Raw genomic sequence first — 103,468 nt, forward strand, 5'->3', positions numbered from 1 at the left:
TTTTTGAAATTGGTCCGTGCGCCAAAGCATTGTGGGGATTTTAAGGACGCAAATCTACCCATGTGCAGCCTCGAAATTTCCCCCAAACCAAGGACGCCCCTCGGTGGAATTCCAAGTATGCTGGAGATTGGAACAGTCCTCCGGCGGCACTCGATGAGGTAGCAGCCTTGAAATATTGGCTTGGAAGCCAGGTTCCTCGAGATTGAGAAACGGCCAGTGTGTGTGAGGCTCTTGCCTTATTGTGAGAGTGCTGTTGCGCAATCGACGGCTTTTACGCAGCGTGGTTTGTGTGCGCTCCGTTTTGTTTAGTTTGTAGACAGCGCAGATGGTGTTCAGTGAGGTTTTCTGGGTTGCTTGGTTTCAAGTAGAGAACGAGACTTTCTTATTCATTCATTTAAGTTCAGGATGTTTTGTAGGTAACTCACAATTTATCATTTGAATTATAATACCCTGAAAATGGAATGTGACTGAATTATGATTATTAGAAATGATGCAATGAGGCAGACACAATGTTTGTGATTTTGTTTGCATGTGTGCTAACATTTGTTTGTCCTCTGTGTTTGAAGGTTTCCAGCCTGATGAGAATCTGATGAAAAGTGTCTTATAAATAACTGCTGAGCAGAAAGACAAAAAGAAAGAATCTGAGTTGTCCAAGCATCCTCTGTTGCCCTCCAGCCTCTCAAGTTTGGCCAAAACCCGGAAGAACTTAACAATCATGTGATTATAGTCATAGTTTGTGATAAATAGGTCATAAAAGGTTTGAGTATATGATCTATCTTTCCATGAGTGTGGCACGTACAGCGGTCAGCTTGCTATATATATGTCAAACAACTATATTCAGAAGAGGATTTAAAACTAATTTCGTCATAAATAGAAAGTCATAGAATAGTATGCCATAGAAACAACTCCTTTACAGTTCAGAGGTACATGGTGTACTTTTCCTCCACTACATGTATTTAATACCTTTAGTTACTTCACAGATGTGGATGAATGATGTGAAATATAACCAAGTGTTAAATCAGACTTTAGTTCCACCTGGAGTAAATCCACCAGCTACCCTGCAGTATACAAAGTCATTCAAACTAGCTGCAGCTTCACCAGCTTTGAGAACACTTTAAAGATCAATCCTTATAATCAAAACATATAATCTAACCCCTTGTCTTTCCTCTTGTGCTGTACAAGTCTGAGGTAGGAGTGTAATAAGGGAGAGACTGTACCTTTGATGAAGAGGAAGCTGTGGAAGTACGGCAGCGTGACGCAGCTGTAGACGGAGTCCCGTCGATACGAAAGCTCGTCATCGGTGTCGAACCTGTCGAAGTCGTCTTCGCTGTCCTCAAACTGGAATAAAAACAAACAGAAATTAGACATTTAAGACATAACGAGCACATTTTAAAAAGGTCCAATCGTTTTTACTTGGCGGGATTCTGCTCAATTCCAAGTTGCACCAATGGCAAACAGTATGTAAATGTGTGGAAAGCCTTGTTTTGTAAACTAGACTCTGTATGATGGGTTGATGCTGACTTTGAGGGGTCGCAAAGACTGGACAAGTTCGATATAACAGCAGTCCATTTACCATTTTGTCCAACTTTGTGAAACGTTTTCAATTTAAATGAAGCCTAGTTGAGAACAATGACCTGTTAGGCTTTATAACCATCCTCAAAAACCTTTGGGGTTATCGAGGTTATTGCTCAATTCCAAGTTGCAAATCGCAACGTATGTAAATGTGTGTAACGCCTTGTTTTGTAGCCTTTGCCTCTGGATGAATGGATAAATGCTGACTTTGAAAAAGCTCTTTGACGTGTCGCAAAGACTGGAAAAGAGCTATATAAAAGTAGTCCATTTACCATTTGGTCCGACTTAGTGAAAAGTATTACATCTAAATGAAGCCTAGTTGAGAACAATGACCAGTTTGGCTTTAACTGTTTGAAGGACTGTAACAAGTGAGATACTTTTCATGAACACTTAATTGAACAAAATAAATTTTTGTATCAACTCACCGAGGACTGAGCCCCGTCCGAGCTGAAGCGATACGCCCCTGAGCTGTTGTAGGTGCCGACAGACCCTCGGTAGTCCGGAGACCACTGCCCACTGCAAGGGTTTGAGAAGGCCACGCTGCCACTGGAGACGATGGCGCCTTCATCGTAGTCGTCCTGGTCGTAGTCCGAGTCCTCGTCCGGAGGAATGAGCTCCACCAGATCTTCTGACTGCGCCTCGGACGAAGCTTTGGGAAAGGCGAGGCGAGTGTATTCATACAGCACCTTTCAACACAAGGCAATTCAAAGTGCTTTACAAACATGAACAAGCATTATGATATATATTATAACACGGCATTTAAAAACACTCATTTAAAAGCAAAGATAATAAAACATGAAAAACAAAAGGTACATGAATAAAAGTTACAGTGCATTGTTCCATTAATATAAAGGGAGGTCAGGTACTCTTTAAAACAGCTGATAGTTATGGGTACTTTTTACTGAAGTACTTTTCAAAGCCTCTTTACTTTCACTTGAGTAAAGAAGTTTAGTCAGTAGCCTACTTCTACTTTCACCAGTGTATTTTAAACACGAGTATCTGTACTTCTACTTGAGTAAAGGATGTGGGTACTTTTGCCATTCCTGGATCAATATTTCAATTAAAAGCAGCTGCAAAATGAAAGTCTTCAGCTGTAAAAGTAAAAAGAGTTGCAGACCTTTGGGGTGGCAGAAGGCTGAATTTTCGCTGGATGAAGCACTGGGAGGCGCTGGAAGTAGAGGTAGCACTGGGTGAAGCAGAGGGGTTGGTGGAAGAGGCGGGGTTACTCCATCATTGGCGTACGGATCTTCTTCAGACGAGTCGTCGCTCGTTCGAATCCCGCTTGTCCGCTGTCCGTCCGAATGGCCGTGTTCACTCGGGTTCGGCGAGTCTTTGAACGCGTCATCGTCCGCTCCAAACCCTTCGTCCACCTCTTCTCTCGTCGCCTCTCCTCCTTCGTCCACCCTCCTTCTCCTCTTCTCTCTTCTCCTCCACTCCCAAGGAGCTCTCGATGTTCCTCACGCACTCGTCGATCTCGTCGAAGTTCAGCGAGTCGAGGAACTGCTGCGCCGCCTTGCACGCTTCGTCCTCCAGGCGCCGGAGCTCCTGATCCCGGAGAAGCTGAAGGCGGCTTAACGAAGCTTCGGTCAGAGAGAGTTCCTGACGCTCCTTCTGCCTGGAGGGACTGGATTTCCCGCTCTAGTCGCAGGATCTCCTCCACCTGATTGGCCTCGTGAGGACGGATCGCCTCCTCCTGATTGGATGCATCCTCTCCAGTTTCTCCTGACTCCATCTCACCCTCCGGTCTGGGTGGTGTTTCGGCTGCTATTGCAGACTGAAGAAGAGCCAAAGAGGCCAACTTCTCCTCCAGCTGAAGCTCCTGAAGTCGTCTGATCTCCTCAGCCTGAAGACGGAGAAATAAACACGTTTAAAAACTCTTTCGTGGAAGTGGGTTAGAGTTAGTGGCAGAGGTGGGAAGTATGGAGTACAAATACTTCGTTACTGTACTTAAGTACATGTTTCTGGTATCAGTACTTATTACTTACACAACTTTTTACTTTGACTTGTTACATGTTGAACCCAAATACCTGTACTTTCTACTTCTCACATGTTGAACTCAAATACCTGTACTTTCTACTTCTTACATGTTGAACTCAAATACCTGTACTTTCTACTTCTTACATGTTGAACTCAAATACCTGTACTTTCTACTTCTCACATGTTGAACACAAATACCTGTACTTTCTACTTCTCACATGTTGAACACAAATACCTGTACTTTCTACTTCTTACATGTTGAACACAAATACCTGTACTTTCTACTTCTTACATGTTGAACACAAATACCTGTACTTTCTACTTCTTACATGTTGAACAAATACCTGTACTTTCTACTTCTTACATGTTGAACCCAAATACCTGTACTTTCTACTTCTTACATGTTGAACACAAATACCTGTACTTTCTACTTCTTACATGTTGAACACAAATACCTGTACTTTCTACTTCTACATGTTGAACCCACAATACCTGTACTTTCTACTTCTTACATGTTGAACACAAATACCTGTACTTTCTACTTCTTACATGTTGAACTCAAATACCTGTACTTTCTACTTCTTACATGTTGAACAAATACCTGTACTTTCTACTTCTTACATGTTGAACACAAATACCTGTACTTTCTACTTCTTACATGTTGAACTCAAATACCTGTACTTTCTACTTCTCATGTTGAACACAAATACCTGTACTTTCTACTTCTTACATGTTGAACACAAATACCTGTACTTTCTACTTCTTACATGTTGAACCCAAATACCTGTACTTTCTACTTCTTACATGTTGAACCCAAATACCTGTACTTTCTACTTCTTACATGTTGAACACAAATACCTGTACTTTCTACTTCTTACATGTTGAACCCAAATACCTGTACTTTCTACTTCTCACATGTTGAACTCAAATACCTGTACTTTCTACTTCTTACATGTTGAACTCAAATACCTGTACTTTCTACTTCTTACATGTTGAACTCAAATACCTGTACTTTCTACTTCTTACATGTTGAACCAAATACCTGTACTTTCTACTTCTCACATGTTGAACCAAATACCTGTACTTTCTACTTCTTACATGTTGAACTCAAATACCTGTACTTTCTACTTCTTACATGTTGAACACAAATACCTGTACTTTCTACTTCTTACATGTTGAACACTAATACCTGTACTTTCTACTTCTTACATGTTGAACTCAAATACCTGTACTTTCTACTTCTTACATGTTGAACTCAAATACCTGTACTTTCTACTTCTTACATGTTGAACTCAAATACCTGTACTTTCTACTTCTTACATGTTGAACTCAAATACCTGTACTTTCTACTTCTACTTCTACATGTTGAACTCAAATACCTGTACTTTCTACTTCTACATGTTGAACCAAATACCTGTACTTTCTACTTCTTACATGTTGAACTCAAATACCTGTACTTTCTACTTCTTACATGTTGAACACAAATACCTGTACTTTCTACTTCTTACATGTTGAACTCAAATACCTGTACTTTCTACTTCTCACATGTTGAACTCAAATACCTGTACTTTCTACTTCTTACATGTTGAACTCAAATACCTGTACTTTCTACTTCTTACATGTTGAACACAAATACCTGTACTTTCTACTTCTTACATGTTGAACACAAATACCTGTACTTTCTACTTCTTACATGTTGAACCAAATACCTGTACTTTCTACTTCTTACATGTTGAACCAAATACCTGTACTTTCTAATTCTCACATGTTGAACTCAAATACCTGTACTTTCTACTTCTTACATGTTGAACTCAAATACCTGTACTTTCTACTTCTTACATGTTGAACTCAAATACTGTACTTTCTACTTCTTACATGTTGAACCAAATACCTGTACTTTCTACTTCTCACATGTTGAACCAAATACCTGTACTTTCTACTTCTTACATGTTGAACTCAAATACCTGTACTTTCTACTTCTTACATGTTGAACTCAAATACCTGTACTTTCTACTTCTTACATGTTGAACACAAATACCTGTACTTTCTACTTCTTACATGTTGAACTCAAATACCTGTACTTTCTACTTCTTACATGTTGAACTCAAATACCTGTACTTTCTACTTCTACATGTTGAACTCAAATACCTGTACTTTCTACTTCTTACATGTTGAACTCAAATACCTGTACTTTCTACTTCTTACATGTTGAACTCAAATACCTGTACTTTCTACTTCTTACATGTTGAACTCAAATACCTGTACTTTCTACTTCTTACATGTTGAACTCAAATACCTGTACTTTCTACTTCTTACATGTTGAACACAAATACCTGTACTTTCTACTTCTCATGTTGAACACAAATACCTTACTTTCTACTTCTTACATGTTGAACTCAAATACTTGTACTTTCTACTTCTCTCATTTCCAAACAGCTGGTTCCTTTAGTCTGAATGTGTGTTTGATGCGTGATCATTATTCTTTAGAGTCATTGCGTGCCTATTGATTTGAACACGATCCGTGTATCCATCATTTCCTGGTCTTCTCTAAAGAAGAGGGACCAATGGAAACGTTGTCATGTTGCCGTTGTTCAGCATGGAAACATTCATTAGCTAACAATGACATTATTGTTCTATTAATATAAAGGGAGGTCAGGTACTCTTTAAACAGCTGCTAGTTATGGGTACTTTTCACTTGAGTAAAGAAGTTTAGTCAGTACTTCTACTATACCAGAGTATTTTTAAACACGAGTATCTGTACTTCTACTCGAGTAAAGGAAGTGTGTAATTTTGCCATCTCTGGTTAGTGGTTAACCCCCCCTTCCATTTCTCATTTATTATGCTCCTGGTACCCAACAAGTCCCACTTATTTTCTCATTACAAATATAGAAGTCTACTCATAAAGTGAGATACTAAATACACAAATAAAAAAGTATCCCCATTAGCACTAGCATGAGCATTGGCTATTCTTCCTGGGTTCCTCTCTGTCAAACACACATAACACTAAAACAAAAGAGCTCATAATTTCATGCCATTCACAATGCTATATGAAGTGAAAACTAAAATGGTCATCACATTTAAGCCATCATAAGGCCAAACAAAAAAATACAAATAATTGGACATAATAATACACACATACCCAAAGGCACAGTTCAAGTATACTTTATAATACTGAGATAATTCTTTAGCAATCTTTTGAAATGTACTTGAGAATTTTCATGAATGATACCTCCAAACTCTCTCGTGGAAGTAGTTTGAAATGTGGCTTTCCATTCCCCTTCATTGTGCTCCTGGTTCCAAAAGCTTTCTCATTACAAATATAAAAGTGTGCTCGTAAAGCGAGATAATATTTACATAAATTAAACATTTCCAAGTGTCATTTGTCCTGATTTCACTGCAGAACATTTCTCGTCCCTTGTATCTTTTTTCATCAGACTAAAATGGAAAACTAATTCCCTTTTTCCACAGAAATTAACTCGTTAATAATCAGTTTCATCGTACCTCTGCGGCGAGTCTCTCAGCCTCCATCCTCTGCCTCTCCCTGCACACACACACACACAACCACAAAACACACACACACACATTAGCAGACTGACACAGAAGATAAGATTTACCAAAAACAAAAAGTAATTACATTTCCGTCCCTCGTTGCACTTAAATCCCGTAAAACCCATCTAGAATAAAGATTGTTAAGGTCAGACAGGAAGTGTACGTCATTCATATAAAACCCACTTTTTACTTTGCATTAATACTATCAAAGTAGTGTACATAAATGCATGCTGGTAAATGATAATCAGGGTGTCTACTGGGAGCTTGAATCATCTTGGTTTCATTTTGCTGCAGAGTTTTTTTCACACTAATTTGAGTCCGCCTCCCTCGGGGCTGCAGATAGCGCTGAGGAAGCAGAGTTCACGTCCTGGATATCATTTCTGGGAATTGGGGATTTTAGGAAGTGCACACCGTACAAGCGCTGCTCTCGCTGACGTGTCGACCTTTTAAGCCTCTGTCAGAGTCACTTTTCATACAGTATCTAGGACACACACATATGGGATAGCGGAGAAACAATACAATGATGTATGGTGTAAAGAGAAATGTAGGCAGTAGTGTTCTGTGTGGGGCAAACATTGAAATGAAAATGTCTTAAAGGTCCCATGTCATGCTTTTCCGGTTAGTACCCGTCCCCTTGTGTGTTATGAAGGTTTGTATGCATGTAAACGGTCTGCAGAGTCAAAACCCTCAAAGTACACCCTGTAGCGAGTAGAACTCTAACACAGAAAATACCTCCCCAAAACGCCTCGTTGGAGAAACGTCACTGTCCATTTGATTCTTACGGGTACGCATGATGTCAACCGTACCCGGAACGAAATGGACCAATCCGTGAAGCCGTTACGTTAAGCCCCCGCTGATTGGTCCAAATTGACCAATCCACGGACTTCCTCACACACTCAGTGCAGGCAGCTCTGCTGATCTCTCCTCCGGGCTGCAGGCTGATAACAGACAGTTGGGATCGCGGCGAAATTCTCTCTGCAGACCCGTTCTCTCTGCAGACCCGTTCTCTCTGCAGACCCGTTCTCTCTGCAGACCCATTCTCTCTGCAGACCCATTCTCTCTGCAGACCCGTTCTCTCTACAGACCCATTCTCTCTGCAGACCCATTCTCTCTACAGACCCATTCTCTCTGTAGACCCATTCTCTCTGTAGACCCATTCTCTCTGCAGACCCATTCTCTCTACAGACCCATTCTCTCTGCAGACCCGTTCTCTCTGCAGACCCATTCTCTCTGCAGACCCATTCTCTCTACAGACCCATTCTCTCTGTAGACCCATTCTCTCTACAGACCCATTCTCTCTGTAGACCCATTCTCTCTGCAGACCCATTCTCTCTACAGACCCATTCTCTCTGTAGACCCATTCTCTCTGCAGACCCATTCTCTCTGCAGACCCATTCTCTCTGCAGACCCATTCTCTCTGCAGACCCGTTCTCTCTACAGACCCATTCTCTCTACAGACCCATTCTCTCTGCAGACCCATTCTCTCTGCAGACCCATTCTCTCTGCAGACCCGTTCTCTCTACAGACCCATTCTCTCTACAGACCCATTCTCTCTACAGACCCATTCTCTCTGCAGACCCATTCTCTCTGCAGACCCATTCTCTCTGCAGACCCATTCTCTCTCAGACCCATTCTCTCTGCAGACCCGTTCTCTCTACAGACCCATTCTCTCTGCAGACCCATTCTCTCTACAGACCCATTCTCTCTGCAGACCCGTTCTCTCTACAGACCCATTCTCTCTGCAGACCCATTCTCTCTACAGACCCATTCTCTCTACAGACCCATTCTCTCTGTAGACCCATTCTCTCTGCAGACCCATTCTCTCTGTAGACCCATTCTCCTGCAGACCCATTCTCTCTCCAGACCCATTCTCTCTACAGACCCATTCTCTCCGCAGACCCATTCTCTCCGCAGACCCATTCTCTCTACAGACCCATTCTCTCTGCAGACCCATTCTCTCTGCAGACCCATTCTCTCTGCACACCCATTCTCTCTGCAGACCCATTCTCACTGCAGACCCGTTCTCATCTACTGCAGACCCGTTCTCTCTGCAGACCCATTCTCTCTGCAGACCCGTTCTCTCTCTGCAGACCCGTTCTCTCTACAGACCCATTCTCTCTGCAGACCCGTTCTCTCTGCAGACCCATTCTCTCTGCAGACCCGTTCTCTCTACAGACCCATTCTCACTGCAGACCCGTTCTCTCTGCAGACCCATTCTCTCTGCAGACCCATTCTCTCTGCAGACCCGTTCTCACTGCAGACCCTTCTCTCTGCAGACCCATTCTCTCTGCAGACCCATTCTCTCTGCAGACCCATTCTCTCTACAGACCCATTCTCTCTGCAGACCCATTCTCAGCAGACCCATTCTCTCTGCAGACCCATTCTCTCTGCAGACCCATTCTCTCTGCAGACCCATTCTCACTGCAGACCCATTCTCTCTACAGACCCATTCTCTCTACAGACCCATTCTCTCTGCAGACCCATTCTCTCTACAGACCCATTCTCTCTACAGACCCATTCTCTCTACAGACCCATTCTCTCTGCAGACCCATTCTCTCACAGACCCATTCTCTCAGACCCATTCTCTCTACAGACCCATTCTCTCTACAGACCCATTCTCTCTACAGACCCATTCTCTCTGCAGACCCATTCTCTCTGCAGACCCATTCTCTCTGCAGACCCATTCTCTCTGCAGACCCATTCTCTCTGCAGACCCATTCCTCGCAGACCCATTCTCTCAGACCCATTCTCTCTGCAGACCCATTCTCTCTACAGACCCATTCTCTCTGCAGACCCTTCTCTCTACAGACCCATTCTCTCTACAGACCCATTCTCTCTGCAGACCCATCCTCTGCAGACCCATTCTCTCTACAGACCCATTCTCTCTGCAGACCCATTCTCTCTGCAGACCCATTCTCTCTGCAGACCCATTCTCTCGACCCATTCTCTGCAGACCCATTCTCACTGCAGACCCATTCTCTCTACAGACCCATTCTCACTGCAGACCCATTCTCTCTGCAGACCCATTCTCTCTGCAGACCCATTCTCTCTGCAGACCCATTCTCACTGCAGACCCATTCTCTCTACAGACCCATTCTCTCTGCAGACCCATTCTCTACAGACCCATTCTCTCTGCAGACCCATTCTCTCTGCAGACCCATTCTCTCTACAGACCCATTCTCTCTGCAGACCCATTCTCTCTGCAGACCCATTCTCTCTGCAGACCCCCATTCTCTCTGCAGACCCGTTCTCACTGCAGACCCGTTCTCTCTGCAGACCCGTTCTCTCTCAGACCCGTTCTCTCTGCAGACCCATTCTCACTGCAGACCCATTCTCTCTGCAGACCCATTCTCTCTGGAGACCCATTCTCTCTGGAGACCCGTTCTCTCTGCAGACCCGTTCTCTCTGCAGACCCATTCTCTCTGGAGACCCATTCTCTCTGCAGACCCATTCTCTCTGCAGAGCCGTTCTCTCTGCAGACCCGTTCTCTCTGCAGACCCATTCTCTCTGCAGACCCATTCTCTCTGCAGACCCATTCTCTCTGCAGACCCATTCTCTCTGCAGACCCATTCTCTCTGCAGACCCGTTCTCTCTGCAGACCCATTCTCTCTGCAGACCCGTTCTCTCTGCAGACCCGTTCTCTCTACAGACCCATTCTCTCTGCAGACCCATTCTCTCTGCAGACCCATCCTCTCTGCAGAGCCATTCTCTCTGCTGACCCATTCTCTCTACAGACCCATTCTCTCTACAGACCCATTCTCTCTACAGACCCGTTCTCTCTGCAGACCCGTTCTCTCTGCAGACCCATTCTCTCTGCAGACCCCATTCTCTCGGAGACCCATTCTCTCTGCAGACCCATTCTCACTGCAGACCCATTCTCTCTGCAGACCCATTCTCTCTGGAGACCCATTCTCTCTGGAGACCCATTCTCTCTGGAGACCCATTCTCTCTGCAGACCCATTCTCTCTGCAGACCCATTCTCTCTGCAGACCCATTCTCTCTGCAGACCCATTCTCTCTACAGACCCATTCTCTCTACAGACCCATTCTCTCTACAGACCCATCCTCTCTACAGACCCATCCTCTCTACAGACCCATTCTCTCTGCAGACCCATTCTCTCTGCAGACCCATTCTCTCTGCAGACCCATTCTCTCTGCAGACCCATTCTCTCTGCAGAGCCATTCTCTCTGCAGACCCATTCTCTCTACAGACCCAGTCTCTCTGCAGACCCATTCTCTCTGCAGAGCCATTCTCTCTCAGACCCATTCTCTCTGCAGACCCGTTCTCTCTGCAGACCCATTCTCTCTGCAGACCCATTCTCTCTACAGACCCTTCTCTCTGCAGACCCATTCTCTCTGCAGACCCATTCTCTCTGCAGACCCATTCTCTCTACAGACCCATTCTCTCTGCAGACCCATTCTCTCTGCAGACCCATTCTCTCTGCAGACCCATTCTCTCTGCAGACCCATTCTCTCTGCAGACCCATTCTCTCTGCAGACCCATTCTCTCTGCAGACCCATTCTCTCTGCAGACCCATTCTCTCTGCAGACCCATTCTCTCTACAGACCCGTTCTCTCTGCAGACCCATTCTCTCTACAGACCCATCCTCTCTGCAGACCCATTCTCTCTGCAGACCCATTCTCTCTGCAGACCCATTCTCTCTGCAGACCCATTCTCCGCAGACCCATTCCTCTGCAGACCCATTCTCTCTGCAGACCCATCCTCTCTGCAGACCCATTCTCTCTGCAGACCCATTCTCTCTCCCGCAGACCCATTCTCTCTACAGACCCATTCTCTCTACAGACCCATCCTCTCTGCAGACCCATCCTCTCAGACCCATTCTCTCTGCAGACCCATTCTCTCTGCAGACCCATTCTCTCTACAGACCCGTTCTCTCTGCAGACCCATTCTCTCTGCAGACCCGTTCTCTCTACAGACCCATTCTCTCTGCAGACCCATTCTCTCTGCAGACCCATTCTCTCTGCAGACCCATTCTCTCTGCAGACCCATTCTCTCTGCAGACCCATTCTCTCTGCAGACCCGTTCTCTCTGCAGACCCGTTCTCTCTGCAGACCCGTTCTCTCCGCAGACCCGTTCTCTCCACAGACCCGTTCTCTCTGCAGACCATTCTCTCTGCAGACCCGTTCTCACTGCAGACCCATTCTCTCTGCAGACCCATTCTCTCTGCAGACCCATTCTCTCTACAGACCCATTCTCTCTGCAGACCCATTCTCTCTGCAGACCCATTCTCTCTGCAGACCCATTCTCTCTACAGACCCATTCTCTCTGCAGACCCATTCTCTCTACAGACCCATTCTCTCTGCAGACCCATTCTCTCTGCGTTATCAACCTTTTTCTGACTCAATATCAAGCCATACTTATTGTTTTTACTTCGGCTGTGACTTTGTGTGTGCTCAGGGTGAGTTTCGCTGTGTATCGCTAAACAAGGAAATCACACCTCCACGGAGCTCAGCGCGATTCACAACGTCTCGACCAATCAGAGCACACTGTGCTCACAGGGAGGGGGGGGGCTGGAGCTATTGGAGCTACAACGAGCCGCTAAAGGCAGAGAGTGAAATTCAGTGAATACCCGTAGTTTACAGAGATGCTGTTTGAGGAACCAATGTGAGTTTGGAGAATAGCACAATATAAATCTATTCTCGTAGACCTCAACAATGGAACTATGATCAGGGAAATGGCCATGACATGGAGCTTTAAAGAAGATATATTATGCTGCTTTTAAGGTTCATATTTGTGTGTCTCTACTGTAACATGTTTCCATGCTTAATGTTCAAAAAGACAGAAAGTGTTTCCTAACAGTTGAAAGCTGTTTTAAATGTTAAGTAAAAACAAGTGTTTGCGATGCCCATTAATCACTGGTGCACCACACTGAGTATTAAAAAGGATGCATGACAGCAACTCCTCCCTCCTCCTCTCTTGTCTCCTACCTCTCCATTTCCTCCTCCCTCCTCCTGCATTGCTCTTTCTCCTCCTCCCTCCTCTTCCTCTCCTCCGCCCTCTTCTTCATCTCCTCCTCCCTCCTCTTCATCTCCTCCAGCAGCTGGCTGAAGGCCCGGCGGGCTCTTTGCCCTCGACTCGTTTCTGGAAGGTGAGCGCGGCCCCAGCGAAGCAACAGGAACTCCTCCTCCAGTAAAACGCCCGGTAGTTCTTCTGAATGACCACAATGCACTGCAGCAGCTTCCTGTACTGCTTCCTGTGTGTCGGGAGAGAACAGGACATCAATGCATTCATTAGCAACTTAGAATTTAGTTTTTTAAGGCTGTATAGTAATAATAATGTTTAGTTCATGTAGAGTTGAATATTGACCTGGCGATGAATCCTGTGACGTGAGCCTGGATGATCATGGCGGCTCTCAGCACCTCCATCTCTCTCTGCTTCTTCTCCAGACGGTGCTCAAGAGACTCCCGGAGAAACACCTGAGAGGGAAGAAGGTACATCATTAGAGGAAGCAAGAGTAGAGGAAGCAAGAGGAGAGGAAGCAAGAGTAAGGAAACGAGAGGAGAGGATTGGAAGGGGGAGGATGGGGGAAGGAATTACGCGTCTCCACCGCTAAGCTAAAGGAGGCTAATGTTGGGCTATAAAGGAACTACAGCACGGTCACATGACTTCACGTCACCACCGCTAAGCTAAAGGAGGCTAATGTTGGGCTATAAAGGAATTACAGCACGGTCACATGACTTCACGTCACCACCGCTAAGCTAAAGGCGGCTAATGTTGGGCTATAAAGGAACTACAGGCACGGTCACATGACTTCACGTCACCACCGCTAAGCTAAAGGAGGCTAATGTTGGGCTATAAAGGAACTACAGCACGGTCACATGACTTCACCTCACCACCGCTAAGCTAAAGGAGGCTAATGTTGGGTTATAAAGGAACTACAGCACGGTCACATGACTTCACGTCACCACCACGCTAAGCTAAAGGAGGCTAATGTTGGGCTATAAAGGAACTACAGCACGGTCACATGACTTCACGTCTCCACCGCTAAGCTAAAGGCGGCTAATGTTTGGCATGATGATGTCTAGTCGTCTCATTTAGACAGTTGTTAGCAACGGCAGTTTTTAAATCCACCAGTGGGGAATTTACTGACATATTTTATGTCGTATAATTGAAATCTCTTCAGCTTGTGTTAACCAAGAAATTATTCCAGGCTAACAACCGCAACAAATATTAGAAAACCATTGCAGGACAGGAAGTGCTAAAATGCTGACTAATTTCTGTGTTTTAGGACTCATTCCTGCACCACTCCACTATGTATGTAACTAAATTGTTTATTAAAATACGCTATTCAGCGGCAGCCCTTTAGTCTTTTCATACAGGCAGAATAAAAAATGTGGACTGTGAATGGCATTAAAAGCCCCATTCTCTTCTTGACAAAGCACATCCATAACTGTATTACACACACATTATGAATTTGCAAGTGAACAGAATAAAAAGAGACGGTCCCTCCTTTTTCTATAACATCCCCATTTTAACAGACAGAGGAACAATCGGCGTGAATAAAGCCGGCGACGTAAATCAAATTCAGACCCTCCTCTTCTTTTGTGCACCACCGCAGATTACTGCAGCCGTGATTTGGGCGACTTCTCTCTGTGAAGAGATTTTACCGACATTTAGTGCAGCTGCCCGTTACAGAGCCAAGCTGTCGTCCATAGAGAGCGTTAATCCAATCTGTGAGGGGGGGGAATGAGATATGGGACGAGGGAGACAGTGGGGAAATGTCACGGTTCTCCTGTTGAATGATATATGTGTGTGTGTGTGTGTGTGTGTGTGTGTGGTGTGTGTGTGATGTTGGCAGAGTGACATCCTCAGTGGTAAGCACTAATGAGATTTTAGCAGAGGAAATGTAAACTCGTCAGGGTGATTTGGACGTCACTAACGAGCAGTTGATTAAAAAAGGAAGCATGCAGTTCATGGCCCTACACACACACACACACAACACACACACACACACACACACACACACACACACACACACACACACACACACACACACACACCACACACACACACACACACACACCACACACACACACACACACCACACACCCACACACCACACACACACACCACACACACACACACCCACACACACACACACACACACAACCACACACACACACCCACACCACCACACACACACACACTTTCTAAGTAAACATGAATCACACATGCTCTGAAAGTGTGTCCTCATGCACACATTTGCATCCCAATGGATCGAACAGCTAATCTCCTTTAATCGTTGCTATGCTAATTAGCGCAACAAAAGCCGCGTTAAGCCTCGGTTCACTTTGGATTCCCGCCGTGACGGGTCAGGCCCGCCGAGAGCAGCCGCCTCTCTTCCAGGAAATGAAGTTAGAGGTTGTAAAAGAGGAGCATGAAACGACTCCCGGACAATAGTGAGGACATGTGCCGAGAGAAAGGAGAGGACGGCTCGATGTGAATCTCCTGAAGAGAGGCAGCGGCACAAAGTGGACCAATCCCTCCGAGGGGGAGAGAAAAGATTTAAAGGTTTACGAAACAGGGACATATTTGTGGTTCAGGGAGGACGTATAAAGGGTTTAGATGCCGAGAAAACCCCATGTTTGTTCTAAAGGATGGTAAAATGCAATCCTTCTGTTTAAAATCTGAATATTCTCAGAGTTTTTAACGAGACTTGTGTACAGCCCTGACGCACCAAACTGACGTCCCGACGGACCTGACTGTTGTGTCTCCTCACGTCTCTGCGTCTTGGCCAACAGTCTGGAACACACCGCAAAGACTTCAGCCGACAGCCACGTACGAACTGCGCATGCGTGAGTGGCAATAACTCTCCTTACCAGCAGGGGGCGGTAGTGTGTATTCGTCATTCAAAAGAGGCAACCGGAAGACAGACTGCGTGATCAGGGGCGCCGCCAGGGATTTTGGGACCCATGAAAAGATATCACATTGGTTACTTAAACATTTTTTTCTTAATGTTCTAAAATAGTTTGGGCCCCGTCAGTCACGGGCCTTAGAATCGTCCTAACTTTCACCCCCTTACGGCGCCCATGTGCGCGATGTATACAAACAACAAATAGCGTGCGTTCCATTTTCACTCTCGTCCATCACAGACTGTTTCGCATAACGACTTGTAATCGAAACATGTTTAGTGCGGTACTTAAAAATGAAAAATAATAGCCGTCTGTGTGCCTTCTTCACTTCCGTTGCGATTCTCAAGCACTGATTCGCTAAGCTGAACAGCCAATCAGAGGGATTTATTTTGCCGACAGCCTCCAGATTCGACATGTTGAATTGGGAGCGGAAGGTGTCGGCACGGCCGGAAAGACACGACGGTGCGGGCAGGGCCGGCGTCATGGGCGGGCCCCATGGGGCTGGGCCCGCCCATCCAGGATTTGGGCCCGCCCATGAGAAATCAGGGCTGATTAAAAAAAATTATTATATAAAAATATTTTTAAAATGTTTGTATTATTATATTTATTGTTGTTATTTGTAGGGCTTTGTCATACCATTTATTTTTGTATTAAACTATGTTGAAACATTAGTATAATATAATTTTTTTATTTTGCTATGAAATTCTGAATGAATCTCTGTGACTGGTTTTTCGCGGGGTTGAGTTGTGTGTGTTTTTTTTTAAAAGTGAGACGCGTCACAGCAGCCTGTCAGTTTACTGTGGCGGTTAGTTTGGCTAGGCTATTATCCTTTTTTATATGTATCGGCAACAATGGATATTAGGAAGTGGTTCACGAACAATAAGAGCTCACAAAAGGATTGTGGCACTGACAACTCAGCACCAGATGCTGGCAACTTGACGTGTCTCCCGCCACCTATTCCTTCTCCTCCACCAGGTCCCGAGTCAACGTTGTCAGACGAAGCCTCTTCGGGGCCGGGCAGGAGCAGCAGTTCAACCTTTAGCAGCCCAGTCCCAGCTCCCATTCTAAACGCTCGTGATCTTGGAGATTTTAGTTTTCTAGTTCCAGAGGACCTTGGCGTGGATACACCAAAACAGGTAGTCCTGGATAGTTTCCCCTCTCGGCTCTTCTCCGGGAAAAAAACGTAGTTTTGCCAGCTCATGGTACCAAAACCGACCCTGGCTTGAATACTCCGTAAAAGGCGATGCTGCGTACTGTTTCCCATGCAGAAAGTTTAAGGCTCATCATCATGACGCATCGTTCACCATAAAAGGCTTCAAAGACTGGAAGCATGCCTTACAAAAGGGCATGGGTCTTAGCAAACACAGCTCTTCCAAGGAACATTTAGTCTGTGAGAAATTGTGGAGAGAAAAACAAATGCGCATCGAGACTGGTCAGGAAATCACAACTCTTGTCAACAAAGATCAGCTGGCTCGTAACAAATATTACGTGGGCTCCATTATTGACATTGTGACTTTTCTCTCTACCAGCAATCTTCCTTTCCGAGGTGACCACGACTCTTTAGAGTGTATGTCCAAGTCTGGCAGTGGGTTATTTTTGTCATTGTTTGAGTATACCATCGAAAAGGACCCAGAACTCGCGAAAATTGCCCCCACCATTCCCAAAAATGCTACCTACATAAGCCATGATATACAAAACGAAATAATTGACCTGATGAGCAAAGTTGTAACGGAGCATATTGTTGAGGAAATAGGCGACTCCTTTTACACTGTCAAAATGGATGGAACCCGAGACCCAACAGGCTGTGAAAACATTTCAATTGTACTGCGTTTTGTTGATGAGAACTATGTCATAAAAGAGAGGCTCTTGACAATCGCCACAGCAGTTGCAGGTGATGCAAAAACCCTCACACAGACACTCATTGATGAAATACGCAAAGCTGGCCTGAGCACAGACAAAATTCTCAGCCAGGTATACGATGGAGCAAGTCTTATGTCGGGGAGACACGGTGGGGTTCAAAGACTCCTTCAAGATGAACTGGGCAGAGAAATCCCATATGTGCACTGCTTCAACCACCAGCTGCACTTGGTCGTTGTTCACGCCATGTCCGGTGAGAGAGCCATTGAGGATTTATTCAAAATCTGTAATGTCCTCTACAAGTTCACACGAAAGCCATTACCAGGGAAACACGCTGAAGCGTTTACTCGAACAGCGCTGGACAGGGCACCTGGCCACTGTTCAGATTATTCTGAAATCTTTTCAGGATATAGTGGAACTACTACGACACGTTGAAAACTCTGCATCATTTCCAGCTGACTTGAGAATGGAAGCAGCAGGCTTGCTGAGCAGAATTTTAAAGCCAAGCTTTAAATTCCACACCCAGATAATATGCAAGATATTGTCCCTGCTTGAGCCAGCTAACAGGATGATGCAGTCAGAGGAAATGGACCTTCAAACGACAGTACAGCTTGTCAACACTGCCAAAGAGTGTGTTGAGGCCCTGCGCACTGAAAAGGTGTTCACGGAGATGTGGAGTGAGTGCGCACAGGAGAGAGCGGATGATACTATCCATCCCGGTCCCACCAAGAGAAGGCGAACTCTTAACACAACTTTGGAGGATTATGTTGTTGAAGAGACAATGGGAGTGGGAACACAAGAAAATCACCAGATGACAGAGAAACGGCGGCTGTTTTACAGCTGCATTGATGCAGTTACGGGAGAAATTGCGCGCCGCTTTGGAGAGCGAAACAGCGCATTCATGGAGGCTATTGCTTCACTCAACCCGGAAAGCAGCTTCTTCCTGGAGCCCGAAAAAGTGGAACCTTTGCTTAAACTGACTGGAACCACGCTCGTTGATGCTGAGTTCATTGTGGCCAAAAAGCTGATTCTGAAACACGTGGACAGCATCACACCACCAGAGGATGGGAAATGGACATTGAAAACATACTTGGTCATCTCCACACGACGCTTGAGGCAATGCCAAGTGTTCTCACCGCATTTAAGGTTTCACTTACCTTTGGAGCTTCGACAGCTTTATGTGAGAACTCTTTTTCCACACTGAAAAACGTTTTCAGTGAGCACCGAAGGAGCATGTCTCACACTCGGAAAGCAAATGTAATCCAACTTGGTTTCGAGAAGGACCTGACAAAAAAAATGCAAGAATGAGTGGAAAGAGATGTTGCTGAGGAGGTTCCATTCATCTGGGAAACGTCGGCTACAGCTTTATTAGGCCCACCCTGAGTACATCGTGTAAGTAGCAAACAATCATATCACGATGTAGACTAAGCCGTTGTTTTCAAGCTTTAATGTGAACAAAATATTGGGTATTTTTCAGTGTGTTCTTTTCACTGTATGTTTGCCAATTTATTTGTTATTATTTTAATTCCACTTCTTTACGCCAAGAGACACACCTCTGCTTTAAAGTAGTTTGTGCAAACTGATGTTTAACATGTAATTTCCTCCTGATGCTCATCCTCTGAAATTAAAATACATTTCCATATTATATTTGTATATTTTCTGGCAGTATTCTGTTTTTTGCTGCATAACTAAAGCCGTCTGGTATTCTATTAAATCTTTAAATGTTAACAGCCTTGACTCAATACATTGTTTTTTCTTAGTACATTATGCAGCATTCTCACAGCTTTTTTCTGTAATGTAATTAAATGTTTTAAATTACTCATAGGTAATCCATCCATGGTGCTGAAGTAGCGTTATTTTTGTGCCTCTATCCTGAGCACATGTGTACATTTCCTATGCTCAAAAGGTTTCATTGCGTGCACAAACATAACGCCTAAATCTGTCTGCAACTATATATATATAATATGTTATGTTAAAATGGGGTAGGCCCGCCCTGGTAAATGAAATGCCCGCCCACAGATGTATGTCTGCCGCCGGGTCTGGTGGAGTTGTTCACAGAATAACTTGAAATCATCAGCAGATGGTCTCATGTGCTGAAACAGGTCTTCGGTTTGAACCATGGTTTGAACTTGTTCTTTGATGGCGAAGATGTTAGACACCTCATCGTACTTCACCATTTTAGTGCTAGGCTCTGTTCATGTGCATGGCTTCTCTGTGCATGTCTGGTTTTCTCTCTTCTCAACAGCAGCCAAAACTGTAAACATAAGTGCTGCTGCGTGGGAACAAACCTCTCCTAACCCTGCCATGCATGTACAATGCGCCATCACCACTGTCCCGTCCTCCTACACCACAATCCATGGAGATGTTGGTTTGCTGTTCAAAGCCTGTGAATGATTGACCTGCTAAGTGAAAAATGCAGTACATTAATTTTGTCATATAAAAGCTAAACTCTCCTAAGCTTGTACAAATGTAAGATTCAAAGGTTTATTGTCAAATACAATAGCTACAGCGCAGATTGGCATTTAATATCTGAAGTCCCAGGCTGCTCCAAAAGTAGGCTACAACATACAATATCCTGAAGACATAAAAAAACAAGTAAAGATAGAGCAACGCGAAATATAACAATAGTGCAAGTGACAGAGAATCGTGAAATAAACATGGACCTCTTGCTTATGTAGAAAAAAATAAGAATTAATTTGTCATTGAAAGAAGAGTATGTTGCTTTAAAAAAATATATATGCTAGCTGCCAGCTGGAGTTAGTAACTGGCTAGCAAGCTAACATCATCACTTTAGACATAAATACAACTATAATAACACGTTTTATGATTGTTGTTAAATTACTTACCTTTACTGTGATCACATGTAGGTGTGTCTTCTCCACATGCCATATCTTGGTGTCGTTCACCCACCCGGCAACGGCGTATTGATATGCATCTGTGCTCTTAAAAGCCTTCAGGCTCTCTCCAGTGAATGGAGATGGATTGTGAACAAGATAAATATATATGTCGGCAAAAGTTAGTTGGGGAAGACACAATAAACAAAATACAGTTGGGGGTAACAAATAGGGATCGCATCCAATAATCACCGTCTTTACCAAATAGCCTATTAGACCCTCCATAAAAAGGCAGGCAAAAATCCTTGATTATGCGGGCTAAAATCCTTGATTATGCAATTAAACATGCAGGGTTTTTATGTGATTTTATGCGGTGAAATTGCAGGAAGTTGCGAAATATGCTAAATATGCGAAAAGTTGCGAAATATGCGGGAAGCGGAAAAAAAAGAGGTGATTCTTCTCCCACACCCTGTTACTAGGCTTACTTTTAAAGAGTTATATGATTTGATATGATAAACAAGCATACTAGAAGCAAGCTACATCACAGAAAGTGTTGATAATGTTTTAGTTATTTTTTATTATTTTCTCAACTTAAGCATGGCTTAAACATTCCTGAGTCACAACATTTTCAAAAAATAAAATAAATGCTTCCTGCTTAATAAAAGTGAGGTAGAACAGACCATCTGTTATGCTACAATAATATTTTCAAAGACAGAAACTGAGTAACTGTTGAATATCAACTCGCCAAAATCACAGGATTTTGAAAATAACATATCTCTCAATGAGGCAAACCTACTTGACCATTGAATGGTTCTATAAAACGTAGGTGACACAATAATGTATTGCTATGCAATAACAAAACAAAACAAAGTGCAATAATCTCTCACAACTCAACTGTAAGGTTATAGTAAAGTTAAGCTATGTGCACAAAAACAGTGCAATGATCTTACAACTGTAAGGTTTTTTAGAATAACACACACATGAAATAGTGCAATCTTACAACTTTAAAGTTGTATTAACTACTGTTCACAAGAGTTCACAGTGTATGAAAAATGAACTCATAGGTTAACAACATTTTTTCAAGAGCAATCTTACAACTCTCAAGTTGTATTAATTCCTGCATTAAATGAGAGTCCACTGTGTTTGAAAACGACTGCATAGTCTGTGTCACTGTCCAATCATTCATCCTCCTACATCCCCTCTCCCTCAATATCCATGTCCTCCCACTCCTCCATATCCTCCCCCTCTATCACCTTTCCCTTCTCCCTCTCCTCCCTCTCAAACGCTCCACTGAGGATCCGTTGGTTATGGCATAAGAAGACCAAGGCTTTGAGGTTTTGGTTGGTAGTTGATCTCCTTCGGCTGGACAACACCAGCTTGTAGATGCTGTTGCTTCGTTCAGCATCGGCTGAGTTAGAGACAGCATCTTTGTATCGGTGGGCCAAGGAAGACAGTACAGGAAGTCTCTCCTGTACGCCATCCCAGAACACATCCAAATCCACCACGCCAGACAGTGCAGCTCTGAGTGCTGCTGGACCCAGGGCTGTGAAATAACAATCAAATTCATGTCTTGGCACATGAATGAAACCTGGAATGGCCTTGTAGCTTTCTACAGAGTCATCTAGGAATGCGATGTGACGAGGATCAAACACCCTGACCTCCTGGAGAAACTCTATGGCTGGCTGCCCATCTGACATGTACTTGGTGAGCTTTTCTTCAGCATTGACGTATGCCTCGCCAACTGTGCGGAGGATCTCGGTCTTCGTGCGGCGTGGCAGGTCAAACTCCTTGAAGTGTTCGTCACATACCTCATACTGCATCTCTTTATTGGCAGCAAAGGACCTGCAGATCCTCCAGATAATTGAAGATCTTTGTGGTCACTGGGCATCTGCTCTCGAAGATGTCTAGTAGATTGAGGATGTGTTTGCATTTGTCAGCCATGATATTGATCTGCACATTCAGGGACTGAGCCAGGTTTGGGTCTTGAAGCATGTCCTGGAGTCTCTCCACAGACTGTGGTACACTTCTGCCACACACCTGTGAATGAAAATCACAAAGAGAAAGAAAGTGATTAGGTCAAACATACAGTAAGGCTTAAATGTAACTACATTTTACGTTGAGATAATTAACACATTCATGTTTGTGTGTAGGTGTAAGGGGCCTAATTGGTGGAGAAAGGGATATACTGTTATGTGAAGTTACACATTTATTTACCTGTGTTTCCATCTCGATGAACTCCTTGTACAGTCCAAAGTACTCTCTGTGGTATTGTACTCCAAAGAAGCAGGAGTTCCACCGTGTTGCACAGGGGTTTGGAGGCATGGTCACCTTTTTTCTTGGCAGCTTGTTTGTCATGAAGCAGAGATATCTTCTCTTGCGTGATTCAGCATTGAAGAACTTCTGGGAGAAACTCATCATGAAGCTGTTCAACTGAACAAAAGGTTTGCGGAAGGCATTACCGATGAGCAGAGGCGGGGACTCGAGTCAGACTCGAGTCACATGACTTGACTCGAGTCAGACTCGAGTCGCATATTTTTTGACTTGAGACTTGCTTGACTAACATTGATAAAAGACTTGACTTGACTTTGACTTGGTATTCATGACTTGAGACTTGACTTAAGCTTGAGATAGATGACTTGAAAGGACTTGACTGTTTAAAATTAAATATTCGCGTTTGTTTTTGTAGTGAGATATTACGTTTAGTTTTTTCAAAAAACGTGATTGGGTGATTATAGCGCCATGCGCGCAAACCTGGCAACCCACTAGAAGGCAGGAGTCGCAGTTCATTAACATGGCAGCGGCTAGCGTTACTCCAAAAATAGGGAAGTTTGGATTCAAGGATTATGTTGTCGATGACGGGAATAAGAAGAGAACAGCGGTATGCAGGGTGTGCAGCATAAAGATCGGTGACACGACCACCACAACATCCAACTTCATTCGTCACTACAAAAAAAAACACGGAGAAAGGTACGTGCATGTGTTGTGTTAGCTAGAAAGCTAACGTTAAGTTTAAGCTACGTTAGACTTGGTTTCAAATCGATTAAGCAAAGAGAAGACAAAACGGTAAATGAACACTAGAACCGCCAAGGGATTCATTTTGACTAACCCTGATAGTGACGGGCTGTCAGGAGAGGGAGAGAGAGAGAGGGAAAGAGATGCCTCGTTTATTTCCCGTGTTATTATCAGAAGTTACTGTAAACTGTTGAATAATGTAGTTCATCTACTTTTAGTAGTTTGTTCAAATGTTTTAATTATGTTGTTTTTGTAGAAGTGCATAATTCCTTGATTTATTGTAAAATGAATCTAAACTTTTGATCTGTTATGATGATAAACTGAAGCAATTTCTAAATTAACCCAATTAAGTGAGTTTTAAATCGTCCTACTTAGTTTATAAGGAAATGATGAAGAGGAACAAATTAAACTAGACTGCAATTCCTGAAGAAATTGCTAGTGGGAATGCTTTATGTTGAAATATAATGTGTAAGAAGAAAGTGAATAATCAGGAATATTTGGATGACTGAATGGTTTCCATATGAATGAATATTATATTAAAAGTAGCATGAAACTCCAAATGTATAAATAATGTTAAAGATTTAAGGCTTTGAATGTAGAATGTTATTCGTAGGAAAAGTCGAAAATGCAAAAATAACTGGTGAAATAGTAACATTTGGCACATTTTATTTTCAAAAACCGGGTAGCCCCGTTTAAGCGTCCTTAACCGTCCTCAAGCGGCCAGGCCAGTTTTTGGTGGCCTTTCCATATAGCCTAGTACCGGCTAGCGGGTACTTTTTCCCTCTTTTTCCGGCCCCATAAAATCGTAGTTCTATCAGACCAGGGCCAGGGCTGAACTAGTGACGTCAACACTCTCGACTGCTGATTGGCCAGAGAGAATCGTCACAAGATCGTGCGCGAGTTCATCCCTAGCATCGCATATATATTTAGAAGCAAGCTTGCAGCATTTTTATAAACAGCATTTTGTAAACGGATGAGCTACAAAAATGGCTACGTCTAATAAGAAAAGCACACCGTGGTCGACCGAGGAGGTGACGACGTTCCTACATCTCATTGGGGATGATCAAATCCAGCGGGAGCTCGACGGAACAACTCCAAATGTGAACAAAAACAAAGCCGATCGCCCCGCCTACACTGCGTTGCTACCCCAGGTCCTAAACTGTAATGGAAATGCGCCACGGCCTCGGACGGCCAGCGAGGCAGCCCGAGGCCTGAGCGAGGACGCTTAGGGATGCTTAAACGGGGCTACCCCGTTGCAGTGGAAATGCGCCAATAGACTATACTTGGGCGGGCCGTCCAGGTATATTAACGGCCGCCCAAGTATATTTCGCGACCCATTTAGGTTTTTTTTGTTTGTTTTTTTTAATAATTTTTTTTTTTATTCGTCCGTGACCACGACGCCATCTGCGATCGATTAACTTGTGGACAATGATCCCTCGCTCCTTTGCTCTGATCTCGCCTCCTTCTGGCCTGTTAAGTGGCCTGCCTCACACAGGGTGACTGGCTGTCCACATGATGTGGCCTGCCGACATGGCCACTGTCATACAGATCATAAATCAAAGCCCTTGATTGGTCTCTGTGTGTCATTCAAGCTCGGGATAACCTCAGCTCAGGTGAGGTAAAGGACTCTCTGAGTGTTTAGATAGTTAACTTAGTCTAAGTTCTCAGTGGGTCTCAAACGGTGTAGTCACCATTTATGTAAACACATATTTCCATTTGAGGGGGTAGTGATTGGTCTAATGCAGGGGTACTCAAATACAAATCTTAAAGGTCCACAAAGAAAATGTTCAATAAGACAAAGGTCCGTTTAATACGGTCATTCAAACTTTTAATTGCAAAAAGATTCTGAACACGAGGTTGCAAAAACAAAAAGCCTCGAAGTGAATCAAACCATCCCAAGAATCAAAGTCGAAATAAGTCCAGAACTATTGTACATTGTGTCAATCACTGTTGCTTAATGAGAGAAGTGGCACCTTTGGTCTGTTGCCAAGACTTTGAACTTTGGCACAAAAGGCGTGATGGCCAGGCGGACACACTGATGCAAGTGTTCATTGGTGAGTCGGCTGCGGTACTTGTTCTTCACCATGTTCATTGTTGAGAATGCAGACTCACACCTGTAGGTTGAGCCAAACATTGTGAGAATGTGAAGTGCCATCTTATGCAGGAGAGGGAAATTAGCTGCAGTGACCATCTTTGTCCAGAAGGTGGGAGTGTCACAGTCAGCCTCTTTCAGTGCAAGGTTTTCCTGGAGGTCAATCATGGGAAGATTTGTTGTGCTTCTGCAGAGAACTCTCTGACATTTCTGACCAGGAATGGGTTTTCAATGAACAGTAGGACTTGTTTTCCTAATATGAAGTCATCAAAGCGAATTTTGAAGTTTTCAATCAGCTTCTCCAGGAATGCAACATGATTCTGAGGACGATTTTCTCCTTTGGTCTGTTCCAAAGGTGTGGGGAAGTGGAGCAGTCCCTCCTGTAGGAAAACATAACAAAAAAACCAAAAATAAATAAATAAGAAAATTATATAAGGAGCACTGCTTAAAAGGGTATGATAAAGTATCAAAAAGGTGTTCATTGGAATCCAGGAAATGTGTGTGGTAGAAAATATTAAAAAGGCTTACCTGTAGGTCACTTTTGAAAACCTCCAGTTTCCTCTGGAAAGCACGCACTGCTGACATCAGCTCACACACTGTTGTTCTTGCCCTGTAGCTTGAGATTTAGGTCATTGAGATGAGATGTTATATCAGCCAAAAATGCAACAGCTTCCATCTTCTCTTCATTTTGCATGAATTCCATGAACTGTTTTGCTTTCGCACTCTTTTGCTCTGACAGAAACACTTGCAGCTCTTTCCTAATTGCCCAAAAACGCTCCAGGACCTTGCCTTTGCTCAGCCATCTGATGTTGTTGTGCAGGAGCAAATCATCAAAAGTGGCATTGACCTCTGTCAGGAATGTGCGCAGCAAGCGATGCTGCAGTGAAGATGATGCTCTCAAAAAGTTTATGAGTCTCATCACTGTTGCCATGATTTCAGAGTACACTTCTCCAAGATTTGCACAAAGGACAGACTGGTGGATTATGCAGTGGTATGAGATCAGGTCAGGGTGGTGATCTTTCAGGCGCTGAACCAGTCCTCTCTCTCTCCCCATCATGGCTGGAGCTCCATCAGTAGCAATTGACACCACTTTCTTTAGATCTATCCCTCTTTCATTCAACATTCCCATGATTGCGTTATAAATGTCTTCCTCCCTTGTGTGTCCACTGAGGTCTGTCAGGCCCAACACATCTTCAACAAACTCCCCCTTTGCCTCATCATAAAATCGCACAAACACCAGCAACTGAGCATTGTCAGTGGTGTCAGTGGACTCACCCACAGCTAAGGAAATGCACTGTGCATTTTTGATTCCATCACAAAGCTGGTTAATCAAATCACCAGCCAGTATTTCCGTTCTTCTGGTTGCTGTGGAATCTGAGAGGGGGATTTGCTTGATTTGAGCTGTTATTTCCTCTTTTTGTTTGCCTTCAAACAAGGTCTCAATCACTTCAGTCATGCATTCTTTAATTATTTCTGCATTTACGTCGAGGCGTGCAGGAAACTAAACCCTCCTCCCCTGAACATGGGTCGACTGTCATGCCTGCCTACAAGCAGTAGTGCTTATAAACACACTTTATAAAGTCAGGCAACACTAACCAGGCTTCGTGTGATTCTGTTTATTTGTACCTTACTTTGACCATCCGTTCACTGTTATTGATCATTGTGGAGAGAGGCAGACGTGTTGTTTTGTATTATAGCAGCTATCGGATGGAATCAATACATGGGCTGCACAGGTTGTCGTGTCCGACTATCACAAGTAGAATCATAATACGCCGGTAAAATGTGCCTGTAGAAAACGGTTTATGCGACAATAGGATAGCAATAGCAAGTAGTGAGTTTAGCTTCGGTTGCTATGCTAACATCACCCATTTTATACCAGAGAAACTTTCATAACAGCGCTGTGATGCCAAACAGAGTCAATTCAGACTGACACACATTCACTTAGGCTAAGGGGAACTGGGGATATGTATCAGCTGCTTGTGTGAGTCGGACAGTGAATACTTTAGAGCGGCCGCATCAGTGTGAGCTAACCGGGAGCTAACGGAGGAGAATAAACTCCCGTGGAAGAGCAGCCAACACTGCAGCGGTCGGTAAATGCTGCAGAAACACATTAATAAACAATGAACCACGGCACTCTGGAGCAAAGTATAAGGTTGGAGAAGTCGTTATTAAATTTATTCTGGCTTCGTGTGATTAAAAGCAACACGATCATCGACCCGACGCAGTTCCGCGTTGTTGTTGTGAGCGCCGTAACGCCGTTGGGGAGCAAATCAGCGATGTGTAAACGGTGACGTCATGACGCAGCAGCGGCAGCACCAGTCGGGTGCTGGGCGGTGTGAACAGAGCGGGAGCAGAAAAGGGAAACCGGAGCTGAACCAGAAAAGCTCTAGCTCGGAGCTAGAAAGGGAAAAGCGCTGGTGTGAAAGCCGCAATAGTGTCTCTGCATTGACTTTACATGTAATCGTGCCGCCCCCAAACGTCGCATCGCGTCCGGGGTGAACGTAGCGTTAGAGATCAAAGGTTTGCATTGTTCTGAATGAGAGATAAACCTCTTACATGTGAACGTTTTGTGGAAGAACCGTAACAGATATCTGTGAAATTTCAAAACGTGAAGCATGTCAAGGAAGTTGAGTATCTGAAGTGTAATTTTTGTGTAGTTTCGGGTTAATAATGTGGCCTTTTTGGCAGTTTAACTAAAGGTGTGCGGCTGCTGCCGTGAGGAAATATCTGCCTGAAATTACAATGGGCTTTAATGGAGACATGTTGAACGTTGTTGTCACTTCATGCCCTCAAGAGGCATTTTGTTTAATTATTTTTGCTTAATTATTTGTCATTTTTCAAGCTACGAGATGTTTTCCTACGTTTATCATGAACAATTATGTCTCAGGAATGTAGGGTTTGGGAATTATGTTTTAAAAAAATATATGAAGGCAAATTTCAAGATTTTCTACCCTCTAGCTGTGACATCACACACTCTAGTTAATGTTAAAATCTGAAGAAAACCTCTAAAACAAGGTCTGAACAATGTTTAATATCTCTAAAAGTAAGAATCAGATTTAAAAGTTGTTTTACACGAATAATGTCAGAAAGATGTGTAACATTTTAAAGTTGGAATGAGGTTTCTGAGTGAAAGTATGAATGAACAGTTACGGCCCGTCTACACTACAGGCATCGAAAAATGCTTTCAACGCTTCGCCCATTCACTTGAATGGGGTGACGTAGTTGATTTTGAATCTTCGCCGAACTTCATTGTGGGGAGCGGAGCGTGGCTTTGCAAGCATCGCGAGCATCAAAAGTTGAGCAATGTTCAACTTTTGAGGCTCGATGCTTGGCATCAGCCAATCAAATCCCGTTTATGCAAATCCCGCCAGTACAAGCACTAGCCAATCAAACCGCGTGCAAGCTGGGAGAGCCAGACCGCAGTTCATTTCCTCATATTCCAAACGAGAAATTACGGTAGCAAATCACCCGGTTCTTTACGACCAGAACTATTTACCGGGATACAAACCGGAGGAACCAGGCATGGAGGGAGGTGGCAGAGACAGTGGGTGAAACTGGTAGGTTTTCGTCTGTTTGGGGATTTTATATCCAGTTTACTTCGTTTTAACATTGCTATTGCTTTGTATGTCGGGGGCGGGAGATTCATGTGATTGGTTGTTGGTCGCCTTGGGCGCGAGAAATCGCCAAGCCTCAGACACGCCCAGCTTCAAGATGTTTTGATGCCTGTAGTGTAGACAGTGTAGACAGTGTTAGCAGTTGAAGTCGCATGAAGATTTGTTGAAGTCTGAAGATTTCCTCCATTGACTTCAATGTTAAAAATGTGATGTATTATGGGATGTATCTCTGGAATTATGAAAGTTATGAATGAGAAAAGTAACAGCCATCGATTCCCGACCGAGCTGAACGTTTTGATGTTTGAACGGAGTTTCTGCGATGTTCAATGCGGGAGGAGAAGTGCGGCAAAATACCGGCGGAATAATAATAAACTTATCGTCCGTAGAATAACAGATAGTTGGAATGCTGTTAACAGCATTCCCACTAAACTAGAGAATGCAATTCCTGAAGAAATTGCTAGTGGGAATGCTTTATGCTGAAAAGCTGACGCTAAACTGCTATGCTGAAATGTAATGTGTAAGAAGAAAGTGAAGACTTGAGATTGAAATGATACATGAACACTGGGGGCTTGAATGTGTGATAAGTACGGTTGGGTACCGAGAACCGGTTCCGGTTCGGAACCGGTTCCAACATTTAGATTCCAACGGCATCATTTAGACATGTGAATTTCGGTTCCGCTTTTCGATGCCTGAGGAAATGTTTCTCGCCGCTCTCCGTAGACTACTGTATGACTGCGGCGTGGTGGGAAATGTAGCGTTGTACCCATAGATATATATAAACCATGATATAAACACGTGTTTATATCATAGGTTTATATATATATATCTATGGTTGTACCCTATGGTTATACCTACACTTCCTACAGCGTAACCTGAGACCAGGGCCGGCCCGTCGCACTGGCGTTATAGATGTTCGCCTAGGGCGCCAGATCTGTGGAGGCGCTGCACTGACAGCTCTGGGAGGGAAAAAAAAATGTTTTGACCGTTGGTGCTCATCCTAATTTTCGGCCTTGATGTAACAACATTCATAATTAAGTAAATGTAACACCCTTTTCATCCCGGTTACACTTTTCATTTGCCCTGTAGGATGGGCGCTGTAAGTGATGAAAATGGGGGATGTTGGCTTATCTGGCACCCGCAGCTCACAGCCAAAGTGCGAGTGAGCATGGGAGCGAGCGAGGGAGAAAGGGAGGGTGCACCGGGGCCCTTTCTCATTTCTCTAACTCCCCTCCTCGACTCCTATCCTCGAGACTTAGTCCCGCCCACAGGAGATGCGAGCCGAGGAGGGGAACCAAGGAGAGAGGAGGGGAAGCAGCAGGCGGTTAGAGAAATGAGAACTCCTCTCCTCTGAACGGTCATTTTAAAGAGACGTCCATTAATGATGACAGGAGGCACAGCAGCCCTCTGTGTGATGGACAGATGTGTTCATGACCACTTATATATTTACTTTGATTCATTCACAGTGCGGTATAATGAGACAATGCAGGGTCCAGATGCGGACACACACACACACACACACACACACACACACACACACACACACACACATATATATATATATATATTTATATACATATATATACAATTTCAGAATCAAACAGAGCACTCTCATAATAACGTAACACTATCAGAGACTGGATATATCCCCCCCCCTCTCTGGTCGCTACAATGAGGAAAATAAATTACGGGCCAAAAGTTTTATTTACAAGTATTAAAAGTAAGCAGAGGACACCAAACCAACTGAGACCTGTCTGTCCACTGCATCTACGCACACACTGTACCACACAGACATACCTACAGCTAAAAGCCTAACAGCCGTTGTGTATTTTATTATGTGAAGCACTAAATGGTTTTAGAAAAATATGGACTCTTTGTTTGTAGATATCTACTAAACTACAGCAAATAAAGAGAGTAGGCCTGTTATACTGAGTGATATATATTATACACACTGCTCTGCTTTCTGCACGGACCTCACAGCTGTTCTCTCTGAAACATCGCGTCGCAATGAAAGCAGTTAATAAAATAATATCCAGGGGATGCATGCAGAGCTGTCATTGGCTGAGATAAGTCCGGCCGTGCGTCACGACTCTTTGAAACATCTCTGTTGCCGGAAATGCATCCACGAAGGAGCCGTGGAGGACCGTGGAGGACCCATCAGTGTATCCTCGGTTAGAGCTCCTCCAGAAAGCCTCCTCGATGCTCGATGCTCGGTCCTCGAAGTGCATTTAGAGAAATGAGATGTCCTTCAACATGGCGCGCTGAAATTCATTTCCGGGTCACTACCGGAGGACCGAGGAGTCGAGGAGTCGAGGAGGGGGATTTGATTAAATGAGAAAGTGCCCGGTACGCGCTGTTGTTATTAGCATCTGGTGCTAGCTGCTCTAACGGATATTAGAAGAAGATGTTTCTACAATGATGTGGAGGGAGTGTCCTCTCCAGTCAGATTGAGTGGCTGATAACTACAGCTCAGTGAGGTAAAGGACTCTGAGGGTTTAGATAGTTCACTTTAGTCTAGCCTAGTTAGGATGCCACCTGGGCACCTCCCTAGGGAGGTGTTCCAGGCACGTCCAGCTGGGAAGAGACCAAGGGGTAGACCTAGGACCAGGTGGAGGGATTATATCTCTTCGCTGGCCTGGGAGCGCCTTGGGATCCCCCAGTCAGAGCTGGTTGATGTCGCCAGGGAAAAGAAAGTTTGGGGCTCTCTGCTGGAACTGCTACCCCCGCGACCCGACCACGGATAAGCGGGAGAAGATGGATGGATGGACTTTAGTCTAAGTTATCTCAGTGGGTCTCAAATGTTTTGATCACAATTTATGTAAACACATATTTCCAAGGCACTCCTTTATAATTATTGGGATAAAACAGGTTTGAAATCATTCCAATGTATACTATAGGACAGTAAACCAGACATATCGTTTTAAACTGGAGAGATAAAAAAATATGCATAAATAAAATAGTAAAATAAGATCTGAATGAACAACAAAAATAAAATACGATACATGTATTTGTTATTGGCTATGGGTTATTGGTCATGTTCACATACTTATTTGATTTTTAAAATGTAAACCAATCTTTTTCATATGGGTGTTTAGAGTTGTACCCCCTAGATCTAGTCTCTAGTAATTCTGCTTAAAGTGCACCAGATTGAAGCATTTTACTTTAAAATGTTCAAACATTTCTTCCCGGTATGCCTGAGAAGGCAGATATGCTTGTTTTTCTCAACAAGAACTGTTTTTAAAAGGGGGGGGTTTCCTTTAAAAGTTGAACTGTTGTAGCTTCAGTGGTTCTCAGGTTACAGTTACATAGCAGTGAATATAAACAGACTGATTAATGTGAATATTACTGTAATCTAACCTGTGTAAAAGTTTCTCGAATAAATGTAATTTTTTTGGTGGAAAAAGCATGTATCATTTTTTTACCCTGCCCCTCAAAGAATCGGAATTGAGAATCGGAATTGAGAACCGTTAAGAACCGGAATCGAAAAGTAGAATTGGAATCGGAATCAGAATCGTGGAAATTCAAACGATACCCAACCCTAGTGATAAGAGAAGAAAATATAGTAAAAAGGCTTGGAAAAGCAGCAGAATATTTGAACTGCAAACTTCTGAACTAACTTGATGGCGAATGATCTGTCGCCATGGCAACGGCATTTGATGACACCCCATAATACGCTTAGATGCGTTGATGGCTGTGTCGTTACCAAACCTGTGAAGTTTTGGGGCTTTTGGAGCAGTTTCACTGAAGTTATGAGAAAGCCGTGTTTCATGGCGAGCATTGTGTCGCCATGGCAACGGCATTTGAAGAAATCTCAAAACTATCCGTAGATGTCTTCACGGCTGGACTGTTGGCACACATGTGAAGTTTGAGCACTTTTTGAACATTTTCATATAGGATTTATAGCGAGGGATGCGTTTCCATGGAAACGGCTTATGGTGAGATCTCAGATTTGGCGTAGAGCTGTTGAAGCATGGACCGGTGATATACAAGTGAAGATTGGGGGATGATTGGACCGTGTTGATGGGACTTACAGCGACATCATGTTTCAAGGTGAATGATCCGTCGCCATGGCAACGGCATTTGATGACACCCCATAATACGCTTAGATGCGTTGATGGCTGCATCGTTACCAAACCTGTGAAGTTTTGGGGCGTTTGGAGCAGTTTCACTGAAATTATGAGAAAACCGTGTTTCAAGGCGAGCATTGTGTTGACATTTGAAGAAATCTCAAAACTGGGGTTACGTACTGTAACCCAGCTTCTATGAGTATAGGCGTAGCCCTCTAAGGCTATCGCTATTGGGTAATCCCACTGCACGTGTGCAGCACTGACAGACTTAATCCACGCCCACCTATGGGCCCCACCTACGGACTCACTTCCGTATAAATAGGAAGTAGTCCCTACAACCTGCTCCCACACAAACAGCTTTTCTTCAGCTATTCGCGGAGTCAGTGGGGCCCGAACCTTAGAGGGCTGCGCCTATACTCATAGAAGCTGGGTTACAGTACGTAACCCCAGTTCTATTTCGTATAAGGCTATCGCTATTGGGTTAAGGGCGAAGCAGGATGTAGTCCACGCCCCACTGGTCCGTCCGTTACCAGAAGCACAGAAACACACCTACTCAATTAATAACCCATGGCCATTTCGCCATGCGTAAATGGAACATCACATTCCCTAGGGAATATAGCATTTAAAAAATGAATATTCTCCATACGGGAAAGAAGGTAGGCTAAATAGGCTACCTGTAAAAAGTAGAGACCAAAGTCCCCCTTGTTAAAACGATCAAAGAGGGGGGAAAAGGGCAGCTCTCTAAGTGCCGACAGGCAGGAGAGAGGGCACGCAGTTGAGTCCCCGACATTACTCACTCTGACAGGACACTCAGTACTGAGTGTGTCAGAGAGGAATGGGAGACATCCCTCAAAATAAACACGAATAAAAGAACAGGGGGAAGACCAAGATGCAGCAGTGCAAATGTCTTCCACTGTCATTCCTCCGTGCAACGCCGTGGAGGAGGAAATTCCTCTGGTGCCGTGCGCTTTGATGTTCTCCAGGGGATCCAACCCAGAGGAGAAATACGCCTGTGACACAGCCTCACACAGCCCGTGTGACAGGCGCTGTGCCGACAGAGGCTGCCCTATTGAGCGCTCTCTGTAATGCACAAACAGACGAGCTGCGTAAAGCAGCCGTGCGTGCAATATAGCATGACAGCGCGCGCACAGGACGGAGGAGATGAGATGTGGCTTCCTCCTCTGATGTGTGAGGAGGAGGAAAGAAGCCATCCAAAGGTATCACTCTCGATCTAAAAGAGCTTGTGATCACCTTTGGCATAAAAGCCGGGTTAGGGCGCAAAACAGCTGAACTGCCATCTCCTTGGATCTGGAGACATGACGGAGCCACAGAGAGAGCAGACAAATCACTCACCCTTTTAGCTGATGTCAGAGCCAAGAGCAGAGCTACTTTGGCCCTCAGAAGCTTCAGGGGGACCTGATCTAATGGTTAAAAATGGGAGCTTTACTTAGTGCGCGCAGCACTACAGCCAAATCCCATTGAGGCGCTAAAGCGCGTGACACATGTCTGAGTCTCTGTGCTCCCCGTAGAAAACGTTTTGTCAGAGGGTGACTAAACACCGTGCTGACCCCAAACCTACCGTGGCAAGATGAAATGGCAGCAGCATATGTTTTTACCGTGCTATAAGCCAATTCCTGTCCAGCAACAGCTGGAGGAACGACAGCACGAGGCAGAGGGCCCAACGGGGTCCAGGCTTTTCCCTACACACCACATGGAACGCTGTCCATTTGGCTGTGTAGGATGTGTGTTCAGCAGCTGCGCTGATCGAACACCTCCCTGGCGATTTATGTAGGCTGCCGCTGCTTTGTTGTCTGTTTGAATCAACATATGTTGATTGTACAGCAACGGGACGAAGTGCTGGAGCACTTTCCATACGGAGAGTAATTCCAGCACGTTTATATGGAGAGACATGTGAGCCAGCCACTGGCCCCCCACTACCTGCGACATGCACGTTCCTCAGCCTGCGAGAGATGCGTCTGTGAACACTGCGGTGTGTGACGTCACTCTGCTCAGGGGCACCCCTACTGACAGGACGTGGAGATTTTTCCAGTAGGTCAAATCCAAAACCACGGAAGGAGGAATGTACACCATGCGTCTCCTCTGACGCACGGGGTCGATGCACAGGCGAATAAACCACCTGGAGTCTCCTCACTATGAAGGAGACCCAGGGGAATCACCACGTCACCAGCTGATATCATGTCTAACAGCTGCATCACGGAGAGGGGTGTCACCGCCCCGCGGGGTGTGACGCGCCGGAGGAGAGCTGTCACTTTCTCCCCTCTCCGCTGTGAGAGTCGCGCTCTCATGCGGGCTGAGTTCAATTCCACTCCCAGTTAAAAAGATAACCTGGGAGGGACGAGTACAGCTCTTCTTCCAGTTGATAATGAAACCCAGGTTTGACAGATGAGATACGAACTGTATAGTCTGTAAGTCGCTTCCTCCCTTCCTGGAGCGAGCCAGCCACAGCCGGTCGTCCAGGTAAAATAACACTCTCATCCCCATTCTGAGTAGCTGCTCCAACCGTCTCCACCCACTTTGAAAAAGTGTGTGGAGCCAGGAATGAGAAACGCAGGAAATTGCTGTGTTTCGGGATGATGGTTACGTGGAGGAATGCATCCTTCAGGATTATGGATGTGAACCTCCCTGGTGAACACACTCCAGCACCTGTTTGATCGTCAGCATGGGAAAAGGCCATTCCCTTGTTGGACACTGACAGATCGAGGATGGGTCTCATTCCCCCCGCCCCGTCTCCTTCGGGACCAGAAAATACCGGGAGTAAAAAACCCTGATTTTCTTCCCCATGAGGAACCCTGGAAAAAAGCTTTCTTTTAACAAGAGTTCCTGCCACTCTGCACGGAGCACGAGACACTGTTCCCGGGATGACAGGGTTCCCTGTATCCCGTAGAACTGTGGGGGGGAGAGGCGAACTGCAGAGACTATCCTCTGCCCATCCGCCTGCTCATCCATCTGTCCATCAGACACACTCGCCGCCACCCTGAGTACCATCCAGTATTCTGATAGCGCCGGGTGTACATTCTCTGGATGTGCTGTGGTTGGTGGCAAACCACGCCAGAGCCCTCCACACGCTGCATTTCACACAGGCTCTCAATATGTCGCCGTTTAGGAGAAGACTCGTAAACCGCGCATTCATGCTCAACATCACTAAGGGATGAGCAGAGGTGTGTGCAGTGCTGTCCACACGAGGCGTAATAATGGCCCTCCGTGGGCTTATTACGACCGTGGGTAGGAGGTACGTCTGAGACAGAGAAAAAAATCTGTGCTGCCTAAACCCAAAAAGTTTAAAGGTAGACGGATTGAATAGTAAGCCCTGCTGTTTTATTAACCGATAAATTAAAAAAACCCAGCCGGCTTAGGCAGCGAGCCATATTACCATATTGGCAGCCGGCTTAACCGGGGAGCCTTGCTGCATATTATCTTCCATCTGTCCATTGAACACACGCGCCGCCACTCAGCGCGCCAACCTGCTCTGGATGTGCTGTGGTTGTCATGGTGACAAGCCACGCCAGAGCCCTCCAGATGCTGCATTTCACACAGGCTCTCATTATGTCCACTGTAACACATTTTCCTGTCAAATAACAGTAAAGTGCCGGCAGTCTCTTCACAGACGCCTGCACTTCACTGCAATACCACAGTACTCATACTGTGAAATGACTTCACAGCCTCTTACTGTAAAAATAAAATACAGCATACTGCTGTATTTTTTCAATTAACAGTAAAATACTGGCAGCAGAGACGCCAGCAATACACTGAAATTATACAGTATTCATACTGTTGGACAATTTCAGTTTATTACTGTAACAAATGTAATAATTCACAGTAACATTCTGGTTAGGGGGCTGCCATTAGATTAGTGCTGAAAATTGGCTGTAAAATAACAGCAATTGCTTACAGTGTTAAACTGGACACCGAGGTGCGTTCACGCTCAACACCCCTAAGGGATGAGCGGAGCTGTGTGCAGTGCTGTCCTCACTGTAATAATGGCACTCGTGGGCTCATTACGACCGTGTGTAGGAGGTAGGTTTGGGACAGAGGAGAAAAACCGAGCTGCCTAAAAACCAATAGGTTTTAAAGACAGCCGATTTATGCAGCGAGCCATGCTGCCTATAACCGACAGGTTAGGGGCAGCCGGCTTACCCGGTGGGCCTTGCTGCTTATTATTATTCATCTGTCCATCGAACACATGCGTCGCCATTCCGAGTAATATTCTGAGAGCGCGCGACATGCTCTGGATGTGCTGTGGTTGTCATGGTGACGAGCCACGTCAGAGCCCTCGCCGCCGTTGCCCGTGAAGCAACCCAAGAGGGGCCCGGACCGAAAAGCTGCGAGGGGGCCTCCACACACTGCATCTCACACCAGCTCTCATCCTGTCTCTGTTTAGGAGAAGGCTCGTAAACTGGACATTGAGGCGCATTCACGCTCAAACCTGCTGAGGAATGAGCGGAGGTGTGTGCAGTGCTATTCACACAGTGCGTAATAACAGCCCTGGGCTCATTACGACCGATGTGTAGTAGGCACATCTGCCTGCTAACCGACAGGTTAGGAGCATCAGGTTTAAACCTCAAGCTCTGCTGTCTAATAACCGCCTGGTTAAATACAGCTGGCTTGCGCGACGAGCCCTGCTGCCGCTAACCGACAGGTTAGGAGCATCAGGTTTAAACCTCAAGCTCTGCTGTCTAATAACCGCCTGGTTAAATACAGCTGGCTTGCGCCACGAGCCCTGCTGCCTGCTGACTGACAGGTTACAGCCGGCTCTTGCACCTCCACACGCTGTATTGCACAGCGGCTCTCATCATGTCGCCGTTTAGGAGAAGGCTCGTAAACCGGATATTGAGGCGCGTTCACGCTCAAATCCGCTTGAGGAATGAACGGTGTGTGGAGGCATATCTGTGACATAGGAAACAAGCCCGTGCTGTCTAATCAAGCGACAGGTTTTAAAGACAGCCGGTTTGTGCCGCGAGCCCTGTTGCCTAATAACCGACAGGCTATGAGGCAGCCGCTTATGTCATCCAGAGGAGAGCTCTCCTGAACCGGGGGAACAGGGAGATCTCATTAGGCGGCTGCCTTTCCGATGATCTCCGGGAGTTCCTGGAGAATACCGCCTATACGGCAGAGCCGAGATGGCGGATAGTGTCAGCCCGGCAGCCGAACCTATAGGCTCGGCTGCCGGGCCGACACCGGCATCCTGGTGTTCCATTACACAGGTGTTTATGTTTGAGCTAACGAGGTGTGCAGAGATCAAAGGTTTCCATTGTTCTGAATGAGAGATAAACCTCTTACATGTGAACGTTTTGTGGAAGAACCGTAACAGATATCTGTGAAATTTCAAAACGTGAAGCATGTCAAGGAAGTTGAGTATCTGAAGTGTAATTTTTGTGTAGTTTCGGGTTCACAATGTGGCCTTTTTGGCAGTTTAACTAAAGGTGTGCGGCTGCTGCCGTGAGGAAATATCAGCCTGAAATTACAATGGGCTTTAATGGAGGAATGTTGAATGTTTTTGTCACTTCATGCCCTCAAGAGGCATTTTGTTTAATTATTTTTTGCTTAATTATTTGTCATTTTTCAGGCTACGAGATGTTTTCCTAAGTTTATCATGAAAAATTATGTCCCAGGAATGTAGGGTTTGGGAATTATGGCAGTTTAAAAAAAAATATGAAGGCATATTTCAAGATTTTCTCCACTCTAGCTGTGACATCACGCACTCTAGTTAATGTTAAATCAGAATAAAACCTTTTTAACAAGGTCTGAACAATGTTTAATATCTCTAAAAGTAAGAATCAGATTTAAAAGTTGTTTTACACGAATAATGTCAGAAAGATGTGTAACATTTTAAAGTTGGAATGAGGTTTCTGAGTGAAAGTATGAATGAACAGTTAGCAGTTGAAGGAACCCAACAGCAAAGCAAAGCAAAGCAACAAAGCAACAGCACCACCTGCTGGCTGGAGTAAGACAGCATTTTAGACAGCACAGGTACATTTGACCCGTTGGCGGTTTTAGGTATACAGCACCCCTGGCGGTTATGAGTGTCGTGTACAAGAAAGAAGCAAAAATCCCATAAGTGGACAAAACGGCTTTGTTTCACTGAAATAGCGTCAAAATCACAAAGTGCTATTAAGAGTCACATTCTTTACGAAAATCTACTAACATAAAGTATCCTACTTCATTTTCTAGTTTTCAGCTTGTATCCACAAAAGTGTATCTTTCAATAACTTTTTAAGAGAATTAAGCATAAATTTGTCAAATGTTCATTTTATATTAAGATAATCTCACAGATCATTTAATGAACTGATTGACTTTTTATCAGGACTGGGAGCTAGCCTAATTAAAACATTCTCCAAGCATGTGTGAAATGGGGGAAATAATCAAAATATCTTTGTCATCATGAGAAGAATACAAAAAAATGGTTTTGTCAGATGAATCATACCTGCTGAGACATATTGACAGAACATTGTCTTGTGGAAATGGGCTCAAATGTGAAGTTTTAGAGCCATTGCCAATCATTACACATTTTAGATAACATTTCTCCCTGTCTCCAACAATATTGCACTTACTCACTTGAATCAGGAGCTGACTTTTCCTAAATACATTTATTGTTAAGACCATTTTTAACTGTAGCAATAAAAAGAAAAACTGTAACTGTACAATTCAAAGTATTGACTTTGTTGTTATTTTATTTATTGGATTTTGAAGTATTATTGTTTGCTTTTGTCATGCACCAGCTGTAAATGAACCTGATGTTATTTAGCGATACAGGTAATATATTCACAATGATAGAATATAAATGTAATTCTGGAAATGTTTGAACAAAATGAAGAACCTCACAATGCCACACAGTGTTAGAGTGACTGAGGTCCAGCTCTCCACCAAACTGACTTTTTTACAGGGAAAAAATAAAAGAAGTATAAGTTATATTGCTCCTGCAACAGCGGCCACCAGGGGGAGCCACACTCCATGTGATTCTACATGTTGATACAATGACAGTAGATTCAAAATGTATTGTCATATATAATTTCTACTTCTACTGCACTACATGTGTCTGATAGCTAATTACTTTTTCAGACTATAGTTTAGAATCTGTCCAGAGAAAATATTTTAGAGAAATGTGTCATATTAATGGAGGTAAAAGTGCCCTGCAATGTTTTTTGTTTGTCCTTTGTGCATGCTTTGATAAATTATTTGTTCAATATTAAAGCATGAGAACATGTAAATTACTTAGATGAAATACGAAACCGCAGAAGTAACTTAACTGTTTGGATATGGAATGACTGTAAATGCTACTCCATGTCTGAGTAACCATGATCATGTTCTGTTCTGTTCCACGTGTGCTGCTGTCACTAACTCTGCTTAGACTAAGCATGTGATATAATGAAATAAGATCATGTTAACTTCACAGTGAATCTGCGACCCTCCATCCTATTCAACTCCTTCACTTTAAACTGCTGTAACCAGTGGTGGTTCTAAATTACTTGGGGGGCTGGGATGGGGCCAATAATTGAATGAGAGGAGCACATTTAATACGGGAAAAAGGAGACAAAGACAATCTTCAAGATTTGAAAGTTTTTTGTTTAGTATAGCGCATACAAAAATATAAATGCCATAATTGTTCATTTAGTAACAGAGTTTGTGTCTGTGACGTAGTTATAATTTTCTTGTTACTTTTTAAATATAATTTGGCCCAAGATTCAGCACATTAAAAGGAGTTTGGGGTAATATGTAATGTTTATGCAGCCAAACTTAGTTTTTATTGTATTTCTTATTATTTGTTGGCATTTGTTTTAGTCACAACATTTGTTTTAGTAACTTAGTTTAAATGTATTAAATTACATTACTGGAAAAAAACCAACATCTACAGGTTACAGCATATATTTAGCTGCAACCGCATAAATTGCATTATCGTAGATGTATTATTTTTGGACGGGGGCCATGGGAGGCCAAGCACAGTGTTACAGTCACTGGCAAATGTTACCTGAGTTCCCTTACAGTTATAGAGGAATAATCAGATTGCTGGTGCAATTTCAAAAACTGGAAATGGCAGGATTACAATGTTATTGCCTCCTGCTGTGAGGGAAGGAACCAGCTGTCCTCGGCCCCCCTGCTCTGTGTGTACACAGGACAGACTGTATATATGGGCTGATGACTGAAATACAATAATTATCTTAATTGATGGTAAAAAATGCAAAATAAGTCTACAACCGACAGAAATAAAACTCAATAAAGTTGCATTGCCATTGTGCTCCTTCAACAAAAAACAGACAATTTAAAAATACATATCCTTTTCTCAATACAATGGATTTCGTGTTTGATTAAAGAGCTTTGTATCTTTGCTTTGAATATGTGCTTAATGTCTTCCCATTAGATTTGCCTGGTAACAAAATAGTTTCTTCCTTCATATTCCTTTTAAGGAAAGGCAAATGAAAAAAATAACTACATGAAACCAAGTCAGTGTAATATAATATCTGTATTTATGTGATGACAAAAGATTTGTAAAGTTCAAGATCACCTGATACTTCACTTGGGTACCATTTTGTGCAACTTTATTTTATTTATTTACCTTATTTTTTATTAAAAAGGTAATAAGGACATACATGAAAACAAATACCATAACCTTTTTTCTCAAAACAAAAGATTAACGTGGAAGAGCTGAAATATCAAGCTGTGTCATGTGACTGGTTTCCACCAATCAGAGCCTCATAACAAACCGTTTGGCCACACCTCCAGGAAGTAAAGAGCACCTGACATGTCAGAAGATCCTCACATTCTCATGCATATATCTCAGCCACTTTCTGAGCTTTTAACTTCAGAAAATACTCTTTGTGTCTGTCCTGCGCATGTCTCATTGATTTAAGTAGTTTCTACCCAGTGTCAGAAGTGTCCGGCTCCATGGCCGGTTCTGTCCCCACTGTGTCGGAGCTGTTCGCGGCGGCTCGGCGGCGGTACGAGCAGCTGTTCGGGGGGGATGCTCCGCTCATAGCGGTCTGTGCCCCGGGGAGGGTGAACCTGATCGGAGAGCACACCGACTACAACCAGGGCTTCGTGCTGCCGATGGTAACACCAGCACTATTCAGTGCCACATCTGGATAACACGTCTGGCACGGATATATTTATGTTTTGTTTGAGTTTTGTCAACTTTTCAGAACTCTGGCCTGTATTATCCATATTTTGGACCACATGACATGGAAGAATAAAGACATATAGGCAAAGGATTATTACATTCCTGGGTTTATGGGAAACCCAGAAGCAAAATAAACAATATATGAATGGACTCAATAAGAACTTTTATACTAGAAATGCAGGATATGCATACATACTCGAAAGGGAACAAAGACTGCTGAGTTTGTAAATAACTTGATTTCAATGTGTCATATAACAACTCTGCACTAAAACATCTAGAAGTGAGTAGGCCTATTTTGTTTTTACAATTTTAGGTGAAATGTGTAATTTGAATGATGGTAATGGTGCCCTACCTCTGGATCTTTGTAAGGGTGTTGTGTACCAGAAGCTTGACTTTTTACCCACTTTTAAGGCTCAAGGACAAGGCCTAACTCCACTGTTGGACACTCAGACCGTGCACCCTGCCACACCTCACTGACCGTCTGTAATGTTGTATTAACAGCAGTCTTCCTCTCATCAGTAACATCAGCATACTCCCTGATTTTAAAAGAGTTTGGCTAAATATTTCCTCTCTGTGTTTGGTGACTCAGGCGCTGCCCCTGGTGACTGTGGTTGTAGGGAGTCAAACCTGTGGCCGGGATGTTACCGTGGTAACAGCGACTGAGGATGCTGATGAGCCCCACAGAGTGGACTTCAGCCTGCCTGCTGATGGAGCCCCGCTGGCTCCAGGATTACCCCGCTGGGCCAACTATGTGAAGGGTGTCATCGAGCATTACAGGGGTACACAATGACTGTCAATAGCTAGAAAACTTTGCCTGGGATTTACCATAGTTCAAGGAAAATAAATATAACTGATAATAATACTACAGGAGTTTGTCAGTGAATGAGAAGACATGTACTGCAGTAGCGTGTTGATCTCGTCCTGCTTTGGTTGTACTTTGCTTCAACGTGTCCTTTCTCTGTCTGCAGCTCCTCCTGTCACGGGGTTCAGGGCGGTGATAGCCAGCAGTGTCCCCATGGGGGGGGGGCTGTCCAGCTCTGCCTCTCTGGAGGTGGCATTCTACACATTCCTGCAGCAACTTCAGCCAGGTCAGAGTCTGAGATCAGAGACAGAGCAGCGTGATGGAGCTGCACCAGATACCCTTCCAGCATCTGTGCAGTAGTTAGACTGAATGCAATGTGACTCGAACACACCATGCTGCAAATCTGCTGCTTGATACAAAATGGATCGTGCACAGCTCCATTGTTGTAGATTAACTTATCTACACAGAAGTCTTTCTGATAGAACATAAGGAACTTTGTAGGCATTTGGTCAACATTCCTGTATTTTCTATTTTGCGATATTTATTGCAGAGATAATTAATACAAAATATCATTTTCCAAAATGACACCAACTCTGATATTCCACCAACTCTGATATTCAGTGCCGTCAGGGAGGATTCCTAATCATATCAGAGATGGAGGGTGTACAGAGATTTGAAAGGAAAACCCAAAAGCAGCAAACTGATTTATTGGTGTAGACTGACTTTGCAATGCTACTGTTTTTGGGCCAGCGTGCCTTAATTGGAGATCTTAGAGTGAAAGGGGGAGGCAGAGGGGAGGACATTGCCTGAATTGGCCCGCTCGGGAATCGAACCGGCCTTCCAGGCAGCGGTGACTGCATATGGGCCGCCCCCTCTAAACCCTAGGCTATCCGGCGGTCATATAGCGATATGACAGTTTTGAAGTTCTGCTGCAGTTTATTCTTTAAATAACTTTATTTCTACAACCATTATAGTTGAACTTAAGGTATACAGGCCAGGATTTCTTTAATTAAAGATGGATCTTTCTTGATCTTTCAGATGACGGAGACAAGGTTTCCAAAGCGGTGGCCTGTCAGCAGGCAGAGCACTCTCACGCTGGAGTCCCGTGCGGCATCATGGATCAGTTTGTGTCTGTTCTGGGCAGGGAGGGCCACGCCCTGCTCATCGACTGCAGGTACTTTAAACAGGGAGGGCCACGCCCTGCTCATCGACTGCAGGTACTTTAAACAGGGAGGGCCACGCCCTGCTCATTGACTGCAGGTACTTTAAACAGGGAGGGCCACGCCCTGCTCATCGACTGCAGGTACTTTAAACAGGGAGGGCCACACCCTGCTCATCGACTGCAGGTACTTTAAACAGGGAGGGCCACGCCCTGCTCATCGACTGCAGGTACTTTAAACAGGGAGGGCCACACCCTGCTCATCGACTGCAGGTACTTTAAACAGGGAGGGCCACACCCTGCTCATCGACTGCAGGTACTTTAAACAGGGAGGGCCACGCCCTGCTCATCGACTGCAGGTACTTTAAACAGGGAGGGCCACGCCCTGCTCATCGACTGCAGGTACTTTAAACAGGGAGATGAATCCAACATGGAGATTACTTTTAGTCTCTTCTTGTTTCAAATGGTCTTTCATAGACAGAGGAACTACATATCTACATCAGGTACTTGTTTGTGTTGTACATGGACTCGGGAAGGGGGGGTGCTGAGGGGGCTGCAGCACCCCCATCTGTTGGCGGAGAGTTCTAACTGCAACACCAAAAAGTTCACTAAACAAATCAATACAAAAGTTTTATTTTGAGTTACTATTTTTGAGTTATTATTTTAGTGTCGGCAGTCTATAAAAAGCTTCACTATAAGAGAAAGTGATAATGCGGTGTGCTTCTTCTGTTGCTCTGCTATAGAAAAGAAGCTCGTCAGTGCAGACAAGATCAGGGATGGGAGTTTTGTGAAAGGAGGATTTAACAACTGGCGAAAGGCAAGGGAAACATTTAGGGAGCATGAGAAGTCCCATCAACACACAGGCCGTCAACAAACTGGCAGCATTAAAACGAACACCGATGAATGCGCTGCTCTCACAAGCTGTTGCTAAAGACCCGCACCCCAAACTCTGACTGACTTCCCGCGTCCCTGTGTTTGTACTCAGGTCCCTGGAGGCCACCCCCGTCCCTCTGGCAGACCCAGGCCTGATCATTCTCATCACTAACTCCAACGTGAAGCACTCTCTGAGCGGCAGTGAGTACCCCCTGAGGCGCCGGCGCTGTGAGGAGGCCGCCTCCGCCATGGGGAAGAGCAGTCTCAGAGACGCCACCATGAAGGACCTGGAGGGTGAGGAGTTTAGTTCTTATTCTCCTGAGCTAAACCTAGATATTCCACTTCCTTTTTATTTCCGCTGTCCTGGGTTAGCATCCTGCCTGATCCTATCCTCTTCCATTCCAGTGATGTCATTCTGTCTTGTCCCATCTTTCACTGCCCTGTCTCCTCTTGTTCCGTACAGTGTTTTAGTGCTAGACTGTCTCTGTGCAAAGTAAAAAAAACACTTCTTTTTTTTCTGACGGGGCCAGAAATTCCGTTTTAGCCTCCAGGCTATTGAGCGTGTGGACTCTTTTTATTTTACTGATAGCAGTGGACAGTGTTGTATGGTTACAAATCTAAACCGACTTCTTCTTATAACTGCAGCCTGTAGTCCGAGGACAGGAAGTGAAATGTTAGCAGAGGTACATTTTCTTTCTAAAATGACATACTTTTGAAGCTGCTCAGTTTAGCTAAAGCTGAATATATAACTAGCTATATATGTCTCTTGAATGATTTGACTGATTATTAATAGCTCCTAAAATACAAACATTCACTTAGGACTATAGAAATAATTGCATGCTTTGCATTACATCTAAGAGTACATATGTTGAATGTACTTTGTTACATTTCACCACTAATAATCAGGGTTTGATGCAGGTAAATCTATGTGATGAGTAACTATTGGGCTACAACTAATGGGCCGCAATCATTATTGAAGTTCCAGCAACTAATGCATGTCTAGGAAACTACTGTGTGAACCATGGCCTTAGCAAAAACAGCGTTTCCTCAGCATACCTTAGCTGGTTCATTTGTTTTTGTGATGAAAAGCGCTCTGCAATTGAAGGAATACATTTACAGAGGAATCGAGACCCGGCGTCAGGACACAGGAGGAGGGGGGGCAGACTATCTGGGTTTTATGATGCAGTGGGCTGTCAGTTGGCTGTCAGCCGGCTGGCCTTCAATTTGAAGGGAGGAACCTAGGGTGCTCCATTTCAAAAGAAGCCGTTTCCCTTTCCCAGATATTTACATTACCGGTCAAAAGTTTGGACACACCTTCTCATTCAATGGTTTTTGTTTATTTTAATTTGTTTCTACTTTGTAGATTAATACTGAAGACATCAAAACTATGAAAGAACATATGGAATTATCTAGTAAACAAAAAAGTGTTAAAAAATCCAGAATATTATTTTAATTTTATATTCTTCAAAGTAGCCCCTTTTGCCTTGATGACAGCTTTGCACACTCTTGGCTTCTCTCAGTCAGCTTCATGAGGTCGTCACCTGGAATGGTTTTCCAACACATTGCCTTGTGAAGAGTTAATTAGTGGAATGACTTGCCATTACTGTCCGACTCTGTTGCAGAGAAGCTGATACATTGTTTCATTACCTCAAGCCTGGACTATTGTAACGGACTCCTGTCCGGGGTTCCCAGCAAAACCCTGAACAGGCTCCAGTACATACAGAACTCAGCTGCCAGGGTTCTCACACGCACCAAGCCCTGGCAGCACATCACCCCCACTCTATTCAACGTCCACTGGCTCCCGGTCAAGTCCCGCATCACCTACAAACTCCTCCTCCTCACCTACAAATCCCTCCATGCCCTCTCCCCTCAGTACCTCACAGATCTCCTCCACCCATACATCCCGTCCCGCACCCTTCGATCCTCAGACTCCGGCCTGCTCTCCATTCCCCATTCACGCCTCCGCACCTTCGGGGACCGTGCCTTCAGTGTCGCTGCCCCCACTCTCTGGAACTCCCTCCCTGCAGAAATCCGCAACGCCCCTTCTCTCAACATTTTCAAATCAACCCTTAAAACTCATCTGTTCAACATCGCCTTCCAACAATAACTCACTCCCCCCCCCCCCAGTTACACTTCCATTTCTGCTTTATGTTTTTTATGTCTTGTCCTTGTATGTTTGTGAAGTGAAGTGACCTTGAGGTTATGAAAGGCGCTATATAAATTCAAGTTATTATTATTATTATTATTCTTAATGTGTTTGAGACCAACAGTTATGTTGTGCAGAGTTAGTGCACAGTGGAAAGCCCTATTTGACTACTGTTGTAATCCATATTATGGCAAGAACCACTCAACTCAGTAAAGAGAAACGACCGTCCATCATGACTTTAAGAAATGAAGGCCAGTCGATCTGGAAAATGTCAAGAACCTTGAATGTATCCTCAAGTGCAGTCGCAAAAAACATTGAATGCTGTGATGAAACTGGCTCTCATGAGGACCCCCCGTGAAAGGAAGAGCAAGAGTTACCTCTGCTGCAGAGGATAAATACGTCAGAGTTACCAGACTCAGAAACCGCAAATTATAGCACCTCAGATTAGAGCCCACATAAATTATCAAAGAGCTCAAGTAGCAGACAATCTCAACATCCACCGTTCAGAGGAGACTGCGTGAATCAGGCCTTCGTGGTCCAATCGCTGCAAAGATCCACTGCTGAGGATGAACAACAAGAAGAAGAGAATTGTTTGGGCCAAGAAACACAAGGAATGGACATTAGACCAGTGGAATCTGGATTTTGGTCTGATGAGTCCAAATCTGAGTTTTTGGTTCCAGCCGCCATTCTGCAGTAGCCAGCTAAATAAAAATCATATTCTGAATTTAACACTTTTTTGTTTTCTAGATAATTTCATATGTGTTCCTTTATAGTTTTGATGTCTTCAGTATAAATCTACAATGTAGAAACAATTAAAATAAATAAAAAAACTTTGAATGAGAAGGTGTGTCCAAACTTTTGACTGGTAGTGTATATATATAGATATAACATTTTAATGCAAAGGTTAACGAAGGAAATGTATTTATATAGAAGCTTGACGTAACATGACATAGCATTTTTAACCTTCCCTGTATAGCGTCCAAAACCATAAATAAATAAAGTGAAAGTTCACTCAAAAGTCAATCTTCCGCTGAGGCCCCAGAAGGCGAATCTTACGCAGGGAAATTACACTAAAATAACAATAAACAAAAACAGTAAGGAAAATAAATGTTTAACTATGAAATAATATGAATGAATGAAAACTTTATTACAGACTCAGGGTCCAGATAATATATGAATCAATATATAGCCCCAACAGTCCCTATACTTTCAGAGGCCAGCGACAGAATGGATGAGGTCACCGTCCGCAGAGCGCGTCATGTGATTGAGGAGATAGAGAGGACGGTCCAGGCTGCTGAGGCTCTGAGGAGAGGAGAATACAAAGAGTTCGGCAGGCTGATGGTGGAGAGCCACAACTCACTGAGGTACACCACAGCAGGTGTAGAGTCACTATTAGGACAGAATGTGGGAGGAGTGAGCTAACGTGCTGCCCCCCCCCCCCATCAGAGACCTATATGAGGTGAGCTGCAGGGAGCTGGATGAGCTGGTGTCTGCCGCCCTGGAGGTGGAGGGGGTGTACGGCAGCCGGATGACGGGCGGAGGGTTTGGAGGATGCACCGTGACCCTGCTGCAGGCCGGCGCCATCGACAGGACTATACTGCACATACAGGTCCACACACACTTTGCCTCACACTGTGCACTGAAGAGATCATACAGCTCTGAAAAACATCAAGAGACAACTTCAAATTGTTCTCAAATCTCAATCACTACATGTACAGCAGCCATTCCATTCCAGTGTCTGTTGAATTCCAATACAGAGAAATGTTGTCAGTAGTTAATAGAATAAAGTAAATAGAATAATAATTGGACTCAAACACATACCTATAAATAGTAAAACCAGAGAAACTGATAATGCTACAGTGGTCTCTTCATTTCTTCTAGAGCTGTATGTGTAATGTTTGTCAGTTATCAGGAATATTATCAATCAAATATTGTTTAAGGCTTTAACATTTTGGCTAATAGTTAGTTTGCTCTCATACTGGGAGTTAGTGGAAAAGAACAATAGAAGCTTTATACATGCATTCTCAGTTCTTAAGACTGTAAAAGTTCAGGACATATTGCTCATAAGGGAAACTGCTGTATCGGGCTACCACCAACACAGATACAAACACAACTCCAGTTGCTTCTCATTCCATGTTGCCATGTCTTTACACCAAACTTGCATTTTTTTTCTACAATATGCACAAAGATTGTGTTGTTGTTTGCGTGGCCATTTTCAGAGAGTGGAGTTTAACATATTTTCTCACATGTTCACTTGAATACTTTCCACTGTCTGGGTTTAGCCCGAGAGAATAAGCTGAAACATTGGATAGCGCAGTGTTATGTTAATAGTGAACATTCAGAGGGAGTTAGAGGGTTTGCTGTCCTTATGAATCACTGAACTTCCTCACTCCTGATATAACATCATAGATCAAAGAGAAATAATGTTAACATTACATCTACATTAGCTGAGCATCTACATAGTTGTCAGCGATATCTTCTGCTTCTTGTTTAACATCAATTCCTCGTAATCCCATAATCAGTGGATAGTATGGAAGGTATGTACATCTTTATCCATACAATTATTCATTGATTCTTGATCAATTGTGGCAAGTGATCTAAATCATCTAAGAACCGCTTCTCAACAGGAACTGGTTCTCTATTCCTATTTGTAGTATATTGTAGAGCAGGGGTCTCCAACCTTTTTTAGGATGGGAGCTACTTTCACAAAATAAAACCGTTTTCAGTGTTTACTAAAATAACATGTATTCAATTTAATTATTTTATTTATTATTTTAACCTGCTTTATTTGGGGGTGGACCTCACCATCCTCTGATCACAACCAATAACAAATCATTTAAACTTGTTTATTCTTATCTTATGTTACCTAATTAGCATTCTTTATTTTTATTTATGCATATTTTACTAATCACATCTGTTTTTTGTTTTTTTTACTGTCCTATAGTACACATTGGAATGATTTCTTACTTTATCTATATTAAATAGATAAAGGTGTGCTCTCTCTCTCTCTGTCTCGCTCGCTCACAGAGGCTGTGTGCTCCTCCGTGGCGATGACGGCTTGCGTTAAAAAATAATAATAAACATATTTGTAAAGTGGGGGGACACAAACGGAATGTCCCCCCTGTCCCCAGTGGAAATTACGCCATGTGTGTGTGTGCGTCAAGTGCAATAAATAAATATGCAAGTTGCAACACACACAGAGTAAAGCTCTGCCCCTCATGTGCTGTATAGGCTGGCACGACTAGGCTGTTCAATGGGGCTGATGTGTTGTGTAGGTGCTAGTGGAGCCTCGCAGCGGCGAAACTGTGGTGCTTACACTGTAGCAGTGGCGGCCGGCCCATAGGAGCGCTAGGGGCGCCGCCCCACCTCTTCCCACATTAAAAAATATATATTTAAAAAAAATAAATGAACAAGGTACCTCAACCAGTGCAGCAGCAGCCACTAGCAGCTGACTGTTGCTATCTGTAAACTATGCCTCCGAAACATAATTTCAGCCAATCAGCGTCGTCAAATCTGATGATCACCGGGCGCCAATGTCAGCGCCCGGTGCAGGGTTATGGCTAGAAAGGATCCGTCTTGTGTAAAACTCTCGCGAGAGTTTGCGGGTCATGTGGCTGAATGTTTCCATTTGACAGGCAGCCTTTCAGTTACGATCGTTAACATCAGTGGGCCACAGCAAATGATGGTAAAACTATCTATTAATTATGTAAATTACAGGGAGTGTGATTGTAACTGTGTGTGTGACTAGCTGGATGCAAACAGGTAAACGCTGTCTTTTGTTTCCCATGCTTGCTCTTCAAACAGCCGGGGACAGATACTATGTGCCCGTGATAAATAAAAACACACACACATTATTGTATATAGTTGTGTTTTGACAGCATCCATCAAACTAGATGTTTTTCCTTAATGGTCTGTTTTCTAATATTTCTGTGTTTCTGAACCACGTCTGTGTCTGCATATAATGCTCGTATTTAGTCTCCTGATTTTAAATGGGAATTCAATCATTTGAGTGTTCCCAAAGAACCGGTGTTCTGCAGTTTGTGTGGGCCTACTGTACTGTTGCACAGTTTACTGTAGAAACTATGTCCAGGACAAGGTATTCAGAAGTTTTGGAAGATTCATAGCTAACCACACTGAAGATTATGGAGGTATTGATCAGTCTTCTCATATCTCTAACATCACCAGAAGTCATAATTTAAGGGGTAATTTCTCAAAATGTTCCCCGTGTGGTTTATTCACCATTACAATAGCCCCACCTAAAATTATTTCCACCAGCCGCCACTGCACTGTAGGTACGCCGCGTTTGCGCTTCAGATGAGGCTCCCTCCGCAAAATGAGCCCATTAGAGACTATTGATGTGTGTAGTGAGTTTGGTAGAAATATACTGTATAGAAGTGATTGAATATTATTGTATTCTCTTTTCTCGGAGTTGCACTTTGCAGACGGTCCCTGAGCACTCGTTTCTTCTCCGGCTGCGGATATAGACCAATGTAATGTGTCCAGCTCGGAGGACAGCGCGTATTGGCTTTTTTTGATCAAAATGTGATTGTAGTTCATTGTCAACCTTACCACGGTACTTAGGAGACGTCATTTGTGTCTGAACAACGTCTTGTTCATAAGTTATTGATCCGTGAAATCCGAATCTGCCAATATCGTTCGACCTTTACTGAACTGGGCCGCGGGGTGAGGCCCCACGCAGTCTGCGTGATCTGCGTGTAGGGAGGGGCGGCCCTGTATAATAACGTCATATTAAATGCAGTCATTTGGTCTTTAGCAACAGCTTGTGAGAGCAGCGCATTCATCGGTGTTCGTTTTAATGCTGCCAGTTTGTTGACGGCCTGTGTGTTGATGGGACTTCTCATGCTCCCTAAATGTTTCCCCTGCCTTTCGCCAGTTCTTAAATCCTCCTTTCACAAAACTCCCATCCCTGATCTTGTCTGCACTGACGAGCTTCTTTTCTATAGCAGAGCAACAGAAGAAGCACACCGCATTATCACTTTCTCTTATAGTGAAGCTTTTTATAGACTGCCGACACCAAAATAATAACTCAAAAATAGTAACTCAAAATAAAACGTTTGTATTGATTTGTTTAGTGAACTTTTTGACGTTGCAGTTACAACTCTCCACCAACAGATGGGGGTGCTGCAGCCCCCTCAGCACACCCCCTTCCCACGTCCATGGCAGTAAATCTATTCCTTCCAGAACTAGTGACATGAGGTAACTTTCCTTACAGAGACAGAACGTTTCTGAATCTACAGTAGGAGGCTCTTTATCAGTACAGCAACAGTTCAAGCAGATAAATCAACTCATAAACAACCTATATATTTGCGCGTTGCAGGAAACGGTTTTATTAATCATGAGTCAGTCAGTGAATAAGACTTAAAACAGAAAGTAGTTCATTGCTATTCCTCTGTCATTCAGATATATGTTAGGTCTGAATATGTTACCCAAACATTTTATACCTGTCTTGTGTTAAAAAAACAAAACAATTCTCAACAAATATTTTGACTAGAATTATTTCAATAGTGAAATGAACACCATGTTCAGTCTCTGAGAGCACATGATCTCCAGATGATTTAGATTCTCTCCTCTCATCCATCGCTTTCTTTTTGGAAATGGGTGTTTTACTAATATTACCCCTGACAGCAAGTAGATGATTTAGATCTCTATTTACAATTGAACATAATGTATGTTTTTTGTGGATGACATTCACACACACGCTGACATCCTGTCAAGCTCTCTGATTCTTTCTCTCTGACTCTACTGCTGTCACTTTTTTTGAATACCACCTACTTAAGAAGATCATGTTTGTAGAGTAGTAATGAACTTGTTAAATATACACAATACAGGTGCAACAAAATCAGTTTTTCTGTTTAGTTGTAAAATGTACTTTTTCAGTTTTTATAATTCTGTTTTCTGGAAAGTTTCTGTTTTCCAAAGGGTATTTAAAATCAAAAGGGTCTGAGGCCATTGTTCAATTCTTCACCGTGGATAAATGGCACTTTCAGTCCGTCTGTCACTTTAAGGGATGCATTTCAGACAAATGGCTCAGTCCCCAGTGTCTTGCTCAGGCAGCTCCTGTGTGTGTGTGTGTGTGTGTGTGTGTGTGTGTGTGTGTGTGTGTGTGTGTGTGTGTGTGTGTGGTGTGTGTGTGTGTGTGTGTGTGTGTGTGTGTGTGTGTGTGTGTGTGTGTGTGTGTGTGTGTGTGTGTGTGTGTGTGTGTGTGTGTGTGTGAGATCGGGGTGGTATGAACCGAGAATAAAAGCGAGCTTCGTGAAGCCACAAGTGTCCAGTTATTAGCATGCTAGTCCAGTCACTGTGGCCCTCCTTCCTTTCTGCTCTCAGACTGTGGGCCTGCTGTTTGAGAAACTTCAACAAACATGTGCATTTACTGCCGAAACTCACGGGAGACACCTGCATTAATAGGGAGGACTTATCTGCATGGCAACAATGCGATGGAAAAGGGCAGCAACCTGTTGTAACTCAGGTTTTTAAAGGGTTTTCGTCAGCTTTAAGCAGACTTGGCACGTTTCATCACATCTTTCCTAACGTGGCCGTATCCTGGATACTACTCCGGCTTGCTAACTGTCAAAGGAGACAAGTCTTTTTTGGAAACAAAAGAAGCACTTGAAACCTCCACATCTCCCAGTCCTCAGCATTCCTGACCACAGCAGAAGGATCCTCCAACTACAACAGCGGAGAAGCTCCACAGGACCACAAAGTGCCACAGCTTTCCTCCAGGATGCTCAACCTCAACTCATCGGATGAGAACAGCAACAGGAGCTCTCTGCAGGACCCGGTGTCTCTGAACGTAGGGGGGGAGATTTACACCACCACCCTGGACACTCTGACCCGCTGTCAGGACTCCATGCTGGGGGCCATGTTCACCGGGCAGATCCCCGTGCTGAGAGACAGCAGAGGAAATGTCTTCATCGACCGTGATGGGAAAGTCTTCCGGTACATTCTGAATTACTTGCGCTCCAGCGCCCTGGACCTGCCCGACGGCTTCTCAGAGCTGGCACTGCTGCGGAGGGAGGTGGACTTCTTCCAGATACGCCCCCTGCTGGAGGAGCTCTGCCGCTACGAGGCAGCAGTGCCTCTCAGCCTCAAAGGAGGGCCCCTAGGAGCCATGATCATGGTCAATGTGGAGTCCAAGGTATGTTTTTTCAAGTAATAGCACAATTTCTGTTTGACAATACAAGTCAATGGGCCTCATGGTAGAACCACTTTACAAACGATGACACTTTCCTACAAACAGGAGGGAACAGGTTATATAGCCACTTAGAGACATTGATCATGCAAATTATTACAAAAGGGTTAAATTATTATTATGATGATGTTATTATAAATATTTACAAGAGGATTGTCCAGTTAAGAGAATTTGGCTAATGTGACTAAGAACACAAGTTCAAGTAATCCTTAAGAATAACAATTATCTTGTATGAGGCCCATTATTTGAGTTTTAATAAATGTTCGATAATAATATATTAATTAACATTAGTTTACAATAGACACAATTATTATGATTCAGTGTTTCATCATAAGTAATCGGACTGGCTCCTGCCAGAATTATTTTAAAACAATACACCTATATAGGGTTAGGTGATATGACAATGATTTTAATGGCATATATGCATAAATATTTTTTTATATCGATAAAATTGCTTTCAGACAGGGAGCAGTTACAGCATTAGACTAGCTCCTCTGTTATTTCACTTTTTTAATGTGTGGTCGGGTCTTAACTAAAAATATTGATAAGAATGTTTTAGCGCCTATCATGGTGGCCTTCACCAACCTCAGGAAGTCTGGTAATGTTTACCCTACATAGCCTACAGTGTCAGCAGAGGGTGTTTGTGCATGACTTTGTACAATCAGAGACATGGACAGACCGGTTCTTTGTGTACACTCTGGATAATGTGCAGTCACGTATTTTTCCCTCTCCTTCCAGGTCCGTATTCTTCACTTTAACTTACGCCACGCGCCGGAGAACTACGAGCTGCGCACATGCCTAGTGGCAGCCTTCACAGTGGAGCTCTTCTGTACCTGGAGAGCCTTCATGGCCCTTCTTTGTGAGCGCTTCTCCTACAAAACCTCCAAAGGTCTCACCAGCCCCCATCCATCCAACCCGAGTCAGAACCGGCTGAAACTGGAGTGGGTGCCGCGGCCCGAGGAGCTCCCGCAGGAGCAGTACGTCAAGCAGCGCTACCAGGGACTGACGGTGTGTAACACCGAGGTCACGCAGTCAGGTGACATCAGCGCGCACCGTGAGATCACAGACATGCAGGGCTTTGTGGAGGAGCTGCTGAAGTTGTCTTTGGCTGAAGGCTTCAAGGTGGATCTGGTGACGCCTGATCCTGTGGAAATCCTCAACTGCACCTCGCTTCGTCTTATCAAATGCTAAGATCTGCGCCAAGAACATCAAGTAAAAAAACCCAGAACATGCCAAGTGGATGAAATATGGTTTGATCTCTCTAGACACAACTGAACCAGTGAATCCAGTAGGTTAGGGTTGAGGTTAGCCTTTAATATGGGGTGTTTGAAATAATATGGAAATATATGTTTTCGTCGGTCTCTGTGTCTGTCACAATGTCATAGTGTTGTTAACCATAATGGATAACAAATTGTGTTAAATCTGGGTTAGCGCTTTCTTCTACGTCCAACACAACACTTTAGATCCATCTGTGAAATATATTGTTCATTTACTACAATATAAACTATGCTGAGTTCTTGTTTCATGTTGATCATGTCTAAGAGCAATGAAGCACAGTAAAATAAAAATCTCTTTTTGGGAAATATGCTTGTTCCCTGTTATTGAGTTTGGTGAGAGGGCTGATAGCACTCTTTTGTCTTTGTGTGTTTTTCTTGAGGCCTAACAAATGTCTAATGTTGTTGTTCTACCTCCTGAAACATTTTGAAGCAGACATGGCGTAATTAGCTTGAAGTATTTCTCTCTGAACACAATGACTTTCTGGACCCTCGTCCCACCTTCAGGATGACCAGCAGCCAGCGGACCCTTCGGTCACTGTGAACAGCTGATTACCAACATGTCTGAAGTCTGTTTCCAGGCTTTATGCTAAGCTGAGAAAATAAGCTTGCAACTCTTGCTCCAGTTATTACTAAGACAAGAGAGTGTCATCCGACTTTAAATAAGCAAATAAGTGTGTTTTTCAAAAAGTTTGGCCTTGTGTCCACACATGTTATCTCTGAAGCCACAGCCCCGATGTGTAGTTACACTTTTGAGGTGGTGTAGAAAGCGTAGTCGCCACAGTACGCTCTAACCCCTTTTACAACTACAAATCCTACACCTTCAACATAAATACAGTTATATTTTGTCTCAGTTTTTATGTCACTGACATAGTTTTGATTTTAAAGGCAAAGATATTGCTGGCCTTTTTCCATATTGATATGAATGGAACAAATACAATTCCACTTTTTGGGTTACTTTTTTGCCATGTTCTCTCAAATAAATCTGTACTTATACTACTCATGTGCTCACTCCTGGTGGGAGGGCTTGGAATGACATTGTCAGATGATTTATGGACGTAGTGTAATGTGTAACTGTAGTTTGCTGCATCTCGGCCATAGAATGTATAAAATAGGTCACATTTTAAGAGGAATTTGTCGGGTTGCAAATCAAAACCCTTTTTTCTCATCTTCCGTCTAGGACTTTGAGAGATGCATGAATGTCTTCTGGATGGACGGTCATGTTTCATATTTCGTATATTTACATTCTTGACAACAGTATGTTCAGATGCAGCTTTAATGCTTAACACTCACATTAGGGGGTTGTTTTTCAGAAGTATCATTGGGTTAATGTTCTCATTGTGTTTGTGTTGTATGTTTGTGTATGTTACAGGAGCGATACAGTGGAACCCCGACTTTCTACGTCACAACTCCTTCAGAGGGAGCTCGGGTCCTCAGTCTGCCCTGACCTGTATTAACACATCTCTGACTCATTCCTTTTTCATAGGAATATATACAGCATTTCATATTTGGTTTTTCTTCTCAATTATCTCTATTAAAAGTGCCTTCACAGTAAAGCATTGCTATGGTGACTTGTTATTATGAGATTGCAGCAACTCTTTGTATCATCACGTCTTACATGTATTTTGAAAAACAGTCTGCTATGGATGATGACGGTGTGAAACTTTTTTATAATGACATTTTTCTTTGTTTCATTTTGAATATTAACACGTCGATATAATGTTGTGAAAGGGTCTCTGGTAGTGATTATTTTCACAGTCTGTGCAGGCTTGTTGTTTTAGTTTTAAAACTAAAATCATATTTGATTTGTAGTTTCAGCATTCTTATCTACTTAATTTTCAGCAGCAACATGCATCAACTAAACCACTGTACACTACCGGCTTTAATAGCTAGACAGGAATACGGGATATAATGATTAACAGAATAACAAGAGGAAAGGCATACATAAATGTTTGATGATGATCCTGTCCTGGCTGCTTCTTTTGGTTTTGGTTAATAAATCATGTGTTTCAGAATATAATTTCCTTTCCTTCTTGAATTGTTGAATATTAGGTTTCATTCCAGACAGTTTGCATTTATGAAAATTAAATTAGCAATAGCAATATTATTTAAATTAAAAATAAGGCTTTTTTTACCATAGTAAAAAAGGATAATATAATGCTTCTGGGAGTTCCTCTTGTCTTAAACAGCGTGCAGGTTAAAGACTGTATATATGTGCAGTTACAGAAATAAATACTAAAGCAGATACAGTAGCATACTATGTTTTAGAAAGACTGACTGCTAGACCTTGGAAAGATATTGGAACGGAAGCAAACGCGGAAGTAGGGCGGGACTTCGCAAGGAGTTGAGTTTAACGAGGTGCACTTGAATGTATCACAAGGGAGGAGTTAGCAAAACAGTGAAGTTTAGCTTAGCAGGAAACACCGAGGCTACCGCAGCGGTGCGAAAAGAAAGAGCACCAATCCCACTTTTACACTTTAACCGGGGTCAGTCGTGATATTTCCTTGACAAATAAGCTGCCTTTGAAACCAAGAATACAGGTTTACGTCCTGGTAACATTTTCCACCACTTTATATGAGGAGGGAGCTCTTGGCGAACTAAAGCACCGGACACTGGCCGGGTGTGGACTCTTCTCCAGCGGCTGTGAACTGTGGACCTCTGCTGAGCGACGGCTCTTCTGAATCAGGTGGGTTGGGAGTTACCCCACAGGTGTTTGCTTGCTAGCAAATTGGCTAACAATGAATCTTTTTACAGCCACCAGTGTTTTAGTTGTGAACGCCTACAACTCAAGCTAACTAAAGTTGCTAGCCAGACACCAGTCTTCCATTGCTCTGGCTAGCTGGCTAATCTTTACTCACTGATGTTCCTCCAGGATTCAGGCAGCTCTTATAAATTAGGTTAACGTGCATATTTAAAAGTCTTAAGTGTTAGCTTTTATACATACATATTATTATATTCTGCATTATAGCAACTCACACAATTGTGTTTGTCTAAGTTCAACTTCCATGAGTTTCTTTAAGACACCTGCTAACTTATCTCCCAAACATATCCCAATGATGTATGTGTACGGTTTTGCAATGAGCTTTAATAGTTTTCTTTGTGAATAGCTTTCATTCCGACAGTATCACATTGCCTGAATCACTTGAAACTCTGACTTTAAAACGCCTTTTTGTTCTCAGTGGAATGGATATATCTAATGTCGTATTTGGGTTTGATGACTGCTGGTTAGCTTGTTGTTTACTATAAACCTACAGTAAAAAACGAGACAACACTAGCTTCTGTAGGCGTCAGCACACCTGTGCATAATAACCGGAGAGGGGAGAAGTACTCGGATCTTGTACTATAGTAAAAGTAGAATTACCACAGTGTAGGAATACTCTGTTATAAGTATAAACATATAGAAATCCTGCATTCAAAATGTTAATCAAGTAAAAGTACACAAGTATTAGCATCAAAATATACTTACGGTACCAAAAGTAAAAATACTCATTATGCAAATTGGTCGATTTTAGAATAATATATATGATATGTTTTATAATTATTGATGCATTAAAGTGTTATCAAAGCTGGTAAAGGTGCAGCAAATTGAAATACTAAAGTAAAGTCTTGTATAAAGAACTATGATAAAGAACAGTACTGGAGTAAATGTACTTAGTTTTTTCCCACCACTAATAATAATGGCAACTTGAGGAACAGTCCAGGAAAGAAAATAATTGAAGTTGATGGATATGTGTACATATCAAACTGTGACGTTTTCTTCTAACATCACCAGGTGAATAGTAGTTGCAGAGAGGGTTGCATAATTACGGAACTGGAGCAAGGTGTGTCTCTAGCAGGTATGTTCGTAAGCCCGCTGACTCAACGGTCTGGTTTCAGGAGTGAGTAACTGGTGTATTTTGGGGGGGATGCATGAGCAAGACGCGTTTCACCGGTTTTGCTAGTTTCAGGAAAATGTAGGATAAACACTACATTTTACAGCCATTATCACATGGTTTCCAATCAACCAAAGCACCTTCTTAGTTGGCTCACATGTAGTACCTGTGTGATGACTTATATGTAAGTCATCCTGTTTAACCTGCATGCTCATCCAGTATGCTGTAAATATATATTAGTTCTCCTGCTTCATTGAATTTTTGTATGATTATTTCAACAGACAACATTTGAATATACTGTTGAGCAAAAGTAGCAAAAAGTCCCATAATGAGGTCAGGACGCTGCTGAAGGACATGCGGAGTCCTTCCAACACCACCTGCAGCACCGCACTAGCCAAACAAAAAGCCTTTGTTCTCAGGAGACTTGGGGCTAGTACACCTGCATGGTAAAGTCCACCTGTTACTATTATGGAGGCAAAACAAATGGCCGCTCCCAAAGTAGTGCAAGCAATGAATTATAGATTAGTTTTGAGCAAAGCAGACCTTTTCTCATCTTTCTCAGGTCTCGTAGGCAGTGCAAATATACAGGTGGGACCATACTATTGTTATGTTCAAAGAAAAAACTTTGAAAAGGAAAGGTAATTTATCCAGCTCTACACGGTTGAGATGTCCGAGAGGCGTCCCTTGCTCTTAAACTTCAAACGGAGCACTGGGCCCAGACTGTCACGCTGTGTTTAGTGCTGTTAACTGTTCACTTGATTCCTGTATTACCTCTCTCAATGTGCAACACATTATCTGGCAGGAAAATATGTGTTTTCTGTGGTTTGCTAATGAAGTGGCATATGAAGTAGAAATGCTAGAGAATGTCCTCCTGCTCATCAGGCTTTACAACAGATATTCCAGGACAGAGCACATTATGAGTATAGATAAATGCATGTATGTAATAATGACTTGGAAAAGTAATGGATGAATTATTTAAAAAAAGGATAAATCATTACATGCAACTCTTCATATTGAATGGCTCTCATATCAAAGTCCACATTAAAACCCACAGGCTGCTAAAATACTCTTGTGTATAAGCATATCCTGTACATTCTCAATGCTCTTAGAAATTAGACATGTTAATATCCAGAGGTGGGGCTGTATCCTTTGTGGAAAATATGTAACCTCATTACAATTGTTTTGGCGCAGTGGTTAGAGTGTTGATCATCAGATCAAGGGGCGTTGGTGAACTCCAGTTCGAAACCCGCCTCGGCCGCCACTGCGTCAGGCCGTTGTGTCCTTGGGCAAGACGCTCTACCCGCATTTGCTCCTGTGGGTAATGTCCACAGTATTGGCATTTACATGTGTAATATATAATTGTAAAGTGCTTTGAGCACCTGTAAAAGCGCTCTAATTAAAAAATGTAATCCATTATTATTATTATTGTCATATATGACAGTAAATTGAAAAGTTTGGTTGCAAGGAATCTGGGTGTGACCCTAGATAACTGTAGATGTTTAAGATACAGTTAACCGACACTGAAGTGGCCTTGACAATTAAGAAAAGTATTTCAAAGTAGCGAACGAAATATTAAAAGGAGACTCTTTATTGTTTATTCGTTAAAAAAAAAAAGCGATGCAAGAGTGTGTCCTAAACCCTGAAACGAGTCAGCATTTTATCACTTCCGATTGGCTTGTCTTGAATTCAATGTTTTTTTTTAATGTGTTTTTGATTAGCAGCACAAATCATTTTAACATTTTGTTGTACTACATCAGGGGTGGCCAACCAGTCAGAGGTTAAGAGCCACATTTTTTCTATGTTATTGCAAAGAGCCACATCAAACACACAGTCACTGATACCGCTTGTTTCCGTTTTTTGTTTTCTGGAGACAAGATTTCAACCACGTCACTGATGCATTTTTGTGGCATTGGGATATATATTTTTCAAATCCTCTGGAGCAGAGAGAGGAGCTGTGGATTATTGTTATTGATTAATGCATCAGTGTTTCTTAGGGTCAAAAACACTAAACTCACAACTTAAGATGAAAGCGTTTAGTTTATTTAATAAAAGAGCACATGTTCAATGTGAAAAGTGACAGTAGTTATAGATTATTTGCAATTTGGTGGTATATATATATAGATTTTTTTATTTATTATATATATAACTCCTTGAATTCCAGGGGGGGGCGCGGGGCTCCGTTGGCGGGCAGCGCCCCTCCAAGACAATGGTAGGGGAAACACTGGATAATGTTTAATCAACGATAGGTTTTCCCCCCCTCAAAGGTGATTGGTTCACTGCATTGCAGGTATTATTGTGATTGGCTCTTGGGCCACATCAAAATTAGACGCGCTGTCATCCTCTCATACTGACACTTGACACCACACATACACACGTAGGGAGAGCCGGGACGAAAGTAACACGGGACCAAAGTAACGGAGCTATTTTATCCGAGCCCGAACAACTTTGACCGGCCAAATTACGTCAGAATTATCAGTATTCAATACTTAACAGACCTACTAAATATCAGGTTTAACTGTCAGTGTTGTCACGATACCAACATTTTGGTTTCGATACCAAGTCAAGAATTGCGATTCCGATTATTTTTCTTAAAAAAACGGAAACAGTCTTAAATGTAATTATTGTGCTTTATTTCACACCAGAACCATAACCATAACACAAACTTTTAAACAATGAGAACAATAAATAAAATAAATGACAAGAATTCGTATTAAATAAAATTAATACATTTCTCACAGACAGGCCTCATGGTGTCCGTAAGCTTGCCCTCACTGTCAGAGATATAGCTCAAATACATCGCTTCTGGCGTCTTTTTTCTCAACAAGCCGAGGCGCAGCGGCAGCTGCACTCCCACTTGCAGCCATGCTTCTGGTTTTCTCACATGCTCTGGCAGCTAGCGCGTGCACGAGAGAGGGGAGGGACTTAGAGCGTGCTTGAGAGGGGAGGGACTTAGAGCGTGCTTGAGAGGGGAGGGACTTCGAGCGTGCTTGAGAAGGGAGGGGCTGCAGGCACGGCTGCAGTGCAGGGAGTGGAAGCAGAGCGCTGAACACACACGGCTCTTATTAAAACGGCGCTTTCTCACCGGAGTACTTTTCCCCGTCATTCTTAAAGTACCGATACTAATGAAACGGAGGAATCGTAACGTTTTTAACGGCAGGGTATCGCGGTATACCTTTCAAGTATCGGTACACCATGCAACACTAGTCAGGAGTCAGTGTCTCTCCCCCAAACTCACACATATAAAATTCGATATGAACTGAAGAGCCGCATGAAACTAGGCAAAGAGCCGCATGCGGCTCGAGAGCCGCGGGTTGGCCACCCCTGGTACATGAATAATTCATTTAATACCCCACTGGTGAATGTCTGATTCTTCTATGTGTCTTAAAAACTCTGATTGCTAACAAGTGAAGAATAGAAACTAATAAATGTCATAATGTCGAACAATATGCGCCTTTAGTTTAGTGACTGTGACTGTCATGTAGTTTGTTATTATCCTAACATTTAGCTCTGGCGATTACGTTTGCCCTTAAAAAATCTGAAAATTGGTTTATATGTGGAGATTGTTCACATGTGTAAGTGTCATAAATGTTTGTAACCATAACCCAAAACGAGTCGGTCTATACAACTTCGTCATTCCTGAACCACTATACTCTATGACTCTCCCCCGGTAATCAGTCATATCGTGCAGAAGTTGTCCTGTTCGGTTTGTCAGACCTGACATGGCACCACATTATGTTAATAGTGTAAATTGTGTCATTTCTGTTGTTCAAGGTACAATTCACTTCACTGCATTATAGTTAGCTTGATTTCCCCACTGTTGGTGACAATCTAAGCTTGACTAGTTTAAACGTTGTCCTGATCGTCCCCCTCATCCATGTCTCACAGGAAAAAGGGAGAGAGTCGGTGGGAGATATGATATCCTGCCAGCCACACCCGAAACCGACAAGATCTCATGTGTGTTTTGTTAGGGACAGTGGAAGGAAGCATTTCTGTCATGTTTGCTGCGGTGGGGATGCCAGACTCCTCATATTGCTCTGCCTTGTTGCTGCATTCTTCTTTAGAGATACACAGGAAGGCTTTTTCCTTCTGTCAAGTATCAACTGTTGCTTAGTCTTAGCCTAGTTACATTGCATTGCATTTAGCTGACGCTTTTATCCAAAGTGACTTACAATAAGGAGCAGGAGCTCCAACAAGCCGTTTAGGACAGAGTGAATACACAATTGCACAATGTAAATCTATTCTAGTAGACCTCAACAATGGAATTATGATCAGTAGAAATGGCCATGACATGGGACCTTTAATAAAAGAGCACATGTTCAATGTGAAAAGTGACAGTAGATATAGATTAGTTGCAATTTGGTGATATATATGTTGTTGTTTTTTTAAACCCCTTGAATTTCAGGGGGGACGCGGGGCTCCGTTGGCGGGGCGCAGACAAGACAATGGTAGTGGAAACACTGAGTGCTTTGTTAGTAATTGTATTGCTCGAAGTGGAGTCGAAAGAGATGAGTTTTCAGTCTGCGCCGGAAGATGTGCAAGCTATCTGCTGTCCTGATGTCAATGGGAGCTCATTCCACCATTTTGGAGCCAGGATAGCAAACCCATGTGTTTTTGCTGATGGGAACTTGGGTCCCCCTCGCAGCGAGGGTGCAGCGAGCCGTTTGGCTGATGCAGAGCGTAGTGCACGTGCTGGGGTGTACAGTTTAACCATGTCCTGGATGTAGGAAGGGCCAGATCCATTCACAGCATGGTACGCAAGTACCATTGTCTTGAAGTGGATTCTAGCAGTTACCGGAAGCCAGTGAAGGGAGCGGAGGAGCGGGAGAATTTAGGAAGGTTGAAGACCAGACGAGCCGCTGCATTCTGGATGAGCTGCAGAGGTCGGATGGCACATGCAGGTAGACCAGCCAGGAGGGAGTTGCAGTAGTCTAGGCGTGAGATGACGAGAGCCTGGACCAGAAACTGCGTCGCTTTCTGAGTCAGCTGGGGACGTATCCTCCTGATGTTGTAAAGAGTGTATCTGAGGCAGCGGGTTGTTGCAGCGATGTTTGCAATGAAGGACAATTTGTTATCTAGGGTCACACCCAGATTCCTTGCAGTCTGAGTCGGTGATTGTTAGGTCAAGCGTGGGACAATCTTTTCCCGGAAGAAAAAGCAGTTCAGTCTTGTCAAGGTTGAGCTTGAGGTGGTGAGCAGACATCCACTGAGAGATATCTGCTAGACAAGCAGAGAGGCGTGCGACAACCTGGGTTTCAGAACGGGGAAAAGACAAAATTAATTGAGTCTCGTCAGCGTAGCAGTGGTATGAAAAACCATGCGAGCTAATGACAGATCCGAGAGAGTTTGTGTACAGAGAGGAGGGGACAGAGCCTTGAGGGACCCCTGTAGTTAATTGACAAGGGTCAGACTCTGACCCTCTCCAAGTTACCATACATGCTTAGTGTCAGCATAACACTTTCATGCTACTCCCCTCTAGTGTTGCACGGTTTACCGATACTTGAAAGGTACCGCGATACCCTGCCGTTAAAAACGTTACGATTCCTCCGTTTCATTAGTATCGGTACTTTAAGAATGACGGGGAAAAGTACTCCGGTGAGAAAGCGCCGTTTTAATAAGAGCCGTGTGTGTTCAGCGCTCTGCTTCCACTCCCTGCACTGCAGCCGTGCCTGCAGTCCCTCCCCTCTCAAGCACGCTCTAAGTCCCTCCCCTCTCTCGTGCACTCGGCCACGCGCTAGCTGCCAGAGCATGTGAGAAAACGGGGAGCAAGTGGCTGCAAGTGGGAGTGCAACTGCCGCTGCGCCTCGGCTTGTTGACAAAAAAGACGCCAGAAGCGAAATGTGGAAGTATTTGAGCTATATCTCTGACAGTGAGGGCAAGCATACGGACACCACGAGGCCTGTCTGTGAGAAATGTTTTAGATCCCTGCAAACCAAGGGAGCCAACACATCAGACTTGGCTAAGCACCTCGCCGACCGGCATCCAGAGGTGTTTAAAGAATTTAAAAACAGACAGGTTAGCGAAAGCTTCACCATTCACTTTGAATGGGGTGACGTCACTTTTCGTCGAACTGCATTGTGGGAAGCGACGTGGAGCGTTGCTGGCGTGGCTGGCTGCAAAAGTTGAGCAATGTTCAACTTTTGACGCCTCGGCAGAAGCGTCAGCCAATCGAATCATATGCCAGTACAAGTTCTAGCCAATCAAACCGCTACTTGTGTGTCAGGGGCGGGAGATTCATGTGATTGGTTGTTGGTCGAGTTTCAGACACGCCCGCCGACAAGCGACTACGCACGCCGCTGTGTGGACGGGCCGTAAGAATTAGGCCTTACACACTTAGCTATTTTAATCTACCTTTGAAACAAGCTAAACTAGTTATACATATGTTTATTCTTCACTGTCGGGTCACTCATACTGGATCAGTGAGCTGCATGAGATACTGACGGGCTGTCAGGAGAGAGAGGGGGAGAGAGGAAAAGAGAGCGCTTCCACTAATTTCTCCCGTGTTATTATCCAAAGTTAATGTAAACTTGAATATTGTACTTCATTTGAATGTAATAATTATGTTGGTTGTTGTTTGTGGAAGCGCCAGTGAATTAACTGAGTCCCATTAACTGAGTTTTAAACATCACTTTAAATTGAAGATCCCCACTCGATCGGATCGGGGATCGTTATCGGCCGATACTGATTCCGGCAATCGGCCCCAAAATTGGCGATCGGCGCATCCCTAATAAGGACCCATTAGATTCTCTTGGCCCGATTCATGATGTCACAGCAAAGCTAAATTGAATTGCAAGCAGGACTCCTCCAACAACTTTCTACACCTCTGAAACCACTTACTACTATTCATCTTACTCACCAAGAAATATTGTTGTTAACGTAATTCCCCCCCAGCCTCTGACAGCTCTTGGTGCTGGACGGGCACGCGTCGCGTTAATGCCCTGGCTGAAAGAATTTTGGCAGCCATAACAGAAAAACAGATCCCAAAGTATGTTCCTGAACTGTCACTGGCCTCAGTGATAAAGCACTACAGGGGGGTTCTAAGGCAACGACCCCTGAAAATCTTTTGCACATTCATTGTTAGATTGAAAGAAAAAATTCTGGTGCACTTCAAGAGCAAAGCGACGTTGGGCCTTTGTAAAATATTTCAGGTTAATAATGTTGTGCTTTTCACACATCATCGTTGTACAGAACAGATATACAAATCTAATCTACTGCCTCATATGCATGTAGATGCAGGTAGACACTCAACACTGCACATCCAGTAACCCACTGCTTAACATTTCACACAGGTATCTCTGTTCTGTACACTGTATGTACTGTACTCCGTGTTTTAAAGTCGGGTTAGTGTGGTTACGTATTTTGCTGCAGACAGCTGATGCACTGACGACAGCCAGACATCCTGTTGATAAGTGTAAAATATTTTCAACCTATAATGACATTGGCGGGGCAAATCAGACAATGGCAGGCTGCCACAGTATGTAATTAATGGGAAACAGTGGTGTTTGTGTGTGGGAGAGAAAAGAGAGTGGAGACTTTCTGTGATCAGACTGATGTGATATGTGCAGGCAGGATCTCTCAGTCTGACTGCAGCTGTCAGACAGGGTCTGCTCCACCTTTCTCAATGTGCTTTTGTTTATACCTGCATTTTTTTAAATAAGTTGTCGATGGTGTTTAATTCAAGTGTAGGAATCGATCAGATTATTTATCTCGAGAACTTTTTCCTGTGTTGCAGGAAGTGGCAGCATAGCTTTGCAGTCGGTGAGAGGAATGTTTTGGATGCCTGGTATTTCACAGCCAATCATTGTGACTTTGAAGCACTATGTTGGCTATGTCGCTGACAGACGCAGGCCATGTAGCAGCTCTGCTGGTCGAGCCGCCTTCTCCTCAGCTTGTTATTGTCAGGTCCAGGCATGTTTATGCACATTTCTTTCCCCCTCCATGGACTCCCTGCTCAACTCAGATGCCTTGTTTGATATGCTGGGAATTTGATGACATCACTGGACTGTGGGATGAAAGATAACAAATGTAGTCTTGCTAACTAAGTGAAGGACATTTGGGATGGTATATTGGACGGCAGAGACAACACATATAATGCAGACTGAGCTTCTGAATGAGACTGTGAGTGAGTCAATACGCCAGTTAGATTAGCTATCAAAGGTAAACACTGTATGGTACCTTACCCTGCTGCCAGATGAGCTCACTGTAGATCAAACAATGTGACCGATATGTCGTCAGACGGAGCGTTAACTTTCATTTACTGTTAACCTTTTTTCCCAACACGAGTTCATTGCTTGCCAAGTGAAATTCCTGGGAAAATCTGTTGAAGAAGTGGGACACGTCACTGTGCAGCGCTCTGCTGAAACTGGCCTGCTCTGCTGTGTTTCTGCAGCTCGCTTCTGACCTGTCATTGTTCTTCATATCAACCTGAAACCAACCGGTACTTCCCTGTCTCACCAAGTACCCTGTCCACAGTTTCGTCAAAGTAAAAGAACCTTTTGTGTTTTATACATATCCTTATGTTTCGGCCAGTCTCCCTGCAAAGATGGTAATAGTTGTCAAACCCGCAATATAGAAAACATGAGTTCTGTACAGTACTGTTACTCATACATGGCTTGACCTATTTAGAGAAGTTTAAAATTCCAAAATGAGCTGAGGTGGAAACTTTCAAAAACACTGAGGAAGAGAACAGTTTTAGAAAAAACGCACAGTTTAACTTTGTGCTGTGTCAATTTTTAAGAGTCATCTTTGTTTGGATAAAGTTCAGTTGGATGTGCTTCCGTAACATGGATTGCTTTTTGTAATGAAACCCACATTCTTTGTAGCAACTGATCAGGCGTGGGGCTGGTTATCAGTTGCTACAAAACTAATCTTTTCATTTAACAAATAAGCCAAACTTCCCATAGATAACTCTGGGGTTAATCTATGATTTTCTGCAAAAAGAAATCCAATCAACAACAAACAATGTGTTGATTTTCTTTGTACCCTTCCTACCCACTCACAGTACGTGGTTCTTACTAAAGATGGGAATTGTTTCTTCCCTTTTGTGCCAGGGAAACCAATACATCTTAATTAAAAAAAGTATTAAACTCTTTTTGCTCTACAGCAAACTATAGAATACCGATGTCCTGCAGATACATCTGTGAATCCTTAGAGGTCCAGTTTCTGCTCCGGAGGCCTGTGGCTGCTCTGTGACCTGTCCTCTGGTAAAAGTTGGAATGTGTCTCCTAGAGCAGTGGTTCTCAAATGGGGGTACGCAGACCCCTAGGGGTACGTTGGAGTACTGCAGGGGGTACGTGAGATTTATTTTATGTTAATGAAAAAAACAACATAAGTAATGCATTTAAACAAACTACTAATAGTAGATGAACTACTTTATTCAAAGGTTTACAGTCATTCTGGATAATAAGATGGGAAAATAAACGGGGTGCTCTCTTTTCCTCTCCCTCTCCTGACAGCCCGTCAGTCTCGTGCAGCTCGCTGAACCTGTAATAAGTGACCCCACAGTAAAGAACACACATATTTCTTATAACTAGTTTAGCTTGTTCCAGAGTAGATGAACTAGCTAAGTGTGTTAGGTCTAACTGTATTTTGCTCCACTCAACGGTCCGTCACAGCGGACGGAGCTGTGATCATGCAGAGCTGCGTGTTCTCCGTCAGCAGCAGCTGATCTGATCTCTGATCTCTCTCTCGTGTCCGATTAGACTTCACTCGCGTCTATGTCCAAATCTATCAGATCTAGCTAGTTCTAGTTAATGATATGACTGCCTGCTTATCAAAGGACCTAAACAATAAGCGTTGCTTGGCAACGGCGTGTGGCTGCAAAGTATAGCGCAGCATTATGCATATGTTTATATGAGGGGTCAAAATCCCATGCTCATAAAAGGCTCATATCTTTTTCTCTTCATTCCCCACGCCCCAAAATAAATAAATAAATATACACATTTTAGGAAAAGTAAGGAAGTTTGAGCAGTGTGGGTTTTATATGAACATCGTTACATATTTCAAAACACTAAGTGTAATAACTGCAGTTGCCTCCCTGTCAGAATGACAAAGATCCTCAGTGAAGCACAAGCCCATGGTTCTCACTACATTGTAAGTACAACTTATTAAAAAGATCAGTTCAATGCAACTAATGTCGTCTTAGTGTTATTGCATGATGTTGAAATTGGTTTGCCATGAATTTAGTGATGGATTGTAAACATTTGAAATGTAGCATTTAAGTGTTTCTCAGTTACAAGGTTGTTTTAATAAATGATGGTGCAGCGCTGCAGGCCTATGTACCTCTTTATATAGGCATTTCTTCCCTAACAAATAGTTTTTGCGCTGATCAGGGGGTACTTGGCTGAATCTTTTTTTCAAAGGGGGTACATTATTGAAAAAAGTTTGAGAACCACTGTCCTAGAGGATAAATAAAAACACTTTTCTGTAATGTAAAACCAGGTTGGTTGGTTGTGGTACGTCAGATCATAAAAGTTGTTGCACCTAAGGTAGAAAAAAACCTTTTGCAAATAATTAACCGTGAACGTTGTATTTAGCTTAGCTTGTGACAGTACACGACTTTGTAAAGGAGAGCAGAGGAGGTAATCTAACTGTCTGAACCGAGCGCCTTAAACAGCACTGCAGTCCACATAATTGTGATGTTCATTCCCAGCCGTGGCCCTTGATAAGTAGCTGGGGTAGAAATAACACTCGACTGCCTTTTTAATGAACGGGTAATGTGTGCTCTAATGTCTGTCAAGTTATATGAAAGGCCACAATTAATCTGGTAGGAGAGGAACAACTGTGGGATTAGGATGTCTGAAGACTGCACCTGACATGTAGCATGTGCCTAGAGTGAACCTGAGCGTTCCATACTGCTGTGTTTACATGTGAGCATATGTGAGGCTGGTGCTCCTTCTCCTTTCCATCAGCAGATTGTTCTTGCAGCCCTTAGAAGCCGAGGTGTTCGTGAGGGAGACCTCCCACCCTGCCATTGTCAGCAGAGCTTATGCTGGTTTTGAGCTCCATCTTTCTGCTTCACTGCTTCTCCTGAGAAACACACACTACGTCCTAGTTCAGGGATAGTATTGTCATAAGAGTTCTGAACATTATGCCAATATTAAAGTCTAATTATTTATTTTTTTGGAAGAAATCATTTTATTTACTTATTTTGGCCTGTGTGGCATTTTGTTTAAAATTGTCACAAACATTTAAAGCTATACTTGTCAGCTGCGATATTGTTGTTGTGCAACTGGGCCGGCAGGCAATAAAATGTTCTAATTTCACTTCTAACACGCAGTTTAGAGCAGCTATAACCTGTTGATTAAATGAATAGTAAATTGACAGTAAATTAATCAAATCAATCAAAAAGCGCTACAATTTCAATCTTCATGATCCAAGATTCTCAGAATACGTTATTTTTCTCTTGGCACAAAGAAGCTTACTGGTGCTGCAGAAGTTCATAGGAGTGGCCCGCCACATTTAAAATGTAGCCTTCGCTATGTTTCATTGTGAAAAATAAACATTTTTGTTGACATTAGCTAGCTAAGCTATTTAATGTTAGCTGTTCTTTTCAATTGGTGAAGGTAAATTGTAATGTTAATAGGCTTTTTGATTTTTACTGTGGTATCCAATTGGTGTAAATAAAACGGTGAAATATCACTGGTATTGATATCGACTAATCGTTTTTTGTATGGTAAACCTCTCTCGTACACACTGGCATAAATTAATTGTAAAAAGGTGAAAATATCACAACAGAGACAAGGAACAACTATATTGTTGAGGAGTCCAGTTGTAGAGCAGTAGCTGAGCCCAGTCAGCCGGCTGTTCCAGAGCAGGGGGGACAGACTCAGAGGAAGCTGGAGCTGGGAATGTGTGACACAGCCCAGCAGTGAGTCAAGGTAGCAGTGCTGATCTCAGGGGGAAAACACAGCTGTCTCCATTTGGACCAATGCAAATATGCCGGCTAGACGGAAAACTGACTCATGGTGCTGACCATTATCACGGACTTGGTGTGTGTGTGTGTGTGTGTGTGTGTGTGTGTGTGTGTGTGTGTGTGTGTGTGTGTGTGTGTGTGTGTGTGTGTGTGTGTGTGTGTGTGTGTGTGTGTGTGTGTGTGTGTGTGTGTGTGTGTGTGTGTGTGTGTGTGTGTGTGTGTGTGTGTGTGTGTGTGTGTGTGTGTGTGTGTGTGTGTGTGTGTGTGTGTGTGTGTGTGTGTGTGTGTGTGTGTGTGTGTGTGTGTGTGTGTGTGTGTGTGTGTGTGTGTGTGTGTGTGTGTGTGTGTGTGTGTGTGTGTGTGTGTGTGTGTGTGTGTGTGTGTGTGTGTGTGTGTGTGTGTGTGTGTGTGTGTGTGTGTGTGTGTGTGTGTGTGTGTGTGTGTACACACAAATTGTCCGGCCAGAGCAAAAGCACCACATACGTCACGCTTACGTCGAGGCAGAGACAGATCAACTCCTGAACAACAACAAAAAGCCCGCGTTTTATCCAGTTTGTACACAACGATGGAGAAACTTAACAAGAGTTTCAGTGTTTCTGCCGTAGACTGTATATATAAAGGTTTCTGCTCATGGTGAAGCAACGTGTTCTGCGTGTTAAGGTGGAACCTGAGCATTCACGTTGATCACCTCTCATTATAACTCTTTATAAAACTATAAATATTAAACGTTACTTCACGTGTTTATTTGAGAACAGCTGTTACATATCTGGGGTTACAGTTCATTTAAATGAAAGATACAACGTTACTCCACACTCATGGTTCAGTCCACCTTAAGAAATAAGACCGACCTCGGAAACAGTTGTGTTTTAAAAAAAACTTTATTGACACGAGTACACTTTTTTATAAGAATATAACTAAACCACAGAAATGACTCTGGAAAAGCTGCAGATAGAGCCATAAGAAATGAATGCAACTGATTTCATCCACACGGTTTGGCTTTATGAAGCCGGCACGCAAACGGTTACGTCATGACGCAAACGATGACGCAACGACGCATTACCAGTCGGACTCTGGGCGGTGTGAAAAGAGCCAGAGCTAAACCAAAGAACTGGTTCTGAACCTGAAAAGCTCTAGCACAGAGCTTGAACCGGAGTTGCGTTGGTGTGAATGAGGTAAAAGAAGGCCGATCAGGAGAGCCGATCACATGACGTAAAATATACATGACACTTTTCTCTGTGCGCGGCAAAACAACATCGCCAAAATGGCTTCACCGGTCTGGCAGTATTTTAAGGTGTCCGAAAAAGACAATAAAGTAGCGGTATGACGGACCGGTGAGTGGAGCAAAACACACACACTAAGGGGGCTTTCACACCAACGCGGTTCCAGGGCCGGTTCGGAGCTAGAGCCTGAAAAGCACAGTTTTTTCCTGTTCACACCGCAGCGGAGCCGCCTCTAAGCTCCGGAATCCAGTTTGTTTCAAGCACCAAAAAATTGTCGGTCGGTCTAGAAGCAAGAACCGTATACGTCACGCTTACGTCGGAGGGGGGCGAGATTAACCTGAGCTAACAGTTAAAGGCGAGTACGGCAAATGAAAGTTGTACCAAGCAGTAGTGCTGAGCAAAGTGACTAGAACGCAACCACACACTTATAAAAAAAAACACACTTTATATAGTCAGGCAACACTAACCAGGTTTCGTGTGATTCTGTTTTAGTTGTACGTGCCTGTAGAAAACGGCTTACGCCACAATAGGATAGCAACAACAAGTAGTCAAGATAGTCAGTTTAGCTTCGGTTGCTATGCTAACATCACCCATTTTATACCAGAGAAACTTTCATAACAGCGTTGTGATGCCAAACAGCATCAATTCAGACTGACACACATTCACTTAAGGGGAACTGGGGATATGTATCAGCTGCTTGTGTGACAGTCAGACAGTGAATACTTTAGAGCGGCCGCTGCCGTGTGAGCTAACCCGGAGCTAACGGGAGGTGTAAATGCAGCTGAAACACATTAATAAACATTATTAATGTTGTACCACGCCCCTTAGCTGTGATATACTGAGCATATACTGCCTGTCGTGAGCTATTGCTTTAATGAACCACGACACTCTGGAGAAAAGTACAAGGTTGGAGAAGTCGTTATTTAATTTAATCTGGCTTCGTATGATTAAAAGCAACACGATCATCGACCCGACGCAGTCCCCCGTTGTTGTAGTAGAGAGAGACTCCCGTGTTATTATCCAAAGTTAATGTAAACTTGAAATATGTAGTTCATTTGAATGTAATAATTATGTTGGTTGTTGTTTGTGGAAGCGCATCATGTATTGAAAAATTCATCTGAACTTTTCGATCCGTTACGATTATAAACTGAAGCAATATAAAAATGTATGGGGGTTATTCCCTATCTTTATTCAAGATCATGGTATTTAAATTTGAGAGCACTTTATGTATTTATTTCCCTCAAACCCTGTCCTCGCACTCAAATAGTGCCTGCTTGCACTTAGATTTGCTCTGCTTCTGCTCAAACTGTACGCTTGCACTCAGATATATTGCTGCTCTCAGATTTATTCTATGCGCGCTCGAAACTTTTCTGCAACAATCCTGTCAAAATCCCTCAACCAATAGGAGGCCAGGTGTCCTTGCGGGTGCGTTCGCTTTACTTATTACAGTGTCCCGTAAGGGCGGTTACTCTTTGGTTTATAAACTGCCGCCTAAATAACGGAAAGGTTTTGTTTGTTTTTTTTAAACCGTAACATACCTGTTACTGGTTTGTCCCTCCACGTCGACACCCCGGCGAGCGAGGATGGACCCTTCTCTCCCTCACACCAGAGGAGACGGAGGCTCGGAGGCTCGACTCTGCGGCTGCGGGTTCAAGATTTCGGGCACGGACTCACACCAGGTCTGCTCGTCCTGCCTTGGGCTGGAATATGCCCGAAAGGCTATCAACACCCCCGGTTCGTGCGGACACTGTGCCCGCTTCACCACCAAGAGCCTCTGCTGACGGCTAGCGCGCCAAGCTAGCCTGTCGGGACAAGACCCCTTCATGCCTGTTGATTTGCCGGCCAGCAATCAAGGCATGGTGGCGACCGCCGCGGGAGTTGAGCCCCGCGCTGTGACAAGCTGGGGCTCCCAACTGGACCTCACCGTGGTTCCACCTGGAGCTGGATTACATGGAGGAAGATGAAGAGGATACCTCTGAGTTCCTCGAAGACGAAGACGAAGATGACATCTTCGTCCCATCTGCTTAGGCTGCCAAGCCGGAGGCGGTGTCCGCTCCCCCAGGCGAAAGCGCGCCAACTTCGCCCCGCCTCAGCATGGACTTGCAGGCCGTGTGCCAACGCGCTGTGTCCAGGCTGGACATCCCCTGGCCTGAAGTAGCCAAGGAGACCTCCAGATCTCGCTATGAGGGGAAGAACTTGCCGCGAGGATGACGAGGCAGCTTCTCCCAGTCTTTCCAGAGCTGCTGGACGAGGTGTCTGTCTCGTGGAGAGACCGCCCTTTCAGCAGCAAGGCCCCAATCCAGGGAGCCTCCTCTTTGGACTATGAGGACATGGAGAAGCTCGGCTTGCTCCGTAAGCCGCCTATGGAGCCGCTTGTGGCAGCCCACCTCCAACCGCGGCTGTCTTCGGCACCTAGCAGGAACCCCACGCTGCAGACAAAAGCAGACCGTTTCCGGTCAGCAATGACCGAACGGGCTTACAAAGCGGCAGCTTTGTCCGTCAGGGCGCTCAATGTCTCGTCAATGCTGACCGCTTACCAGGCGGAGCTCTGTGAGGACATGACAAACAAACCTGAGCCTGCCGTTTGGGACGAAATCACAGCGATCACGGACATTTGCCTCCGTGTGCAACGCTGTGCAGTCCAAGCCTCGGGCAAATCGCTGGGGATGATGATGGTGGTGCAGGAGAGAGCCAGGTGGCTTAACCTGATGAACCTTCCGGACCGGGAAAAAGAGGACGTGCCAATTGTCCCCGAGGGCATATTTGGCACCGCTCTGGCTTCAATGCAGCAGCGGTGTGAGGCCAAAAAGGAGGATGAGGCTCTCCAGCTTTGTCTTCCCCGAAAGGTCCAGCCGCCGCCTCCAACGGCCCCGCGACAGACCTTCACTCAGGCTGCCTCACGTCCTTCCCATTTCAAGATCCCGAAACGGCAAAAGCCACAGCCCGCCCCAGGTCTCCCGCCCAGACACGAGGCGAGGACGAGCTGGTCAAGAAAGTCCCCGGTTCCGGCATCAGCCGCACAGGCCCAGCCGGCCCAGACCTTCGGCCATCAGGTGAGGAAAAAGAAGAGAGCAGCCTGACAGCCTTCCCTTCCCTCCTCTCCTCGGTGAAAGAGCTGGAAGTTCCCTGTTTTCCAGCCCCAGAACGTGTTCCACACATGTTCAATGCTCATGTGTTTCCGGGGTGCAACCGCGCCCCCATCTTCCCGCCGCTTCGAGTGATGTCAGAACGTCATCCTCAAGTTCGCGCCATGAGGGAGGTAGACTTCACGTCAAAGACAGCAGGTTCTGCTGCTCGTTCAAGTCACACAAACACATGTCCTTGTTTTCTAATAAAACATTTTCCACTGTCGTTTCCAGGCTTAAAGCCAAGGGCGCAGTCAAAAATAATGAAAAGAAAAACAATAAACAGTCAGGTGACTGCTCCACTTCTGAGAGTGGCTGTTGCCTCTCTCAGAATGCGGACGGTAACAGAGTCTGTGAAGGCATCATCGCCGCGTGCAGTGTCGACCGAGGTTGTCAGCCTGGGATACCACCATGTTCAGACACTAGAGGGCCCCATAACACAACCAATAAAGACACAGAGAGCAGACAACAGGGAAGTGATCACATCGCCACTTGCTCTGAGAAGCGAAAGGTGGAAGGTGCTCACAAGCTCTGCTTGGGTTTTCAAAACGATATCACGGGGCTACAGACTCCAATTCGCTGTCACCCAAGCCCGGGGAGAGTCGGCTCATATTCTAGAGCAGGAGATTCTCTCGCTACTAGAAAAGAAATCCATATCCATAATACCCTCCGAACAGAGTCAGAGCGGCTTCTATTCCAAATATTTCCTCGTTCCCAAACGGGGAGGGAACGGAATTCGCCCTATCCTAGATTTAAGGGCTCTGAAAAAGTATCTCAGAAAATACAAATTCCGAATGCTCACTCACACATCTCTGCTGCGTCTCGTACGTTAGGACGATTGGTTAACATCAATCGACCTGAAAGACGCGTATTTTCACATCCCAATATATTATCCACACAGGAAATATCTGAGGTTCGCTTTTCAGGGTGTCTGTTACGAGTACCGAGTGCTTCCCTTCGGTCTGTCTCTCAGCCCACGGGTGTTTGTACGATGTACGGAGGCAGCAATAGCCCCGTTACGGCAACAAGGCATTCGCCTGGCAACCTATTTAGACGACTGGCTCCTTCTTGCACAGTCGGAGCAGGAGGCTATTACGCAGACGAATATCCTCGTGAAACACCTGCTCGACCTGGGTTTCGTAATAAACACAGAAAAGAGCATGTTGTCCCCAGCCCAGACTGTACTCTTCCTGGGCTTACGTTTAAATGTGGTGCCCTTTACAGCCCGCCTGTCAGCAGAGAGAGTGAAAGCCTTCGTGCTTGCCTCGCTCATTTCCAGCCACGCAAATATGTTCTCTTCAGATCATGTCTGCGGTTACTGGGGCTCATGGCGTCAGCCATCCTGGTGGTACGACTGGGCCGCTTACACATGAGGGATTTTCAGCGCTGGGTAGCTGCCCTCAGACTGGACCCCGTGCGTCATGGCGCGCGGAGAGTGATGGTCACTGTGGAATGCGTAATGGCACTGCGCCACTGGCTGCACCCGACTTTTCTAGTACGGGGTGTACCTATGGGTGCGGTTCTATCGCGGAAAGTGGTCACCACAGACGCATGTCTGACGGGCTGGTGGGATATACGAAGGTCGACCTGTGAGGGGTCTCTGGAGCAGAGATCTCCAACGGTCACACATAAATTATCTGGAGCTTTTATCTGTGTTCCTCACCCTTAAACGCTTTCTGCCTTTTCTCAAAGGACATCATGTCCTCGTGAGGACAGACAACACGACCACAATATCGTATATAAACCGTCAAGGGGGTTTGCGTTCTCTCCAGTTACACATGCTGGCACGCAAACTGATCTTATGGAGCTGCGGACGTCTCCTCTCTCTGAGAGCGACGCACGTACCGGGAGTGATGAACCTCGGGGCAGATCTGCTGTCCAGAGGTGCACCTCTATATGCAGACTGGACTCTACATCCAACAATTGTGAGTCAGCTGTGGGTGCGTTACGGCCGGGCCGCAGTAGATCTGTTCGCGTCAAAAGAAAATGCTCAATGTCAGCTGTTCTTTTCAATGCGCGATCTAAACGCACCGTTAGGCGTGGACGCGCTCGCACACGTTTGGCCTCCGGTCCTTCTGTACGCGTTCCCACCCCTGGCTCTAATACCCCCAACTCTGGCCAGAGTGAGAAAACATCGCCACACACTGATCCTAATAGCTCCGCACTGGCCTGCAATGTACTGGCTGGCGGAGATATATCAGCTGCTGTGTGGGCAGCCGTGTCAGCTCCCGTTACTCAGGGACATACTATCTCAGGCGGGGGGGGGGACGATTTTTCACCCACACCCAGAGCGCCTGGCACTATGGGCCTGGCCCGTGAGTCGTATAATTTGAGTACAGTGGGGCTTCCTCAGAAGGTGATAAACACTATTCAGAGTGCAAGGGCTTCCTCCACCAGGTCTCTCTATTGGCGCGTTTCCACTGCAGGCCTCGCTCGGTTTGGTTAGGCCTTATTAGGCCCGCCTCACTTTAATGCTGCGCTTCCATTACAGTTTAGGAACTGGGGCAGTTACTATAGTAACGCAGTGTAGGCGGAGCCGTGACGTCATCTTCAATGAGAGCCCCAGAAAAACAACACAGCCGTTAGCTCTTAGCACTCAGAGCTCACAGCTCCTCATATCTGTTCAGAAACTAGACAAAAGTTAAACAAGTACAAACCACAGACTGCCTGTGTCATGGTGAATACAGTCACTGGTTTATGTATGTATAGGCCGTTGTTGTGAGTGTGGACGGTCAGAGCATATATAACGTTAGCTTAGCCAAGCTCCATTTAGAAAACACGCATTTTAAAAGGGTTTTTCGCCTGCCGTCTGTCTGCAGACTTGTCAAAGCATTAATTCATGGTTTTTACTAACCGGTATCAGTATGTTGTTACTTCGGCATCATTTTGAAACGTGTATTACAATTAAATCACTGTAAAATATGTTCATCTTGTTGTAGTTATAGCCCCCTTGCCAGCAATTCTCTCTCTAGTTTAGCATACTCAGCCCGACTCAGCCTGGTTGTTCCTGGCCCTAGAACCACGATTTAGTCGGGCCAGAAAAAAGGTGAAAAAGTAGCCCCGGGCCAAAACTAGGCCAAGTGGAAACGCAACCAAAAATGGGCCCCGCATGGCTCGGCACGCTTAAAGTGAGCTACCCGCTGCAGTGGAAACGCGCCATTAGACTGTAAGTGGAGGGTGTTTGAGGAGTGGTGCCTTCAAAAGGGACACATCTCTTTTCAATGTCCTGTCGGGGTGATTCTATCATTTCTACAGTACCTGATTGATAAACACAGCTTTCTATACGATTAAAGTGTACCTGGCTGCTATTGCTGCATGCCATACGGGCTTTTAGGGAAAGATGGCTAGCCAACATCCCTTGGTCTGCCGTTTTATGAAAGGGGCTCGCAGGCTCCTCCCTGTTTCCAGGTCACTGGTGCCCTTATGGGACTTGGCAGCGGTTTTAGATCGGCTCACTCGACCTCCATTTGAACCCCTGGAAGAAGCTGACATAAAACACCTGTCACTAAAGACAGTGTTGTTACTGGCTCTAGCATCTGCCAAGTGAGTCTGTGACATTCACGCGCTCTCTGTACATCCTTCATGCACTCAGTTTGCCCCGGGGCAAACGAGAGTGTTGCTGAAGCCCAACCCTGCCTTTGTGCCCAAGGTGGTTGGCTCATGCACCCCCATTGACCTTGAGGCATTTCCTTCACCGCTACAGTATGTTCCTCTGAAGAACAGCGGCCGAATTTTCTGTGCCCAGTTCGTGCTTTGCGCACCTATATGGACAGGTCAAAAGAGTTTCGATGCAATGACCAACTCTTTGTATCCTGGGCTAACCCTCATAATTGCAAGCCCGTTACCAGGCAACGGCTCTCCCACTGGATTGTGGAAGCGATAGCTCTGGCTTATACGAGTCAGGGTTTGCAGGCACCAACGGGCCTGCGTGCTCATTCCACTCGTGGACTGGCTACAGCCTGGGCTTTGTTCAAGGGTTTTTCCATCCTGGACATTTGTGCAGCAGCGAGCTGGTCTTCACCGCTCACTTTTGTCCGCTTTTACAGACTAGATGTCTCTGCTCCAAGTGTGGCCCGTGCAGTGCTGGGCCCCGTGTTGGGACAGGGTTCTACATGTTAAGTTCTGGTTGTTTTGGTGATTTTCGAGATAAGCATGTCTAGCAATAAGGGAGTCTCAATATCCCATAGTGAGACATCGAACGGAGTGTTATGAATGAGAACTATAGGTTACTAACGTAACCCCAGTTCTCAGAATAACATGAAGTGAGATGTCTCACCAGACGGCCCTTCTTGCTGAGGCGAAGCGAGAAGAGGTGCTTATTTTGAATGACACTGCGACGTAGCGCAAGCTACTTAAAGGGTGGGTGGATTCCCTGACGTAGTCGTCAAGATCACCAGCCGATCAGGATTGGCGTAATGAGATTGATGCATACGCGTTGAGGCGCATCCCATAGTGAGACATCTCACTTCATGTTACTCTGAGAACTGGGGTTAGGTTAGTAACCTATAGTTTTTAGCCGTGATATAATGAGCAGGGAATAGTTGTTACTTTTTACAAATCAGTATCCCTCCGCGTCTGAGAACTGTTACAACTGTTACATTACGTCCGTCACGAAACTAACTAACTAACTTAAGCTTAAGATGGAAACATTTAAGGTTAACTTCGACCTCCGGGGTGGCCTTACTATGGAGGAGTGGATTGAGAAGTGCCTATCTCCAGAAAAAAAAAAATCACCTGTTATTGCATAGCAACCACCTCGCACTATGTTCTGTGCAGAAGGCAATGGAGGGACGATTTATTTTATTCCCGGGCTGATTTTTAGTCCCAGTCCGCCACTGAACGTAGCTATTATGTAAGGTAATTGTAAATCAAACAAGTGCAGTACATGCTATGTTATAAAGTGGAGGGCGGGAGTTTATAAACCAAAGAGTAAACGCCCTTACGGGACGCTGTAATAAGTAAAGCAAACGCACCCGCAAGGACACCTGGCCTCCTATTGGTTGAGGGATTTTGACAGGATTGTTGCACAAAAGTTTCGAGCGCGCACAGAATAAATCTGAGAGCAGCAATATATCTGAGTGCAAGCGTACAGTTTGAGCAGAAGCAGAGCAAATCTAAGTGCAAGCAGGCACTATTTGAGACAGGGTTTGAGTGAAAGAAATCAATAAAGTATGCTCTCAAATTTAAATACCATGCTCTTGAATAAAGATAGGGAATAACCCCCATAAAAATGAGCCCCATTAACTGAGTTTTAAACATCACTTTAAATGGAAGATCCCCATAGCCCCCACCCACCCGATCGGATCGGCGATACTGATTCCGGCCATCGGCCCCAAAATTCCCGATCGGAGCATGCTCATTCAAATCTGTGTGCCAAGGGAGAAATTAATTGATCACATCAGATTGACATGTGAACTCTCAATCAACCATCTTGCGAACAGCTATTTATGGATTTTGAAAAGTGCAACTCAAAAAAATGCAGACCAGTGCCTGCTGAGACCAACATTCTTACCATCCGTCCCCTCTGTGTCCTCCCTGCAGCGAGCTTCAGTGGGCCCCCAGGCTCCAGGATGAAGAGGTTCAGGAGACACGGCCAGGAGTCCCAGAGAGACCGGCTCAAACAGGAACTCTTCCAGTTTAACAAGGCAAGTGAACTGTACTTAAAGAAGCACAACTGCTTCCTGATGTTGGCATACTTTTTCCTGAGCTGTTTCTCTGTGATTGCTGCTACATAGTGCAAAGCTTTATCTTTTATGTATGTGTGTCTACATATAGCTTGTTCACAACTACACACATACTTTGGCCTGTTAAATAAATGAGTGAGAGAATACGGTTACATGAGCACATTTTTTTCTTTCTGAGTGAGGAAAAAATGAGAAAAAACAAGCTTAATATAAACCATTCAGTTCATCCTATGCATCCTCTCAGCACACGCAAAAGGCGAGTTACACACTGCCACTAACATCAGGGGCCAGAAATATAAACGATACATTATATACACTTAAAGGGCAATATTACAAGTTGTGTAGGTTAAAAAGATGAATTCCTATTTTAAATGTAAGCTAAATTCACTAGTTGTTAAAGGATTGCTTTGCCTGTCAGAAATCTATTTTTGAATTTTATTTGGGTTCATAATTTGTTATGCACTGATGCCATTATTTATTTTTCAGTGTGTTATTTTAAATTGTAGCCTTCATTGTGAAGCACGTTGTAAAGTTTGAATTGTAGTGCTTTAAGCTAAATCATTGATTACCTATCAGACTTTACTGATTTACTGATCTATAAATGTGTTTAATGGTCGTATATATGGCATCGTTGTAGTGCCATGAAAGTTTGTTATGAATCAAGACTGCTGGATCAATGTAATGTAACAACAGGGGATTAACAGTTTGTCTTCAGTCATTTATCGCCAACTGTGTCAAATTTAAGAGAGTCAAGATTCAAAGGTTTTATTGTCATATGCGCGGTAGTTACAGTGTAGAAGTGGCTCAGTCAGTAGGGGCTTGGACTGGGAGCTGTAGGGTTGCCGGTTCAAGTCCCGAACACGTGTGGACTGCTACTTGGACAGGTCCCAGTTCACCTCCTGTCCTGCCGTGGTGCCCAAGGTACCGGTAGGCTCCTGGTGGTAGGATGGGTTAAAAGCAGAGAGCAAATGTTGCTGTGTGCTCTGCATGTGTGACCATTAAAGAGGGTTTCATCCCTCCCAATTCTTCTATTCTAAAACTGTGCAAGTTGCAATACATTGTGGTGATTAATGCTGGTTTCCACAAAGCATGATTGATATTCCAAAATTGACTGATTGTGGTGTTAAGATGAATTATGTTCCTCCTGCTTGATTATTCAACACGTTAACTAAAGGAGAAGTGGAGCACAGCTGCATCACCTGAACAATACTGTGCATTTCACCGTCCTGTCAGAGGAAGTGACAGCAGGGTTCATGTTCCTGTTCTCCTTCCTATTTCTTGTCCACATGCTGTTATCTTCCCTCTCTATCCTGCCTGACATTGTCTCTGCTGTCACCGCTCACTCACTCCCCTGTGTGTCCCCTCTCTCCCCTCAGACGGTGGAGCATGGATTCCCCCACCAGCCCAGCGCCCTGGGCTACAGTCCCTCCCTGCAGCTGCTGGCCATCGGTACACGCTCCGGGGCCATCAAACTGTATCCTTCACTGCCTGAGTGTAAATACTGTGAGGGAATAATGTGAGCGTCATGTTTGAACTTGAGGCAGGCCTTGCTAATGATTGGCTGTGACGCTGCTAAATCCATGTCTGCGGTTGTACCTGCTTCAGGTGTTTCATTTTCCCACGCTGTTGCTCAATGCGCCTGCCACTCACACTGTGGCGTCTGTGTGGCCTTTCACACAGTTCAGCTCACTGACAGTGCAGCGGAGCCACTCGGTACACTCTCCCATTCACACAGAGACACACTGGTTTGGATAACCGCGTGACCTCCTCTCATAATGATCATCCATTCACACAATACAGCAGATTGTGGGCACAGATGAAGGGAAATGTTTGAATGACATTTCTGAAAGTGCTGTGTGCTTCACACTGAGCCGGAGAACAGAGCAGCTCCTGTTGAAGGTCCTCATGAAGGACACAAATCATTTGATGATGTGATGCCTCCACAGGGAGGGATCTCCACACTGAGGTCAGGGTCAGATAAACAATGACTCGGTTGTTAGTATTGGTCTTTTCTTTTTTTCAAAGACCGTCAACAAAATCTCCTTTTTTATTTTTCTATTCCTGTAAAATGTACAAATATTTGTAAATGACTCATCTTTAATTCGGAGGTTACTTAATTGTATCCAATCAACCTTACCCCGCCTATCATATGAAAAAGCACTTTACTGTGTGGGTAGCTAGCTGGGCAATATCATAGTAGCATGAGAGATTGGAACTGGCAAACACTGGGAAAGTGTTATTATATATAGACATTATATTCATTGGGATAAACCCCTTGAGATGCACCATCTCGTTTTCAAGGGGGTCCCGACAATAGCAACAACTTACAGACATACTTAAACAAAAAGACAAAATGCAAAAAAAAAAACATATGATTGAGAATACCAACCTTATTCAGAAAGGCTCACTATTCAGCCTTAGTTGTTAAAACTGTATATGACTTATTCTGTTTCTCCCCTCTTCAGGTTCTTCTTCTTATGCAGTGGATTCATATTGTGTATATTTCACCTTGCTGTAAACCACTTGACGTCAGCAGCAGTTATCCAGGGTCACCATTTGAATGCTCTGTGAAGCCAGTGCTCTGTTTATAACTTCCCGTTGTCACTGTAGCACCAATAGCACTGAGTCCATCATACAGTATATGCAGTGTGTCCTTAACCAGTGCTCAGGTATGGAGCTCCAGGTGTAGAGTTCATGGGTCTGCATGATGAGAACGCTGCTGTCACACAGGTGCACTTCCTGCCCCACCAGGTAAACCAAAGAACATATTTTGAAGAGTTGTATACTATGATATAGTTATACTATGCATGCTCATCTCTTTTAGTACGCTGCTTTATAGGGCTGCCCTATATAAGTAAGATGTGTGTTGAATATTGTGCTTGTAAAAAAAGTGCGCTAAATAACCAAATATTAAAGCGTACTCTGTATTGCCTTCCTGAATTCATTGCTAACCTTTAGTAAAAATGCCTTTTTTACAGTTTTTCAGGCAGTATTGATTGATAGCTGCTTGTGTGCAGGTTGAACTGGTGACGCTGCTGGATGACAACAGTCTGCACATGTGGACGTTGAAAGCTCACACAGGACTCTCTGAACTCCTGGAGATAGGACGCTTCACTCTCACTGGACCTCCTGGGTAACACACACACACACTTTCCCAATCCATTCCTCTACAGGTACTTGTCAGAGTGAAGCTGGCTGAAAAACACAAGCCACCACACTGGATCAACATGGCTACAGTAGCAAACACTGTATACTGTAGTAAGAGTTGTTATCAGTTTATTTAATCATTGATTTAGTTCATGGAGATTTTAAACTCTTGAAATGATTTGTTAAAAAAGGCATACTAACAACTAACTGCACAGCTCCCCAAATGATACATTCTATATCATTTAACAATTAGGTGATGCAACAGTTTTAATAATAAATATCAATCCGATGTTATGCATTTTCTTTCTTTCTCAAACACGCTATATGAATACTACACCTCACCTCAGGCTGGGGGAGGTTATAAATGGCTCTACTTTCTACTTCTCTGAGATTTGATAAACCAACCCATAGAATATTCTGCAGATTGATATACTGTACAATGAAAATAATGGTTGGCTGCAACTCTGCATTATACAAACTGCAGCTGTCCTTGATTCATTAAAGTGACCCCTCTTCTTCTTCTCCTCCTCCTCCTCAGTGCCCCCCCCAGTGTGACCAGAGTGACGGCAGTGCTGGCTCACTCCTCTGGAGAGCTGCTGCTGCTGGGCACAGAGGGAGGACACGTGTTCATAGTGGAGGTGCCTGGCTTCAGAGAGCTGGAGGAGAGGAACATCAGTCTGGACCAGGTCGCCAGCAGGTCAGCACCCACAATGCACTGCACATCATGTCCAGCCTTTATCACACATTATCATAAAGATTAGACTAATGTCAACAACATTAACAGTAACCTTTCTGTTGGTCGCTTGTTAGCAGACCCTTCACGCGATGGCAGAGCGAACAGGTACAGGCAGAGCCCTGATAGCCCTATAGTTTAAATCTACTACCCACTGTTAGAAAAATCAATGTTTTGATGGCATAAAGTACCTTAAACATACCGTCAGTTTAAATGCTGTTTTATACTGAAAAACCAGAAGTTCTTGTGCACAACCAATTGTTAAGCTTTTATTCTGAAAATCCTTCATCTCCGGTTAGCATTTAGCATGTGGCTAATATACCATTTACTATAGACGTGAATTTAGTAGCGATATGACACGGAGTGTTGCACACCGAAACCTACTGATTTCAACACTACAACTATAGACGTCGAGATATTATTATTGCTGAATATTAAATGAAGGTACAGTTTATTTGAATACGTTATTGTTTACAGATGTGGGTAGCATGTGACAACATCCGGAACGACCGGAAACCAAACTGCCGTGAAGGATTTCCTGTATTTTTCGGAGTATTGATTACAGCGTTTAGAATGTGTTAAATGAAAAGTCATGAAAGAGTTAAGGAGGAGAAAAGGCGTGTTTAGATATATATTGAATGTACAATGTCTGTATCCTCTGATATGCGCAACAACTAACATTATATACGTGGAGGGCCGGCCCCCAGCAGCGCCAACTGGCCCACAGGGAGGAGCCAGCAGAGGATATATATACAGGGTTGGGAGGGTTACTTTGTAAATGTAATCAGTTACTGATTACTGAATACATGGCTCTGAAAGTAATCCGAATACAGTTACAGTTACGTGTCTTAAAAAAGTAACGTAATCGATTACTTTTAGATTACTTTTGGATTACTTTCTTTTTCCAGATGGGTATGTTTTGGTGAACAGGAGACACAAAAAGGAAACTGAACGTGTTTTTACTGTTTTAATGGCTTATCAAGAGCACAACTGAAACATAGCATCTGAAACGATGCAACAACATAATACACTTTTTGGGGATGCAGCTTGGGATGTGAGGAGTGAGGGACACGGCTTAGAACGGGCGTGTCGCCTTCTGTCCTGCCAGTGTTGGCAGGACATGAATTAAAATGTCGAACTCGGACTTCATTTTAAGGACATGTTTGCCAGGGGTGTAGAGCTATATTTGTTTAAGCACCGGATTGGCAAAACAGGAGAGTGTGTGAACCAGTCTGCCTTGATCTGTGTATTCATTAGGGGTGTAACGGTTCACAAACATTTCGGTTCGGTACGTACCTCGGTTTTTTGGTCACGGTTCGGTTCGGTACGTTTTCGGTACAGCAGAATTTTTTTTCACAAAACATATATATATATTTTTTTATTATTATTATTAAACTGTGAATAATGTATTCACTCAAATAAATACAAAATATAATAAAATAAACATTAAGGTGCAGCATTTCGATGAACTGAAATAATCTGTATTTGAACGGTACTGTACTAGCACCTAAGCAGCCAGTTTGACATTAGGACTTGCTTGTCATTGTATTTTCATGTTTTTTTAAAGAAAAATGAACTTATCCACATTGCTTGCCGAAAGGGCAGATCTGCTGGCACTAACAATGTCTCCTGCTGTGGAGAACACCCTCTCGCTAGGGACAGAGGTAGCAGATACAGCCAGGTAGCGCTTTGCTAACATTGCAACATAAGGATAGTTGGCGTTTGTAATAGCTTTGGCTCGGTCTGAACTCTTTGCGAGTGGTGGAGGCTTAAATGCTAGCGGGAGTTGGGTTTGCACTTCAGTCTTTTTTCTTTTGGTACCGGTGATATTCACGTTCGGGTGATGCCTTTTCAAGAGTGTGCAAGTTTGATGTATTGCCAGCCGCGTAACCAATTTTAGTTGAACAATGCCGACAAACAGCTTTGGTTCAGTCCACCTGTCTTTGTCCGTCATCCTTGTACGTAACTGCGAAACCAAAATGTTCCCAAACCGGAGACTTCAATGATGCTGGAGGATTTTCGAGCTCAACTTTATCTGCGTTCGCCATACATTTTTCACAGTTCCTCAAATTACTGACTACATTTGAACGCATCCCTCTGACCAGCTCTCATAGTATGCCTCTCATCCAATGAAATGACTTGCTCGCTCTATGACGCGTTGAACCCAATGTGAGCAAATTACTCTGAATGCTGCGACGCAGCACCTGAGATTACTTCCAAAAAGTTATTCACGTTCTCAATTTTTTACGTTTAACGTTATATTCGTTCGGTACACTTCGGTACACACCTGTACCGAACCGAAGGGCCCGTACCGAAATTATTCGGTACGGGTACGTGTACCGTTACACCCCTAGTATTCATGTCTGTGACTCTCACAGTATCTGCTGCCCGCAGCTGTTTTATAGAAGGAACACCTCCTTCACTTCATGAAATCTCTGCAGCACCAGGAGGCAGCGGGAGGGTTAACTCAGAAGACGAGCGTGCAGTGCCTTTCACGCACCGCCTTCGCTGTGTTTACCTTCAGAATCATAAGAAAGGCTAAAGAGCGACCGCAGGCTGATGTGTTTTAACCACACACACCTCTACACACACGACTTAAACGCAGACTTTTGTTCCTCCATGTTTCGTTGTTATTGTTTCACTGAGCGGACCCGCCCCTTTTTTTTCAAACGCTCCCTTTTTTGGTCCATCTGCGGCGGTAAAAGTTTGTGTGCGCTGTGATGATTCGGCTGTACCTTTAGTAATGAATATTAAATGTTGTGAGGAAATATTTTTCCACCAATAATTCCAATAAGTAATCCAAAATGTATTCACTTCAGGTTTACGAAAGTAACTGTAATCAGATTACTCGTTTTTCAAATGTAACGCGAGCTGAATACAGTTACTTGAATTTTGTATTCTGATTACGTAACACCGTTACATGTATTCCGTTACAACCCAACCCTGCCTATATATAACAGCTGGAAAGGTGGAGTGGTCTCTTTCTTTCGCTCAAGAGAGCCAGAACACAGCTGTTTTTCTGACTGAACAATATTCTACTTGTGACATTACCGCACCTATTTTTTTAATTAAAGTACAATTTGAACCTTCTCAGAGACTCCATTTGGTCTCCTTTTTAAAGCCTCTCTCCTGGACGCGAGAATAACGAACACAGCATAATACCACAAATAAACATATGGACATGGGTTACTATTTAAAACAAATGGTAAATGTATTTAGGAACCTATCCATGTGATTTTAAGTGGCTGTGGACTTAAATCCTCTAGGGGGGTCTGGGGGCATGCTCCCCCGGTAAGATTTTTTTTTAAATGTTTGAGTTAAATTCATCAATCTGGTGCACTTTGAGGGGGAAATAAAGAGACTAGATATATGGGAACACCTATATGAAACGGAACTGTATACATTTCAATAATCATAAAATCATGGCCATAACCAATAACATATCCAATATGAAAAAACACTGAAACTTGTTTGTTTATTTTTGGTTCATTTATAGTTGTGAGTGTGTCTGTGCTCCTGAATCAGCCTCTCCTGTCTCCCCCCTCTCCTCCCTTCTTCTCTTTGAGGCAGCAGCAAGGACACGTTTTAGCTCTCAACAAGTTTTAAAAGTGTATCTTGCCTTTTTTCACCTAGTTAACTTTTTATTTATTTATTCATGCATATTTGACTAATCACTACCCTCTCAAATGCAGTGGCGAACCGTGTCTATCACAACTGGACCTTCTGTAGACACACACACACACCCCCCCCCTTCCCCCCTCCGCGGCATTATAATATCCGTCTTTTCACTGAATTGTCGTCTTGAAAAGGGTACTCACAACAATTCCGCAACAACTTCATCTTCACCTGTTGCACTTGTCATTTCAACGTTAAAAACAATAACACGGCATGAATTGCTTCGTCGCATTCATCTAGATCCTTTGTCTCGAGCCAGTTAACTAGCGGGCCTTCTAGAATACCCTGGAACCGAGGGAAACTCTGAAAGAATACGCCCATTGGCTACAAATCAATATCTGATTGGTTGATCAAACTGTCAGTCCAAACGTACGCTCTCATTCAGTGCAACGGCCAGGGCATTCGATCAAGGATGTAGAATACCTTGGTTGAAGGATATTCTACCCAGAGACCCAGAACAAGATCTGATTGGTTGCTTTCTTTTCTAACACAAAACCACTGAAATGCGAAGTGCATGGTCCGAGAAGGACAAACAAATCAACGTAACACTGTAATATTACAGATCAACAACACGGATACGATTCTCATTTATTCATTTTATATACATTTTCTTACATTTTATTTATATAATTAAATCGATTTTTTGTTTGTTTTATCTGAGTGTTCCAGGGTATTCTCTGAATACCTTGAAGGCCCTGACGGTTCGCCACTGCTCAAATGGAAATATGTGTTTACATAAATGGTGACCAAACCGTTTGAGACCCACTGAGAACTTAGACTAAGTTAACTATCTAAACACTCAGAGAGTCCTTTACCTCACCTGAGCTGAGGTTATCCCGAGCTTGAATGACACACAGAGACCAATCAAGGGCTTTGATTTATGATCTGTATGACAGTGGCCATGTCGGCAGGCCACATCACGTGGACAGCCAGTCACCCTGTGTGAGGCAGGCCACTTAACAGGCCATCGGGAGGACCAGTCTGGGGCTGGGTACAGGAGGCGTAGAGCGAGGGATCATTGTCCACAAGTTAATCGATCACAGATGGCGTCGTGGTCACGGACGAAAAAAAATCATATTATTATTTTAAAAAAATTATAAAAAAATACATAAACAGGTCGCGAAATATACTTGGGCGGCCGTTACTATACCTGGGCGGCCCGCCCAAGTATAGTTTATGTGTGGGAAACCCTGCAGGTAGTTGTGTTGCTGTGATGAACAATGTGATGTGATGGATATTGTTTGTACAAACTAAGCCCCAGACAACTACGTTTCTTTTGAAGAAAATTCTCTACAGGATTCTGAAACTGTTGGTGTTACTTACTAAAAATACTGTCAAGAATAGACAGTCATGAGGGAACAATACCTGAGCGAGAAGCTATAAGTGATGGCCTGCCTGTTCAGAAGAATAATTAATTAATCAAATATACGCATTTTCCCAAAAAAACCTAACCCTTCCTGTTTCGTGGTATTTACTGGGTGTAATTGTGTCCGTGCCTGAAATCACTGAGGCTGCAGCTGGGTGTGCTGTGCCAACTCTCCTATATACAATTATCCTGAGCGACAAATAATGAAAAGCTGGAAACAGTTTAATTCAATTGAGGTAACGAATTATATATCCTGTGCGCACTAATAAGTTAAGTGTGGCATTATATATATATATATATATATATATATATATATATATATATATATTTCTATGGCTGCTGCTGGGCTCCTACATCTCTTCGGCTTAAAGAGCTGCTGTAGAGTTGGGTATGTTGTGGCTCACAGAGCAGCTCTCTCCATTGGAAAGAATGGTCTGGCTCTTAGCTTGTTGAAATGGAGCCCAGTGAGTCTGGGCCTTTTTGAAGCCTTTCTGGCAGCTTGCACATGTTGAGATGAACTAGTGAACAGGACAAACTGCTGCAGATACAAGTCAACCATCAGATGTGTGGGTACCTTTTTAACGGCATGTTTATGCAATGCTCTCTCCCTGACTTTACACAGTCTGACTTGTAAAACACAAGTTTAATACTCTGTATTTTGCCTTTTCATATATTCCTTTTCTTTTTTCTGTGGAAGTGCACAGCAGTTGACTGAATTTCAAATGGAAACATAAATTGCGTAAATGTGTATTGATTGTTCAGACTTAAACTCTGCTACATACACATTAGACAATCCACCTCTGTGTGCACTGACCTTCAGTCCCTCAGATCTGTAATAAGGCCTTCTTCTCGTCATGTCCTTCCTCTCACTTATTGTCCTCTTGCTCTGACCTCCAGTGTACCGGACGACTACATCGGCCGCAGGAATCTAGAACACGTAGAGGCCTTACAGGAGAACCCGGTCAACCCAAACCAGGTTGTTATTGGCTACGGACGAGGTCTCATGGTCATCTGGGATCTGGAGAAACAGAGTGCCGTCCAGCACATCCCCGCAACACAGGTACCTGCAGCTCAGTGTGACGCTGTGTATTACCCAGTTCTAACCAGCATGCTTAATGTTGGTATTTGTCTTGTGTATTTCCTATAGCAACTGGAGAGTGTGTGGTGGACAGAGGATGGGGACTACCTTCTCAGTTCACACAGTGATGGAAGTTACTGTCGGTGGATGGTGAGTGGCGTGGACGTAAACGAGGAGGAGGAGAAGTCAGACATTCCCTATGGTGAGGATAAAGACGTGTTCTTTGTAGCGTTCTCTTTACTGTAATAAGCTAATGTTGGCTTGTATTTATCACTGCAGGACACTTCCCATGCAAGGCCATTTCAAAAATAATTCAGTTACCTACAGAAGAAGGGTGAGTTGACTTTGTACACCAGAGAGATGTGTGTGTGACATGTGTAGCCCTCCCTCAGTGAAAGTGGTTCTAACATCCTCACTATGTTTAACTCCATTTCCCAGATGTGTTACGTGACCCATTGTTACATATTAATCTCTGTGCATACTAGCCTGAACTTGAACTTGATATGCGAGTGTTTGCTTGTGTGTGTGTGTGCAGGCCTCCGTTCCTCCTCTTCAGCGGGGGTATGCCCAGGGCCAGCTACGGGGACAGACACTGCATCACAGTGATCCACGGCAAAACACACGTGGCTCTGGACTTCACCTCCAGGATCATCGACTTCTTCGCCATCAGAGACCGACCGCAGCACACAGGCAAGCAACACACAACAACACCAGCAACTGACGTGTGGCAAACGGAAAATGAACCCCCTGCTTCTGTACAGCAGAATCCAATTTAGTTAACTTGTTTCAACATATCAGTTAGAACCCTGTCCCTAACATTTTTTGTGGAAGAAACCCTCAAACAAACCACATTGTTCATAATTCAATCAAAATCAGAATCTGTTTTATTACCAAGGAATTTGCCCTGGTGTAAGTGGTGCATACAAAGAGACAGAAAGAAGGATCGTATAAAATATAACTATTATAATGTATACTACAGGCGCTGTGACCCCCCCCCCTCACTCTGATTTCTCCCACTTACCTGGTAACAGGTACAAATACTGAGGATACTAATGTGAGCTCGCACTATAAACCTTTTGAGGCGGTTAGCAGCGTAAAGACCTGTCAGCTCTGATTACACATGGACCAGGCAACCAGCTTTACATTGCTTAATGTTAACACAGATATATTCTAAGTCATTCAAAAGTGGGTTTTTGTTTCAGTTTTTGTTTCAGTTTTTGTTTCAGTTTTTGCAAGAGATGTTTACAACCCCAGAAAGTGTTCAGACGGTGTCACAGCACTGTAGAGAAAAGTCTAGTGTACAGTGTACCTGGTATCTAACTGCCATCATTGCCCCCTGCAGGAGACCCCAGTGCGCTGGTGGTGCTGGTGGAGGAGGAGCTGGTAGTGATCGACCTACTGACAGAGGGCTGGCCGGTCATCCAGACCCCGTACCTGGTGCCCCTCCACAGCTCAGCCATCACCTGCTCCCACCACGTCTCCGCCATCCCCCTCAAACTGTGGGAGAGGGTCCTCGCTGCGGGAGACCTGCAGAGCACACACTACTCTAAAAAGGTACGCCTTCTAATCACAAGGAACCTCATTTTTGATTTTTAAAACGAATATGAGAAACAAATCTTGTAGAAAGAACAATGCTAACCCTACAGCCCCACAGCTATATGAATGTTGCTCTGCTCAGAGACACATGCACGTAACAATCCCCCAGAAACTAAAGCTGATGTGACTCTCCTCAAACTCTAAAGCTGTTTAATATATACAGTATGCTGTATCCTGAATATGGACACATTCCTTCACTTGTGGGTGAACAGGTTGGTATTATTGCTAAACTTTCATTTCCCTTCTCCATGCAGCCGTGGCCAATCACAGGAGGCCAGAATCTGGCCCCCGACCCCCCACAGAGAGACCTGCTGCTCACAGGGTCAGTGCTGCACTCTGGAAGAAATAACTTTGCAACGTTCCTGTCACAGATGTAACTATATCGTCTTATCTGTGTGTACAGGCACGAGGATGGGACGGTGCGTTTCTGGGATGCATCAGGTGTCTGTCTGTACCCCATGTATAAGTTAAGCACCGCCGGAGTGTTCCACACAGACGCTGACCCCAATGACAACATGAACCAGGGCAGTGAGGGAGAGTGGCCGCCCTTCAGAAAGGTGTGTGTGTGTATCTATTATACAACCAGAATAAAAGTGCATGTTGTCTGTGGATACACTTTAAAATGCAATGTGGCAACCTTACACAAAACTTCAAATGGTTTGATTAAAAAGTGTCTTCTTAAAAAACTTCCCTGGAGCTTTCAAGCACAATTTGATATATGGATATTATTGGGAGGCGTGTGGTGCAGTGGGTTAGTGCGTTGGTGTTGGGATCAGGGGGGCACAGGTTCAAACCCCACTGCAGTCAGCATGTCGTTGTGTCCCGGAGACACTTCACCCCAAAGTACTCCTGTGGGGATCGCCCTCAGTATTCAGTATGTGAGTCGCTTTGGATAAAAGCGATAACAAGTGACATGTCATGTAATGATGTTCTGTCTACCATTTCAGATAAAGAATGATATTGTCAATGCACTGTCCCAATCACATTACAGTGTAAAAGCAACTGGCTACTAAATGTGCCATTCTTTATTGTCTGTCTATAAATCGTATTTGACATTTAAAACAATGAGTAACATACTTGAAATGTAGGTGCTAATGTGCAGGTGTTTATTATTCATTAGAATTGCGTCATGGGAAATGAAGGATCCAGAATAGCTTGCAGAGAGTAGCTTGACTCGTGCTTAAGTCTTAAAGTCAGGATATCTCTGCTTGTGCTGCCTCCTTTTCTTGTATACCAGTACAAACTGAGCTGCTGTCTTTCTTCTAATGTTTCTCTTTTGTCCAGGTTGGCTGTTTTGACCCGTACAGCGATGACCCGAGGCTCGGCGTGCAGAAGATCCATCTTTGTAAATACAGTGGTTACCTGACTGTGGCTGGCACTGCGGGACAGGTGAGATCACTGCTGAGCACCAACTCATTTATACTCTCTTCCCCACTACTGTAGCTCTCCCTCCCCTTCAGTGTCACTCTGCATGAACTCATGCTCACATCTGTGAAGGGCTCTTTGCATTGAGGGGACATTACACATTGTGCTGTGAACCTTCGTAATGACTGAGTCTATGACACGGACATTTCTAATGGAGGGGGCTTTCAGTGATGATTCCCCTCCTTTTTATTTGAAGGATAATTCCTTTACCATCAATACATATTTAAGAGTTCTCTAAAAGGAACAAAGAAGAACATTTATTCTAATAGCATTTGATGAAGTATCAAGAGGGAACTTGATGGTTCCTCATGTGCACTTCTGTTTGGGGTTTAGAAAAAGGAGAGGTCAGTCAGATACACTTGCTATGATTGCATAGCTTGCTATTTATTGTTCACATTACTAACCCTTAACATCTACACAATGCACAAACATGTAAGGCGGGATTATAGGGTGAGGGTGTAGCTGCCAGAATGTGAGTTGGTTTTTTTCAGACACCTTGTTTGGATATGAGTTTTGAAGGAGTGTGTATTGTGCTTCATCCCTTGTATTCCACTGTGTCTGTGTCCAGATCCTGATGCTGGAGCTGAATGACGAGGCAGCGGAGCAGACGGTGGAGGCTAAAGTTGTGGACCTGCTGCAGGGCCAGGAGGGCTTCCGCTGGAAGGTATATTTCAGTGTACTGCCAAAACCAATACATTGCTGCACCGATGTAATGCTTTACCTGGCACTCCCTGAGAGCTGTAACACCTTGCGGTGCTTGGAACGCTGCATTTCTCTCCTGTTACATCCCTTGTTACATTTTCCGATGTGTGTTTGTTGTTGTGCTTTAGGGCCACACTCAGCTGGATGTGCGGGAGGAGCCTGTTCTGTTTCCTCCAGGCTTCCAGCCCTTTGCTCTGGTGCAGTGTCAGCCCCCTGCTGTGGTCACCGCCCTCACCCTGCACTCGGAGTGGAAGCTGGTAGCTTTTGGAACCAGCCACGGCTTTGGTCTATACGATTACCAACAGAAGAACAACGTCCTCATTAAGTAAGGAGATCCACAGAAAGAGATATAAAGATGGATTTATGATTAGGTTTACACCCTTTAGGAATTCTCTGTTTTTAGGAGCTGCATATCTCATGTTCTATCACATGCCAAAGGACTTGGATTACACTAGGTCAACATATGGCACTCCTTAGAAGCGAGACAGAGATAAATAACGCTTTATATATTGACATAAATATGTGCATTCTTTCTTTGTTGCACACCTTTATACTCTGAGTCTTTACTCTGCTTTTCTGCAGTTTGACATTCTAGTGTTGGCAAGCCGTAAGCATATGTGGTTGTATCACACATGGGCAGAGCTACCAGTGTGTTGATCATTATTTTAGCTTATGAATCATCATTTTGTACGTGAGTGTTTGCAAACGCAGCATCTACATACACAGAAGATGGTTGGAGCAGATGGAGATATACCCACTAAATAATTGGTACAGGGTTTCTCGCTCAAGAAAGCATCAATGTGGATGTGGGGCAGGGTTTCCGTTAGCCGGTAATTACCGGTTTTTAGCTGGTAAAATTTATTAAAAACCGGTAAATTCAAAACCTGCCGGTCAAAATGTCTGGTAATAATTAGGGAGGCTCCGATAGATCGGCCGCCGGTCATTATCGGCCGATATTCACTCTTAATAGTTTGATCGGTGCTCTCTATAAAGGCCGATCAGGAGAGCTGGATCTGATCGATATGGACATAAACGCGAGTGAAGTGTAACCGGACCCGAGAGAGAGATCAGATCAGCTGCTGAGTCAGACAGAGACACGCAGCTCTGCATAATCACCTGAAGCCCCGCCCACTGTTTAGCGAGCTGCTTGAGAAACTGACGGGCTGTCAGGAGAGAGGGAGGGAGGGAGAGGGGAAAAGAGAGCATCCGTTTCTCCCGTGTTATTATTCAAAGTTAATGTAAACTTTTGAATAATGTACTTCATCTACTACAAGTAGTTTGTTTGAATGTAATAATTATGTTGTTTGTGGAATCATTTATTGAAAAATGAATCTGAATTTGTTGATCTGTTACGATTATAAACTGAAGCAATATAAAAATGAGCCCCGTGTACTGAGTTTTAAACTGAAGCATATCTGCTCATAGTCCGGTAATTACCTGCTAACGGAAACTCTGCTACACAACTCTTACTATTATTATTGAAATATGACCGGTAAGTTTCAAATGTGTCCGATAAAATAAATTCTGCCCGGACATTTGACCGGCGAGAAAAAATCCTAGCGGAAACCCTGATGTGGGGGTGTATTGGGGCTTCAAGTGCTTTCTGCCATGCACTTGAAAGCCCCACAAATCATAAAAGAAATGTGTACATCAACATTTATGTGCTAACTCAGTATTGTCTTATTGTAGGTGCACCCTGAATCCCAGTGACCAGCTGGCCATGGAGGGTCCTCTGTCCCGGGTGAAGAGCATAAAGAAATCCCTCCGACAGTCCTTCAGGAGAATCAGACGCAGCAGAGTGTCGCTAAGGAAACATCACGTCACCAACAACAACAAGGTAGCTAACGCTCCGCTGCTCTGATCGCTGTCAGCCAACAGAAGCAGGACTCGCCCCCTCAAATCTTCCCTTCTCTCTGTCTCCTCTCTGAGCAGCTCCAGGAGGCTAACGCCCGTCTGGAGGCTGAGCTGGCAGAGATGGAGCTGGCTCCTGTCCAGAGGAAGATCGAGGCCCGCTCCTCAGACGACTCGTTCACCGGCCTCGTACGGACCATCTACTTCGCAGACACCTTCCTCTCAGACAGTGAGTAACACCACCTATACATATACTACAATTACATGTACTGCACTGCGCCTCTCACATGTCTCTGCATTTTGTTCTAGGTTCACATAACACTCCCTCCCTATGGGCAGGGACCAATGGTGGCTGCGTGTTTGCGTACATGCTCCGCCTCCCTACTGTAGAGCACAGAGCAGAGGAGCCGGTCACTGCACAGCCGGGTGAGCAACAGCTTTGATGTTTGGGAAGAATGCCGTCTCCTCTCAGTCCTCAGGTTGTAAAGTTGTACTTTTCTTCCAGCTAAGGAGATCCAGCTGATGCACCGGGCTCCTGTGGTTGGCATCGTGGTGCTGGACGGTCACGGGGCCCCTCTCCCCGAGCCCCTCGAGGTGGCTCACGACCTCGCCCGCTCACCTGACATGCAGGGCTCACACCACCTGATGGTCATCTCTGAGGAGCAGTTCAAGGTCAGGATAGCACATACAAACACACACACTGGCACTCAGATGTGAAGTCACACAAAGAGATCTTAAATCAAATCTGTATAGTGGAAGCACTACATCATTATGATGCAGTATGTTACAGATTTCAATTGAACAGCATCTTAAAACGTTTAAATAGTGCTCCGGAGAATAAATGTCCACATGGACATTTATTAATCTGCCGGTGTTTCCGTGTGCAGATGTTCACGCTGCCAAAGGTGAGTGCTAAGATGAAGCTGAAGCTGACGGCTGTGGACGGCTCCAGAGTGCGGCGGGTGGGCGTATCCTGGTTCGGCAGCAGCCGCTCAGAGGACTACGGTGAGAGCGGCCTGGTGGTTCTGACCAATCAGGGCGACGTCCACGTGGTGTCCCTGCCCAACGTGAAGATGCAGGTCCATTACCCCTGTGTCCGGAGGGAGGACGTCAGCGGCATCGCTTCCTGTGTGTTCACCAAGCATGGCCAGGGTAAAGACACACGCGTATATGTTTTAGGACCTTCACTGATTCAACTACAGGCCGCAGTGTTTACTCACGCTGGCTTCACACTGGCAAGAACTGGTACAGTTTATTTGTTGGATACACTCATTATAATGTTGTGCTCGTACCGTAAAGTAAAGACACCATAAACTCATGTTTATTACTATGAGTTACATTTATTTTTAAAATACAATACTGATAAAGAAATTAGACACATTTCATATATTTTATTGATGCAAAAAAATTACTGTAATATTATAGCTTATATCTTTAATGGTGATCAAGCATAATCAACCATTGCTTTTTTTAAATAATTTAGTTCTAAAGCATTTTCCAACTGCATGCTACTTTTTTAGTTTTTTTCATACATTACAGCAAAATAAACTAATCATTTTTTAGCTGCTTTAATTAAATATATTTACGTTATGTTTTTTTAATGCACACTGACATAAAAGTGGTTAAATAAGTTTCTTATATAATCAGTTACAAACTGAATTCTCCGATTGTCTTTGATGTGAACCTGAGCTGATAAACTTCTGTTTCACTGTGCGGGTTCATGGTGTCAGTCTCTGTCAGCACACAGTTCAGTGTCTGGAAGAATGGAACTAATGTAGAGCCTCCTTGCTGTAATGTCTTTCAAAACATTAAGATCTTTATGAACAATGCATCTCTGTTTCTTGTAACTCTGTGTTCGGTCTTCGTCCCTCAGGCTTCTACCTGATCTCTCCATCTGAGTTTGAGCGCTTCTCTGTGTCCACCCGCTGCGTGGTGGAACCCCGCTGCCTGGTGGAGGTTCCTCTTCATTCCTCCACCCAACGCAGGCCTCAACCTGACGGAGCTTCATCTGCTCATAGGTATGTACTTCCTGTGATTCATATTTGCCTCTGCAAACTCCAAATGTCTTTTAGTACCATTGAGTCGATGTCTTCTTTGTCCTTCTAGAAACGCCAGACAGGACAGTGAGGATGCAGGTAAAGTGTCAGTCTTCCTAACAGCATCATTCTGAACCATGCATGTGTCTCTGGCTGAGGGAACACTACATGTCCTCATGTTGTTCCATGTTGTCTAACTCTGTGCTTGTGCTGTCCGTCTGTTTTTACACACACACCTTATCTGTGGCTGACTGTACTGACGTTGTTCTGCCCGCTGCCTGTGTTCCAGAGAGTGCAGCTAAACGTGTAATGGAGCATGCTTTGCTGAATGACGAGAGTGAGTACTAGAGACAAAGGACTTTATGAAGTATACTTCTGTATCTGAACCCTTAAAGTCTGACTGAGCTGTAACCGTACCATGTGCCACCTCTCCTAACCGGTATTTCAGCTTTCTGCTCCCCCGTCATCAGACACACCCACAGCAGTGTTTACCAAACATCATCCCAGCGCATGATTCCTGTAACCCCCTTTGATCGCTGCTAGCTGTATCTCAATGTGTCTGCTGCTACAGGTCTCACTTCAAGTGCACAGTGTTGTTGAGAACACTGCTCAGTTACACTTGTGTGTTATTGTCTTGCAGAAGTACTTGAGGAGATCCAGAAGTCACTAGAAGGAGACCAAACGTATGTGTGAGACATGGCTTATTTCTCATTTGTATTAAAGCAAATCGTTTTTTAATATAGGGAAAGACTTCACTGACATTTGCTTGTCATTATAGTGATAAATGATAAGTTGTGTCATGCGTTAAACAAAGCTTGAAAAATGTATCCCACCAAGAGATTTAAACTTAAGGTAAAATGTGAAATACTAGCAATGGAAATATGAGTAAAAAGTCATAATGCAATGTTCCTTTATTCTTTTCATGGTATTTAGTTGTATCTTTGTCCTCATGACCCAAATATGTAACTTTGAGACATGTGCTATGATCTTTTATCAATCTTTAACTAAGTTTAAGGCTACACTTATCAATATAATAATAATGCATTACATTACTGTGTAATATAAAAAGTGTTGCTCTATTATTGACACTCTCGAGGTTATAGTATGTACATTTGGTTTTGAAAGCTTGTCCTGCCCCGTGGCAACATCATGTATCTAGCAGACACATTTGGCAGCAAAACAACCTTTTATGGTCTACTAATGAATAGTGATAGTTTTCTAGCATTAAGTGATGGTCACGTAAGGGTTACAAGTGCTGTACATGGTTAAGTACAGACTCTTGGCTGGAATAGTGACATGTGTGTGCGCCTTATTAGGCACTTTTTGAACACCTAGTTAAAATTATGCAACACATATTTCCATGGCTGTCCATTTGTAATTTACATGAATGAGGAATATCATTTGCAAAAAGAATGATCAGTTTAGGTCAAACTAAAGTAACTACGGAACAGCGGTGTTGATGGGTTCTATGGTGTGTTTGCTACAGGTCGATCCTGGAGAATAATGTGAAGAGTGCTGTAGCTTAAAGACGTCTCCAACAGCTGAGGTGAGCCTGAAGCAGAGAACTCTTTACCTGTGGTGCTCGCACTCGGCGGCCATGTTTGAGTCACCATGGTGTGTTTGTGTCCTCACAGTGAACTGACTTGATGTGTATGAAGCAGACTGCAGTCCTCCTCGGCTGACACAACCACTACTGACCCCTGACCCCTGGCCCAGTGACTGACCGCCCCCCCAGCAGCTCCTCCACGGCCCCTGGTGGAGAGCTTTGGCAGTGGAGCTGACTCACGGTGCAGACAGGGTGGAGGAGGGGACACCGCCTGTGCCTAAAGACCCCGCTGTAACCCCGGTTCACAGCACGGTCACAACCCAAAGCCACATGGAGCACATTCCTGACATGTGACCAACGCCACCATCACATCAAGATCAACGCCACCACCTCCAGCCTGCCATAGATGTTGAAGCTTTGTGACTTTTTGACTTTGACCACAGCCACTTCCTCTAAAGCCTGTCACCAGCAGCCTTCTCTTCAGCCAATCAGCTGCAGTCTCACCTGCCTTCATCCACCCTCAGCACACACAGCTGGAAGGAGTGTGGGGGAGGATCTGAATAATGCTGATTCATTTTACAGCTCAAGTTTTATGTGATTTGTGCCTGATTTTATACTGTGGAAGCCCATTTATCTGAGAATACAGATAAAGATGATACGTTAGGCATGACAATTAATTAAAAAAACACTTTACAAGTCAATATTACGAGATACTATGATAAATTATGACTTTGAGGAATTGTTTTTGTCAAAATATTTTTATATGAAGTCAAATCTGGATGCTGTCATATTTTAGACTCAGTTCAACAATGAGTTCATTTTAAAAGTAATATCTTCATGTTGAAGTATTTGATACATTTTAAATACTTATTTTAGTAAATCTCATTCTTATTTGTTGACTAAATTTGACCTAATATCCTTTCATTCTGAATCAACTGTTGTTTTTGTATGAATCCATACATGTTAAACTCCCCCTTACACCCTCTTTTTGTTGTGGTAAAAATGGGCTTCAATGCTAATCGGAGGGAAATGTTTTGTCCCTGGAAAAAAGAAAAGTTTTTTGTACATTGAGCCGCACTGCTGTTTTATTTCAGTTTCTCAGTCATGAATGAGTCACATCCTTACAGACTAATGTCCCCTAAATACTGCTGACATAGCCCCCCCCGTCCACTCTGTCCTTTCTAACCGGCCGTAGGTACTTGTCCACAGTGCGGAGCCCACAGTGCTGTAGCTTTTTTGGGGGAACAGCTTTCTATGGGGTTTGGTTTTTAATTATTTTTATGTAAACAATTTTTTATGCCAGAAATGAATAATGTAATTTAGGAATGTAATTGTAAGCTATGTTAGTGAAATGTTTTAATATATACAGTTTGTATGTGACTCAGTCTGTACCTGTGGGCCTGTTGTAACTGGGGTTGGCTGCTATTTAGATCACAAGGAAATATTTTGGTACTGTGTCTCAGAATGCTGGGTATTTAGCATCAGCCTAGAATATATTTTTGTAGTGAACTGATTAAGAACCCTAATTTTTTTTTATTTGTAACTTCACACTACAGGTTTCTTGTGGATTATTATCATTACATGTTTTTCCCAAGAATGAATGTGTCTGTGTTTATTTTCTAAGTACACTGCTATCTTTATTATGTAACCACTTTCCCCACATCATCCACCTCTGCTGCACAGCAAAAAGTTGTGTTTCTATGAAAATAATGATATCCCCAACCCACATGGTTATGTTCCCAAATGTTTTTAATTTGCGCATTTTTCATAAAGCCCAGCTGTAATCTTGGTCTTATTGAGCAGAGGTGGATAAAAGAGGATCAGTTGTCATACATGCACGGCCAATAGTTTTGATCATCCATTATAGAAAGAGGCGCTTTGTCCTCTAATTGCCTGGTGGCTTTGCTGCAACCTGATCCCTCTGAGGACCTGCCCGCTAACAGCAGCTCTGTGAGAGGACAACCCTGCAACATGACTCATCATCATTTAGCAACCTGAAGATGTTAAGTGGTGCCAAAGTACCTTGGACTTTGGTAATGAGCTTAATGTGTTATGGCCAGCTCTGTCCCCTTCCAGTGGGTTAAGCTAGGCTCTGTACTTCCCACACTAAGACTGACCCTAAGGGGGGGAGTTCAATGTGTTAAAGTACATTTATTTTTTTAAAGAAAATCTTAAAAGTAAATCAATAGAAATCACTTATGCCCTATTCTTAGTTCTCTCTCCCCTGTGTTCTATAGGTTTGTGTGTATGTAAATGGTCTGCAAAGGCTAAAATCCCTGTGTTCCCTCCAGGGGGAGTTTCTCTCACACACACTCCCTCCCCTGCCTGAAACGCCTCCATTGGACTCCTTTGTTTTACTACTAGTGACATCACTATGTAACACTCAGGCTTCTATTGGCTAGCACTCTAACACATTGTAAGTGATAGGCTAAGAGGCAGGACACCTCTAAGTGGTTGACCAAT

General features: G+C 43.9%; 5 protein-coding genes across 5 annotated transcripts; 3 read left to right on the forward strand and 2 right to left on the reverse strand.

Annotated features, from left to right (window-relative positions):
- Positions 1–1,217: 1,217 nt before the first annotated feature.
- On the reverse strand, positions 1,218–13,076 carry LOC117549775 (unconventional myosin-X-like; the record flags this gene model as incomplete). Its single annotated transcript, XM_034221847.1, has 5 exons — positions 13,047–13,076; positions 3,085–3,415; positions 2,690–3,028; positions 1,998–2,221; positions 1,218–1,338 (listed from the first exon to the last, which is right to left on the reverse strand). Coding segments are annotated over exons 1-5 (1,045 nt in total), but the record flags the coding sequence as incomplete, so codon positions are not given.
- Positions 13,077–13,115: 39 nt separating this feature from the next.
- Positions 13,116–13,556, reverse strand: LOC117549766 (unconventional myosin-X-like). Its single transcript, XM_034221837.1, has 2 exons — positions 13,426–13,556; positions 13,116–13,312 (listed from the first exon to the last, which is right to left on the reverse strand). Exons 1-2 carry the CDS (start codon positions 13,554–13,556, stop codon positions 13,144–13,146), a joined length of 300 nt encoding a protein of 99 aa, XP_034077728.1. The 3' UTR covers positions 13,116–13,143.
- A 28,633-nt stretch (positions 13,557–42,189) lies between these two features.
- On the forward strand, positions 42,190–57,599 carry galk1 (galactokinase 1). Its single transcript, XM_034221845.1, has 8 exons — positions 42,190–42,507; positions 43,164–43,353; positions 43,543–43,662; positions 44,415–44,550; positions 45,521–45,702; positions 48,768–48,918; positions 49,001–49,163; positions 57,411–57,599. Exons 1-8 carry the CDS (start codon positions 42,343–42,345, stop codon positions 57,483–57,485), a joined length of 1,182 nt encoding a protein of 393 aa, XP_034077736.1. The 5' UTR covers positions 42,190–42,342; the 3' UTR covers positions 57,486–57,599.
- LOC117549774 (BTB/POZ domain-containing protein KCTD21-like) lies at positions 52,156–56,347 on the forward strand. Its single transcript, XM_034221846.1, has 2 exons — positions 52,156–54,710; positions 55,503–56,347. The coding sequence occupies exons 1-2, from the start codon at positions 54,297–54,299 to the stop codon at positions 55,953–55,955; spliced, it is 867 nt and encodes a 288-aa protein (XP_034077737.1). The 5' UTR covers positions 52,156–54,296; the 3' UTR covers positions 55,956–56,347.
- A 799-nt stretch (positions 57,600–58,398) lies between the features above and the next one.
- On the forward strand, positions 58,399–102,602 carry llgl2 (LLGL scribble cell polarity complex component 2). The gene is made up of 27 exons (XM_034221839.1): positions 58,399–58,724; positions 81,708–81,811; positions 83,227–83,324; positions 84,520–84,601; positions 84,868–84,983; positions 85,536–85,694; positions 91,669–91,831; positions 91,919–92,051; positions 92,129–92,183; positions 92,385–92,539; positions 93,192–93,403; positions 93,700–93,767; positions 93,849–94,002; positions 94,730–94,834; positions 95,439–95,534; positions 95,701–95,897; positions 97,262–97,409; positions 97,505–97,652; positions 97,733–97,849; positions 97,929–98,095; positions 98,311–98,575; positions 99,297–99,441; positions 99,530–99,558; positions 99,749–99,796; positions 100,100–100,142; positions 100,946–101,005; positions 101,094–102,602. Exons 2-26 carry the CDS (start codon positions 81,737–81,739, stop codon positions 100,983–100,985), a joined length of 3,018 nt encoding a protein of 1,005 aa, XP_034077730.1. The 5' UTR covers positions 58,399–58,724; positions 81,708–81,736; the 3' UTR covers positions 100,986–101,005; positions 101,094–102,602.
- The last annotated feature ends 866 nt before the right edge of the window (positions 102,603–103,468 follow it).

This window comes from Gymnodraco acuticeps, unplaced genomic scaffold (genome assembly GCF_902827175.1).
Source record: "Gymnodraco acuticeps unplaced genomic scaffold, fGymAcu1.1, whole genome shotgun sequence".
Lineage (NCBI taxonomy): Eukaryota > Metazoa > Chordata > Actinopteri > Perciformes > Bathydraconidae > Gymnodraco > Gymnodraco acuticeps.

Excerpts from the sequence above, each read along its gene's own strand:
- LOC117549774 (XM_034221846.1), top strand. The coding sequence starts at position 54,297 with ATGCTCAACCTCAACTCATCGGATGAGAACAGCAACAGGAGCTCTCTG. Across the intron at positions 54,711-55,502 it reads TGGTCAATGTGGAGTCCAAG|GTCCGTATTCTTCACTTTAA; the intron begins GTATGTTTTTTC and ends CTCTCCTTCCAG.
- llgl2 (XM_034221839.1), top strand. The coding sequence starts at position 81,737 with ATGAAGAGGTTCAGGAGACACGGCCAGGAGTCCCAGAGAGACCGGCTC. Across the intron at positions 92,052-92,128 it reads GAAGTCAGACATTCCCTATG|GACACTTCCCATGCAAGGCC; the intron begins GTGAGGATAAAG and ends TTATCACTGCAG. Across the intron at positions 100,143-100,945 it reads TCACTAGAAGGAGACCAAAC|GTCGATCCTGGAGAATAATG; the intron begins GTATGTGTGAGA and ends TGTTTGCTACAG.
- LOC117549766 (XM_034221837.1), bottom strand. The coding sequence starts at position 13,556 with ATGTACCTTCTTCCCTCTCAGGTGTTTCTCCGGGAGTCTCTTGAGCAC. Across the intron at positions 13,313-13,425 it reads GTCACAGGATTCATCGCCAG|GAAGCAGTACAGGAAGCTGC; the intron begins GTCAATATTCAA and ends CCCGACACACAG.
- galk1 (XM_034221845.1), top strand. The coding sequence starts at position 42,343 with ATGGCCGGTTCTGTCCCCACTGTGTCGGAGCTGTTCGCGGCGGCTCGG. Across the intron at positions 42,508-43,163 it reads AGGGCTTCGTGCTGCCGATG|GCGCTGCCCCTGGTGACTGT; the intron begins GTAACACCAGCA and ends TTGGTGACTCAG. Across the intron at positions 48,919-49,000 it reads GAGAGCCACAACTCACTGAG|AGACCTATATGAGGTGAGCT; the intron begins GTACACCACAGC and ends CCCCCCCATCAG.